The 144179-nt window shown below is 43.6% G+C and overlaps 1 protein-coding gene across 2 annotated transcripts; it reads left to right on the forward strand.

Annotated features, from left to right (window-relative positions):
- The first annotated feature begins 7535 nt into the window (after positions 1–7535).
- LOC141108167 (ubiquitin carboxyl-terminal hydrolase 12-like) lies at positions 7536–118477 on the forward strand. Of its 2 annotated transcripts, XM_073599485.1 has the most exons (10): positions 7536–7729; positions 68926–69006; positions 82153–82366; positions 93077–93303; positions 94115–94168; positions 103376–103452; positions 110541–110624; positions 112535–112732; positions 117187–117265; positions 117662–118477. In XM_073599485.1, exons 1-10 carry the CDS (start codon positions 7682–7684, stop codon positions 117761–117763), a joined length of 1164 nt encoding a protein of 387 aa, XP_073455586.1. In that variant the 5' UTR covers positions 7536–7681; the 3' UTR covers positions 117764–118477. The 2 variants fall into 2 exon arrangements, with proteins under 2 accessions (XP_073455586.1, XP_073455587.1); XM_073599486.1 differs by lacking the exon at positions 94115–94168 and having other exon boundaries at positions 7542–7729.
- The last annotated feature ends 25702 nt before the right edge of the window (positions 118478–144179 follow it).

The following is a 144179-nucleotide window of genomic DNA, read 5'->3' on the forward strand; positions in this document are numbered from 1 at the left end:
CTGAGGCACCTAATTTTACCACAAAAAAACGGGAAAACGTATTGACTCGAGTATAAGCCTAGGGTGAGAATGCAGCAGCTACTGTAAGTGGAAAAGAGGGTCAACAATGCCCATCTGCAATATAAACACAGTGCTCACAAACAAAAACCCATAATAGGTGATAACAAAACCATAAAGTCCATACAAGACTGTGAAGGTGCTTCACAAATAATGTGTAAAAATGCAGGGAATGCTTCACATCTGGTGTGCGGAAAGTGCAGAGAAAATGTTGCAGAAAAATTTTCAGGTGTACCAAGACACCCCCACATGTATCCCCACTCACCAAATCACAATGACACCCAGCTTTTCAGTCTGGGAGTCAACAAAGGCTTGTAGCGATATCCAAAGAATGTTGCAGGATGGCAGGTTCACTGATGAGATGATAAACGATCCTTCAACGTTAATACTCAGCCATACAGAAATAGGTACCCAAAAAGGAAGAAAAAGGGGGGACCAATAGTGAAGTATGCTAAGATTGAAAATGTATTGCGCATGAAAGTTTATACTTACAAAAGTAGCTGGCTATGTTTGGTACCTGTTAGCATACTTCACTATTGGTCCCCCCCTTTTTCTTCCTTTTTGAGTATCACAAAAAGTGAAAAATCTCCTCCTTCCTGAACTCTCAGCACTGGAAAAATTGTGCAGTTTATCATGTAACCGTGGTATACAGATCATCCAAAAAGGTATATAGTGACAGTATTTTAATGTAAAAAGAAGATTTATAAGCTGTGGGCACTGTGGGGGGGCGGATTAACTATTTTCATATTACTGGTTTAGTAACACTTTAATGCTCTCCTTGCCCGGCCTGTCAGTTTAGGTGGATGGCAATATATTGGTAGTTTTTCAGTTGTTCCATACTCTTTCCCTTTTTGGATGATGGATTGAACAGTGCTCCGTGAGATGTTTAAAGCTTGGGATATTTTTTTATAACCTAACCCTGCTTTAACCACTTGAGGTCCGGGCCATAGCCGAATGATGGCCACAGCACGGACCTCAATTTCTGGGAGGCCGTCGTGGGACGTCCTCCCCTGTGCACGCGCACCGCGCGCACCCTGCAGGGCGCGGTGCGCACGCTGTGATCACCAAGTCATGGAGACTCGGATGATCACAGATCCGAGTAAGGGGCCAATCCCGGCCCCTTACCATGTGATCAGCTGTCAGCCAATGACAGCTGATCACACGATGTAAACAAAAGCTCGGTAATCATTTTTTTTTTTCTCCTCACGCTGTCAGCGTGAGGAGAAAAAAAAGCCGATCGCCAGCTTATGTTAAAGGGACATCGGTCCCGAAGAGGAAGGAGGCACATATGCCTCATCTGTGCCAGCCAGTTCCACCTGCCATTGCCACCTGCCAGTGCCCAGCAGTGCCACCTATCAATGCCCACAAGTGCCACATATCAATGCCCAATAGTGCCACCTATCAATGCCCACCAGTGGTGCCAATCAGTGCCACCTAGCAGTGTTGCCAGTGTAATCAATCAGTGCCCATCACTGCCACCAATAAGTGCCCATCACTGCCACCAATCTGTGCCCATCAGTGCCGCCTCATCAGTGTACATCAATGAAGGGGAAAAATAACCTGTTTGCAAAATTTTATAACAAAATATTTTTAAAAAATTTTATTTTATTTTTTTTTTTTAAATTCGGTCTTTTTCAATTTTTTTTTAACAAAAACTAAAAACCGCAGAGGTGATAAAATACCACCAAAAGAAAGCTCTATTTGTGGAAAAAAAATTATAAAAATTTCATTTGAGTACAGTGTTGTATGACCGTGCAATTGTCATTCAAAGTGCGACAGCGCTAAAAGCTGAAACTTGGTCTGGACAGGAGGGGGGTTTAAGTGCCCAGTAAGCAAGTGGTTAAACTTCTCCACGACTATTCCTTGGCCTTCATAATGCTGTTTGTTCACTAAGGTTCTTTAGCAAACCTCTGAGGGCTTCAGAACAGCTGTATTTATACTGAGACTAAAATTACACACAGGTACACTTTATTTACTAATTAGATGACTTCCGAAGGCAATTGGTTCCACTAGATTGTAGTTAGGGGTATCAAGAGTAAAGAGGGCTGAATACAAATGCACGCCACACTTTTCAGATATTTATGTGTAAAAAAATTTGGAAAACCGTTTATAATTTTCCTTCCACTTCACAATTATGTGCCACTCTGTGTTGGTCTAGAACAGTTTTTCTCAACTTCAGTCCTCAAGGCACCCCAACCGGTCATGTTTTCAGGATTTCCCTCAGATGAAACAGCTGTGGTAATTACTAAGGCAGTGAAACTGATCAAATCACCTGTGCAAAATAATGGGAGGCCTGAAAACATGACCTGTTGGGGTGCCTTGAGGACTGGAGTTGAGAAACACTGGTCTATAACATAAAACCCCAATAAAATACATTTACGTTTTTTGTTGTAATATGAAAAAAATGTAGACATTTTCAAGGGGTATGAATACTTTTTCAAGGCACGGTATATAGTACCGACAATTTACACAGCACTTTACATATGTAAAAAACTGACATTATGTAGTTCGCTGCACAATGTGTGGGAGCAGATACCTGGTATCTGCTCCCCCCTCCCTCCCCCACTGAAAGGTGCCAAATGTGGCACCGGAGGGGGGGGGGGTCCGATGAGCGAAAGTTCCATTTATGGGTGGAACTCCGCTTTAACTGTAATGATGTATGACTCATATCGTGGAGGCATTTGGGTACTAGACAAATCTTCTATGCAGTGATGCCCGTCTTCTTCTAGCATTGCAATGATTAACAGCTTTGGGTCTTTATGCAGAACAGCAATACAGATGATTTGACAGGGACACACCTCCTCCTTCCTCAATTGAGAAATATTCTTTAATTGATTACACGGTCTGTGACATGATCTGTTAATGGGGGATAGAGTCTTGTGACTGATCAGACTCTCCCACATTAACAGATTGTGTTACAAGCAGTATAATCAATGAAATAACTTTTCTCAATGGAGGAAGAGGAAAGAGAGGGCATGTCCTTGTCAGACCATTTGTATCACTGTTCTGCCTGAAGACCTAAAGCTGTTAACCATTGCAGTGTTGGAAATTCTGAGACAGGCAGAGGACAGATTTTTTTTTTTTAGAAAAACTTTTAACGGTTTTAAGTCGTTTTTTTTCAGTGCCCCATCAGGGAAATTTTGTATTCAGTTCCTGTCCCAAAGACACGACAGGACATTAGAGGAGATCTCTCCAAAGGATATCCTCTATTTAAACAGTTGTCAGCAGAACAGTTTTCCCACTAGAAGATTTCCCCTCACCTCTTGTTCTTGTTACATTTCTAAATGTTAGATTTCCTATCCATTTCTGTATCAGAGAAAATTTTCACCAGGGTCAATAGTAAATATGTAGGTAACACTCTCTCTAGGCAGCTATAAAAAAAAAAATCAACATTTTTATTTATTTATTTTTTTAATTTTCATGTAAAAGCATCAGGGAACTGTCTATATATGTCTTCTAGCCATTGAAATTTACAACCCATGTAAGGGCCTCAATGCAGAGTAGATTATATTCGACAAAATATCAGGAAGATGGATAATGTGTTATAACATTTAGGGTCATAGCCTACTTAAAGCAGTTGTTCAGTCATCTTTTGAAAAATTAAAAGTCAGCAGCTACAAAAACTGTAGCTGCTGACTTTTAATAATAAAACACTCACCTGTCCCAGGATTCTGTGCTGTCCTCACTCAGCCGGTTTCTTCACCGGGCCTCGGTTCCTGGCATACTAAACTGTGAGTAGCTGGCTGAGACTGCTTGCAACTTCACAGCTGTCTGCTCACTGCGCTTTTCTATCTGAATGGTCCCGCAGCTTTCTGGGACCTGTGACATGTCCCAGAAGGCTGCGGGGAAGGAGGGGGCCATTTGCATCGCCGTGGTGATCTGCTTTAATAGGTATCCAAACTTGTAGTAGATATACTGTATTTGGTTCATATTATACAAGTAGAAGACCTGGTTGACTGTGTATAAGACTGGTTCAAGTATAAAACATGGGTCAAGAAAAACATGAGAGAAGAGAAAAAGTTAAACAAAAGGGGGAGGGGGTGGAAGTGGCTGCCTGTGAAGACCTCTAGGAGAACTGTAGTGGGTCAGCAAAAGATCCAAATTGGAGTATCTACTATTAGGCCTTATGCATTAGGGCGGGGTACTCTGTGGAATAAGTAAACAAGTAAACATGGCCATTCCACATTTTTATGCAAATCTAAAAAAAAAAACAAATGTTGGTGTTAAAATGTGCAGCTTTCATTAAAATAATAACTGGTGATCCTGCCATGAAGCATCTTGTTTCACTTCCTGTTACAACTCTCTGTCCTTGTCCCGCCAATTTTACTCCTGTGTTGTAACCCTGGCACGGGCTTCAGAAGGAGACAAGTTGAAAACCCATTCCAAAGGCAGAAATCATTGTTGTCACCATTAGGAATCTCTCTTAAGAAATGCCAGGCAGCTATCACTGGAATGTGTGTTAATGGGCATTATTTGAAAAGAAGCTGAAGATTAGCAGCACTGAGGTACTACAAAGGATGGAAGGTGCCTGGTCTGAACTGAGTGTGAGCCGACTGTCAGCATACACTGCACAGATATTCCACAGTCCTTGTATCCACAAAATGCTCCTGAATTACTGTGCCACAAGGGACAGTCTCACAGCCACACATAAACCTAATGCATAATTTAACAAAAAAAATAAACAGAAGATAGAAAACGTAAACTTTGCCTGAGCCTACCTTGAAGAAAAACATCATTAAAACAGTCTAAAACTACTGAGCAACCAGCAACTGTTAAGACAATAAACACTTTAATCAGGAGTATGTCATGGTAAGTGATCAGGAGTATATCATTTACATCACAGTTTACAGAGTACAGTGATCAACACTGTACACATGTAATATACAATATTGTGTATAGAATGTATTGGTTGGGAATATATCATGTACAGCACAGCTTACAGAGTATAGTGATCACCACTATGTAATATATAATCCTGTATAAAGTGTAGTGGCCAGGAGTTTATCATGTACAGCACAGTTGTCGCTGGTTAGTGAGAAGAAAAAATGTCCGACATTGGTGGTCAGTGGGAGGAAGAGATGCCCGATGTCAGTTGTCTGGGAAAGGGAAAAAATGTCATGGCATCAGTGATTGGTAAAAAGACCCAGGTAAAGTGGTAAGCAATAAAAAAAAATGCCTGGTGGTCAGCAAAAGGAAGAAGTGCCCCAGTGTTGGTGTCAGTAAAGAATGCCCACGGTCACTTGTCAGTGAGAAGAAAAAATGGCTCAGTATCAGTGGACAGTGGGAGGGAAAATGGGCAGCATTGTTGGTCAGTGAGAGGAAGAAATTCCTGGCATTAGTGGCCAGTAGGAATGAGCTCTGATGTGTTGGGAAACAAGCCTGAGCTATCCCATTGGGACGTTGTCAAAGCCAACAGCCAATCATAGGCGGCTGAGGCATGTATGCAAGGGGTGTGTATATGCGCAGCTGCGTGGTGGGGAATGACTCCACCGCCTATGATTGGCTGTTGGCTTTGGCAACATCCTGGCGGGATTGCTCAGGCAGGTTAAGCGTTACATACCTCCCAACTTTCTGAGATGGGACAGATGATCACCCTTTAGCACAATAAGTGTAGGTAAAGGACACACCCTGACACACCCCCAATTATGTGCTCTGTGTATACTTTATTCTGGATTCTCAAGACAGGAATGTGATAATAAAAAAGGCGTTTGTGAAGGGTGGTATTAGTATTAGTGAAGTATTAGCTTTATTATGGCGGTCTATACTTCTGTCCATAAAGAGGGACAACTGAGAAGGTGAGAGTAAGAAGGTGGGAGGGACAACTGAGAAGGTGAGAGAGACAGAGGGATTGGGTTCCAAACATGGGACCGTCCCTCCAAATATGGGACAGTTGAGGAGTATGGACTCATCTAGCACTGGAGGTTGGTGACAGAAAAAGACATGCCTGGTGTCCAGGAGGGAGAGAAATGGCTGCACTGGCAGTCAGCGACAAGATGAAATACAGGGTGCTAATGGTCACTAACTGAGAAGGTGAGAGGGACAACCGGGAAGGTGAAAGGGACAACCGAGAAGGTGAAAGGGACAACCGAGAAGGTGAAAGGGACAACCGAGAAGGTGAAAGGGACAACCGAGAAGTTGAGAGAGACAACCGAGAAGGTGAAAGGGACAACCGAGAAGCTGAAAGGGACAACCGAGAAGCTGAAAGGGACAACCGAGAAGCTGAGAGAGACAACCGAGAAGCTGAGAGAGACAACCGAGAAGCTGAGAGAGACAACCGAGAAGCTGAGAGAGACAACCGAGAAGCTGAGAGGGACAACCGAGAAGCTGAGAGGGACAACCGAGAAGCTGAAAGGGACAACCGAGAAGCTGAAAGGGACAACCGAGAAGCTGAGAGGGACAACCGAGAAGCTGAGAGGGACAACCGAGAAGCTGAGAGAGACAACCGAGAAGGTGAAAGGGACAACCGAGAAGCTGAAAGGGACAACCGAGAAGCTGAAAGGGACAACCGAGAAGCTGAGAGAGACAACCGAGAAGCTGAGAGAGACAACCGAGAAGGTGAGAGGGACAACCGAGAAGCTGAGAGAGACAACCGAGAAGCTGAGAGGGACAACCGAGAAGGTGAAAGGGACAACCGAGAAGCTGAGAGAGACAACCGAGAAGCTGAGAGAGACAACCGAGAAGGTGAGAGGGACAACCGAGAAGGTGAGAGGGACAACCGAGAAGGTGAGAGGGACAACCGAGAAGCTGAGAGGGACAACCGAGAAGCTGAGAGGGACAACCGAGAAGCTGAGAGGGACAACCGAGAAGCTGAGAGGGACAACCGAGAAGCTGAGAGAGACAACCGAGAAGGTGAAAGGGACAACCGAGAAGCTGAGAGGGACAACCGAGAAGCTGAGAGGGACAACCGAGAAGGTGAAAGGGACAACCGAGAAGGTGAGAGGGACAACCGAGAAGGTGAGAGGGACAACCGAGAAGGTGAGAGGGACAACCGAGAAGGTGAGAGGGACAACCGAGAAGGTGAGAGGGACAACCGAGAAGGTGAGAGGGACAACCGAGAAGGTGAGAGGGACAACCGAGAAGGTGAGAGACAGAGGGATTGGGTTCCACATACGGGACACTTGGAAAGCATGGATTCATCTAGCACTGGTGGTTGGTGACAGAAAAATAAATGCCTGGTGTCCAGAAGGAGGGAGATAAATGGCTGCACTGGCAGTCAGCGACAATATAAAATACAGTGCGCTAATGGTCACTGAAGAGAAAATCGCCCAGTATTAGTGGTCAGTGGGAGAAAAGAATGGGTGGCACTGGTGGTCAGGCGCTACGGAAACAATTACCATAGTCTGCCATTACAGAAATTCTCTTAGAATTAGAGTAGGAAAGCAGACTCTTCCTTCCTCACCTAGTTCCATGCTAGCATAGACCTGACTTGCTGCACTACTTCCCTCTCCTGCCTCATTCCTGGGTCGGAACGTCTGCTCCAGGCACTCTCGTGCAGCCGGCCATGTTTCCGGACGGAATGTTTTGAAAGTCGCACAGCAGCAGGCGGAGCGCTATCCCGGGGACTCCGCTGCGGCTGTCAAGGTGCCGAGCTCCGGTTGATCATGGCGACGGCGGAGGAGGGCGGATGGACGTACTAATGACCGTCCGCAAGATCGCCTCGATCTGTACCATGGTGAGTGCGGCCTGGGGGTGGGGGGACAGGGAGCTGGGTGTGTGTGAGGGGATCCGGACAGAGATGGGGGGGCTCCATACCTGTACACAGCCCCTCCTCCTCTACCTGCACCCCGCTCTTCCTGTAGGTGGGGGCAGTTCCCAGGTCACCAGCTGTGCCCGGTGTGAAGTATTGGACCCCCCTGGGCTCTTCTCCTGGATTATGGAGACTCTCTCCCTTCCAGGTGACACTCTCACTGCTCTCCTGGGCTTGGATTGCTTTGCAGCCATTGTTTTCCTTCTCCTTAGTAGGTGAAGGCATTCTAAACTCCACCTGCACCTTGTATGAGATGTGCACTGATCATGGAGTGTTATGTGTATGTATTGTACAGCCCGTCTTCCCATTCCTGTGTCCGAAGTTTCAGCTTGTGTATGGCACTGTACAGGTTAAAGTGTTACTAAACCCAGGACCCTGCATTCACTATATCTGGTCTCCCACAGTACATGTGTAGCGCTTACCCCCGAAGGAGCGGCTGAATATTTGTTATATCCGTAATTCACGTTTACTGCTCAACCCTCGCAGCCCATAGATTTAAAAGTCACAGTCCTTAATGCTTTTTCTTAATGCTTTATTCATCAACATAAACTGGGATGGGAGAAGGACTTCCTTTGAGATGCTCTTATGTTACATTGTCACTTTTCCATGAGTCAGACAAGAGAAACTGAGTATAATTGCGGACAATCAAGAAATCATTTCTTCAATCAGGGACGATGGAAGTAGATTTAATAGAGAATGAGTTGATAAAGAGTCACTGAATAACTTCTTCATCAGGATAACTTTAAAAGAACGATCCATATCTTTACATGTGTACTTGCAGCTTCACCGCTACCTTTTTACCACTACTTCCCACTGACATGGTACTTCCAAATTAGGCTAAAGGAGAGCAAATCTGAGTAACTCCTCCCGCTTGACTGATTGGAATCCCGGGGCAATGCTGAACTCAAAGTCATAGGCCATCACTGCCCATCTCACTGACTTGTGCACCAACAACCCTCAGTCTCTGGCAGTACCTTTCCCTTGGGCTTTCACTCACGTGATCGATAGTCCATGTGCCACTCATAAACGATCAATCGCCCAGTTTCCTTCCGCTTTGTTGCTACTTCATCCGCAATGTTTCTCAGTTCCTTTTATCTCTTTGTGGCCCGTTCCCCTCCCTGCAGGGGTGGCTTACGACATCCAGGACTACACGCGGCAAGATGTCATCTGTTCCTCCATGAGGACCGGATCTCCAACCTTCTCGCTAGGGTGAAGCTCCGTTGGCTCCCCGGAGGGGAACCCTCCAACTTCCCCTCCGGGAACCAGGCTGACTCTCTCGCTCCTCAGAGCTGGACTGGACTCGAACTCCCGGGCACCACGTGACCCCCCTATTTATATGAGAGTCCTGGGGACTACCAAGCGAATTAATCATTGGCTGAGACCAACACATAAACACCTGTCATTCAAATAGAGAAATCAAACAATACAGGCCTGCTGCAAATAGCATCAGTCTGTCTAAATTTACCTAATATAGAAAGCTAACAAGAAAGGGCACCTACCTAAAAGTAGGTGCCCGCTACACATGCAATTATTTTAGTAAACATAAACTGCTAAATACCTTTTCTCATCAGCAATGTGTGGCAGTCTTGTGACTTTTATCAATGTCTGGCTACGTACTGGTTAAAGCTTGTGGGAGGAGTTTTCATTCTCCTCTGACTGACCTATGAGGCTGCATGACCCCTGACCCTCCGTCTGGACAGCGCTGATTGGCCCTGTGCCAATCCCATGCACCCTCCCAAGAAAAAAAAAATAAAACTACGCAGCAATACACACCCAACTGAGCATGTGCAGAATGACTCCAAGGCTCTGTTCTATCAGGAGATGGATTGGGGACAGTGGAAGAAGGGGAGGATCAGAGAAGACCAGATTAAAAAGCCTTTTTACACAATGCAGGGGATTAACTCCTTAGCTTCCACAGTGAGTTTAACAAGCATGCTTTACTGCATATACAGACTGATTTTACTGTTGTTGGTTTAATAACACTTTAACCACTATACGACCGGCTGCCGCAGTTATACTGCAGCAGGTTTACGCGCCTGGGCCAATTGCCGTAGGTATACGCCGGGCACTTTAAGACCACTAGGGGGAGCGTGCGACGACTGAGCCGATGCATGTGCCCGGCTGCCGCGATCGCACCTGAGAGACACGGAACGAAGGTCTGTCAATGTAAACAGACAGGATCTCTTTTCTGCCAGGGGTGAGGAGACGCATCTGTTGTTCATAGTAAGTATGAGCAGTGATCGGTCTCCTCCTTCAGACAGTCCCAGCCCCCCACAGTTAGAATCACTCCCTAGGACACACATTTAACCCCTTGATCGCCCCCTAGTGTTAACCTCTTCCCTGCCATTGACATTTATACAGTAATCAGTGGCTATTTTTAGCCCTGATCACTGTATAAATGTCAACGGTCCCAAAAAAGTGTCGTCTGCAATGTCGCAGTCCCAATAAAAATAGCAGCTCATCGCCATCACTAGTAAAAAAAAAAAAATAATAATAAATATGCCATGAATCTATCTCCTATTTTGTAGGCACTATAACTTTTGCGCAAACCAATCAATATACGCTTATTGTGATTTGTTTTGCCAAAAATATGTAGAAGAGTATATATTGGCCTAAACTGAGGAAGAATTTTGTTTTTTTATATTTTTTTGGGGGGGGGGGATAATTTGTCATAGCAAAAAGTAAAAAAAATTGCTTTTTTTTTCAAAATCGTCGCTCTTTCTTTGTTTATAGCGCAAAAAATTAAAATCACAGAGGTGATCAAATACCATCAAAAGAAAGCTTTATTTGTGGGAAAAAAATATATTAATTTTGTTTGGGTACAGTGTCACACAACCACGCAATTGTCAGTTGAAGCGACACAGTGCCGTATCGCAAAAAATGGTCTGGTGAGGAAGGGGACAAATCTTTCTGGGGCTGAAGTGGTTAAGCCCTGGTTCACATTGATGCTACTTTAAAATTGTGCTACTTCACTTGAAGTAGCATGATTTCAAAGTAGCAGGTCAGCGCGATTTCAGGTGATACTTAAAAGACATCTTTACAGCTTTATGCACAGATGTCTATTAAAGTCGCACCCGACATCGGCAAATGTAGTGCAGGAGCTACTTTTGCAAATCGGTGCAGCTCCGCAGTCAGCGTTGCACCGATTGGAACAATGCCATTGCCGGCAATAGGCTGTGACTTGACAAATTGCTCCAATGTGAACAAGGGCTAAGGCATGACTTTTATTTGTAGTCTGAGAACTGACACTTCCTGTGAAGAAACTACATATCCCAAAATCGCCAGGTCTCCAGGCTGGTGCTCTGCAGGTAACAGCTACGCATTAATTAGATCTGACACAGACACAAACAGGCAGAGCATTCACAGCCACACAGGGCTCATTCTTACAGGCAGCAAGGGGGTGGTAATAGCAGGCAGTGTAGCCGGAGTTTTTCCTCCCCCTGACCGCTCCCCTTAAGAAAGTCATGCAGCCGCTCAAGGCTGTGTACATAAGCAAATTGTATAGAGGTTGTATACAATTTGCTGATATACATGCATAAATTGCAACACTGACAACAAAGAAGAATTTCTCCCATGGATACATATTTGCACAAGATACTTGTGGAACATTTTACTCAGGATCTTTCTGTCATCAAGATCCTTAGTATAAACATTAGTAAATGACTACGTCCATGAGCAACTTGCCTTGGGGTTAAAACAGGAGGTACTCTTTGTCAAACAGGGATGTCGTGGCGGAAGCAATATATGGACACAGGGGAATCGATCAGCCATGACACTGCAACCACAAAAGTGAGCCCATCATTACAAGGTAAAGCAAACAACACAGGGAATGGAACCACACTAATACCTAGTTAAAACAACACAAACATGTAAAGTGTACAAGGACTTTAAAGCCCCACACCAGGAGTTAGAGAAGTCTACTCTTGCGGTGGTGCAGTTCTTGTACATGGAAGCCATGGTGTTCGGAATACAGCCTGAGCTGACCTATCTGTTAGTAATAGAAATGCTGGGGGGGGGGGATTCCATAGTGCACTTCTCCCAAAAGGCCTCCTCCCTGCCAATTTTTAACATTTGGCACATTTTGTGGGCGGGGATTAGCAGATACCTAGTTTTGACTCCTCCCCTCCCGCCCCACAGTCTTTCAGGACACGTCACAGGTCCCAGAAAACTGAAAGCGGGGGTCCACCTATCTATCGTTTTTTTTTTTTTTTTTTTTTGAGTTCATTCACAAATGTTTCTTCTCAGCATTACATACTCACATATTGTGTGTAATATGTCCGCCTGTGTCAGATTTAGTCAGAAAGAATAACCTATATTATTCACTGCAGGCAGTTTCCATCTTCATTGTGGGCATTTGAAGCCCACAAGCATTTATTTCCTGGATGTGGTGAATGCTGTGTTCCCAGCATTCACCGCTCGTTCCTGCACATGCTCATTGGCATCCTGGGAAGACTGACACTAGCTCCCAGGAGTCTGGGAGAGGCTAGAAACACGCCTACTCCCACGGGAGGAGAACCAGGAAGTGCAAAGAAGAATAGAAAAATAAAAGGTAATTACTGCGATTTAAATTTTTTTAAATGGCATGTCAGCATCTAGGCAAGGAAGAGAATACATATGGATATTGTTCAAAATTTGGGTGGAACCCCCGCTTGAAGGACCATTCACAATTCGTGGTTTGCTCAGTGGGCAGCTAGCTGTGAAATGTGGAGCTACCCTTTAACATGCAGTTCAAACTTTGCCTCTGTCAGGTATGTTAAATAAATGCACAGCCAGGAAGAGACACTGGAAACGTTTTCTAGCCAGTTGTGGAAGGGAGACCACATGTATTAATCCATATTCATACTTTTGATTACCTCTCCATAGCAGTGCTTGCTTGTAGTAGCAGACTTTGCTTTTTGTCATGAACAGGTGACATGTAGAAAGATGAGAGATCCTCTTCCTTCCCTGCCATTTTGAAATTGGAAAGCAGCCACAAAAGCTGTGTTGGACCCCAACATTCATGGACAATATATGGTACCCAGGGCTGTCTTTACTACAGTATTGTGTGCATGTGTGATGAATTTTATTCATTCATGGTGAGTTGGCTGTAAAGCCACGCTGTCTTCTCCATCCAATCAAAAGCATCACTCTGCAATAGAATGCTTTCCTCTCTGGTGGGCGGTCAGGCCAAACCGTTTCCAGCAAAGTGCTCCGCTTTCAGCACTTCTGCAAGTGTTGGTTATCTCTTTCAACTGCTGCGCTTGGAGCCCATTCTTGCAAAACCATCTTATAGGCCTCATGCACACAGGGTGTTTGCCCAGCTCTTCTGAATGCCTTTCTCCTGGCAGGAGAAAAGCAGCGTTAAAAACGCACCTAGAGCTGCATTTTTAAAGTGGAATTTCACTCTCTCAAACAACACTGACCATTTCTAATACTTACGCTGCTAGACCAAAAGACTTCCTTAAAGGGGTTGTAAACCCTTGTGTTTTTTTGTTTTTTCACCTTTTATGCATAAAGGTGAAAAAACACCTGACGGTGACCAGCCCCCCCATTTTACTTACATGAGCCCCGTATTTCCCTCAGCGGAGACACGCTCTCCCTCTCTCCATGGTGTCCCGGCTCTTGATTGGATAGATAGCAGCGCAGCCATTGGCTCCCGCTGCTGTCAATCAAATCCAATGATGTGTGTGTGTGTGTGGGGGGGGGGGGGGGGCGGGGCAGAGTCTGGCATTCGTGTCCATGGACACAAATGCTGGACTCTGGAGCGCGCCCGCGAGGTAACTCCCTGGGAATGTGCTTCTCCTATGGGGTTATCTGATGTGGGAAGGAGCCACAAGAGCCACCGGGGGACCCTAGAAGACGATAAATGAGGGTTTACAATCACTTTAAAGTCAAGCTCTCTTTTAGCTTACTCATTATCAGCACCTTACTGCTCTGTCACAGACTAAATCTGCCTCCTGCAGACATGCATGCTCTGGCTGCCCCCATGCAGCCTCTGACTCCTCTCAGAGGAATGGGAGTCCACTTTACTCCCATGCACAGACCTCCTGTCTGTTGGGTGGGGCCCTGAGCCATAGTCAGGTCACAACTAAATAGCCCAGCACACACCTGTGCAATCAGCGTGCCCGTCTCTTCAAAATCTGGCGTAAACCAGCAATCTTCCAAGTGCCACAGGGTCCTACTGCCACAATATATATCATATTTTAAAAAAAAATTTTTATTAAGAGTTTGTAATAAAAGGTACTTGAAGCCTATTGGGCATACCTGGGCCTATACAGTCACACGTTTGTTTTGAATAATAAAAATGAATTAAATAGCGTTTGTGGTGCTCAAATACAGTGTAGTTCCGCTTTAATCACGTTTAGGTAAGTTTAAATGCATTCGGGTGCCTCACGCGTTTTGGCATTCATTCGTTTCACTGGCTAGAATAGTAATTTTGTCTGAACCTTGAAATTAATGAATGCTCAAGTGCGTTAATGTGCGTCAGGTAGTTTTTCTGCCCGAATGCTGCTCTCCTGAATGTGCAAATGATGTGTTTTTGTTTTTCTTGCTGTCTCTAAACACCTGTAAATGCCTATGTGCATGGACACACAGGTTAACATGGAGGCAGAAACAGAGACAGAAAAAAATCTGCCCCGTGTACATGAGGCCTTAAAGCCAAACTCCAGCTTTTTGTGCCTAAAATAGTTTGTTTGCACCAAGCTGGTCCAAATGAACTCCTACCTACAGCAGACATCCCAACCTGCAAAAGCTCATTTCAGGGAGGTGGCAAACTCATTTCAGGGAGGTGATGCTTTGCGCCGGCGCCGACCCCCCCCCCCCACCCCAATTAAATACAGTGCCAATTAAATGCAGCTATACCAGTGCAGACATCTCAAGTCTCCTGCGACTCGTGGGAGTCTCCCACATTTGACAAGGGCATACAGACACCCGCGAGTGCGGCACAATCTCCGGACTGAGCCTGCCTGCACTGTCACCCACTGCCACAGGAGAAATTTGAACAGCGGCTACGAACGAAGCTCCCAAGCTCGGCTCTCATTGGTCCATGGGCGGTGCCTGCGTCAGTGAAAGGACGGAGGCAGGCCCATGCGGTAAAATCATTCCCATGCATGCGCCACGATTGGTTGCTAGACTCGGCTAGTGTGCCTAGCAACTGAGCGTATTGAGGCAGGGTCACGTGATGTTTCTGCGCATGCGCCGCAGAACAGCCGAGTTTACGATCAGCTGTTGTCTCGTGTTGCCGAGGGACGGATAGTTACATGAAGGGGGCGGATTTTTAAATGATGGGCAGTGGTGGGGGCGAAGTTTTTATCGATAGCCAAACAAAGCTGCAAAAGAAATCTTTATCTAATATAGGAAAAGCTGCCCTTCAATTGACTAAACACGCCCTGCAAGTGTTCAGAAAGAATAGCAGATAAAGATTTCTTTTGCAGATTTGTTTGGCCATCACACTGGATCCTTCATGTAAAGTCCAAACAACACATCTATCAGATTTACTGAATGAGGCCCAAGTGAAGTGGTATCCTTCATCATCAATAACAATCATCGGGCATTGTTCTCTATATACACACAACCCTCCCCATATCCTCTTACCCGGCTTCACATACAGCTCAAGCATGGCTCCAGTCCCCTCCCTTTCCATGTACTCTCACTCACTGCTGCTTCATGGCTGCTTTTTTTTTTTTTCCCCCCCCTTCAAAGCTTTATTTGTAAGAGAAAAACACTGTGCTACTAGTGTGGGCGGTGCATGCGCAGAAACATAATGTGACCCGCCTCAATACGCTCAGTTGCTAGGCAAATTAGCCGAGCCTAGCAACCAATCGCGGCGCATGCACAGGAATGATTTCACCGCAGCTGTTGTTCAAATGCCTCCTGTGGCAGTGGGCGACAGTGCAGGCAGGCTCGGCCGGGAGATTGTGCCGCACTCGCGGGTGTCCGTGAGCCCAGTGTCAAATGCGGGAGACTCCCGCGAGTCACAGGAGACTTTAGATGTCTGCTACAGTATATTAACAGATGTGCTAGCTGTCAGCGCTGTATAAGCTGTATGTAGCATCAGAATTCTATCTTCCTGTCCTGCACCCAGGACATTAAGTCAGGCTGAGTGCTGCTCAGCTATTCACTGGAAGCTTTGAATTTTCTGAATGAATACAAGGATTCTTCTGATTGGCTGAGAAGTAGATTGTAATGTCACCCATCCACCACAGCCCATAAGAGCAAGCCTTGTTTTCATTCAGCCCTTAGTCCAACTTAATTTTCTAAATGGCAGAGCGGGAGCAGGCACACGGGCTGCACTTTACCCCTACAATGCTTACTGGAATGCTGAGCTGTGGAGGGGGTAGCTCAGGCTCTTAGTGGCTCATTGAGAGGCTGAGCCAGCTGCTGGCTCTTTTCAGAGCCTGGATCGGGTCTGTGACATAAGCAGACAGCAGGCTTTAACCCACTTAACCACTCCTTTAGGCCCCTTTCACACATGCCTTCAGTTTGTTTCATCAGTTCAGTCACGTTTATTCAAAGAAAGTGTTTACGGAAAAACACTTGACTAGAGGCTGTAATGATGGAGGTGGTACTGTTTGATTACATCGGAGTTCATACTAGTTGTGCACTGGCGAGGTAAGTATTTTTAGGAGGAGTAACAGAATCGCTTTAAAGGAAACCTATGTATCTTGAGAGATTTACTGTATCTTAGAGATGCATTGAGATTTCGGCGGCCAAAAATTGTGTTTTCGGTATTTTCCCAATAGAGAAAAAGGTGCCAATAATTCAAAAGCTAGTTTACCACAATTTTGCTAAGCTTATGGTGTGTTTTTTTTTTTTTTTTTTTTTTTATAAGTCATGACTCAAAAACCACATCAAAAATGTAACATGGGTGCATTGCTGATGCATTCTTACTGTGTTTTCAATGCATTTCAATGGGGGTGAGGTGTGTTTTTTATTTATTTATTTTTTTGGTGTGTTTGTTTTTTTTGTTTTTTTAACTCACCAAAAATGCAGCCAGCAAGATTTTTAACACCATAACAGAAGTGTAACGGACCATTGTGAAGACATACATAGAATTTAAAGGGATGCATTTTTTTTTTTTTTTTTTTTTTTTTTTTTTTAGCTTTTCTTGCGCTAAAGGTGCCGTTAATGGCTGACAAATTAATATTCATTTCAATTCACGATATTAATTAAAAAGTCGAATATAATACAATTATATAAACAAAAACAAAATGACTCACCTGTGAAACTGATTTCTCCAGCGGTGCCCTGTAATCGCTGACAGGGAATCCACCTTCACCCGATCTTACAGATTCGTGAGCTCCAGCCGTTTGAATGGCAGAGGGAGTCACGACAACAGCAAAGCTCTCTCAATGGACGGCAAACCAGCTGCTTAATTCATGTAAATATCACCTAAATGGTGGACGTTTAGGAGATATTTACTGCTTTATCATACAAAACAATTCCCTAAGTTTTATTATACAAACAACAAAGGGACTTTACTACCACGTTAATTTAGTGTATACAAATTATGATTATATAATGTTCAATAATTTATTTACTATTTAAATTTAGGGAGTTACCGTCTGTAACATAAAAGTATCAAAATGGTTGTAAAGGCTGAATGTTTGTTTTTTTTTTTTTGTTTTTTTTTTTACATGCAGCCCCCCCAATACTTACCCTCCCCCCATCTCGATTCAGCGATGTGCACAAGAGCAGCGGTTCTCCTGAGTCTCGCCATCCCCAGCCATTGTCTCCCACTGTTTATCACAGGCAGGGGGGGGGGGGGGGGGGCGGGGATGAGCCACACTCTGTATGTCTTATAGACACGCAGAGCGGGGCTCAGGAACAAGCACGCACTGGGCAAGGGGAAGGATCCAGGAGCACATGCGGGGGACCTGAGATGAGGAGGATTGGGGCTGCTCTGTGGAAAACCAACTGCACAGAGCAGGTAAAATATAACTTTTTTTTTTTTTTTTTTTTTTTTTTTTTTTTTTAAAGCGAGCCTTAGAGCTGGTTGATTTTCTCCAAAAAAAAAAAAAACTCAAATCACAATTCGAATTGAGTGTTTTTTTTTTTTGATGGACACCGCACTGGTCCTGAAGAGCTGTGGGAAGGAGTCTTTAGGCGAGGCCGCGGCGTCCGGCCTCGCGGACTAGGCCGAAGCCGCGGCCTCTCCTACAAACTCCTGCCCGCAGCTCCTCAGGACCGGCGCGGTGTCAGCGCCGGTCCTGGTAAAAGAAAGAAAATCGATTTGCTGAAAATTTGAATCGATTTGACCTCTCAACTCAAATCGATTTTTTTCCCCAGCCCTAGCGAGCCTTTAATATCCCTTTAAAGCAAACTTTTCAGAGAATTTTGTAGGCTGTATTTGCTGACTTTCCATCAGGAATGCAAATGTCCTGGCTATCTCTGGGTTTAATATCTTTATGGTAACTGGCACAGAACACACAGTGTACACCAAAGAAAGTTGGGAATGTAAGAAACTGGACTGTATGATTGCTGCTGGTCAGTTACTTTAGAAGTATTTTAAAGTCATGAAATAATTATGGCTTCCAGGCAACTACCATATTCATTTACGTGCATTTGGTCACACAATGACATGCATTGCTTTAAGGCAGCAATTAATTTTGAATGGGCAACCAACACACCAGAAAGGAACAAAAAGAACATACATGAACATGGCACTCCACAAAGTTTAGAGGACACATACACAAGATAAAGTGGTTGTAAACCCTCACATGAACCCAGTGAAGTGACTGGCCTCAGGTGATACACAGAGATAAAACAATAGGTAACATAGGTTGTACCTGTTTATCTGCGGTATTCTCTTGTCTACAACCCTTCAAAAGTGCAGATTTGTGATAAAATCCCTATGCATCTGTGAAGAGTACAGAGGAGGGGGTGGAGAGCTGCAGTTACAGCTCTTATACACTGTGTGAGAGCTTATTGTAGGATAGGGACACCCCCCCCCCCCCCCCAACATAGGCAGAGGAACGAATAAACATGCGGAGCTGTATTCTGAATAGATAAGCTGTTGTGCTTATCTCCCTCCTTGTCACAAATTTTATCTCCTGTGTGCGGAAAACTTCTCAGAAGTGACTCATGTTGATAACAGGAGGAACTAAGCACCAGAGAGAAACAACACTTATAGCTTTGGATAGAGATAAGTAAATACTACGGGTATATGTGCTTTGTTCAGATTTCATGACTGGGGTTTACAACCACTTTAAAGTAGAAGTTTAGGCAAAAAACTAACTCTAATCCTACTCTATGCCACATTCTAAAGCCTAGTACACTCTAGTCATTTTTTTTTTTTTTTTCTGGTCAGAGCACTGATTGGGAGCCGATCGGCAGACTTTTTTCAGTCATGCCCTTTGTTGGACCAACTCCAGTACACACGGGCCGAATGTCCTATTGGACCGGCCGGTGCCCCTCGACGTTTGGCCTATGTGCACTAGTCTTAAGACTAATCTATCTAGCCCTGTAAAGCAGAGATCACTATACTTACCTTTTCTGCAGCTGATCCGGTCTCCAGTGGCGGGAGCTGTGTGCAGGAGAAAACCAACAACGGCTGGGAAGTGATGTCACCCATAGAGTTACTATGGGGCTTTTGTTTTTGGCTGCCTATTCTGCACCCACCTCCACAGAGAAGTTGCCACTGACAGCTCAACGTGGGAGAGGACCGGAGTGTCTGCAGAACAGGTAAGTATAGTGATTTTTGCTTTAGGCCTCTTTCACACGAGGAATCCGTATGTCCGTTTTTCATCCTTCCGTTTTCGGATGAAAAACGGACATACATGTATCCCTATGGAGCGTCGAATGTCAGCGGTGACATGTCCGCTGACATCCAACCTGCTCCGATCCGAAAAGTGTAACCGAAAAGGAAAACCCTACTTTTCCATCCGTTATCGGATCGGGTGACGACGGACACTATGGTCCGTCATCATCCGATCCCCCATAGGGGAGAGCGGCGCTCTGACAGGTCCATCGCTGCACAGTGTGCAGCGATGGACCTGTCATCTTTCTGCTCAGTGGGGATCGGCGGAGCGATCCCCGCTGAGCAAGCGGGTGTTCACGGAGCGGATCATCACTGATCCGCCCTGTGTGAAAGAGCCCTATCAGGGCTAGATAGATTAGTCAGAATGTGGCAGAGAATAGGTTAGTTTTTGCCTAAACTTCCACTTTAAGATGAACTGTTGATCTCTATTGTAACAAAAGTATCCATGCAGCATTTCTTATACTGGAATAAAGAAGTCTTTTCAGTGAAACCATTTGCGTTGCATTTGGTGTTTTCATACTAAAACCCACGTACATGAGGATTTGCATTTTTGGCCTTGTTTTTGGTCACTCTTTTCTACCCTATATCAGTGGGTCTGAACCAGATACAATTTGACTCCAAGGAAGCAACGAGAGTTATCTCTGTGATCTCAATGTAAAATAAGGATGCTGCTTTAGTTTTCAGCCTAATGCAAATAGATTTTCCTTGATAGATGAATTCCTCATTTTGGTTGTTTTTTTTAGGTGGAGTGTTTGGTTCTAATAATTGCGTTTTAGTTGCCAAGCTGACCCTGTAGTCTTCTAGTCAGTAGACTGAATTTGATCATATTGCAGGGTTATATTACACCCCTTCGTTCCCATTTGTTATTGTGTGCAATATTTACCTGACCACTCTTTGCTGGAGTACCCTCATTATGCCCAATGTAAGCCTCTGAAAGCACTGCTTAAAGTGGTTGCATGCTGGGAATAGATTGTCATTTGTAGAAATGGCAATGTGTTTAGGCTGGCATCCTCCTGTGATTGTGCTTGTTCTCTGCTCTAGTATTGCTGATGCTGCTTTGTTTAGCACTAAACAATACCAGAGTCACAAAGTGAAACAGATCAATATAAGGCTGATACGTTAATTTCTTAGATGGTGCCAGACAAAACAGCTTGACAGTCTGTCAGAGGGTTAAATAGTAATGTGTTTATTACAAAGCAGTATGTTAATTGCACTTCAGCAAGCATTACTGTGTTCAAATCGACATTAACCAGCATCCAAAAAGCATTTGCTGAGTTTGCTGCTATGACAACACAAAATATTCACGATGTTCTTATTTTTAATGAGACGACTTCATCAGTCTCTAGACTTGAAGTATCACTTGGCTGTTTTTTAGTCTAGTACAGGGGTCTCCAGACCTTCTAAACAAAGGGCCAGTTTACTGTCTCCCAGACTTTAGAGGGGCCAGACTATGGTTAGTGGGAGTAAACCATGCCCCTTCATTGGTTTTATTAGGAGTAGAAATAGAACCTCATCAATGGTGTCAGTGGGAGGAATGGTGCCTCATCATTAGTGTCAGTTGTGAATGAAATAGTACCCCTAAGGCCAGATTGAGGCAAGCAAAGGGCCACATCCGGCCCCAGGGCTGCAGTTTGAAGACCTCTGGTCTAGAAGAATACAAACATCAGTGCCTCCTATGATCAGAGGTGCCTTTTTGCGCAAGATTTGTTTTTTTCCCCAAAAAACGCAGGCAACGGACTAGCCACTAATATTGGGAGTGACTGTCCCGCAGCTGATCTTTAAAAAATTTCTCACCTTGTTCTGTACTAGGTTCTGGTGGAGGTAGAGCTTTGCTTCCTTATGTCAGATATGCCAGCAAGAAAAGTGGTGTACAGCAACATATCCTGCCCCCTTCTGAATGCTTGTTTACTTTTTTTTTTTTCTGTTTTGCCCAATGGCAGTTTTCAGTTTGACTAATTGTGCCGCAATCACCAGTCGTTTGGCTCATGGTTGCAGCTCACCTCTATTGAGTTGAATGGGCATGCCTTGCTAAGTTTGCCATGCCGCAAAGCATCACAGCTGCCGCATGTCATGAAATATATTAACCACTTGAGCTTCGTAAGGTTTTACCCTCTTTGACCAGAGCATTTTTTTGCTATTCAGCACTTGCGCTACTTAATTGGTGTGACAAGTTGGGGAAATGGTAATGCCAAACATTGAGTGTACTCCCATGCCAAAAGTAAGTTTCGGGGCTTTTTCTGCCCACTTTTTTTTTTTTAAAACCAAGCAAGAAGTTGAATAGTTTCCCACACAGGGGGTTCTCACCTTCAATGCAACAAAACATGAAATTCAGCCTTGTGGCTCTCTTTGCAGCTAAGCTGCTCAGGCTCCAAGACTCAGTCCTTCAGACTGTCAAACACACAGTGCCAGTGCTCATGCACAAAACGCTGTATCTTTGTCAGCCTGTTTCTCTTGCAGCTCCCAGCTGCTACATCCTCACAGGCTTGGGCCTTTGTCTATCCTGACCTGGACAGTGCGATGTACACCTCCCTGCTCCCTTCACACACTGACCCCCTTGGGAGGGTGGGGCCACTGACCTCTAAGGCTGGCCATACATTATACAATTTTCTTGTACAATTTTCCTTTAGATTTACCAAAACCAAATGATATGAGGTCAAGCCTAAACACTTTAAATTTGTATATACAGTGAGGGAAAAAAGTATGTGATCCCCTGCTGATTTTGTATGTTTGCCCACTAACCAAAAAATGATCAGTCTATAATTTTAATGGTAGGTTTGTTTTAACAGTGAGAGACAGAATAACAACAAAAATATCCAGGAAGACTAATTTCAAAAAAGATACATTTATTTGCAATTTAATGAGTGAAATAAGTATTTGATCTCCTATCAATCAGCCAGATTTCTGTCTCCCAGATGTCTTCTGTACAGATAATGAGCTGAGATTAGGAGCACTCTCTTAAAGGGAGTGCTCCTAATCTCAGCTTGTTACCTGTCCACAGAAGCAATCAATCAGATTCCAATCTCTCCACCATGGCCAAGACCAAAGAACTGTTCAAGGATGTCAGGGACAAGATTGTAGACCTACACAAGGCTGGAATGGGCTACAAGACCATTGCCAAGCAGCTTGGTGAGAGGGTGACAGCAGCTGGTGCGATTATTCGCAAATGGAAGGACTATAAAATAACTGTCAATCTTCTTTGACAGTTATTTTACAGGAATCAGCCCAGAACTACATAGGAAAATCTTGTCAATAATCTCAAGGCAGCTGTAACCATAGTCACCAAGAAAGCAATTGGTAACGCCGTCAAGGACTGAAATCCTGCAGCGCCCGCAAGGTCCCCCTGCTCAAGAAAGCACATGTACAGGCCCATCTGAAGTTTGCTAATGAACATCTAAATGATTCAGAGGAGAACTGGGTGAAAGTGTTGTGGTCAGATGAGACCAAAATCAAGCTCTTTGGCATCAACTCAACTCGCTTTGTTTGGAGGAGAAGAAATGCTGCCTATGACCCCAAGAACACCATCCCCACCGCCAATCATGAAGGTGGAAACATTATGCTATGGGGGTGTTTTTCTGCTAAGGGGACAGGACAACCTCACCGCATTAAAGGAAAGATGGACTTGTCCATGTACCGTCAAATCTTGGGTGAGAATCTCCTTCCCTCAGCCAGGGCAATGGGTCGTGGATAGGTTTTCCTGCATGACAATGACCCAAAACACACAGCCAAGGCAACAAAGGAGTGGCTCAAAACTAAGCACATTAAGGTCTTGGAGTGGCCTATCTAGTCTCCAGACCTTCATCCCATAGAAGATATGTGGAGGGAGCTGAAGGTTCGAGTTGCCAAATGTCAGCCTCAAAATCTTAATGACTTGGAGAGAATCTGCAAAGAGGAATGGGACAAAATCCCTCCTGAGATTTGTGCAAACCTGGTGGTCAGCTACAAGAAATGCCTGACCTCTGTGATTTCCATCAAGGGTTTTGCCACCAAGTACTAAGTCATGTTTTGCGAAGGGGTAAAATACTTATTTCACTCATTAAAATGCGAATCAATTTATAACTTTTTTGAAATGCGTTTTTTTAATATTTTTGTTGTTTTTCTGTCTCTCACTGTTAAAATAAACCTACCATTAAAATTATAGACTGATCATTTCTTTGTCAGTGGGCAAACATACAAAATCACCAGGGGATCAAATACTTTTTCCCTCACTGTAATCAGGCCCATGGACTACATAGTTGAAGGTAAAATTTATAAAAAATTGAATAAGAAAATTGTATAATGTATGGTCAGCTTCACTCTGTCTCTAACATAAACCCAGCACACACCTGTATCATTAGTGTGCCTGTTTCCTGCAAAATCTGTCCCGGACTGCCATTGTAAACAGTGGCACAGGCTCGACCTGCCACACTGGTAATTGCACGGTCATGAACGCTGTACCCAAATTAATTTTATTTCATTTTTTTCACACAAATAGAGCTTTCCTTTTTTTTTTAAAAAAAATATATTTTTTTACTTTCTGCTATAAAACATATTCAATAATAATAAAAAAAACTCTTAATTTCTTCATAAATTTAGGCCAAATTTTATTCTCCTTGTCTTTGGTAAAACAAATCCCAATGCGTGTATATTAATTGGTTTGCATGAAAGTTAAACAAATGTTGGTATATGTACTGGAATTTTTTTTTTTTTTTTTTTATAGTAGTAATGGCGGCGCTTGCACTTAACGTGGGACTGTGCTAGTGCGGCGGACAATCTGACACTAACTGACACATTGTGGAAACTGACTATCTGCCACTGACATCTCCAGTGATCAATGCTAGCAATATAAACTGTACTGGAAAGGGCAATCAATGGGTTAATTGTGTGCCTAACAATGTGTAATGTATGTACTGTGTGCTTCTTTTTATTACAGACCAATTTTACATAGTAGGTGAGGTTGAAAAAAGACACAAGTCCATCAAGTCCAACCTATGTGTAATTATATGTCAGTATTACATTGTATATCCCTGTATGTTGCGGTCATTCAGGTGCTTATCTAATAGTTTCTTGAAGCTATCGATGCTCCCCGCTGAGACCACCACCTGTGGAAGGGAATTCCACATCCTTGCCGCTCTTACAGTAAAGAACCCTCTACGTAGTTTAAGGTTAAACCTCTTTTTTTCTAATTTTAATGAGTGGCCACAAGTCTTTTTAAACTCTCTTCTGCGAAAAAGTTTTATTTCTATTATGGGGTCACCAATACGGTATTTGTATATTGAAATCATATCCCCTCCCAAGCGTCTCTTCTCCAGAGAGAATAAGTTCAGTGCTCGCAACCTTTCCTCATAACTAAGATCCTCCAGACCCTTTATTAGCTTTGTTGCCCTTCTTTGTACTCGCTCCATTTCCAGTACATCCTTCCTGAGGACTGGTGCCCAGAACTGGACAGCATACTCCAGGTGCGGCCGGACCAGAGCTTGTAGAGCAGGAGAATTATCGTTTTTATCTCTGGAGTTGATCCCCTTTTTAATGCATGCCAATATTCTGTTTGCTTTGTTAGCAGCAGCTTGGCATTGCATGCCATTGCTGAGCCTATCCATCCTAGATTCCCCCAGAGGTTCTCCCCCCAGTGTATAGATTGCATTCATAATTTTGCCACCCAAATGCATTATTTTACATTTTTCTACATTGAACCTCATTTGCCATGTAGTTGCCCACCCCATTAATTTGTTGAGATCTTTTTGCAAGGTTTCCACATCCTGCGGAGAAGTTATTGCCCTGCTTAGCTTAGTATCTTCTGCAAATACAGAGATTGAACTGTTTATCCCATCATCCAGGTCGTTTATGAACAAATTAAATAGGATTGGTCCCAGCACAGAACCCTGGGGAACCCCACTACCCACCCCTGACCATTCTGAGTACTCCCCATTTATCACCACCCTCTGAACTCGCCCTTGTAGCCAGTTTTCAATCCTCAATGTACTCACCCTATGGTCCATGCCAATGGACCTTATTTTGTACAGTAAACGTTGATGGGGAACTGTGTCAAATGCTTTTGCAAAATCCAGATACACCACGTCTACGGGCCTTCCTTTATCTAGATGGCAACTCACCTCCTCATAGAAGGTTAGTAGATTGGTTTGGCAAGAACAATTCTTCATGAATCCATGCTGATTACTGCTAATGATACCGTTCTCATTACTAAAATCTTGTATATAGTCCCTTATCATCCCCTCCAAGAGTTTACATACTATTGATGTTAGGCTAACTGGTCTGTAATTCCCAGGGATGTATTTTGGGCCCTTTTTAAATATTGGTGCTACATTGGCTTTTCTCCAATCAGCTGGTACCATTCCAGTCAGTAGACTGTCTGTAAAAATTAGGAACAACGGTCTGGCAATCACTTGACTGAGTTTCCCAAGTACCCTCGGATGCAAGCCATCTGGTCCCGGTGATTTATTAATGTTAAGTTTCTCAAGTCTAATTTTAATTCTGTCCTCTGTTAACCATGGAGGTGCTTCCTGTGTTGTGTCATGAGGATAAACACTGCAGTTTTGGTTACTGAAGCCCCCCGATTCACTCGTAAAGACTGAGGAGAAGAATAAATTCAATACCTTCGCCATCTCCCCATCCTTTGTAACCAGATGTCCTTCCTCATTCTTTATGGGGCCAATATGGTCTGTCCTCCCTTTTTTACTGTTTACATACTTAAAGAATGTCTTGGGATTTTTTTTGCTCTCCTCCGCTATGTGTCTTTCATGTTCTATCTTAGCCGTCCTAATTGCACCCTTACATTTCTTGTTGCATTCTTTATAAAGTCTGAATGCTGATGATGATCCCTCAACCTTGTATTTTTTGAAGGCCTTCTCCTTTGCTTTTATATGCATTTTTACATTGGAGTTAAGCCATCCAGGACTTTTGTTCGCTCTTTTAAATTTATTACCCAATGGGATACATTGGCTAATGCCCTTATTTAATATGCTCTTAAAGCAAACCCATCTCTCCTCTGTGTTCTTTGTTCCTAATATTTTATCCCAATTTATGCCTTTTAGCAAGGTTTGTAGTTTAGGGAAGTTGGCTCTTTTGAAATTCAGTTTCTTTGTATTCCCTTTATGTTTCCTATTTGTGTGATTTATACTGAAACTAATTGACCTGTGATCGCTGTTACCTAAATTGCCCCGTATTTCCACATCCGTGATCAGATCTGTATTGTTGGTAATCAGTAGATCCAGTAGTGCTTTATTTCTAGTTGGTGCCTCTACCATCTGACCCATAAAATTGTCCTGCAAGACATTAAGCAACTGGCGAGCCTTAAATGAATGCGCGGTTCCCTCCGCCCAGTCTATGTCTGGATAATTAAAATCCCCCATTATGATAACACTTCCCATCCTTGCTGCTAATCCAATAAGCCCTTTTATTTCTTTTCCCTGCAAACAAAGCGATCGTTCCCTCTGTACAGGCTTGATTGTCAACACAGGGCTCTGGGCTGTGATTCGACACCGCCAATCAGCAGGTCCTGGCCATTAATCATTGTCCAGGACCTGCTGATAAACTTCTGCTGTGTCAGATAACGGGAGCATGCAGGTGTGCGCAGGCGCGGCAGAAACGCAAAAACAGTCAGCGGTCTATAGGTAGATTACTGTGCCTGTAGGAGCTGACCTCTCAGAGTATATGTGCTGTGGCAGGTCAACAAGTGGTTAACCACTTCCCGACCGGCGCACGCCAATGTATGTCGGAAGAATTGCACGGCTGGGCAAATGGGCGTACCTGCAAGTCTCATTTGAATTCCCCGCCGTGCCATTGCGTGCGCTTCCTGGCCGGGAGCTCTGTGAGTCGGGTCGCGGGTCCCGCGGTCTCGATCACCGCGGGGATGCCTGCGATTGCCTCATGGAGAGGACGACCAGGGAGATGCTGATGTAAACAAGCATCTCCCCGTTCTGCCTAGTGACAGCGTCACTGATCTCTGCTCCCTGTCATCGGGAGCAGAGATCAGTGACGTGTCACAGCTAGCCCATCCCACCTACAGTTAGAAAACACTCCCTAGTACTGACTTAAACCCTCCCCGCCCCCTAGTGGTTAACCCCTTCACTGCCAGTGTCAATTTTTATAGCACTGATTGCTGTATAAATGACAATGGTCCCAAAAATGTCTGATTTGTCTGCCATAATGTCGCAGTCACAATAAAAATCGCTGATCGCCGCCATTACTAGTAAAAAAAAAAAAATTATTAATAAAAATGCCATAAAACTATCCCCTATTTTGTAAACGCTATAACTTTTGCGCAAACCAATCAATAATCGGTTATTGGGATTTTTTTTTTAACCAAAAATATGTAGAAAAATACGTATCGGGCTAAACTGAGGAAAAAAGATTTTTTAATTATTGGGGATATTTATTATAGCAAAAAGTAAAAAAAATGCATTTTTTTTCAAAATTGACGCTATTTTTTTTGTTTATAGTACAAAAAATAAAAACCGCAGAGGTGATCAAATACCACCAAAAGAAAGCTCTATTTGTGGGAAAAAAAGGACGTCAATTTTGTTTGGGAGCCACGTCGCACGACCGCGCAATTGTCAGTTAAAGCGACGCAGTGCCGAATCGCAAAAAGTGCTCTGGTCAGGAAGGGGGTAAATTCTTCCGGGGCTGAAGCGGTTAATATAATGCAGTCTTTTCAGCCAGCAAATAGAGGTCTAGTTTTCTTTTTCTCTCCTTTTTTTTAGATGGCTCAGTGGGAGGTTTTCGTCAGACAAACTTTTTGGTCGCTTTAGCTAATCTATAGTGCTTTGGGCATCATTTGTCGTGTATTAAATGTTTTATTTGCAAAAATCATTGATTGTATACATAATGCAAAAAAAACAAACCGAGATGAATCAACCGTTTAAACATTTGAATTGTTGAAAAAAATGCTCATAATTGTTATATGTTCTTTTTAACCCAGTTATGGAAAAGAGTGAAGGTGATAAGTACCATGCCTGTGCTGCTGTCTCGGGTCTGATTTTTATGAGGACAGCCAGATTATTACCTGAGAACAATGGGAAATCTATAGACATTGTACAGTCTCTAACAGTAATTCATGCCTGTGTAACTTGGCCATGGCAAATTTTTTAACTGACAACAAATGGAAAGAAAAACAATTTTTTGTTTTACTTTTTTTTGGTGGGGAATTTCATAATGGCCATTAAAGTATGAAGCAACTGCAGCTGCTACATCAGGGGTACTTAATTTAAATTCACGGGGGTTCGGTCAGTAAAATGTTTTTCCAGTTGAGTTCTGAGTGTCATATTGGTGATGACTCAGATCCTTCACATCACAATTGTTTTCTATTGCCCTTGTAAATACCTGTGTTTTTCTAGTGCAGAAAAACATAGATCTCTGCACAAGTGTAAACAAGTCCTTACATCAGTGTCCTCAGTCCCCCCCTTCACATCATAGACCCCTTTTACACCAGTGCCGCCAGTCATAGCACCCCCCCCCCCCCTTTTTTTACATCAGACACCCATCAGAGACTGACCCATCAGAGACCCCCCACCCCAATCACAGACCCCCTTCATCATAGATCCCCCTCATCACAGACTCCCAAATCACAGACCCCCCCTCCTTCACAGATCCCCCTCATCACAGACTTCCAAATCACAGATCTCCCTCTGTTACAGCCCCCCCCCTTTATGGACTCCCAAATCACAGACCCCCCACTTTACAGACTCACAAATCAGACCCCCCCTCCATCACAGATCACCTCCTCATCACAGACTCCTGAATCAGACTCCCCTCCATCATAGTCCTCCCTCGATATTACAGAGTCCCTTTCATACCATCGCAGCACTCCCCACATTGCCCTACCTTATTCACACAAGCCAGGAAGCACGGCAGGTTTGGACAAAGGGCGGGACTTTTCATGTTAAAGTCAGGTGATTGGTTGGGGGGACCACTCCGCTGCCTAGCAACCAATCGCCTGCTTGGTAACTTGAGAAGTCCTGCCCTTTGTCCTTAACTGCCGTGCTTCCTGGCTTGTGTGAATAAGGTAGGGCAGTGTGGGGGTAGGGGGAGGACCAGGGATTGCTGCGATGATGAAAGGGACAGACCTGCCGCGCCTCCCATGTAATCAAGGGTGATGGCAGCGGGCAGGCGAGCTGGTGGCGGGGAGAGAGTACTCGGGCAACTATTTGGCAAAGCTGTGGTCCCGATAGGCCTGTTGCTGGGTCTGGATTCAGTCTACAGTCTGCCATTTAGTGATGCCTGTGCTACATACCCACTTGGTAGGTGGCTTTTGTAGTGTTGGCCGTTTAGTCAGATTTTGCTTCATATTTGGTCAGTGAGATCAACAAAGTATTTCAGCTACTTTAGTGAGAAGGCTTGTCCAACAAATGCTTTTAGGTAATATACATTCGGGTAGATACCGAACTTCCTTGCCCGTCTCTCCATGTCATCTAATTGGAGAACAATTTTGCTTTCATTGAGAGAGTGCAAATCGATCTCTAAATGGTTCTCGTACCGAGTGTCTGACCTCCTGTGTTCAGGATGCTACTCTCTGGAAGCTTTTGGAGATACTACTGTATTTAGTAGTGGTGTGTATTGGGGCTTGTTCACACCCATGTCAATACCCTGTGTTTATGCAGCATTTATTTGTTCAGCATTTTTAAAGCCTCATAACTACCCTTCATTGGCTGCCATGAATATTACAATGGCAGGACACAGTGCTGCTCACACAGGAGTGGTAGGTGGTAGTGTTGTGTTACAAATTACGCAGCATGTTGCTTTCATGAGGCGCTATCGCTTCTCAGTCGCCTCCATTGATTTCAGTTGTTATGCTCTGTAAGCGAACCTTCGCATCTACAGCATTTGTAGCGTGTTGGTGAAGCATTTATTTATGAAGTGTTAGCTGGGTGCCGGAGGAGAGACAATGAAGGTTCCTGTATCCCAGAATGCACTGGGTAATAATACAGAACTAGGACAGAGCAGCTCCAGTTCCATTCTTCCTGTTTGTACAGAGCAGCGGTGTGATTAACACTATTTCCTTCTGTGTGCGGGCAAAAGCATCAATCAGTCAGCATTACTGGCAGTGCCAGGCAGGAGCAGGGCATTGAGCATTATTGCCAGTGGCAAAGCTTTTTATGTCAGCAAAGTTGAGCTGGACAAAGCTGAGTGTCTTACTTGCTGCACACTGAAAGCGGGGTTGTTCACACAGTACAGTCACCATTTAGCTCATGAGGTCATCCGCCCCTTCTCTCCAACTCGTCCAACTGGAGAGCACCTTGTATGCATTGGGGGGAAAAAAGCATTATCTGGATGGCAACCGTGCACCTGAATTGATTGGCTATTTGTACTGCTTCTTTCTTTCCCTCCAGCTCTGCTGTACAGGGACTTCAAGATTCTGATGCCAAAACAATTTTAGATACTTATACTGTATCTGTATTAAAATGCATTAACTGTATGTTTTATTTACAAATCTGCAATAATTCTGTTTCTTATGTCTGCACAGAGTTTAGCTTTAATTCAAAGGGTTCTGACTGCTGGGGCAATGTCATTTTCTTTTCTGCCATCCGGCTGATTAAGGGCACTTTCACACTGGGGTGGGGGGCGCGTCGGCAGTAAAGAGCCACTATTTTTTGCGGCTCTTTACCGTCGTTTCAGTGGCGCTTTTCGGTCGCTTTTAACCCCCGCTAGCAGCTGAAAAAGGGTTAAAAGCCCCCGCAAAGCACCGCTTCGGTGGCACTGTCCATTGATTTCAATGGGCAAGGGCGCTTTAGGAGCGGTGTATACACTGCTCCTAAAGCGTCTCAAAGATACTGCTTGCAGGACTTTTTTTTAGCTTCCTGCCAGCGCACCACTCCAGTGTGAAAGCCCGAGGGCCCAAGGGCTTTCACACTGGAGTGACAGGAGAGGTGCTTTACAGGCACTATTTTTAACGCTATAGCCCCTGTAAAGCGCCTCAGTGTGAAAGTAGCCTAAAAGAAACAAAACAATGAATGGATTTGGAATGGACCTCGAATGTGTGGATGGGGGAAATCCTCCCCGCAGTGCTAATGTATTCTGACATTGGAACTCCTACGCTGTCAGAATACATACACAGTGCCGTAGCTGATTAGCTGCAGGTGCTCATTGAATGAAAATATACCAACAGTCCTGTTTGAGAGGAGTTGATCAGTAGATCACCTCGTCTTGAATGGAAATCAATATCTCTCTCCCTCTTCCTCCCAATTTGAGGAGATCGAAGAAGGGCACTATGATGGGGGAAGTCCCGCTGATGAAAGTGACAATAGGCAAAATAACACACTGGGTGATGTAGCACAAGGGTGTCCACCTTTAACCTCTTGGCACGGGCGCCTCCTGACCCTTTTAAGAGGTTTAGGATGCTGGGAGGCAGGGTTTATGATCATGTGACCGCTGTGATTGGCTGTCACGGAGTCACATGATTGGAAAGCTCCTGTTAGCAAGTAGCAATCAGGAACTTTCCCTTAGCCACAGGTAAATGTGCCAGGAGTGAGCTCTCAGCACAGATCTATTTACGGTTATTTACGCAAATATGTGACCGCTCGTTACTAAGGCCCACCCGCTGAAAGGCTGCATATTTGCGTGCGGCCGGCACCAAAGTGTTAATTTAAACTTAAATGTTTAAAGCAGTTCTGAAATCTCAAGGCTTGTTACCTTAATGCATTCTATGCATTAACCACCTCAATACAGGGCACTTTCACCCCCTTCCTGCCCAAGCCATTTTTCAGTTTTCAGCGCTGTCGCACTTTGAATGACAATTGCGCGGTCATGTTACACTGCAACCTAATGAAATTTTTATCATTTTTTCCCCACAAATAGAGCTTTCTTTTGGTGATATTTGATCACCTCTGTGGTTTTTATTTATTGCGCTATAAACAAAAGAAGAGTGACAATTTTGAAAAAACACAACATTTTTTACTTTTTGCTATAATAAATATCCAATTTTTTTTTTTTTTTTTAAACAAATTTTTTCCTCAGTTTAGGGCGATATGTATTCTTCTACATATTTTTGGTAAAAAAAAATCGCGATAAACGTATATTGATTGGTTTGCGCAAAAGTAATGGCGGCGATCTGCGATTTTTATTGTGACTGCGATATTGCAGCGGACATATCGGACACTTTTGACACATTTTTGGGACCATTCACATTTATACAGCGATCTGTGCTATAAAAATGCATTGATTACTGTGTAAATGTGACTGGCAGGGAAGGGGTTAACACTAGGGGGCGATCGAGGGGTTAATGTATGACCTAGGGAGGTGATTCTAACTGTGGGGGGAGGGGACTGACTGGGGGAGGTGACCGATCGGTGTCTCTTTGTACAAGGGACACACCATCGGTCTCCTCTCCTCTCTGACAGGACGTGGATCTGTGTTTACATGCACAGATCCACGGTCCTGCTCTGTTACCCGGCAATCGCGGGTGCCCGGCGGACATTGCGGCCGCCGGGCACGCGCACCGTGTCCCGAGCGATGCAGCGCGCACGCGCGCACGCCCCCTAGTGGCTCGGGAGGGCGATCACGTCATATGACGTCCTCCCAGAACAAGAGAAGCCTCGTCCCGCCGTCATATGATGGTGGGCGGTGGCTTAGTGGTTAAGGTAAAAAACCTTCTGTGTTTCAGGAGCGCCCCCTATTCTTACCTGAGCCCGATCTGATCGAATTTGCACGAGAACAGTGGCTCTCGCCGCTGTCACCCACCTCATTGGGCAGATTAATTTCAGCGGCATCCATTGGCTCCCACTGCTGTCAATCAAATGCTGTAATGAAGGGTGGGGGACAGGACTCGTCAGTAGGAGCCGACTGGGTGGCTCGGGAACGAGCGCATATTCGCCGAAGAGGAGGGGCCTAGAGTGCTGGCGGCGGACCCCAGAAAAGGAGGATCGTTGCTGCTCTGTGCAAAACCATTGCAAATGGCAGGTATGTGTAACAAGTTTGTTATTTTAGTTTATGTCACTTTAAATTGATACTAAACCCAGGACCCCGCATTCACTATATCTGGTTTCCCACAGTACACAAAAATGCAATTATTTTAGTAAATATAAACTGCTAAATACCTTTTCTCATCAGCAGTACATAGTAGTCTTATGACTTCTATTATGCTACTTTCACACTGAGGCGCTTTACAGGAGCTACAGCGCTAAAAATAGAGCCTGTTAAGAGCCTCTCCTGTCTCTCCAGTGTGAAAGCCAGAGTGCTTTCACACTGGAGCGGTGCGCTTGCAGGGCGGTAAAAAAAGTCCTGCAAGCAGCATCTTTGCAGCACTGTAGGAGCGGTGTATACACTGCTCCTAAAGCGCCGCTGCCCATTGAAAACAATGGGACAGCGCCGCCAACCCTTTTTCGGCTGCTAGCGGGTGTTAAAACCGCCCCTCTAGCGGCCGAATAGCGCCGCTAAAATTACGGTAAAGCGGTGCTAAAAATAGCACGGCTTTACCGCTGACGCCAGCCGCAGTGTGAAAGTAGCCTAAGTGTCTGGTTAAAGCTTGTAGGAGGAGTTTTTATTCTCTGACTGTCCTATGAGGCTGCAGGACCCCGGCCCTCTGGACGGTGCTGATTGGCCCTGTGCTGATCACATGCACCCTCCCAAGGAAAAAAAAAAAAACTCTATAGCAATACGCACCAAACTGAGCATGTTCAGAGTGACTCCAAAGGCTCTGTCTTATCAGGATATGTATTGTGGACTGTTAAAGAAGGGGAGGATCAGAGTAGACAGGATCTAACTGTTTTTTTTAGACAATGCGGAGGTTTAACACCTAAGGTTCCACAATGAGCATAACGAGCATGCTTTACTGCATATACAGACTGATTTTACTGCTGTGGGTTTAGTAACACTTTAATTGAACAGACCCTTTATATTCGCAGTCATAATAGTGCGCACATACCCTCTGTCCCAATAGGACTTGTGTCTTCAGTAAAGTGCGTATGTAAACCAAATGCCACAGCATGCTGCCAGCACAAATGCTACCACACCTAGAATGCAGTCTGACATGGTCCAGGAATCTGAATTGTTGGGTGCTTCAAAATCAATTGAAGTACATGAAAACATGCTTCAAGGCACATGTAACACACAACAACTAAAGCTGGCGATACGTGGATTGAAATTTGTCCAGTTTAGCAGGTGCTGACCGAGATTTGATCTATTTATGGGCAAGCTGATTGTACCCAAGTCGATATATCGATCGACTTGGGTACAGCCAGCCTGTGTGATATTTTTTTTTTTTTTTAATATGCGATTTATTGCTGGTGGCTATAGCCGCTAGCAGTAACCATTGTTTCTGCTAGACGGAAAGACTCCCTGTTCCACCCCCATCCACAAAATACAATAGCGGTGTGGGAGGGATTGCCCCATCAACATTGACTGTGTTGATGGGTGAATCAAGCTATTTTCTTTAATTTCACCCGTGGGGGAAGGAAAGAAAATCAGATCACTATGGGCTGGTTAATGTCAGGAAGCATGGTAATGTGTGTATAATCATGCCTGTCAGTATGTTTTACAATGCAATAAAAACGTACCACAATTAGAACACATAGGTGTGAACTCCAGGCTGCATTATTATCACCAATTTATATAGGCACAGCTTGAACAGTTTCAAGGTAATTGCTGTCCTCAGGTATAGTAATGTCTGAGTAAAGTTGTGGCTGTTCTTGCTCACAAGCTCTACTGTTACGAAAAATTGAACAAGTATCAGGCTCTTACTACAAGCCTTACAAGAGATAACCAAGCCTGCTTATTACCTCGGGGCTCTCACCCCCATTTTCAATTAATAGATGTATAAATACACCACTGTGGTGGATAAGCTATACTGTACTTGCATAGCTCTGGGCTTCTAATCCGCAAATGGTCATGTTACTCTTCTTCTAGACAGGTTCCCAGGGAATGCTGAGTACCCTTAATCATCAGCAAACAACTGGAACTTCTTGTCACAAATTTTGGGATCCTCCTCATTCCCAGTCTCTCGCAGGAAGGATCTTGACCTCACCTTCCCCTAGGCACTGCAAGTAGAAGTTTGGGGCGCAGTACATAAATAAAGTTTTTTTATTTACGTGAGCACACACTTCATGCAGTGAACTATTTTTTATAGGCCCTTGATGAGTACTAGGGATGAGCTCGATGTTCAGGTCGAACATAAGTTCGACTCGAACATCGGGTGTTCGCCCGTTTGCAGAACAGCAAACATTATGGGAAATTCGAGCGCCGCGGAACGCCCCATAATGCACTGCAAGATCGCAGTGCATTGCTGTAGGATGATTGGCCAAAGCATGCACCTGACCTGTATTCAGTTAGTAGCTGTGTGTGTGTGTGTGTGTGTGTGTGTGTGTGTGTGTATATATATATATATATATATATATATATATATATATATATATATATATATATATATATATTATATTAAATACTCTGCATCCAGTGTAGCCTATATCTACAGTGCATTTGGTGGTGTACTGTTTCTAATATAGTGCAGGCAATGTACACAGTATCTAATACAGTGTTTACAGTTTCTACTACACTTTTGGTGGTGTAAACAATACAGTGCAGCCGTAGTACAGTTGCTAATACAGTGCAGGTGGTGTACACAGTATCTAATACAAGGTACAGTTTCTACTACACTTCTGGTGGTGTACAAAGTATACAATACAGTGCAGCTGTAGTACAGTTTCTGATACAGCGCAGACGGTGTACACGGTATCTAATACAGTGTGTACAGTTTCTAATACACTTCAGGTGGTGTACACAGTATATAATACAGTGTAGTGTGGTATTGCAAAACAAAAAATACATCATGTCCAGAAGGTCACCAAGGAGAGGCAGGCGCTCACAGGCCACTAAAAGAGGGCAAGCAGCCTCTTTGTCTACAGTCAACAGTGGGAGTAATGGACACGGTACATCATTTGCAGGTGGCCATGGGGCACTCTTGTCCTTTCTTTTCTGCTGCTGACCGCGTTATTGAGCCACAACATGCAGAAGAGTTGGTGGAGTGGATAACAAAGCCGTCCTCATCCTCTGTCTCCCAGGCTCAGAGTAGTTGGCCTTCCAACGCAGCTGTCAAAGCGGCCTATTCCACTAACTCCTTGTCCACAGTCACTCCTTCCATAGCCCCACCATCATGCACGGAGGAGTCCCCAGAATTATTCAACCGCAGTGTCAGGTACATGCTGCTGGAGGATGCGCAGGGATTTGAAGGCTCTGATGTTGGTTTCCAGGTTGAGGAAGGGAGTAACGTGAGCCTAGAGAGAGGGGGTGCCACAGAAGGACAAGAAACTGGCAGTCATGTTCTCCCAGCTGCAATACACTGCCAAGCTTGCTCCAGTGACGAGGAGGGAGGGGATGATAAGGTCACTGACTGTACTTGGGTGCCTGAGAGGAGGAGGAAGCACAACTCCAACTAGGCAGGATGTCCTCTGATGTCCTCTAGGGGGAAGCTGAAGGGCAGCCACCCTATTGCATCACACCGTAGAGCTCCGCAGCAGGTACAGGGCACTGCTGACTCACTGCTGACTTTTAAAAGTTCCTTGGTGTGGGCCTTTTTGGCACGTGTGCAGCAGATCGCACCGTTGCTGTTTGCAACCTATGTTTGAAGTGGATCAAGCGTGGCCAGAACAGCAGCCGCTTGGGCACCACATGCTTGACCAGACATGTGACAACCTACCATGCAGTTCGTTGGCTACAGCACTTGAAAGACCCACATCAAAGAAAATGGCAGACTTCTTGCTCCTCATCTGGGATCTCCAACCCTACTATACCTCCAGTCCTCTCAAAAACCTGCACTGAGAGGAATTGAAGGTATAGCAATAGGTGTCCCAAGTACTTGCAGCCAATCTGCTAGCAGTACACCACCAATTGATTTTAGCAGGTAAATTTCCCTACCCCAGTTGCTGAACCCTAAAAAGAAATTCGGCCCTGGCCATCCACATGCTCGGCGTCTAAATGCTAGTTTGGCCAAATTGCTAGCACTGCTTTTTCAGCTAGTAGACTCTGCCCCTTTTCGTGAATTTGTGGAATGGCTGTACCTCACTGGCAGGTTCCAAAACGCCATTTCTTTTAACAGAAGGCCATTCCGACTCTACTGGCATGTGGAAGGCAATGTTTTGGCCTCGGCGGTCAGCAGTAAGGTTCATATTACCGCTTACTCATGGTCCAGCAGGCATGGGCAGGGACGTTACCTTTTCTTTACGGCGCACTGGGTAACTCTACTGGCAGCTGGGAAGGATGCAGGACAGGGTTTGGTGTTGTTGGAGCTTGTTCCGCCACCACGCCTCCAAAATGCTAATGGTGATTCTGCCACAGCTCTCTTCTCCACCCTCTCCTCTTCTTCTTCTTCCTCTATGGCCTCTTCTGCAGATTTGTCCTCTGAACCAGCGGTGCTCCATCAGCGTTCAAGGGGCTACGCAAGCAGTCGGGCTAAAAGGTGCCATGCGGTGCTTGAGTTGGTCTGCCTAGGGGACAGGAGCTACACAGGGGCAGAGATTCTGTCAGCTCTGCAGGGGCAGGCTTAGAGGTGGTTGTCGCCACGCCAGCTTCAGCCAGAAATGGTTTTATGCGACAATTGCACCAACCTTCTTTCCGCCCTCCGACAGGGACACTTGACCCATGTTCCATTTTTGGCACACGTCCTGAATTTGGTGGTGCAGCGGTTCTTGAGCAGGTACACAGGCTTACAGTATCTCCAGATAAGTCTGTGGTCATTTCCGCCAGTCATACAATGCCAGTGCTCGGCTGTCTGAAGTTTTAAAGGGAATGCGACCTGCCCATCAACCGCCTCATTTGTGACATGCCCACCAGGTGGAACTCAACGTTGGCAATGCTGCAGCGGCTGCACACACAGCAGAGGGCCATCAATGAGTACCTGTGCGAGTATGGCACCAGTACAGGAGCAGGGGAGCTTGGCTTCTTTTTACCACGCCAGTGGCTACTGATCAAGGATGCATGCACTGTCCTGTCACCATTTGAGGAGGCCACAAGGATGGTGAGCAGCGACAATGCATGCATCGGTGACACTGTCCCTCTCGACTTCCTGCTGGAGCACATGCTTCATTGAATCATGGACAGGGCACTTGAGGCAGAACAATGGGAGGAAGAGGAGGACTTCCTTTCCTCTCAAGGCCCCCTTTATCCAGATAGCATTCCTGCGGGCCCACCAAACACACAGGAAGAGGAGGAGGAGGAGGATTGTGTCAGCATGGATGTAGAGGATAACACTCAGCAGCTGTCTTCGAGGGATGAATTTCAGTCCCCAGAACCCAAGGAGTTGTACGTGGCTGGGAGGAGGTAGTTACGAATCATGTGATCCTTAGTGACCCAGAGGACTCTGAGTCTAATGCCTCCGCAAACGTACGCTGCATGGCCTCCCTGATTCTGCAAAGCTTGCGAAAGGACCATAGGATTCGTGGTATCAAAGAGCGGGATCATTACTGGCTGGCAACCCTTCTTGATCCACATTACAAGAGTAAGGTTGCAGAACTCCTCATGCCTTCACAGAGGGAGCAGAGGATGAAGCATCGTCAGGAGGCCTTAAAGAAAGGTTTGTGCAACACATTTTTAGACCCTGGGAGGTTACCATTTCCTGGTGCTGGACAACGTTTTGCTGAGGCTTTGTTCAGTCAGAGGAAGAACGGTGGAGAAGGTAGCCGTCTGACAGATGCCTTTTAAACTATTTTTCAGTCCTCAGCGCCAAGGTCTGATTGGTTCAAGCAAACATCGCCAGCGTCTGCATTATATGGTACAGGAATATCTATGGGCAATAGCAGACTTTGAGACCTTTCCAACAGAGCATCCACTGGGTTACTAGGTCTTGAGGATGGACCACTGGCCAGAATTTGCTCAATATGCAATTGAGCTACTGGCCTGTCCTGCATCCTGCATGCTTTCTGAATGCACATTCAGTGCTGCTGGATGGTTTGTAACTGATCACAGAGTGCGCCTGTCCACAGACTCCGTTGATATGCTCACATTCATAAAAATGAATCGGTTTTGGATCAGCAGCTATCAAGCACCTGATGCTGATGTAACTGACTGAATTTGCTATGGATCTGGGATCCCTTGAAGACTGCCTATGCTGACTATCCTATTCCTCCTCAGTCTTGATGATGCTAGCTTCCAACAATATTTTTGGTTTAGGGCACCACCACCACCCAAGGCCCAATTTTTCTGCCCCTGTTTAACAGGGGCATGTAATTAAAATGTTTTTATACAATATTTCAACACAGGGCTCGTTCCTGCACCCAACAAGAGTAACTGTGAGGGCTTATGTTGTTCTGGTACTACCAACGCCTACGGCCCAAGTTTCTGCAGAGTATATAGGACAGGCCGTATAGTATATATACTGCTGTTCAGAGTATATAGTGCCTGGTGTGGGGTTCCCCTTAATATTTATACCAGACCTGAAGGGCCTGCTATGGATTGGGGGGGGGGGTCAGCTACGCCATTTTTTTTTTTTTGGTATTTTTATCTATATTGCCGGGATCCGACAATACATTACAGCCGCAAGCAGTTTTAAATGACATTTTTTCCTTTAGAAATTAAAATTTTCTGTGGTACTGTTATGAACATGGGAAAGATGCGCTACTTTACAGGCATACTAAAGAGGCTCCCCCCCCCCCCGGCATGATATTTAAAAGAATATTTAATTTTTATTGTTTCACTTTAAGCATTATTAAAATCACTGCTCCCGAAAAAAAAGGCGTTTTGAAAACTTTTTTTTTTTTTTGCATTAATACATGTCCCCTGGGGCAGGACCCGGGTCTCCAAAAACCTTTTTATGGCAATAACTTGCATATAAATGGGTGGCACAGTGGTGTAGTGGGTAGCACTTTCGCCTAGCAGTAATGCCCTGTACACATGATAGGATTTTCTGATGGAAAATGTGTGATAGGACCTTGTTGTCGGAAATTCCGACCGTGTGTGGGCTCCATCACACATTTTCCATCGGAATTTCCGACACACAAAGTTTGAGAGCTTGCTTTAAAATTTTCCGACAACAAAATCCGTTTTCGGAGATTCCGATCGTGTGTACACAAATCCGACGCACAAAGTGCCACGCATGCTCAGAATAAATTAAGAAACGAAAGCTATTGGCTACTGCCCCGTTTATAGTCCCGACGTACGTGTTTTACGTCACCGCATTCAGAATGATTGGATTTTCCGACAACTTTGTGTGACCGTGTGTATGCAAGACAAGTTTGAGCCAACATCCGTCGGAAAAAATCCATGGATTTTGTTGTCAGAATGTCCGACCATGTGTACAGGGCATTAGAAGGGTCGCTGGTTTGAATCCCAACCACGATACTACCTGCTTGGAGTTTGCATGTTCTCCCTGTGCCTGCATGGGTTTCCTCCGGGTACTCCTGTTTCCTCCCACACTCCAAAGACATGCTGGTAGGTTAATTGGATCCTGTCTAAATTGTCCCTAGTATGTATGAATGTGAATTAGGGACCTTAGATTGTAAGCTCCAGGGTAGGGACTGATGTGAGTGTACAATGTATACGTAAAGCGCTGCGTAAATTGACGGCGCTATATAAGTAACTGAAATAAATAAAATAAAAATAAGCCTTTACAATGAACACTTTTGTTCTTTCACGTTTGTATCCCATAGACTAATGATGTTCGCACAAATTTTTTTGTTCGCATGTTCTGCTGCGAACCGAACCGGGGGTGTTTGGCTCATCCCTAATGAGTACCCACAGACATTTTTATTCCAGAGCACTGCAAACCAACACAAGTGTTTTACGTTGCATGTGTTGTGCTCTGAGGTTCAGGTGTGTCTGTGTGCACATGGGGGTGCCAATAAAGTTGAATTGGCACTCACCCAGCAACACATATATACTGAGTATTTAAAATGTATGTGAATAATTACTGCAGCGTGTCAAGTGTGTATGTGACCTAAGTGACTTGAGGTGTGGTAGTGCACTATTTTAGACTGGTGGTAGGTCAGGACATTACGGTCTAACATTCCACATCACACTTCCAGTTTTGCCGGCTAGTGCGCTGCAGCTCAGGCCAGAAACATATCAGCAGCCTCTCAGTTTGTCTTTCTTTGGCAAATTTAGTGATACAAACAATTCCATTTGTTTAGAAATTGCCTAAAATGAATCATCTCGCTTAGACATCGTATTATGTTGCTGAAAATGAACAGTTTACTATGACAGAAAATGGAAAGAGCTGTACTTTTGGGAGCAAAGATTCATTTTTATACAAGTATTATTTGCTGCTTCTTTTATTTTCATAGTTACATTTAGACCCTTTTCACACTGAGGCGGTTTTCAGGAGTTTTAGCGCTAGAAATAGCCTCTAAATAACGCCTGAAAACAGCCTCCCATTCTTTTTAGTTTAATTTTTCACACTGGGGTGCTGCGCTTGCAGGGCGTTAGGAAAAATCCCTCAAGCAGCATCTTTGGGGTGGTTTGGGAGCGCTGTATACAGTGCTCCCAAAATGCCCTGCCCATTAAAATCAATGAAAACGCTTCAGAAGCTCCACAACACAGGCGCTTTTAACCCCTTCTTTGTGGTTAAAAGCTCTCCGCTAGCGGCCGAAAAGCACTGCTAAAGCACAGCAAAAACAAGCAGCGCTTTAGCGCTAACGGCCAGGTGCTGCAGTGTGAAAGTATTCTTAGGGCATTCACAACTGTGTGTTGTGATAGTGTGCATTACCATAATGCACAGCCCATGGTGTAATGTGATGCCATTCATTCAGAATGACACCTCTGAGCGTTAACTACAAAAAAGGGTGTCACACCCCATGCTGAGCGCATTAAGAAAAAAAAAAGTCAAGTCTGTGTTTTTGTGCATTAAGATATGATGCAGCATTCTTACTGAATTGGCTTCCATTAGCATAGTGTACCTTTTAAAGTACAATAAAGCTAGCCATACACCATACAATTTTCTTATTCAATTTTCTGTATATTTACCCTCAACTATGTAGTGCAAGGGCCTGCCTGATTGCGTTACAAATTGAAAGCGTTTAGGTTTTGGTAAATTCAAAGAAAAGTTGTACAAAAAACTTGTATAATGTATGGCCAGCCCAACACTTTGCTTTAAAGTGGTTGTAAAGGCTCAAGGTTTTTTACCTTCATGCATATGCAGCCCCCCCCCCCAATACTTACCCGAGCCTCCTCTCGGTCCATCGATGTGCACGAGAGCCTCAGCTGTCCTGGGTCTCCCTCTCTGTATAGGCTGAGATGTCATTCACAGCCAGTAAGGAGAGAGTGGGGGCAGGGCCAAGCCGTGGCTCTGTGTCTTATGGACTTATCGAGCAGGGCTCGGGAGCGAGCATGCACCAGTGCGCCCATAGCATGTGGTTTGCTATTGGGGGCACTGGTCAAAGAGAAGTAGTAATCCAGGGCCTCCAAAAATGGGTTGGGTAGTCAGGCAATTCAATTTATGCAGATAATGTCATTTTTTTGCTCCTTGAAAGCCCAGAGGTGCTCCATGGATTTTGGGACCCTCTATGCATCTGGGCTGTGAAAAAGTCTCACATATGTGATATTCCCATACTCTGGAAGCATAGGAGAATGTGTTTTGGGGCGTAATTTTAACCACTTAAGGACAGTGCCTCGTTTTGAGATTTGGTGTTTACAAGTTAAAATCCAGCTTTTTTGCTTTTTTTGGGGAAAACAATATACTTTTTTGAATTAAAAAATAAGACAACAGTAAAGTTAGCCCATTTTTTTTTTATATTCTGAAAGATAATGTTACGCCGAGTAAACATGTCGCGCTTCAAAATTGCGCCCACTCGTGGAATGGCGACAAACTTTTACCCTTAAAAATCTCCATAGGTGATGTTTAAAAAATTCTAAAGGTTGCATGTTTTGAGTTACAGAGGAGGTCTAGGGCTAGAATTATTGCTCTCGCTCTAACGATTGCGGTGATGCCTCACATGTGTGGTTTGAACACAGTTTTCATATGCGGGCGCTGCTCACGTATATGTTCGCTTCTGCAGGCGATTTTGTCAGGCTGGGGCGCATTAAAAATGTTTTCTTATTTATTTTACTTTTTATTTTTACACTGTTCTTTAAAAAAAAAAAAATGAATGTAAACATCCCTTGTAATAGAACAAAGCATGACAAGGACCTCTTAAATATGAGATCTGGGGTCAAAAAGACCTCAGATCTCATATTTACACTAAAATGCAATTAAAAAAAAATGTTGTTTTGAATTTTTTTAAATTAAATTTCCCTTTAAGAGCTATGGGCGGAAGTGACGTATTGACCTCATCTGGAATATGCAGTTCAGTTTTGGGCACCAGTTCTCAAAAAGGATATCGGGGAACTGGTGAAAGTGCAGAGAAATGCAACCAAACTGATAAGAGGCATGGAACAGAATGTATTCTCTCTTGAGAAGAGGTGATTAAGGGGGAGGTTATGATCAACATGTACAGATATAGAAGGGGTTCATATAGTGAACTTGGTGCTGAGTTATTCACTTAACCTCCCTGGCGGTATGATTATTTCAGATTTTTGATGCTCAAAGCAGTACAATTCTTTTGCATAGAAATTTGGCGTTTTATATTGTAAGCCTGTAATTCTTAGGAATAACTCTGTTCAAACCAGAGTCTAGTAGACATCCCTGATATGATAAAGTTTGAAACACGAAATCATAAATTATAAAATCATAAATAACTATAACAAATGATAATATAATAATAATAAAAAATATTCAATAATGTAATCAAATAAAAAACACTGAAATTTTCTCAGTTGCAGAATTGTCATTGTCATTACTTTCAGTGTTTGATGAATTTCCCCACAAATCACTATCACTCAATTCTGCAAGTGTTCTGATTTATTATGGCTATTTTCCATCTGGTCTAAAACCCCATTTGATGTAAAGGGACGCTTTTTGGTTGCTATGGACAATCTCCAGTTTCCAGGCAGAGAGAACAGTATATATAATATAAAACGGCATGCAGGGCACTGGAGAAACCACTAGGGACAAAAGGGATGTGAAATGATTTCATACAGTAATGTAATCTGTAAGAATTCAATGTACTGTATGTATAGTGTGTGTTTCACTTTTTGAATTTGGCGCCGTGCTCCGTCCCTTGTGTCAAAACGCTCGCAGGGAACGGAGCTCGGCTCTGTGATCAATCGAGCAGAGACACAGCCGCCACACACAGCGTGGAGACATCGCAGGATCCTGGGGACAAGGTAAGTAAGCTGTACCTGGATCCTGCGATGCGATCCCAAGTGTGGCTCGGGGTTACCGCATTTGGTACTGAAAATCCACCCCGAGCCACACTCTGGAATACGGTCAGAGAGGTTAAAGGTCATCACAGAGGACAAGGGGGCATTCTTTATGTCTGGAGGAAAAGAGATTTCATCTCCAAATATGGAAGGATTTCTTCACAGTACGAGCTGTGAAAATGTGGAATAGACTCCCTCCAGAGGTGGTTCTGGCAAGCTCAGTAACCACCTGGTTTTAGAACCACTTTAAACCCCTTAACAGGTTACCAGCTTAGGCTCCATGCACACTGAAGCTCAAAAAAGCTTTTTCTGGACGCCAGATTGCTGGCAGAAAAGACTGGTTGAAAAACTTGCTTTTAACAGCGTTTTTGTACTAGCGTTTATGATCGTTTTTTAGCGTTAGCGTTTATGGGCATTTTTAATAAAAATACACAGAGGACACTCCAAAAATTCCACATGGCATTCCAAACTCCCACAATGCATTGAAAAAATAGAACGCCGAAAGCTAATTAACTCGCGTTTTATGAGCGATTATTGGCGTTTGGTTTTTTTTTAGCGGTGAAAAGCGGCACTTTGAACGCAAATTTCTGGCGTTCAGAAAAAAGCCCATAAACTCCACTGCTCACTAAAGATAAAAAACGTCCCTGTTTGCATGGACACATAGGCTAACATAGAGTGGAGTTTATGGGCTTTTAAAAAAAACGCCCAAATGCCAATAAACTGCAGTTTATCAGCTCCAGTGTGCATGGAGCCTTAGAGTATTGCGCTCTGTCTCTGGTGTACAGGGCTATACCTCACGTGTGGTGCAATCACCATTTACAGTGCATCTGGAAAGTATTCACAGTGCTTCACTTTTTCCACATGTTGTTATGTTATAGCCTTATTTCACAATGGATTCAATTCATTATTTTGTTCAAAATTCTACAAACCATCCCCCTTAATGACAATGTTAAAGAAGTTTGTTTCAAATCTTTGCAAATTTATTTAAAAATTAAAAGCAAAAAAAATCACATGTACATACGTTTTCACAGCCTTTGCCATGACACTCAAAATTAAGCTCAGGTGCATCCTGTTTCCACTGATCATCCTTGAACTGTTACTACAGCTTGATTGGAGTCCACCTGTGGTAAATTCAGTTGATTGGACATGATTTGGAAAGGCACACACCTGTCTAAATAAGGTCCCACAGTGCATGTCAGAGCACAAATTAAGCCATGAAGTCCAAGGAATTGTCTGTAGACCTCTGAGACTGGATTGTATCAAGGCACAGATCTGGGGAAGGGTACAGAAACATTTCTGCAACATTGAAGGTCCCAATGAGCACAGAGGCCTCCATCATCCGTAAATGGAAGAAGTTTAGAACCACCAGGACTCTTCCAAGAGCCAGCTGTCTGGCTAAACTGAGCAATCGGGTATAAGGGCCTTAGTCAGGGATGTGACCAAGAACCCGAAGGTGACTCTGACAGAGCTCCAGCGTTTCTCTGCGGGCAGAGGAGAACCTTCCAGAAGAACAACCATCTCTGCAGCACCCACCAATCAGGCCTGTATGGTAGAGTGGCCAGACGGAAGACACTCCTCACTTAAAGGCACATGACAGCACACCTGGAGTTTGTCAAAGGGGACCTGAAGGACTCTCATACCACCAGAAAACAAAATTCTCTGGTGAAACAAAAATGTAACTCTTTGGCCTGAATGGCAAGCGTCATATCTGTAGGAAACCAGACACCGCTCATCACCTGGCCAATACAATCCCTACAGCGCAGCATGGTGGGGATGTTTTTCAGCGGCAGGAACTGGCAGTCTTGTCAGGATTGAGGGAAAGGTGAATGCAGCAATGTAGAGAGACATAATTGATGAAAACCTGCTCCAGAGAGCTCTGGATCTCAAACTGGGGCAAAGGTTCATCTTTCAACAGGACAACGACCCTAACCACACAGCTTAGATCAGGGATATGCAATGAGTGGACCTCCAGCTGTTGCAAAACTACAAGTCCCACCATGCCTCTGCCTCTGGGTGTCATGCTTGTGGCTGTCAGTCTTGCTATGCCTCATGGGAATTGTAGTTCTGAAACAGCCGGAGGTTCGCTAATTGCATATCCCTGGCCTAGATAATAATGAAGTGGCTACGGGACAACTCTGAGTGTCATTGAGTGGCCCAGACTTGAACCTGATTAAACATCTCTGGAGAGATCTGAAAATGGCTGCACCAACGCTCCCCATCCATCCTGATGGAGCTTGAGAGGTCCTGCAAAGAAGAATGGGAGGAACTGCCCAAGAATAGGTGTGCCAAGCTTGTAGCGTCATACTCAAAAAGACTTGAGGCTTTAATTGGTGCCAAAGGTGCTTCAAGAAAGTATTGGGCAAAGGCTGTTAATGTACCTAATGTACTTTTTTTTTTTTTTTTTTTTCTTTTCCATAAATCTGCAGATTTTAAACAAACTTCTTTTACATTGTCATTATGTGGTATTATTTGTAGAATTTTGAGGAAAATAATTTAATCCATTTTGAAATAAGGCTATAACGTAACAAAATGTGGAAAAGGTTAAGCGCTGTGATTCCTTCCCAGATGCACTCTACATATACATGTGGGATCTATGTTCGCTTTTGCAGTTGCATGGGGGTACGTGAACCACTTGAGCTCCGGAAGGTTTTACTCCCTTCATGACCAGGCCGTTTCTTACTATTCGGCACTGTGCTGCTTTAGAGTCGGTTCACACTGAGGCAGCACGACTTGCAGCGCGACTGCCTCAGGCGACTTGAACACGACAGCAGCGGCGACTTGCAAAACAACTTCTATATAGTAGTCAATGCAAGTCACCTCAAGTCGCCCCCAAAGTAGTACAGGAACCTTTTTCTAAGTCAGAGCGGCTTGCATCGCTCCGATTAGAACGGTTCCATTGTACAGAACGGGACGCGCTAAGTCGCCTGACAAGTCGTCCCAGTGTGAACCGGCTCTTAACTAGGAATTATGCAGTCATGCAACACTATGACCAAATTAAGTTTTTATATAATTTTTTTTTACACAAATAGATTTCTTTTGGTGGTATTTGATCACCACTGGGTTTTTTATTTTTTATTAAGACCGACCATTTTAAAAGAAAAAAAAAAAACTTTGTTATAAAATATATCCATTATTTCCTCATAAATTTAGGCCCAAATGTATTCTGCTACGTTTTTGGTAAAAAAAAAATTCCCAGTAAGTGTTGTATTTATTGTTTTTTTGTGAAAGTTTACTATGGTGTAATTATATTTTAAAATTGATCAATCCTGATGTATTGATGGCCTTTATAATTTCTTGAGGCTCTCTAAGCCCCGGTTTACACAGGGGCGACTTGTCAGGTGACTTAGCCGCCTGACAAGTCGCGTCCCATTCTGTACTACGGAACCGTTCTAATAGGAGCGACGCAAGTCGCTCCGACTTAGAAAAAGGTTCCTGTAGTATTTTTGGGGCGACTTCAGGCGACTTGCATTGACTTCTATACAGAAGTCCTTTTGCAAGTTGCCACTGAAGTCGTGTGCAGGTCGACTCACCGAGGCGTGTTGCCCCTGTGTGAACCAGCAGTAAGGACAACCTTACCACCCAAATGACCCCTTTTTGGAAAGTAGACAGTCTGAGGTATTTAGCAAGAGGCATAGCTAGTTTTTTAAAATTTTAATTTTTTGTCACAATTTTTAGGAAAATGTAGAAATTAAATTTTTTCACACTAATCAGATTTTGATGCACTTTTTTTGTTTAAAAAGCAGAAAAAAAATGCATGAAAAATGTTTCCCTTTAAGGCTCTGTTCACATAAATGCGATGTGGGAATAGCAGCGAATCCTATGCATTTCCTGCATCCCATTGAAATCACATGGTGTTCATGCGAACTGTAGTGGGTGTAAATTTTTAAGTTAACACCCCAAAACTGTTTGCAAAATGCAGTGTGACTGACAGAATCTGACCGCATAAGGGTCCTGCGGCTTTTTTGTGCGATTTCAGCCATACAAATGAATGTGGTGTGAATTCCTGTGTGAATCGCATGTGATGTGTCGCACCGCATATATGTGAACCAAAACGAAATCCTATGGAACCCTTCACACCAGTGGGCTGCGGGTGTGGTACTTTTTTAAAAGGCCAGCATGCTCCATTTTTGATGCATGTATATGAAGCGAACCAAAAATGCACCTCCCCCTTGCAATGAACAGAACACGCATTGTGGTTGTGTTTTTTTTTTGTGTGCGATTTTTGAGTCATGTCCATGTTTTACAGGTGCATGATTTGAAGTCGGGCAACCAGAAAACCCAGCGAAAACGCATCAAATGCGCATATGCGGTTTTACTGTATTTTTTTTCAACCGGCAAGCATGAAAAGGCCCTGTTAGGCCTCATGCACACGAGACGCTGGTGCAAACTCTGCTGAACACGTTTTTAAAAGCTGAAACCGGCGTTTAGAAACTCCCGTTTTGCTGCGTTTGCATGCCGCGTTTTACCGCGTTTGGATCTAGAAGCATCTGCAGAGCAGAGAATGACATTTTGCGACCCGACTTTGGGGTCCCATATCTCAGGGCCACTTATTGCTAGGAACCCCCATATCTCGGGGCCTCTTGGTGCTACTAACCCCAAATTTGGGCAACACAGTGGACCTAGCACTACAACATATCCAAATTTGGGGTTCCTAGCACCAAGTGGTCCCGAGATACGGGGCCCCAAAGTCAGGTCGCAAAATGTCAAGCACTTTTCTGCAGCAGAGAATGACATTTTGTGACCCAACTTTTTCGGGGCCACTTGGTGCTAGGATGCAAATTTGGATATGTTGTAGTACTAGGTCCACTGTGTTTGCACACCAAATTTGGGGTTAGTAGCACCAAGAGGCCCAAAATTCGGGTTGTAAAATGTTTCTTTAAAAACACTTATAAACGCAAACGCGGCTAAACATGGTACCGGCGTTTAGCGTCTGAAATGTGGAAAACTTTTGCGTCTGAACCCATTTTTTTGCTTCTGGAAAAACGAGGTTAAACGCAACTGCCTAAAAACGAGACTGTGTACATGGACACATAGGATAACATTGAATGGGTTCAGGGGCAGTTGGAAAAAGTGCCGAACTGCCTCTGAACGCGAGTTTAACAGCGTCTCGTGTGCATGAGACCTTAGTTATAAACAGCACAGCTCACAGCAATTTGCAGATGAAGGAGAGCCTGACGGTTTTATCTTTTTGTTTTTTTCAGCTCGTATGGCAAATTTATTTTTAAAAATGTACATATGCACACAATGCAAGCATCTAAATTGCTCAAGTCTGCCGTAAATACTCAAGTGAAAATCTTTCCATTTACTCCATGAGCTGTTCAAGATCATGCCATTAATGTGGAAAATCACCTCCGTTGGACAGCTTTAGCATGTGTGATGTCTGTAGAGCTATCTGTTGTGTATCTGCTTGATGTCAATGGAGGTGTGAGGAATCAGTTGTGCCTATATTGCTGCATCTTTTGTAGGCCATAAAAATTCCACCCAGCTTTAACCTCCTCAGTACCGGACACTTTCATCCCCTTTCCAGGCCATTTTAAATTTTTTAGTACTGTCACATTTTGAATGACAATTAAGCCGTCATGCAACACCTTACCCAAATTAATTTTCTATAATTCTTTTGAGACAAATGGAACTTTCTTTTGGTGTTTAATCATCACTTTTTTTTTTTATGCTATAATAAATGGGGAAAAAAAAAACTTTTTTTTTTTTCTGTTTTATAAAATTTTGTTAAAAAATCTTCATAAATTTAGGCCAAATCAATGTATATTATTTAGTGTTGTGTGAAAGTTAGAGTCTACAGTCTATGGTATATATTTAAAAATTGATGCGCCACAGCACACAAGCGGGAGGATGACATCTGCTGTCCACCCAGGGTAAGAGTGCACTTGCCTATCCATATTATTGCAATAGGCTGGGTGGGAAGTTGTCAATAATTAGTAGCTAGTAAAATTAGGCATTTTTTGTTTTTGACTTTCTTAAAATATTATGATTTAATAATATTTGAGTTAATTAGGGCTGATTAGGAGTAAACTAGGGGCTAATAAGAAGTTAAACAGAGGAACATTTTATTAACAAAAAAAAAATCACCAAATTTTTACTTGTCAGGTTGCTATAACTGACATAATCTGCAGATGAATGAACAAAATGATACAAAAGTACCATTGTGTTACTTTGTATCTTTCTATATTCCCGTCTTCTGTTGAGACTTTGGTTTTTTTTTTGTTTTCTTCCATTAAAGTGTTATTAAACCCAGAACCTGTATTCACTACATCTGGTCTATGACAGTACACGGAACATGGAAATGCAATTATTTTAATAAATATAAACTGATAAATACCTTTTTCTCATCTGCATTATATAGCAGTCTTGTGACTTCTATCAGTTCCTAGTAAAGCTTGCAGGAGGAGTTTTCATTCTCCCCTTATCCTCTGTCTGGACAGTGCTGATTGGCCCTGTGCTGATGACATGCACTCTCCCAAGAAAAGAAAAAACTCTCCTAGCAATACACACAAACTAAGCATGTACAGCCCATCCCCTGGCTCTGTAAATATCAGGTTATTTTTTGGAGACAGTGGAAGAAGAGGTGGATCAGAAAGACAGGATCAAACAGCTTTTATACACAATTCAAAGAATTAACCCCTTGGGTTCCATAGTGAGTATAACAAGCATGCTTTACTGCATGTACAGACTGATTTTACTTTTGTGGGTCTACCGTGTTTCCCCGATAGTAAGACATCCCCGATTGTAAGACGTATCGGGAGTTTCAGAGGGGTCAGCTAATATAAGCCGTACCCCGAAAGTAAGACATATGTCTTACTTTCGGGGAAACACGGGGGGATTTGCCTCCAGTGACGTGCGGTACAAAGAGTGGGGCTGGGGGTGCGGGCCGCTGGGGGTGCGGGTCTCTGTCCCCCTCCGTTCTCCCCCTCCGTTCCGCTTTCCTCCTCTGTGCCTCCCCGCTGTCCCCTCCGTTTCCCCCTCCTTCTCTGTCCCCCTCCGTTCTCCCCCTCCGTTCTCCCCCTCCGTTCTCCCCCTCCGTTCTCCCCCTCCGTTCTCCCCCTCCGTTCCGCTTTCCTCCTCTGTGCCTCCCCGCTGTCCCCTCCGTTCCCCCCTCCTTCTCTGTCCCCCTCCGTTCTCCCCCTCCGTTCCGCTTTCCTCCTCTGTGCCTCCCCGCTGTCCCCTCCGTTCCCCCCTCCTTCTCTGTCCCCCTCCGTTCTCCCCCTCCGTTCCTCCGTCCTCCCCCTCCTTCCTTTGTGAATAGACAGAGTCAGCTGACTCTGTCCATTCACATAACTGAAACATTGTAATCTCCTGTGATTACAATGTGTCAGTTTATGAATGGAGAGAAGCCGCTGTCTTCTCTCCTTTCATTCTCAGTGCAGCTGACGCTGCAGAGAAAGGGACTGGGGAATCTCTATCCTCTGTCTCTTTCTCTGTCTCAAGGGGGAGATATCAGAGGTCTGTTAAGACCCCTGATATCTCACCAAAGCCCCCCAACATATTTTCCCAATATAAGACATACCCCGAAAGTAAGACATAGTGGGGCTTTTAGGGATAAAAAGAAAGTAAGACACTGTCTTACTTTCGGGGAAACACGGTAGTAACCTTTTAAGATTCTTCATTATGCTGCTGGGGCTCAGCTGATTCTCTGGGCTGCTATAGGGGCATAACCAGACCCTGCTAGACAAGGAGTTGCAAGGTTAGCCTTTAATAATAACCTTTGGGCATTTGGCTCTGCTTGTGGCACTCTCCAGAAACATTAGTATTCTATCTTGTTATTCACAGAACACTTTACAGGAGCAGTGACACCATCTTTGGTGTGATCCTGATTCCTAAAGACTCCATAGAAAATATGTCCATGGTAGGTGCGAAGATTGCCTGGAGTTTGACATGTTCACTGGGTTCACCCCGGGGCCTGACCACCAACATTCCTCAGGGCCCTCCCCACCGGTCGTTCCCACCAAATCCACCTTCTGGCCATCCCACCGAGTCATCATCTACATCCCTCTCCACTATGTAACTCTCATCCTCCGCCCCGCCCAAAATCATCCACATCCCTCTCCAGGAGAGGGATGTATGATTCTGGGTGGGCATGTGGATGATTGAGTTACATTGTGGAGAGGGATGAGTATGATTCTAGGTGGGGGATGGGTATACATTGTGGAGAAGGATGAGTATGATTCTGGGTGGGGATGGGGATACATTGGGGAGATGGATGGATGATTCTAGGCGAGGATAGGGATACATTGTGGAGAGGGTTGAGGATGATTCTGGGTCGGGATGAGGATGATTGAGAGGGATAGATGATTCTAGGTGGCGATGGGGTTGATGGAGTTGCATTGTGGAGAGGGATGAGGATAATTCTGCCTGGGGATGAGAGTTACATTATGAAGAAGTTCTCCACAATGTAACACTCATCTCCACCCAAAAACATCCTCATCCCTCTCCACAATGTAACTTCAGCATGTCAGCTTATCAGAGTCAGGTGTATGATGTCCCATCTGGGGCGATTAAATGCAGTCCAATCTACAGCACCACACCGTTGCGCACACAAACTGACTTGCCATATCTGCATTCTGCGTGCACCTGAGAGGGCTGGGTCCCACCACTGAAGAGGCTGGCGACACCCCCTCCTCGAATCCCACCCAATCACATTACTAACCCAGCAGCAGGCTCTGCCTCAGCAGGGAAGCGGAGTATGGATCACCTACGGGGCGGGGGGGGAAGGGGACACTGTGAGGAGGAATCATGTCCCGGCTTCGGCTGCAGCATGCAGGTAGTGCTTCTCTGTGACCTTTGGCGCGCTGGCCAGCGACTGGCTGCTAAAAGTTTAATGCCATTATGTTGTAGGGGGTGTGAGCCGGCCCTGGACCCCTCCGGCCAGGCCCCTTGGGCTGCTCGGGCCCCTTACAAGTGCATTGGCTGTGTCTCTCCCCCCCCCCCCCCCCCTCCTGATGGCGGCACTGTCTGTATGTGACAGTTTAGTACTTTCACTGTTCTAGGGAACTGCAGAATGCTTTTATCAGGAACCATGAATCAGCCCGAGACAGAAGTATAGTTAAATCACACTTGTGTATTAATAATAAGGTAAACATAGTCAAAACAAGCCAGAGTTCAGTAACCGGATCGGGTAGTCAGCCAAGTAAATGTCAGAGAGCCAGAGATAAACGTAGTAGTACAGCAAGCAGGATCAGGAGCCAGAAGGAATTTCAGCTGAGCAAGTCTTCAACAGGAACGCAGGAGAAAGTCTCTGTGATGTTGACAAAGGCGAAGGCAGAGATGAAGTGAGCTGGATGGCTTTAAGTAGGCAGGACTGATGAGCAGAATCAACAACAGCTGGGTAACTGTGGAGAGAGATGGGAGCTGGCAATTAGCCGACAGCTGAGCAGACAGCTCAGAGAAGGAAGGGCTAAGCCCAGCCCTGACAGCTTTCGAGACCTGTGATTATGGTGAGTCTTGGGGCACAGCCTCACATGAGCATGGCACATTATCTCAGTTTTTTCCCATTATACTCTGAACATATATTAAAACTTAAAAATTAAGTTTTGCATCACTCACAGCTGTGCTGTGCATGAACTTACAGTGCCTCTTCTGCCTTTCAGTGTGAGATGGTCTCCCACGACTGTTTTCCTTGCAAAGGTTATTGTTTTACCTTGGTTTGTCCATGCTGCCTACTAGTGACTCCATTACCTCTGGCCATATAATTTCTCCTGCATCTGCAGTTGGTTGTAAGTACCCCAGATGCTTCTGGTGTGTATATTTTCTTATGGCAGCATAGAAGTGGTGTATCTGGATCAATGCAACCATGTAAACCTTGGGAACAATACCTGGACTCAATGGATGTTGCTTTGGAAATTGGCTCCAGCGCAGGTGCTATACAGGTCAGAGCCTGTGGTCTATCGGAGTGGAATCCAGTCCCTGAAGACCCTTTCGGAGTTATACCCACCGTGACGAGCGAAGCGCCACAGACAGGTAGGACATGGCCGCACTCTATTTTCAACAGTTACTGTCACTGGAAAGTTATCATAGATTCAAGTCACTCAGGCTGGGGAGTAGTGTTCCTACCCCTAAAAGTACAAGGAACATGGTCATTGAGAGAAGCCAAGCTTCCCATCAACATCTTGGAGCTCAGAGCTATTATTATTATTATTATTATTATTATACAGGATTTATATAGCGCCGACAGTTTACGCAGCGCTTTACAACATTAGGGCAGACAGTACAAGTACAATACAATTCAATACAGGAGGAATCAGAGGGCCCTGCTCGTTAGAGCTTACAATCTAGGAGGGAGGGTCAAGTTATACAAAAGGGTAATAGCTGTGGGGGATGAGCTAATGGAGAAAATAGTGCAGTTGTCAGATGGAGGCAGGATAGGCTTCTCCGAAGAGGAAAGTTTTCAGGGATTGCCTAAAGGTGGATACATTTGGAGACAGTCTGACGGATTGGGGTAGGGAATTCCAGAGGATGGGCGAGGCTCGGCAGAAGTCCTGGAGGCAGATATGGGAGGAGGTGATGAGGGAGCTAGAGAGCAGGAGGTCTTGGGAGGAATGGAGATGGCGATTAGGTTGGTATTTTGAGACTAGGTTAGTGATGTAGCTGGGGGCAGAGTTGTGGATGGCTTTGTAACTTATTGTTAGTATTTTGAATTTAATTCGTTGGGTGAGTGGTAGCCAATGGAGGGATTGGCAGAGAGGGGTAGCAGACACTGAGCGGTTTGTAAAGTGGATGAGTCTGGCAGCCGCATTCATGATGGACTGAAGGGGGGATAGTCTATTTAAAGGTAAGCCAATGAGGAGGGAGTTGCAGTAGTCGAGGCGAGAGATAACCAGGGAGTGAATCAGGAGCTTTGTGGTTTCATTGGTTAGAAAGGGATGTAGTTTAGAGATGTTGCGGAGGTTGAGGCGGCAAGCTTTGGAAAGTGATTGGATGTGGGGCCGAAAGGAGAGTTCAGAGTCCAGGATAACACCTAGCACCCTGACATGTGGATGGTTTTGCCATTGCTCTTGACAGAGAAGTCAGGGGAAGAGGCACGTGGGGGAGGAAACATTATAAGCTTGGTTTTGGACAAGTTGAGTTTGAGGAAGTGGTGTGACATCCATACATATATGTCGGTTAGTAAGTTAGCGATGCATGAGGAGACTGATGGAGTGAGTTGAGGGGTGGAGAGATAGATTTGTGTGTCGTCAGCATAGAAATGGTATTGAAAGCCGTGAGAGGCTGACCCAGGGAAGAGGTGTAGATTGAAAATAAAAGAGGTCCAAGAACAGAACCTTGGGGGACCCCAACAGAGAAGAGAAGAGGAGTGGAGGAAGTAGAATTGTAAGTGACACTGAAGGTGCATTGGGATAGGTAGGATGAGAGCCACTGAAGAGCGCAGTCACGGAGACCGAGGGAGTAAAGTTTTTTTTTGAGGAGGAGGGGGTGGTCAACCGTGTCAAAGGCAGCTGAAAGATCCAGAAGTAGGAGTACAGAATAGTGTCCGTTGGTTTTTGCAGTTAGTAGATCATTTGTGAGTTTTAAAAGAGCAGTTTCTGTGGAGTGTTGAGGGCGAAATCCAGATTGAAGGGGATCAAGAAGGTTGTTTTTAATGAGGTGGTCACTCGGTTGTAAGCCAGGCGCTCTATTAGTTTAGACGAAAAGGGGAGCAAGGAGATGGGGCGTAGGTTGTTAAGATTGGTAGGGTCCAAGGACAGCTTTTTAAGTATGGGAGTGACCAGTGCATGTTTTAGAGCATTGGAGAAGATGCCAGAGGTGAGGGAGAGATTGAAGATGTGGGTTAGAGAGTGTAGGATGGGGTAAGAGGGCGACCGTAGCATTTTAGAGGGAATAGGGTCCAGGGGACAGGTGGTTAGGTGGGTGATAGAAAGGAGTTTAGCAACTTCATCTGTAGTAGCAGATTTGAATAGTGGGAGTGTCAGTTGTACCTGTTGACATGGGGTCTTAGCTAGGGGAGATACCTGTAGAGTGGAGATTTCATCACGGATTGTATCTTGTTTTTGAAATGATTAGCGATCTCCTGGGCAGTGAGTAAGTCAGTGGGTGGAGGCGATGGAGGACAAAGTAGAAAGTTGAAGGTAGAGAAGAGTTTACGGGGACTGGATGAGAAGGTGTTAATAAGAGTTGTAAAATAGGTTTGCTTGGCAGTGTGGAGGAAAGAATAGTATTTTTGGAGGGCGGATTTGTATTGGTTGAAGTCTTTGAGAGACTTAGTCTTGTGCCACAGACGCTCAAGAGCGCGACTACTTTTTTTGAGAATTTTTGTGTCCTCTGTTTGCCAGGGTTGTAGGGGGTCGAGGCCTGATTCTGCGTGTAGTGAGGGGAGCAAGCTTGTCCAGGGTGGAGGACAGGGATTTATTGTAGATGGACATGGCTTGGTTGGGGCAGGACAGGGGTTGACTCTATCAGGTTGACCCTACAGCACTCAAGCCCCCTTCTGACAAGGTACGCAGGGTGCAGTCAGACAGTGCAATAGGCTACCCGGAGCATGGCTGCTTTAAGGAAGTAAATCGGATCATCTCTTGGACAGAAACGAACTGTCCAGTGATTTTTGCAGTCCACATACAAGGAGTGGAAGGGGGGAATGGGCCCTTCATCCAGATACCTTTCAGGATCTGATGTGGACATCCTTGCCTCCAGATTAAAAACAAACTGCCTTGGTTTGTTGCCAGAACCAGGGATGCTCTAGCCGCAGATGTCTTAATATTCCCTTGGTCCTAGTTTAGGTTAATTTACATCCAGTGTGAATCTCACCTTGTCTGCTCCAGAAAATACAGCAAGAGAATTCTAAATGCACCAAATTGGCCCAGAAGGATCCGATACACAGACTTTGGACTTTTAGCAGACAGACCCTAGCTTCTTTCCAGCAAACCAGATCTGATATCTCAATGCCCTTTATTCCATCCTGCTTCTCAGTCTCTGGCTTTAATGGCGTGGATGTTGAAACCCAGGTGTTTAAAGGGTTTCTGAGTCTATGATTCTAACGTTGCTAAAAGCAAAAAAAAAAAAGTATTTTCCAGGAAGTTAGTATAACACCTAGAAATCTTTCTTTAGCCTGGTGTGAATGCAGGCACTTCAGTCCCAGAAAATTCTCCGTACCTTGTGTTCTGGCCTTTTGAAAATCAGGTCTTGACCAGAAAATGACTTTAAAGTGGAACTTCACTCTCTCAATCAACACCGACTATTTTTAATCCTTATGCTGCTAGCATTAGTAAATATATTGGAAAGTATATCATGCTGAGTTGTTTTAAACTGTTTCTTTTTTTTTGTTTTTTTTTGTTTTTATTTCTTCAGTTACGTTTGCCTAGGCAACGAATGTCATACATCCCAGGAGTCTTAAGGAGGGGTTTTCTTAGCTAAGCACACCCTCCTACCTGCCAGAACTTAAGGGCATACAAATTCCAGGAAGTACATACTGCATTAGTCATCTGTCCTTACTCAAGATGGCCACGGCCAGAATGCTAGGAGGTGTTTTTCAGAGTGATTTCTCAGCAAAAGTAAAGCATGGACTCATGGATGGATGGGGGAGTCTGCTTTGAATATCAAAAAATAAAATAAATGTTTTTTTTTTTTTTTTTTTTTTTTGGGTGCTCAGATGCATGGTAGTTCTGCTTTAAGTACATTTAAAGTTCAGAGCTTACCCTTTTTCAAAGTTTTATTCTGCCTTTCAAAACCTTCCTTTAAGGCTATATCATATAATTGGTCCTCTGTGTAGCACCCTCTGCTTCCTTGGGATCTCAACTTGACTGTGACTGCAATAACATACCTCCCAACTTTAGACTTTCATAAAGATGGACAGCCGGGTTAAAGGAAAATGCTGTATGCATGGCTACATAGGGCTGAATATTTGGAATAATTTTAAAGGAGCACTGTTAATAGTCTGAATCTGTGCACTGCTTGTTAGTCTTACTAGTCTGTGCTAGTACCAAGCTATTTCGTAACCAGCAGCTGTTGAAACAACATACACATTGCTAAGGAGTATATAACCTACAGTAGAGTATACAAATTGCAGTGCGTAAGATTATGTAACAGTGCCCCTACACTGGTCAACAGAAGTGAAAAAAATGCCCTGATGTAGGTGGTTGGTGGAAGTAAAATGCCTGGTATTATTGGTCAGCAGAAGAAATAAAAAAAAAAAAAAAAAAAAAAAAACGCTCTGATGCTAGAGGGAGAAAAAAGCACTCTGGCCTTGGAGTATAACACAGAGTGCAGGGGTTGGGAGTTTGTGATGAAGAGCGCACTGGTCCTCTCAGAGGCACCTCTTGCATCAACCCCAAGCCCTTGTAAGTGATATCCCATACAAGCGACTGGGATGGACTTGAGCTATGGATCCATGAAGACCAGCATGCCATGAGCTATGCCTCACTGATGCTTCCGTGCACTGCTCTGCATATGGGAGGAAATCCTGACCTGGTGTGTCACAATACAACACGACATATGCTTGTACAAAGGTCAGGAGTTGCGTAAAGAATACCTATCTTGCATCTGTTGCAGTGCAGACTGTCTTATGGATATATCTATGTTTATATGTCTTTGTAAACCTTAAATATGACCACAGAGTAGAAGTTCCAGACCAGCCATTACTTATATATTTCCTTGAAGAGCTTTTTGGGTTTAAAACCACCCTCTTTTTCAATAGTAATGTGTGATGTGCACATTTAATTTATTGGAGTAGAATGCAGAAAATTTTTTTCAAGAGTTGCACAGATAGGAAATTTTGGTACTGAAAATGCAGGATGCAGTTGGCCGAAAACAAAAAATTACAGCTTTTAAAAAAAGTTTCCTTTTTTATATACAACTGTAATATATTTGATTTTTTAATTAATATCATGATTTTAAATTAATATGAATTTGTCCGCCATTATTTATTGGCACTTTTAGCGCAAGGAAAGCTCAAGAAAAATGCATACCTTTAAATTCTATGTATGTCTTTGTGCTTCCATTATGGTATTAAAAATCCTGCTTGCTGCATTTTTGGTCAGTTTAAAAAAACTGAACCAAAAACGTACTTCCCCATTGAAATGCATTGAAAACGCAGAAAGAACGCATTAATAGTGCACTTGTGCTACATTTTTTATGTGTTTTTTGATTCGCATGATCTATGAAAACCACACTATACAGTAAATTCGCCGCAAAATTGCATGTTTTTTGGCACCTTTTTCCCTTATATGCAAAATGCCAATAACACCATTTTGCTCGAAATTTCAGTGCATCTCTAATTTTTTTCCTCTCACTCTTTAGTACTGCATACATTTTGAATAGATTTTTCTAAACATTTTGATTATTTAAATATTTTTATACCAATATTCATAATTCTGACAATTGTAATTTTATTTTCTTTAATAATGTTTGGATGTTTCTCTACACAACCGTTGACATTGTGCGGGAGGTTCTCATATCGAGAGTTGAAGGTTGCAAAATGTTATTCAGTGCATGCTTGTCATTCACTCTGGCAAACAAAATGTACTCTTACAGTGGTCCCCCTCCACACTGTGCAAGGGTTAACTGCTTGTTTTGCCTTTTGATAGCCTTTGCCATTTGAGACAAGAACACACTATAGAGGGATATACTTTGCTCATATTTCACATCTCAGGTTTACAACTGTATTAAGCTGGCCATACACTCAAATCTATCAATTCCCTCATTAATGCTAAACAAATCTCGTCTGCCGACTATTGTATTCTGACTGCTAGCAACCACGGCTGTCAGTGATGGAGATGGTAACATACAGTTGTGCTCAAAAGTTTGCATATACTTGGAGAGTTGGTAATGTACAGTACTGTTGTTAAAGAATACCTGAGTAAGCAGACAAAACACATTTTATTTCTTGTACATGAGGTTTTTTTTGGACATATAAATCAACATAATGATACATATAGACAATGAAGGACACATCATGTGTACATGTTTGCGTAGATTATAAAATTTCAAAGAATAATAGTCTGAAATAGTAGGATTTCTCCAGTCATCTTCCAGGACGGCATAACCTGAGAGATGACTGGTCCACCTGACAGGAAACACAATCAACATACAAGGTTAAAAGGCCCCTCCCTTCCCCCTGCACCTCAGTTCTTGATTGTGTTTCCCGGCAGCGAAACGTTTGTTGTTTTTTCTCAGACCTGAAGCTAGGAGCGGATGGTCCCCCCCCCTGAGGGCTGGACGCCAAAGCCGGGGAGGGTGGCGGGTCCAGCCATGGCCCTGTCCTTCTCAGGGGGTCCCCCCAATGGCCGGGGGAGAGAGTCTTCCCCGGCAAGGAGTCTCCCGGGTACAGAGGGGTAGCCCGGAACTCCTGTGAGCACATACCTCATGCTTTTTCCTTCCACCCAGTCAGGTACGGAGGTGATGAAGGAACTGGAGCTCAGGCTGGTGTCTAGGCCACAGAGGGGGTAGAGGACGCCAGCCAGGTCGGTACCTTGGTGCCTTGTAGGGCTGGTGGAGGTCCTGGACTTCATAGGGAATGCTGAAGCTCCTGTGTTTGGAGCAGGCTTCCCAGGGTGGAGTAAGATGGCGGCATTTCCGGTTCCGGGCGCTGTAACTTCCGACTTCCGGTCTATGCCAAAATGGTGGATTCAGACACTAGAGGCCAAAATCCTCCCTCAGACAGTGGCTCTCCAACAAAATGGCGCCGATCATCGGTGTATAGGAGAAGACACTCAGCGCTCCAAGGAAAAGCAGGAGGCCTCACGATACTCCTCTCTTGAGGTCGGAAAACCTCACAAAGCAGCAGATATGGATGGAGAGGAGGTAACAGCTGCAACCTTAGCCCAGGAAGAGGCCAGTGGTGGTGAGTCCTCTTCCGTTTTTTTGTGGTGAAGTAAGAGGGGTCTTACCTACACCATAGGGGGGGAGTGAGAGAGAGAGAGACACAGAAAGTCTTAGTAAACTGGTTAAAGTTTGGACTTTGTCTTTTTTGTCTCCCTAGATCCTGGCAGCTCTGCTCAAGGGGCTCACAAGATGAAGGGCAAAAATCCCCCCCCTCCCAGGTCAAAAAGATGTGGGAATTGTAATGATAAACTCCCACAGGACCATGGGAAACCTTTTTGCTATAGGTGCATACAAAAACTGTCTAGTAAGGAAACCTCACAGGTTATGAGGGACTTCCTTGCGGTACAGTCGGAGATGCTTTCTACCCTCCAGTCTATTAAGACTGCTATAGCACCTAAAGCGGAGGATAGAGAAATCCTGTCCTCTAGAGAAGGCACTTCCTCTCAGGGAGGTTTTTCAGACAGGGGTCAGAAAACCTTGCAAGGACCCCCTTCCTCTGTCACTTCAGGAGTTGAGGAGTTTGAGGACCCAGAGGAGTCAGAGGAGGACTCATTAGAGGAAGGTGTAGACACAGACGCTGACAGCCAGGATAGTGACAGTCCTAGAGCTAGTAGCCACCTCTTTCCTGTGGAAGACATGGGGCAGTTACTTAGGGCGATCTATGCCTCTGAGGATATCCCAGAACCTCTGGTTCAGGCGTCGGCCCGGGACAAGATGTACAGGGGTTTGGGAAAGCCTCAGTCCAGGGTGTTCCCAGTTCATCAGGCTCTAAAGGAGGTGATTTTGAGAGAGTGGAAAGACCCGGAAAGAAAGGTTCTTAGACTCAAAACTTGGAAGAGAAGGTTTCCTTTTGGGGAGGAAGAAGAGCAGAAATTCTTTAAAACCCCTAAGTTGGACGCAGCCCTGTCGCAGGTTTCTAAAAAATCTGACTTGTCTTTTGAGGATTCGGGGAACCTAAAAGACCAAATGGACAGAAGGGCGGAGGCGCTTTTGCGCAGAGCATGGGATTCCAATGCGGCTGCCATGGCTCCTGCTTTGGCATCAGCATGCGTGGCAAGAAACGTGGACGCATGGTTAGGCAGACTTTCTAACCATGTTTCTAAAGGCAGTGATTCCAAAGAAATCACAGACTCCTTAGAAATAATAGGTAAGGCTGTGGCATATTTGGCAGATGCGGCTGTGGAGTCTGTCAGGAACACAGCCAAATCTGCGGCCCTCCTTAACTCCGCAAGAAGGGCAGTCTGGGTCAAATCATGGGAAGGGGACCATATGTCTAGATCAAGGCTATGTGGTTTGCCCTTTGAAGGTTCACAACTCTTTGGACCTGGCCTGGATCAGGTGCTGTCAAGGTCAGCAGAAAAGGGAAAAAAGTTCCCGGTCAAAGCTAAAGGAGCAAGGGGCAGGAAGTTTTTTCGTCCCTCCGTTAACCAGGGTCAATTCAAAGGAAAAAAGGATGCGAATAGGAGGTGGGGAAAGGGAAAGAGCGCACAAAAAGGTAGTCTGCTCTTTTCTGGACCTAAAGACGCCACCAAGCAGTCTAAGTGACGCCAGCATCAGGGTAGGGGGGAGATTGTCCCACTTTGTCCCTCAGTGGAAGAGAATCTCCGAAAGCCCCTATATCTTGCAGATTGTAACAGAGGGATATCGTTTGGAGTTTCTGTCCCCTCCCCCTCAAAACTTTTTTCTGACCCGTCTCCCCAAGGAAACTTCAAAAGCTGCAGGGCTGTTGGACAGCTTGCAGGGATTGGTGTTCCAGGAGGTGATCATCCCCGTTCCACCGGAAGAGCTTTACCAAGGGTTTTATTCCCATGTATTTGTCGTTCAAAAACCGTCAGGGAAATTTCGCCTGATATTAAATCTCAGGAAGTTGAACAGGTTTTTGCGACAAAAGAGCTTCCGGATGGAGAGTATATACACGGTGCGCAGGCACCTATTAAGATGTGCGTTCTTAGCCACGATAGATCTAAGGGATGCTTACCTTCATATCCCGATCACCAGGGAACACCAGTCCCTGCTGAGATTCGCAGTCCTTACGAGCGAAGGGATTCAGCATTGGCAATTCCGAGCTCTTCCCTTTGGATTAGCTGCAAGCCCAAGGATCTTCACAAAGGTCCTGGCAGAGGTTGTAGCTTACCTACACCTACAGGGGGTGTCCCTTATACCCTACCTAGACGACCTTTTGGTATACGGGCAATCCCTAGAGCAGGTGGAGATAGACGTAGGCAGAGTAATTTTCACTCTGGAGTCCTTGGGCTGGATAGTAAACCGAGAGAAATCTTCTCTGGCACCGTCCCAAATAAAAGTGTTCCTGGGATATCTGGTGGATACAGAGGTTCAGAAACTGTTTCTTCCAGAGGAAAAACGATTAAAGGTGGTTACAGCAGTATCCTCTTTAAAAGAAACCAGGGAGTGCTCTCGCAGGCATATCATGAGGGTCCTAGGTCTAATGACCTCTTGTATTCCAGCGGTTCCTTGGGCTCAGCTCCACTCCAGGGAGCTGCAGTTCTTCCTTTTGTCCTCCTGGGACAAAAGGAGAAAGTCATTGGATGCAAGGGTGTCTATTCCAACAAGAGTAAGGACCTCCCTAGATTGGTGGCTGGATCAGGACAAGCTCAGGGTGGGCTTACCCTGGGACCAGTGGAATCCCACAAGAATCACTACCGATGCAAGCGCTTGGGGTTGGGGCGCTCACCTGGGGGACATCCAGGCACAGGGGGCCTGGACGCCTTCTCAGGCAGGGGCATCCTCCAACCACAGAGAACTCTTGGCGGTGGGCCAGGCGTTGGTATCCTTTGGAGACAGGATTCAGGGCTTGGAGATCCAAGTCCTGTCAGACAATGTGACAACGGTCTCTTACCTGAATCGTCAGGGGGGCACCAGATCCAGGAAACTACTGAGTCTAGCCCTGAACATCCTAAACTGGGCCGAAGAGAATCTTCAGTCCATATCGGCGGTTCACATAAGAGGAACCGCCAATGTGGTAGCAGACTTCTTAAGCCGGCAACCCATCCTTCAAGGGGAATGGGAGTTAAATCAGGAGGTCTTTCTCCAGATAAGTCAGATGTTCGGGACTCCGGATATAGATCTTTTTGCCCACAGAGGGAACAAAAAAGTGGATCGTTTTTTCTCTCTCAACAGAGAAGGGGGATCCCAGGGAGTGGACGCTCTGTCTCAGGACTGGGACTTCCATCTAGCATACGCTTTTCCCCCACTAGTCTTAATACCACGGGTCTTACAAAAATTGGCCCGCTCAGATTGCGGACTGATCCTTATAGCCCCATGGTGGCCAAAAAGGACCTGGTTTGCCACTCTGAAAAAGTGGTCAATTTCTCCTCCGCTCCGTCTTCCAATCAGACGAGATCTTCTCCTACAGGGGCCAGTCCTCCACCCCGACCCGGGATTCCTCAAACTGACGGCATGGTTCTTGAGGAGGAGATCCTTAGGGGTAAGGGGTGCTCTGATAGGGTAATTGAGACCCTCTTGGGCAGCAGGAAGCTGGTCACCAGGAGGATCTACTCCAAGGTGTGGAATTGCTTCTCACAGTGGTGCCGTGATAAGGAGGTGTCTTACCCTTCAGTACCAGTGGTACTGGAATTTTTGCAAGCAGGGGTGGATCAGGGGATTTCCCCGAACACCTTGAGAATACAGATAGCAGCGTTATCTTTATTTTTGGATCAGAGGCTCGCACTAGAACCTCTGATTAAGAGATTTCTTCTGGCAAGGGAGAGGGTAACCCCTGTCAGAATGAATGTATTTCCTCCATGGAATTTATCTCTGGTTTTGGAGGCACTGACGAAAGCGCCCTTCGAACCAGCGCAAGAGATTTCAGTTAAGTTTTTGACTCTTAAGTTAGCGTTTCTGTTGGCCATAACCACGGCCAGAAGGGTGAGCGACCTACAGGCCCTGTCAGTTAAGGAGCCTTTTCTGTTGATTCTGGAGGATAGAGTGGTTCTTAGACAGGACCCACTATATCTTCCCAAGGTCGCATCTAAGTTTAATAGATCTCAGGAGATCACTTTACCCTCCTTCTGTGATAATCCTAAAAATGAGAAGGAGAGGAAATTTAATTTATTAGATGTCAGGAAATGTTTATTGACATATCTAGATAGAGTAAAGGACTACAGAAAGTCGAATCATCTTTTAGTTTTATTTAGCGGCCCTAGAAAGGGAGGGCAGGCGTCTAAATCTACTGTGGCTAGATGGATTAGGCAGACAATAACATTGGCCTATGAGCAGACCGGTTCCCCAGTACCAGGAAACCTTAAGGCCCATTCAACAAGATCCTTGGCGGCCTCTTGGGCAGAGAGAGCTGGGGCCTCGATAGAACAGGTCTGTCGCACAGCCACTTGGGCGAAGCAGGATACCTTTTTGAAACACTATAGAGTGGAACTGCTGTCGCCCCAGGATCTGACATTTGGAAGGAAGGTGCTACAAGCGGTGGTCCCGCCCTGAGGTAGGCCTTGAACTCCTTGTCCATCCTCTCAGGTTATGCCGTCCTGGAAGATGACTGGAGAAAATTGACAGTTACTTACCGATAACTGTTTTTCTAGGATATCTTCCAGGACGGCAGGCCTACTTCCCACCCATGTTTTAATATAAGTACTACGGGAAGAGTTTCTCTCTGTCACCCGGATAACCTATTACTTTGGGAGAACTGAGGTGCAGGGGGAAGGGAGGGGCCTTTTAACCTTGTATGTTGATTGTGTTTCCTGTCAGGTGGACCAGTCATCTCTCAGGTTATGCCGTCCTGGAAGATATCCTAGAAAAACAGTTATCGGTAAGTAACTGTCAATTTTTCACTAGATCCCAAAATTACGCTAGGAATCTAAGATCAATATATACTAGTAGTATAGCGAAATACTAAGTTCCACTATTTTGCAGAAATAATTACAGAACTTTATATAACAGTTGTGGTAAGAAAAGAAACAAAAAGATAAATGTAAAACATAACTCATCAATATGGAATTAAAGAAGGGCAAGATACGTTTGTAAGTTGTTTCTCATCATGTGTCCGAGCCCAGCAGGACCTAGCCTGTGGGCTAGAGAGACATAGAAAAGAGAAGGTAAAAGGAAGGAATAAGAGGAGAGAGGACCAGAAGAAGGGTGAAATAGGTGTGTAGGATAAAGAACAGAGGGAGTAATCAGGGAAAGGAAAAGGAGGAGAGAGGGGAGTCCACGGGGTGGGAGGGGGGTGGAGACATACTAGAGAGAGAGAGTAGTGCTGGATCAAAACGGGAAGGGTGGGAATACACCACCCATGGTTGCCAGGTCCGAAGAAATTTATCATGCGTATCAGATAACACGGCCGTCAGCTTCTCATTGACCATGATCTCGTTTACGCGGTTTTTAACTGCCTCGAAGCTGACAACCAGAGTTTTCCAAGCCTTTGCTATGGTTAGTTTAGTTGCAGTAAAAATATGAGATGCCAATTGGCGCTCTGGTCGTAGTAATTCTGTGATCGGTTTCCCCAGAATGGCTTCAAAGGGGTCCCTCTTTATATTGGTGTTGAAGAGGTTACGAAGCAATGCATAGACTCTAACCCATAGTCTGCATACCCTGGGGCACTGCCACCAAAAGTGTGCCATCGTACTCTCCCGAGCACACCCAGGAAAACATAAGGGGGAATATGTTGGGATAAAACTAGCTAATCTAGCCGGGGTGTAATACCATCTATAAAGCACTTTATAGGCATTTTCCAAGAAAAGAACATTCTTGGAGCATTTGGAAACACATTTTATTTCTTATGGGATCAAATTCAACAGTAGGTCATAACAGAATGGCACAATCCATAAAACAAAACCTGGCAACAAGTAAACAAATGAAATGAGAACCTGTTCAAAAGTCTGCATACCCTTAGCTTTTAATACTGTGTATTGCCCCCTTTAGCAACAATGACCGCATGCGATATTTTGAATTGTGGTCTATGAGGCCCTGAATTCTTGCAGTTGGTATAGCTGCCCCTTCACCTTGGAAAAAATGCCTTTAGTTCATGCAAATCTTTTGGTTGTCTTGCATGAACCGCACAATTGAGATCTCCCAAGAGTGGCTCAATGATATTAAGGTCAGGAGACTGAGGTCTACTATAGAACCTTCACCTTTTTCTGCAGTATCCACTGGAGGGTCAAATTGGCCTTGTGCTTGGGGTCATTGTCATGCTGGAAAATCCAAGTGTGTCCCATGCACAACTTTCGTGCAGAAGAATGTGGCTGTATAGCTCACCCCCCCCCCCCTCCACCACCACCACCACATCAGTGAGCCACCACCATGCTTCACAGTGGGGATGGTATTCTTGTCGCTATAAACCTTGTTGACCCCTCTCCAAACATAGCGTTTATGGTTGTGAGTGTCGAGGTGTTGCCAGGCATATTGTAACCGTGCTTTTTTGTGGCATTGGGGCAGTAAAGGCTTCTTTCTGGCAACTCGACCATGCAATTTTTTTTTTTTTTTTTTTTTTGTTCGTTTATGTATCATTGTATTGTGCTCCTTGAAACAACCACACCAATTTTTTATTTTTTCCAGAGCAGCCTGTATTTCTCCTGAGGTTATCTGTGGGGTTTTCTTTGTATCCCAAACATTTCTTCTGGCAGTTGTGGCTGCAATCTTTCTTGGTCTACCTGACCTTTGCTTTGTATCAAGAGATCCCCGAATTTCCTACTTCTTAATAAATGATTGAACAGTACTGACTGGCATATCCAAGGCCTTGGATTTATTTTTATATCCTTTCCTGCCTTTATAAAGTGCCATTACCTTGTTACTCATGTCTTTTGACAGTTCTTCTTTGCTCCCCATGGCTCAGTATCTAGCCTGCTCAGTGCAGCCACACAAGAGCTAACAATTTTGTTGCCTATTTATATACAGATGCTAATTGCAATTTAAAAAGCCATAGCTGTGGGAAATTACCCTTTTAATTGCTATTTTAACCTGCGTGTATCACCTTGTGTGTCTGTACCAAGGCCAAACGTTCCAGGGGATGGAAACTTCTCATCAGGGCCATTTGGGTGCTTTTTGTTGTTATGATTTTTAAAAAGGAGCCAAACAACTATGTGATAATAATGACTTCATATGATCATTATCCTTAATGAAAGACAGTTTTTGGCATGATCAGTCCTATTTTCAATATCAATGCCAACATATCACCATTTTTGCCAGGGTATGCAAACTTTTGAGCACAGCTGTAATTGAGAGATGCCCCCTGCTTGTAGATAAACACTTGTTCCTTTTTGCCGTGTGATGGAGGAAAATCCTGAAAGCTTGCTGACTTATGATTTCTTTAAATTGCTCATAAAAAATATATTTGTCACTTGGCGTCAATACAAGTAAAAGTAAAAAAAAAATTTAAATCAAAGTTTAGACATGCTTTGTTAACTTGGTAAAACCTAGAGAACAAATGTACTGGTGTTATGCTGTATTTCCTATGTAAATGTCATATTTTACCTACTCAAAAATAACCCTTTTCATTGTATTTCTTTCACAGGGCACTAATGCCTCAACATTGGAAAAAGAGATTGGCCCGGAGCAATTTCCTGTAAATGAACATTACTTTGGTTTGGTCAATGTAAGTGTTACTCCTATTCCTTTATTTGTGTGAAGATCGTATTGCACATGTCACAGATATTGGCCTTTTCAGTGGCAGTGTTTCATGTATCCCAAGGGTATATAATTGCACTTGCATATACACAGGTGCATCTCATAAAATTAGATCATCACCAAAAAGTTAATTATTTCAGTAATGCAACTCAAAAAGTGAAACTCGTATATTTTATATAGATACATTACACACAGTGATATATTTTAGGCATTTCTTTCTTTTTAATCTAGTTGATTATGGCTTACAGCTAGTGAAGACCCAAAATTCAGTATCTCAGAAAATTAGAACATTACATAAGACCAATTAAAAAAGGATTTTAATACAGAAGTGTTGGCTTACTGAAAAGTATGTCCATGTACAGTACAGTATGCACTCAATACTTGGTCAGGGTTCCTTTTTGCATGAATTACTGCATCAATGTGGCGTGGTATGGAGGCGATCAGCCTGTGGCACTTCTGAGGTGCTATGGAAGCCCAGGTTGCTTTGATAGCGGCATTCAACTAGTCTGCATGGTTGGGTCTGGTGTCTCTCATCTTCTTCTTGACAATACCCAACAGATTCTCTATGGGGTTTAGGTCAGGCAAATTTGCTGGCCAATCAAGCACAGTGATACCATGATCATGAAACTAGGTATTTGTACTTTTGGCAGTGTGGGCAGGTGCCAAGTCCTGCTGGAAAATGAAATCGGCATCTCCATATTGCTGGTCAGCAGAGGGAAGCATGAAGTGCTCTAGAATTTCCTGGTAGAGGGCTGTGCTGGCTTTGGACTTGCTAAAACACAGTGGACCAACACCAGTAGATGACATGGCTCCCCAAATCATCAGACTGTGGAAACTTCACACTGGGCCTCATGCAACTTGTATTCTATGCCTCTCCACTCTTCCTTCAGACTCGGGGCCTTGATTTCCAAATGAAATGCAAAATTTTCCACAGTCGATGATTTGGGGAGCCATTTTGGCCGATTCAGAGGGGTGAGCCAAAATTCCCACAGTGGGTGGCCCTGCTGCCTCAATGAAAGTCTATTAGTCCATCATTTATTGAAGGAGCACAGCCAGTAATTTCTGGCTGCCCAGCATCTGCAGCTAATTGGTGCTCACAGCTGTCAGAATATAATAGCCCAGCAGAAGGGATTCAGCCATATTGGGCCGTTGTTATACAGCATGTGTCAGGTAAAGTACTGTACGTTTACTCATATGACAACACCTCAAAATAAGAAAAATATCATTTCTTTCTCATACATCACGGGACACAGAGCCTCAGTAATTACTGATGGGTTATAGGGTATCACTAGGTGATTGGACACTGGTCACACCCTAGACAGGAAGTTCAACCCCCTATATAACTCCTCCCCTTACTGGGGATACCTCAGTTTTTTCGCCAGTGTCTTAGGTGTTGGTCACGAATAAGATGTGCTGTGCTGAGCTCCAAAAGAATATCCTATACTGGGGCAAGCCATGCAACCGGATTCCTTCAAAGTGCTTTTTCAGGCCAAATTGGATGGTACCCGGGCCTTGTGCCCGAAGAAACGAGGTTTTACCTGAAACGCTTCCCTTTTTAGAGAGCTGGACCCTGGGATCCAGTATTTGTTTTTTTCAGCCATATCCCTGGCGGGGTGCTTTATGGGGCCAGAACTGCGGATCCTCCTATTCAAGGGGGCCCCAGTCTCTGAAGGTTTTTCAAAGGGAGCCCACCGCGAGAGGTGAAGATTGGGTCTGTATAACAGAACCCTGCGGCTGGATAAGGTAAGGGAGACTCCTCCAGGAATTTTTTAATTCTAGTAGGTTTTCTCCTTTAAGTAAATGTATGCTATGGCTATTGTCGCCACCGGGGGCTGTCAAGAGCACATACCTTTTTCATGCTTGTTCTGTCTGTCTCAGTGTCCACGCTGTACGCTCCTCCAGCCAGGCTCCAGGTAGGATGGGTTGGGGGGTTCTCTCCTTAGGGCTTCTCCACCCCATGGTTAGGGGGGCCAGGGTGGCCTGAGCAAACAGTGGTAGTATACCGCACCACCCGCCACCATTGCCGCCATTTTCGGCAGGTTCCCATCCACCGGCCCTTCTCTCTCCTCCACCCCAGCCTCCCCTCCATGCTTGTCCCGAGGATCGTGGCCTCAGCTCGCGCGGGAAAGCACACGTTTTTGAAAAAACCGCGGGAGGGGTGGTCGGAGGAGGGGGGGCGGAGCATTAACGCGACGTCCGGCGTGATTAGACGCCCACATCGCTGGCTACACAGGCTATAAAGTGCACTCTCTTTCAGGTGCACACAGCCTATGGAGGGACACAGAGCTGATGGGCGCATGTGAGGTGGGACACATGCATTCTCCCAGGCAGCATTTACTTAAAACACCAGACTGAGCATTGGTAGCAGCGGCAGTTGCTGAACTACATCGCTCAGCAGTCAGTGTTTTTTTGTGGTACCTCCACCTTTTGTTGCTTTGCACTATGGGTAGAAGAGGTACAAATACCCCGAAAACCAGAGGCTCTAGGGGATCTCCCTCAGGCTCTGAGGACCCCCCTTCTGCAGCACCTTCCCCCCCTGAGGGACCTAGGATGGCTGGCCAGGGTGAGCCGTCGGGGTCAGGGGCTGCATCTGCTTCTGGCACTTCAGCCCCTGTATACAAATTACGCAGGAGGTTTTTTCCTCAACCATTAATGGACTAGAGGAAAGACTAATGGCCTTAATCGCATCTTCACTCAGTGGAAGAAAACTCACTAGGTCTCCCTCTGTTACCCAGGACCCTCAAGCAGAGAAACTCTGGGGGAAAAAAGGAGAGGAATCCCTCTCAGAGGATCGGGATGAGACTAATGATTCCTCTTCTGAGGAATCAAGTGGAGAAGGGCCCTCTTCAGCTTCTCAGGATGAGAAGGTGTTAGTGCAAATTCTTGCTGGATTGGTCCGCTCCACATTCAAGTTGCCCGTATCTGAGGCAGTTAAAGAACCCTCCTCTTCTTTAGGTTCACTGAAGCCTCCTCAAACAACACATGCTTTTCCTGTTCATAGTTTACTAGAAAAACTAATTTATTCTGAGTGGGATCACCCAGATAAACATTTTTTTTTCCACCTAAAAAGTTTTCAACACTTTATCCTATGGAGGAAAAATTTAGAAAAATGTGGGGTATACCGGCAGTTGACGCCGCCATTTCCTCAGTAAATAAAAGTCTGACTTGTCCAGTCGACAATGCTCAGATGCTTAGGGATCCAACTGATAAAAAAATGGAATTCCTGTTATTATTTTTTCCTTAGCTGGTTCAGTAGCTCAACCTGCAGTGGAAGCAATCGGAGTCTGTCAATACTTGAGAGACCATGTTAAACAGGTCCTCAAAGTTTTACCTGAACAGCAAGCCCAAGGGTTGGCCAACCTTCCAGCGGCTTTATGTTTTGCTGTTGACGCAATCAGAGATTCTATTATTCAAACCTCTTGCCTTTCGCTTGGGTTGGTGCATATGTGTAGAATCTTAGAGTTGAAAAATTGGTCAGCCGAATCGCCATGTAAGAAGCTTCTGGCTGGATTTCCATTTCGTGATGCAAGGCTGTTTGGAGAGGATTTGGACAATTATATCCAAAAGATCTCTAGTGGGAAAAGCACACTCTTACCAGTTAAGAAAAGGAGTAAGCGTCCCTCTTTTAAACGGGCTCTTTCCCCAGTGCCAGGAGCATCAGCCTCCAGGCAGTTGCGACGGCCTCCTCCGTCAGGCTCAAGAAATACATTTCAGAGTCAACCCCAGGGACAAAAGAGGTGCTGGGGAAGAAACCTACTAGACAAGACTCTAAAGCCTCATTATGAAGGAGCGGCCCCGCTCACTCAGATGGGGGGAAAGACTGCTACAGTTCTCAAAGCTCTGGCAGGAAGATTTCCAGGACAGATGGGTGATCTCCCCGGTAAATCTAGGTTACAAACTGGAGTTCCGAGCATTCCCTTCTCCTCGTTTCCTCAGATCAAATGTCCCCAGAGATCCAGAGAAAAAGCAGTCTCTCCTTCTAGCGTTGGAGCGACTATTGTTGCAAAAGGTCATCATGGTGGTTCCCACCGAAGAGCAGGGATTGGGGTTTTATTCAAACCTTTTCACGGTTACAAAACCAAATGGAGATGTCAGACCCATTCTGAATCTAAAGGATCTAAACCGATTCCTAAAGATTTGTTCCTTTCGCATGGAATCAGTTCGATCAGTAGTCTCCATCCTACAAGGAGGAGAACTTCTGGCATCAATAGACATCAAGGATGCATACCTGCATGTACCCATTTTCCCTGCTCATCAAAAGTACTGGCGTTTCAAAGTAGAAAAACGCCACTTTCAGTTTATAGCCCTGCCTTTCGGGCTAGCCACTGCACCTCGGGTGTTTACTAAGATCTTGGCTCCTCCTCTGGCCAGATTAAGGGCCCAAGGTATAACTGTCATAGCATACCTAGACGACCTGCTCTTCATAGACTGGTCGGTAGCCTGCCTGGACCAGAACTTGGTCACCACAGTCAACTACTTGGAATACCTAGGTTGGATCCTCAACTTAGAAAAGTCTTTCTTAAAACCAGTAAGAAGACTAGAGTATTTGGGCCTGGTCATAGATACAAGCCAAGAGAAGGTATTTTTACCTCGGGCAAAGATCAATGCCTTAAAAGAACTGATTCAGGTAGTCAGGACAAAAAAGGGTCCTTCTGTTCGCCTTTGTAGGAGGCTGCTGGGAAAGATGGTGGCTTCATTCGAAGCAGTTCCCTATGCTCAGTTTCATTCGAGACTGCTGCAACACAGTATCCTGTCTGCCTGGAACAAGAAAGTGCAGGCATTAGATTTTCCGATGCGTCTGTCTCCTACAGTGCATCAGAGCCTCAGTTGGTGGTTAATACCCGAAAACCTGCAAAAAGGAAGTCCTTTTTATCGGTTACCTGGACAGTGGTAACAATGGATGCCAGTCTTTAGGGTTGGGAAGCAGTTCTGGAACAGTCTGCGGTCCAAGGAGAATGGTCCAAAATCGAGAGGACCTTACCCATCAACATTCTGGAGATCCGTGCGGCGTATCTAGCCCTAAAGGCCTGGACTCTCAGGCTACAGGGTTGCCCTGTCAGGATCCAGTCCGACAATGCCACAGCAGTGGCTTATATCAATTATCAAGGAGGCACCAGGAGTCGTGCAGCTCAGTGAGAAGTGAACCAGATTTTAGTCTGCGCAGAAAAGCATGTGCTATGCATATCAGCAGTTTTCATTCCGGGGATAGAGAACTGGCAGGCGGACTATTTGAGTCACCAGCAGTTAGTCCTAGGGGAATGGTCTCTTCACCCCGACATCTTCTGGGCCATATGCCAAAGATGGGGGATTCTAGATGTAGATCTCTTTGCATCCAGATTCAACAAGAAGATCGACATGTTTGTGGCAAGAACAAAGGATCCTATTGCATGCGGGACAGGTGCATTGGTGATTCCATAGCATCGGTTCTCACTGATTTATGCATTCCCTCCTATTCTGCTACTGCCACGACTCCTTCGCAGGATCGGGCAGGAAAAGAAGTCGGTACTTCTGGTGGCCCCAGCTTGGCCCAGGAGAGCTTGGTATGCAGAAATAGTAAGGATGACAGTAGGTTCCCTGTGGACCCTACTGTCACGTCCAGACCTGTTATCTCAAGGTCCAGTGTTCCATCCTGCCTTACAAACACTGAAATTGATGGTTTGGCTATTGAAACCCATGTTCTGAAGAATCGTGGGCTTTCAGGTCCTGTGATCTCTACCTTGATCAATGCAAGGAAGCCAGCTTCCAGAGTAATTTATCATAGAGTCTGGAAGACTTAAGTATCCTGGTGTGAACCCAGGAGTTGGCATCCCAGGAAATATGTCATAGGTAGAATTCTTGACTTTCTACAAATGGGATTAGAAATGAAGCTGGCCTTGAGTACCATCAAGGGCCAGGTCTCGGCCTTATCAGTATTTCAAAGGCCACTTGCTTCACATTCTTTGGTCCGAAACTTTATGCAGGGGGTGACGCATCTTAATCCTCCGGTTAAGGCGCCCCTAAACCCCTGGGACTTGAATTTGGTTCTGTCAGTTTTACAGAAACAGCCTTTTGAACCAATACGTCAAATTCCCTTGCTCTTTTTGACAAGAAAGTTAATTTTTCTGGTAGCCATTTCTTCTGCTAGAAGAGTATCAGAATTAGCAGCCCTTTCCTGTAAAGAGCCTTATTTAATCATGCATAAGGATAGAGTGGTATTGTGCCCTCATCCTAGCTTTCTACCAAAAGTAGTTTCAGATTTCCATCTAAACCAAGATGTTGTTCTGCCTTCCTTTTTCCCAGATCCCTGTTCTACGGAAGAAAGGTCACTGCATTCTTTGGATGTAGTAAGAGCAGTCAAGGCCTATCTGGAAGCAACTGCTCAAATTCTCAAAACGGATGTTTTGTTCGTACTGCCAGAAGGTCCCAATAGAGGACAGGCAGCGTCAAAGTCTACCATTTCAAAATGGATTCGACAAATGATTATTTAAGCTTACGGTTTGAAACAGAAAATTCCACCTTTTCAAATCAAGGCACACTCCACAAGGGCTATTAGTGCTTCTTGGACAGTGCATCACCGGGCCTCTATGGCTCAAATCTGCAAGGCTGCAACCTGGTCTTCAGTCCATACATTCACCAGATTTTATCAGGTGGATGTGGGAAAGCATGAGGATATCGCCTTCGGGCGTAGTGTGCTGCAGGCAGCGGTACGAGGTCCTCAGGTCTGATTACACCCTACTTTGTGTGGTCCCCTCCCCTCAAATAGCATTGCTCTCGGACATCCCATCAGTAATTACTGAGGCTCTGTGTCCCGTGATGTACGAGAAAGAAAATAGGATTTTTATAACAGCTTGCCTGTAAAATCCTTTTCTTTTGAGGTACATCACGGGACACAGAGGTCCCGCCCCTCTTCTAATACACTTATATTGCTTTGCTACAAAACTGAGGTATCCCCAGTAAGGGGAGGAGTTATATAGGGGGTTGAACTTCCTGTCTAGGGTGTGACCAGTGTCCAATCACCTAGTGATACCCTATAACCCATCAGTAATTACTGAGGCTCTGTGTCCCGTGATGTACCTCAAAAGAAAAGGACTTTACAAGTAAGCTGTTATAAAAATCCTATTATCAGCTGTGTTCCCTTAAAAAGACCATTTATGATACAAAACAAACAGGTATACCTACCCCCAATAAAAGCCGCCTACTTCATACCCCAAATTCCCCAAATATATACCTGAATTATATGGCATTGTTTGGCATAGATGGTATTACTGTCTGTGTCCCCCTCTCAGTGCCACCTATACTTTCTGTTCAAAAGAGATTACAAATTTGGATGAATATATAAACATTAGAGCATTGATCAACCACCTCGGCTCTGGAAGGTTTTACCCACTTCATGACTAGAGCTATTTAGCACTGCACTACTTTAACTGGTAATTGCGCAGTCATGAAATGCTGTACCCAAACAAAATTTATATACATTTTTCACACAAATAGAATTTTCTTTTGATGATATTTGATCACGACTGGGTGTTTGTATTTTTTATTATATAAATGAAAAAAGACCGAACATTTTGATTAAAAAAAAATATATATATATATATGTTTTACTTTCTGCTATAGAACATATTCAATAAAAAAAATAAAATCTAATTTCTTAAGATTTTGCATAAACATACAAAAAAAAACAAAAAAAAAAAACAAGAAATAATTATTACAAGAGTAACAGAAGATTATATATAACATCCATAGATGCTCTACCCGAAGGTAACAAAAAAAAAAAGTATAGGTCATAGAGACTAAATACAGCCCTATAAAAAATATGAGATTGTACAGGGTATCCATAGATGGTTACAACCAGAACACACACCCATACACATACCTAATTTCTTCCACATGTAGATAATGCCTAATGCCTATAACGACACATGTGAACATCTAAAATGATTGCAAAAATGCACATCTAAAGCTTAAAGGACAAGTTCACCTTTTTTTTTTTTTTTTTTTGTTAATTCCAGCCCCCCTATGTACTTGCATTCATGTACTTTTTTTGCAAAAAATATAAAAACTTTCCATAAAATCTACAGACACTTACCTTACTGTCCTCCATCCAGGTTTCCAAATGTATCTATTGCTTCCGTCTTACTTCCTTACAGACTGTAAGTCAAAACACAGGAAGGAGTTGATCAGCTGACCTCATTAGCACACACCCTGCATCATCTACCCTCCCACTCCCAGCTGCACGTTTTTTTTAAATGGGATGCAATCGTTGATCACTCTTCTCACTAAATACACAGTATACAATCAGATTGTATAGTGTATGGCCATCTTTTACAAGTACATTGGAGGGAGGGGACAGAAACACTCAGCTGTCAAGCCCCGTTCACATCTCTGCATAGTGGGAACTCGTAATTCCCACATGGGTGGTTTGTTGTTTTTTTTTTTGTTTTTTTTTTTGCGAGGTGGGAAGGAGGTGTTTTGGAGCATTTTCACTCATCACACATAGGGCAGCCAATCCACCTGAATGGGCTGCCCTACACACAGTAATTTCCCCAAAGAAGCTTCAGAACCTTTTTTTAGAGCGGAGCTTGGTTTGTTTTTCACTGTGATTTTTGGTACAGTGCATTTCTGAAATGCAAGGAAACGCACAGATGTGAATGGAGCCTCATTGTTCTTGTGTTACCGCACCAATTTCACTTTCAGGCCCCATTCACATCTAGCATAGTGGGAGTGAACTTTTTGTGGCTTGTTTTTCCTGTGACACGCATAGGGCAGCCTGTTGATTTCAATGGCTGCACTACATGTGGTCAATGTGACATTTTGGCATTTTGTGGGTTGCGTGTTTTTACTGTGCATTTTGCAGCATTTCCCACTCGTTTTTTTCCACATGGCAAAATGTGTTTGCTTCTGTGTTTGGTGTGTTGTTAACAATTAATGGCACTGAAAGCGCAACTAGTAATTTTAGGTGTATAAAGGTGGCCATACACTATACAATCTGTACAATCTCCTTTCAGATTTACCAAATTTATATAATAGGAGGAAACACCTATCTAGCCAATCACTCTGTATCCAATCAGGCAGGCTCTTGCACTACATAATTGATGGCAGATCTAAAGGAGATTGTATAGTGTATGGCCACCTTTTATACACCTAAAGTTACTATTTGCGCTTTCAGTGCCATTAATTGTTAACACTACAAACACAGAAGCAAACACACATTTTGCCATGTGGAAAAAACGAGTGGCAAATGCTGCAAAACGTACAGTAAAAAACATGCAACCCACAAAACGCCAACGTGTCCTATAAGCCAAATATAGCACAGCCCATTTAAATCAATGGGCTGCTCTATGCATGTCACAGGAAAAACAAGCCACAAAACGTTCGCTCCCACTATGCTAGATGTGAATGGGGCCTGAAAGTGAAATATTGGTGTGATAAAACAAGAACAATGCGACTTCCATCACATCTGTGCGTTTCCTTGCATTTCAGAAATCTGCTGCACCAAAAATCACAATGATAAACGCACCAAGCTCCGCTCTAAAAAAAAAAAAAAGTTCTGAAGCTTCTTTGGGGCGATTGCTGTGTGTAGGGCAGCCCATTCAGGTGGATGGGCTGCCCTATGTGTGATGGGTGAAAATGCTACAAAAGACGCATGTGGGAATGTGAGTTCCGGCTATGCAGAGATGTGAACGGGGCTTGACAGCTGAGTGTTTCTGTCCACTCCTTTCTATTTACTTGTATAAAGATGGCCATACACTATGCAATCTGATTGTATATTGTGTATTTAGTGAGAAGGGTGATCGCTGATTGATTGCATTTCATTTAAAAAAGGTGCAGCTGGAAGTGGGAGGGTGGATGATGCAGGGTGTGTGCTAAATGAGATCAGCTGGTCAACTCCTTCCTGTGTCATAACTTATAGTCTGTAAGGAAGCAAGACAGATGCAATAGATATGTTTGGAAACATGGATGGAGGACAGTAAGGTACGTGTCTGTAAATTTTATGGAAAGCTTTGATATATTTGCAAAAAAACTACATGAATGCTATATTGGTACATAAGGGAGCTGGAATTTAGAAAAAAAAAAAGGTGAACTTATCCTTTAAAGGGAATCTTCAGCTGTAAAGTGTAAGTGCCTCCTCCCAACCCCTCCTCCTCTTTGCTACAAGTATAGCGGGTTTTAAACACACCCCTATACATGTCATTTGCCTAGGCAAATGATGTGTACTCTGTGTCCAGGGATATGTATGTCGCATTCCTTGAGGCTTTACTGTGTAATTCAGAGGAGGGGGGCAGGCCTAATGGCTTGTCATCGGGAGGCCCACCCCCTGAACCCTGAAGAGCTGGCAGGCCTCTCGATGGCATCAGAGGTGACATGGCAGCGTGGGACTGACGAGTGGCAGGGCATGACAGGATCTCAGCGGGACAATGCCGGATACCCTGAATGGGTAAGTATCTGAAATGTACAGCACCAACCTCAGAGTAAATGGGAGTAAAAGAAAAAAAACTGGGCAGTGGGTGGGTATAGATCGACTTTAAAGTATTCTTTCAGTATCAAACATGAGTGTCATCTCACAAAAGGGTATACTCTTACTCCATTGTTCAGTAGTAATCCATCCAGGTGTCATAACCCATAGCAATATGATAAGTATCAATATCTTCCAGTATTAATCCTCCTATAACAAGTGGCTACAAATGGGCAAACAATATTTAGATGAAATTATCAGAATATAAACTTCACTGCGTGTGACCCACTCCTTAAAGTGGTTGTAGTCTTACAAAACCATTCACTGCCAGCCCCTCTTTTATGCAGCCATAACACACTGTGTAAGTGTTTTTCCAAAACCTCTAAATACCTTTTTCAGATATCTTCAGGCCGGTCACGTGACTCCCGGTCGCTCTATTCCTCCGATCTACTGGCTAAGAGCTCCCTCTGACGCCAGCCTGGGAGGTCACATGACCACCGTGCTGGCTGCTCAGCCCCTCTCGCTGTAATCCTTAGATGGGGGAGAGCGGCCGGGGGTCACGTGAACAGTCTAAAGATATTTGAACAAAGATATGTAGAGGCTTCGTTTTTAACAAACACTTACATAGTGTGTTACGGCTGCATAAAATAGAGAGGCTGACAGTGAATGCTTTTGTAAGGTTACAACCACTTTAAGGAGTGGGTCACACTCAGTGAAGTTTATATTCTGATCATTTAATCTGAATATTGTTTGCCCATTTGTAGCCAATTGTACAGCAGGATTAATACTGAAAGATATCGATAAGAGGTTTTGGCAGTGAATTTTTTTATTTTATAGTTTACTACTAATGGCGGCGGGGGGGCCCACTGACCCCCCCCACACACCCCCAACCCCCACCACCACCACCACACACACACCCCCAAAGAGGAGATCAGCGGATGACGGGGGCACGCACACTGACCGCGGTATTTAGGGATCAGCAGCCATGATTACTGTGGTCAGTACACAGAGGGGGATACAGTGAACAGGATCTCCTTTTTTTTGGGGGGGGGGTTTACAACCACTTTAAAAGAAGATATCCAAAGTTCCTCTGAAGAGATGTCTTCTCAGTGATTGTATTATAGGCACATTTACCTCCAGTTCTGCTGGTAAATTCTAGGGATTATCCGTTCAGAAGATAACTTACAACTTCCTTGTCCACAGGATGCTTCGTATCAAGCTTTTATGTGTTAGGCCTCCTGCTTTCAGGCTTAAATAAATAATGCTGATTTTTCAAGCCGTTTGTTTTTTTTTTTCAGCCAGGAAAAGCACCTCTATGCAAGCCTATGTGTCAATGCATACATAGGTGTTTACATGCTGAAAAAAAACCTCCACCAAAGGCGTGTTCAGGAGAGGAGCTGAAGAGCACAAAAAACTGCTGAACATGCCTAAATCCTAGTTTTAGTTAATTATGTCCATGGATCATAACTGGGTATTACAATCCATATGATCTCTCATCCTATTGCCATTAGTGTCCATTATGGGTAATAGCATAAATGCAGGCAACCTCAAAAGCCACCCACTCATGCTGATACTTCTCTTCAGGAGAGATGGATCATGGTGATTATGTGAGGCACCTGTACATTCCTTTAGTTTTCAGTAAAAAAAAATGAATGTGGGCGATTTAAGCGCTAAACAGCTTTTGTGTTTTTGTTTTTGTTTTTTTGGGTTTTTTTGTGCTGATCACCAGGGTTTCAAACAGGGTGTCTTCTTCCATGTTTCACTGAATCACTGAGGATCTGGTTTTCCAGCTTATTTCTAAATGTGGACAACCTATTGAAACATTTCAAATAAGCTGTGAGCATAGCATCAAAGGAATACTGCAGGTCATACTTGTATGTTATGTTACATCTGGACTTTAATGTCACTTTAGGCTCACAGTTATTTAAATCATTTTCTAAACTAACTCTTAATTATGGTTTCCGACTTTCTGTAGCTACACTTTTTTTTTTTTTTATTTTAAGTGGACTTTCTTTTATTGCTGTGCTCGGCTGAAATTCTGGCATAGTGAGCTAAAAATAGTGCTGCTAAAAACATAAGCCATATTTCCGCTAAATACAGTTATTTCTGGGGCACTTAGAGTCAAGGCATTCCTCCGTAATGATTTTTATCAGTGTAGAGTATGGAATTTATTCCAAGAAATTTTCATGTTTGTGCTTCTGTAAGGAGGGCAGGTGAGATGTTGGTGGTCTCAAAGTCCCCTGATGACCTTAAGGCCACTTTCACACTGAGTTGCTTTACAGGCAGTATAGCGCTAAAAGTAGTGCCTCTCCTGTCACTCCAGTGTGAAAGCCCGGGCTTTCAAACTGAAGAGGTGCGCTTGTGGGACATTAAAAAAAGTCCTGCAAGCAGCATCTTTGCAGCTCCTTAGGAGTGGTGTATACACCGCTCCTAAAGCACCCCTGCCCATTGAAATAGCGGCGCTTTACCGCTGATGCCCCCATCACCCCAGTGTGAAAGTGCCCTTAATTTTCTGTGATGGGGGGAACACAGGAAAAGTGATCCTGGATTTGTAGTTTGCATAGGTCAGTGCGTGTGATTTTAGCTCATTTGGCATGCACAGAGCACAGACGTGTGAACCTAGCCTTAGTGTCACTTTAAATATAAAATGATTGTTACTTTGTTTTTGTTTCTCCACAGTTTGGCAACACCTGCTACTGCAACTCTGTTCTACAAGCACTTTATTTTTGTCGCCCGTTTCGGGAGAAAGTTCTGGCATACAAGGTCCAGCCACGGAAGAAGGAAAGCTTGCTTACATGTTTGGCAGACCTTTTTAACAGCATTGCTACACAAAAGAAGAAAGTGGGGGTTATACCCCCAAAGAAATTCATCTCTAGACTGAGGAAAGAGAATGGTATGCAGATAATGATACATGAGTGCTGTCTTATGTCTTAACAAATACAAGCACTGGGCTGACTTTTCATTGGGGTTCAACCTACATGCTAAATATTGTTTGCATCTAAATGTAATGTGTCTGCTGTAGTAGGGATGAGGCTTATGGGAAGTCTGTAGTAGTAAACTCTACCACTTATACGTACAGGTAAGCCTTTAATAACGCTTACCTGTAGATACTGTAAATATCTCCTTTGAAGGTCCGGCTTACAATGCTGGACCTTCAGAGCCCATGCAGAAAACGGCGGCTCCCGTGCCCATGCGTGGGAATTACATCATTGCGGCTTGATCCATTCACATAGCCGGAGCTTGCGAACCCAGAAGACCGATGAGGGGACATGTCAGCCCTCTCAGCGGTGACTTTACAGCGCTGGAGGGCTTTGTTCCAAGGTGAGTATTTCATATTTTGCTAGCATGTGATGCATTAGCACATTATGCTATTGACTTGCAGGTTTTGTTTTTTTGTTTTTTTTAATCGTCGGTTTACAACCGCTTTCAACCAGGGTTGAGGGGGGAGGTGATTTAGAAAATAATGGGGCAGATAAGTCAGAGGGGTTCAGAAATAATCAAGTTTGAAATGGAGGGAGGGCTATGGCGGAAGATGGGATGATTTCACGTTACAAACAACTATTTGCAATCGCGCTATTGTTATACACAATGTACACAATTCACGTGAAAAATACAGCAATGGATTAAAGTGTTTGTTCACCAATGCCAGAAGTTTGCCAAGCGAAAAAGAAGATTTGCAAGCTTTGGTCAATGCAGAGAACTATGATTTAATTGGGATTGCTGAAATCTTGATTCAAGCTTCATTCTTCACACAATTGGTTTAATAATATTCCTGGTGATGGTCTCTTTCTGAAAAGAGGGGGTAAAACAAGATGGTGGTGCTATCTCTATGTGATCTCAAAGTTTATGTGAAAAAGAACCTTGTTGATGCAAAGTGAGATGGTGCTGAAGCATTATAGATGGAGCTACATAGAGGTATGCATACTTCAAAGTTAATTATTTGAGTTGGCTGCTGGCCCCCCTTGGTGTAAATGAGCAGGTGGAGCTCCTTGTATAGATAGGAAGGGTTTCAGTGGCTAGGACAGTGGTATCAATGGGAGATTTTACCTACCCTTTTAATTTTTTTGGTAGTTACTAAAGAACATCTGGGGAGTAGTGACCATAACATGATTGGGGCTGCTCTTCAAGATTGGGAGGAGATGTTATCATTAAAGAACACAGAACAGAAATGGGAATGTTTCAAATCAACTGTATGCAAACATACACTACAAATTATACTGCTGTGGGGCTCACAACGTTAAGTAATAAATAAGAAGAGGGTTTTTAAAAACCTATAAAAGAGAGGGATCACTATAATAATTTAAAAATTAAAAGCATATAACAGAATATGTAATAAGGAAATGAAGACCGCACATATTCAAAATGAACAAGGGCTTGCAAAGAGTAGGGAGCAGAGTAGGAAAAAATTCTTCAAATATAATACTAAGAAGATAATTCCTGAGCATCTAGGCCCTTTACAAAATAATTTAGAGACGGTGACTGGGGACAAAGAGAAGGCAAATTTTTGAAATACCGTCTTCAGATCTGTATTCATAAAAAGACAATGGGGAGCACTCAAATCCTTAATGGGGAGGGATAGTAATGACAAAGCCCTAAAATAAACCCCAAAGGTTCAAACTTGATATGGTCCAGAAACACTTATGCCTTGTACACGCGGCCGGACATTGATCGGACATTCCGACAACAAAATCCATGGATTTTTTCCAACGAATGTTGGCTCAAACTTGTCTTGCATACACACGGTCACACAAAGTTGTCGGAAAATCCGATCGTCCTGAACGTGGTGACGTAAAACACGTACGTCGGAACTATAAACGGGGCAGTAGCTAATAGCTTTCGTCTCTTAATTTATTCTGAGCATGCGTGGCACTTTGTGTGTCGGATTTGTGTACACACGATCGGAATTTCCGACAACGGATTTTGTTGTCGGAAAATTTTATAGCAAGCTCTCAAACTTTGTGTGTTGGAAGTTCCTATGGAAAATGTGTGATGGAGCCCACACACGGTCGGAATTTCCGACAACAAGGTCCTATCACACATTTTCCATCGGAAAATCCTATCGTGTGTACAGGGCATAAGACAAAATAAATGTGAATAAAGAACCTGGACAGATGCACATGTTCTCAAAGAGTTGAGCCCTGTTATTCAAAGTCATTGTTTGTAATTTTTAGAAACTGTTTTAATGGGTTCCGGACCGGCCGTCCCAGTTATACTGTGGCAGGTTGGCTCCCCTGGGCGAACCGCCATAACTGTACATCAGCCCTTTAAGACACTGTAGGAGGCGCCCGCAGCGTGTGCCCAGAGCCGATGCGAGTGCTCGGCAGGTGCGATGACCGCCGGGCACCCGCGACTGCTTGTGACAGAGCAAGAACTAGATCTTTGTAAACACCACAAATCCCTGTTCTCTCAGGAGACAGATTGTGTGTTCATACTAAGTATAAACACCAATCTCTCACCTCCCCTAGTCAGTCCCATCCCCCTTCAGTTAGAACACACCTAGGGAACACAGTTAACCCCTTGATCGCCCCCTAGTGTGTGTGTGTGTGTGTATGTATGTATATATGTATGTATGTGTGTGTATATATATATATATATATATATATATATATATATATATATATATATATATATATATATATATATATATAGTGAGTGCAGCCCTAATAAAATAACAGCATGACAAATTTTTTGTACACAGTGAAAAAAATATGTAAAATGAAAACTAAGGCAGAGTCCCAGTGGAAATATCAGTCCTTGAATAAAGAGGAAAAAAAACATCCATCCATGTGAGATAACGGTGACAAATTGTAAAAAATCGTGAAAGATCCTCCAAACAATGTGCATCCAACTCCACACCCAAGTAAGTAAGTAGCCTGCTTACCAGCTATCCGTGACTACTAAAAAGTAGTCTCACCCAGCACAGGGAAATAGGTATCCCCAAGACCCTTTTCACACTGGGGTGGTTTGCAGGCGCTATTGCGCTAAAAATAGCGCCTGCAAACCGACTCAAAACAACCGCTGCTGTGTCTCCAGTGTGAAAGCTCGGGGGCTTTCACAATGGAGCGGTGCGCTAGCAGGATGGGAAAAAAAGTCCTGCTAGCAGCATCTTTAGAGCGGTGAAGGAGCAGTGTATACACCGCTCCTGCCCATCGAAATCAAAGGGGCAGCGCAGCTATACCACCGGCAAAGCGCCTCTGCAGAGGCGCTTTGCGTGGTTCTTAACCCTTTCTCGGCCACTAGCGGTGGTAAAACTGCCCTGCTAGCAGCCGAATACTGCTGCTAAAACGGCGGTAAAGCGGTGATTTACCGCCGTTGCACCTTCCCCCCCAGTGTGAAAGGGGCCTTAAAGATGTCTGGAACCACAGCTAGGACGATGCCACTTTGTGTGTCTGTGCTGCTGTCAGTGCTCCATCCAGGGCTGGCTGGCTGATAGCCTGTTCACATTCTCCCCCACTCAGGAAATAATTTTGGGAATTATTTTGTGAGTTGAGAGCTGTGAGCTGGAATTAGCTACCGGCTGTTGAGGCTGGTGTTTCTTGTGTGCGGGAGAATGTGAACAGGCTAGCAGCCAGCTAGCCCTGGATGGAGCACTGACAGCAGCACAGACACACAAAGTGGCGTCGTCCTAGCTGTGGTTCCAGACATCTTTAAGGATCTTGGGGAGACCAATTTCCCTGTGCTGGGTGAGACTGCTTTTTAGTAGTCACGGATAGCTGTTAAGCAGGCTGCTTTTACTCACTTGGGTGTGAAGTGGGATGCACATTCTTTGGAGGATCTTTCACGATTTTTTACAATTTGTCACCGTTATCTCACATGGTTGGATGTTTGTTTTTCTCTTTATTCATGGACTGATTTTTCCACTGGGACTCTGCCTTAGTTTTCCTTTTTACATGTTTTTTTCACTTGAAAATTTAAAAAAATGGTCATGCTGCTATTTTATTAGCACTGCACATATATATATATATATATATATATATATATATATATATATATATATATATATTAAATAATTTTATACGAAAAGCAAGGACTGCTGCACCTCGCTTTTCGTTTCTATATATCGGTCCGTGGGAAGGACTAGCTTGCTGGCACAGTTGGATTGTTCAGTGCATCTCACCCCTCGCATAGATAGATAGAGATATATATATATATATATATATATATATATATATATATATATATATATATAGAGTTCTTGTATTAGACTTTATAGTGCTGACAGCTATGACTGTTCCACCCACCTTCTCTGTTCATAGAAGCTGCTCTATAGCTTCCATAAATGAAAAGCGCTTTATGAATGGAGGATGGGCAGATGAAAAAAGGTCCACCTCCTCCATTCATAGATCTCTTTTTGTTTGTAGAACCTATAGTACAGCGTCTATAAATGGAGGAGGTGGACATAGTTGGCACTCTTGATGAGTGCCTATCACAGGTCCAGTGATGGTATTAAAGTGGGAGAACGGCTTAAAACTAAAATCTCTAAATCTACTTGCAGCCACAATCTAAGACTAACCTATCTAGCCCTGTAAAGCAAAAATCGCTATACTTACCTTTTCTGAATCAGCTCTTGTCTGGCCTCTAGTGGCGGAAGCTCTGTGCAGGAGACCGCTGACAACGGCTGGGAAGTGACGTCGCCCATAGTTACTATGGGGCTTCCATTGTCGGCTGCCTCTTCTGCACCCACCTCCACACAAAAGCTGCTGCTGCTTTACAGGGCTAGATAGGTTAGTCTTAGATTTAGATATTTTAGTTTTAGGCTTAACTTCCACTTTAATCTTAGCAGTACTGGAAGATTATGACTGCATGGTATGGGAGGGTGGCAGAGGACTTTGGATTTCCACACTTTGGATTAAATGTATGTAACATCTCTTGTGCAATTTTTAAAAAAAAACATTTTTCTTCTCTGGATCCGTTGTGGCTGCCCTCAACATGCCCCCACCCCAAAGCACCTTGTCACCATGTTGATGAGGACAAGGGCCTCTTCCCGACAGCCCTGGCCGTTGGTTGTCGGGATCTGTGGGCGGGGGGGCTTATCGGAATTTGGAAGCCCCCGTTAACAAGGGGGCCCCCAGATTCCGGCCCCCCCACCCTATGTGAATGAGTATGGGGTAAATTGTACCCCTACCCATTCACCTACAAAAAATGGGGCAAAACTGAAACGCAATACACAAGTTTTTACAGTAATTTATTAAGGCAGCTCAGGCGTCTCTTCCGAGTTCTTCTCCCCTCTCCGGCTCTTCTTCCACCTCGGCTGATGTCTGCTGCCTCTGCCGGTTCTTCTCCCCTGTCCGGTTCTTCTCCACTCTCCCCTGATGTCTTCTAGCCCTTTTCAGTTCTCCCTCTGTCCGCTGTCTTCTGCCTCTGCCGGGTCTCCTGTCTGCGCTGTCTTCTCCCTCTGTTTTTCTGTTTTAAAAACTGCTGATCTACTGGGATTTTCACGCACAACCATCGCTAAGGTTTACAGAGAATTGTCTGAAAAAGAAACAATATCCATTGGTGAAAATGTCTCAGTTGTGTGGGAGTAAATGCCTTGTTGAGGTCAGAGGAGAATGGGCAGACTGGTTCGAGATGATAGAAAGGCAGCAGTAACTCCAATAACCACTCGTTACAACCAAGGTATGCAGAATACTAGGGTTGTCCTGATACCACTTTTTTAGGACCGAGTACAAGTACCGATACTTTTTTTCAAGTACTCGCCGATACTTTTTTTTTAATGTCACGTGACAGGTTTTTTTTTGCTATTTTTGGGGGGGGGGGGGGACGTTGTATGTGTGTGTGTTTTTTTGTTTTTTTTTTTACAATTTTTATTTTTTACAATAATATTTTTTTATTCTTTATTGTTTTTTTTTTTTTTTTTAATCAGCCCTTTTGGGGGGCTTTGGTGAGATATCAGGGGTCTTAACATACCTCTGATATCTCCCCCTTGAGACAGAGAAAGACAGAGGATAGAGATTCCCCAGCTTCTCTCCATTCATAAACTGACACATCGTAATCACAGGAGATTACAATGTTTCAGTTATGTGAATGGACAGAGTCAGCTGACTCTATCCATACACAAAGGAAGGAGGGGGAGGACGGAGGAACTGAGGGGAAGAACGGAGGGGACAGATAAGGAGAGAGGAACGGAGGGGGACAGATAAGGAGAGAGGAATGCAGGGGACAGCGGAGAGGCACAGAGGAACGGAGGGGGCACGGAGGAGGATGCAGTGACAGTCAGCTGTGAGCGATCACCGCTGTATGTCACTAAAGCTGGTGAAAGCCGCTGGGGGAGAATCTTGTAACTCCCCCACGCGCCGATCACAGCTGTCCCCTAGGTATCGGGGGAAGCATCGGGAGCATTTGCCCGAGTACAAGTACTCGGGCAAATGCTCGGTATCGGTGCCGATACTAGTATCGGTATCGGGACAACCCTACAGAATACCATCTCTGAATGCACAACACGTCGAACCTTGAAGCAGATTGGGCTACAGCAGCAGAAGATCACACCGAGTGCCACTCATGTCAGCTAAGAGCAGGAATCTAAGGCTACAGATAGCACAGGCTCACCAAAATTGGACAATAGAAGATTGGAAAAACGTTGCCTGGTCTGATGAGTTTTGATTTCAGCTCTGACATTCAGATGGTAGGGTCAGAATTTGGCGTAACCATGAAAGCATGAATCCATCCTGCCTTGTATCAATGGTTCAGGCTGGTGTATTGGTGTGGGGGAAATGTTCTTGGCACACTTTGGGCCCCTTAGTACCAATAGAGCATTGTTTAAATGCTACGGCCTACCTGAGTATTTTTGCTGACCGTGTCCATCCCTTTATGACTACAGTGTACCCATCTTCTGATGGCAACTTCCAGCAGAATAATGCACCATGTCACAAAGCTCAAATCATCTCAAACTGGTTTCTTGGACATGACAATGAGGTACTCCAATGGCCTCCAGTCACCAGATTTCAATCCTTTGGTATGTGGTGGAATGGGAGATGCGCATCATGGATGTGCAGCCGACAAATCTGCAGCAACTGTGTGATGCTATCATGTTAATATGGACCAAAATCTCTGAGGAACGTTTCCAACACCTTGTTGAATCTATGCCACAAAGAATTAAGGCAGTTCTGAGGGCAAAAGGGGGTCCAACCTGGGATTGTGGTGACAACATGCAGGCAGTTGTACCAGCTGTACCATCTATTCAAGGTAAGTACAGCTTGAACATGCTTTCCCCCACAGATTCACCTTAAGCTGATTCTTTTTTTTTTTTTTTAACCACTTGCTTACTGGGCACTTAAACCCCCCCTCCTGCCCAAACCAATCTTCAGCTTTCAGCGCTGACGCACTTTGAATGACAATTGCGCGGTCATACAACACTGTACCCAAATGAAATTTTTATCATTTTTTTCCCACAAATAGAGCTATTTTTTCTTTTGGTGGTATTTAATCACAGCTGGGATTTTTATATTTTGCTAAACAAACAAAAAAAGATGGAGAATTTTGAAAAAAAAAAAAAAATCATGTTTCATAGATTGTTATAAAATTTTGCAAACAGGTAATTTTTCTCCTTCATTGATATGCGCTGATGAGGCGGCACTGATAGGCTGCACTGATGGGCACTGATAGGCACAGTTAAGGTGGCATTGATAGGCACAGTTAAGGCGGGACTGATGGGTGGCACTGAAAGGTGGCACTGATGGGCAGCACTTATGGGCACTGATAGATGGCACTGATGTGCAGCACTGTTCAGGCACTGACTGTGGGCACCTATAAGTGGCACTGTGGGCACCTATAAGTGGCACTGTGGGCACTGGTAGGTGGCACTGTGGGCACTGGTAGGTGGCACTGTGGGCACTGGTAGGTGGCACTGTGGGCACTGGTAGGTGGCACTGTGGGCACTGATGGGTGGCGCTGGTGGGCACTGGTAGGCGGCACTGCTGCCTTTTGCTAGGTGCACTGGCAGGGGGCACAGGTGGGCACTGAGGATCTGCAGCAGCTCGACGAGATCGGGACTGATGTCCCTCTCACGGCCGCCGGTGATAGGCTTTTTCTTCCCTCTTCACGCGGTCAGCACAAGGAGAAAAAATAGCCGATTACTGGCTCTGTTGACATCGCATGATCAGCTGTCATTGGCAGACAGCTGATCACGTGGTAATGGGTCGGGATCGAACCCTTACTCCTATCTGTGATAAGGCGAGTTTCATAGACTCGCTGATCACAGAGCGCCGCACGTGCCCTGCAGGGGGTGCGCAGGCCGCTGGTGCATGGGACGACGTCAGTAGACGTAGTCCCGGCAAAGCAGGTCCGCGCTGTAGCCATCATTGAGCTATAGCGCAGATCTGAAGTGTTTTAAACAAGCTGAAGTTTCTGCACTCTTTATCCACATCAGCGCCTCCTTTTCTTGACCCATTTCTTACATGACTCATTTCCCCTCCCCGTGACTTTAGTTCCAAATATCTGTTTATGCAGTAATCACTGACATTTTATGGAAATGTTTTCCACTTCCAACTGATTACCTCTAAGCACTCTAAATATCTTTTACATATGTCTAGACTGTTGTATGGAATTTTGCTTAAATGTATAAAACACGATAGGTGGTAAGCTATGTTAAAGCATTCATCTGCTGCGACAAAGAATACCTACTGTAAATGAACCTGTTGCGGTAAATAAGCTGAAGAGTTAATGGAATACATTGTGCTATGCTGGTCATTTATAGATCAGACCACTGGAGATCAAAAAAAGAAAAAATATAATTTTACATATATTAATGGCTAAGATTTTTTTTTTTACTAATTTAGCACCATATACCGGTATTTATGAACAGCAGTTATCATCTGAAGGTAGTAGGGATTTGCATTTCTTCATTAGATCTTTTGAATGCCTATGAGTCTCTGTGGGTCTTTTTTACATCAAGCAAAGTTTTTGTCACTTGTACATTTTAAAGCCAACACCACCTTTCTGACCATGTTTCATGCTGCACCCATATTTAGGGTGTAAGATGAAACCTGGTCAACATGCACAGCCCCTCACCCCCTTAATAGCTCCCCCACCTTGCTTGTATAATTGCAGGGTTCTTCTACTGCCAACTCCTGTGAAATTTGAATTCAGCGTGGCTGTGCGTGGCTCTGCCCACACAGTTGGGTCATTCATTCACAGAGGGTTAGGCATGAAAAAAGAAGTTCCATCTGCCACAGCGGCAGAAGGACTATAGTTCTCAGTGGAGCACAAGTGCAATTACCACACTAGAAGTCCATTGGTACTTCCTGCAGTTCCATAGCTAAAGATCTGTACCTTGGTATGGACTGGAGGTGGAGAAATAGCCTGCGGGAGCCAGACCATTGCACCTGTGATCCTCTAATCATAGTTGCAATGCTTCACAGGTTCAAATGCAAATGCAAAAAAAAGTAACAAGTGAACTTTTTTTTGCAAAATGTCATTGTTTTGAAATGTTGCACTAATTTGTGACTACTGTATTGATGCAAAATAAGAAAACAACTTTTTCAATGAAGACATTAAAGTGGTTGTATACCCCTTAAGCACATTACATTACGGTGCATACTAGCTCATTATGCCTTTTGCCTTTATAGGTTTTTTTTTTTTGTTCTAGGTATATAACCGCTTTAAGAGAAAATTCCACCTTTTGTAAAAAATAAATACAATATATTATTATTATTATTATTATAATATTAATTATTGTTAATATTATTACTATTCATTTCTTCTTTTTTTTCTATCACTATTTGAGAGGTCCTTGAAGGTCTTGGGGGGGAGGGGGGGGGGATAGTTCTTTATCAAGTAATTTTAAAGCTTTCTAAATAAATCAATCAACTAAAATCTCAAAAATGTATTTTCTTCCCTAAACTTGTTAGTACAAGTAAATTACATAATGTAGGCTGTTGGTTCATCTATTCAGTAGAATTCATGTACAGCACTGCACTCTAGTGGTGAAATGTGTTTTGTACAAATTGAAATATTGGTGATAGCTCGCCTTTATTAAACTGTAAAACAGGGATCCTCAAACTACGGCCCTCCAGCTGTTGCAAAACTACACTTCCCATGAGGCATTGTAAAACTCTGACATTCCCAGACATTACTAGGCATGATGGGAATTGAAGTTCCTGAACAACTGGAGGGCCATAGTTTGAAGACCCCTGCTGTAAAACATCCATTAAGGCACAGACAAAATCTAGAGCGGGTTTGTACTGTGCTAAAAAAATGTTTTTATTAATGGAACATTGAGTAACCCAGAGTACTGGATAGGAGAGGAATTCAAATAGAAAATAGTCTGATGTCTTTTATTGTTAGCATTACTTAGCAAGTTAAAGGTTGTGTTTAGGCAATACAACCTTGTTATCTGAGGCTTGGAACAGTTTTACTAAACAGATTATTTGCTTTTCTAACCTTATGTAAATAATGCATTTCCAAATAACGAAGAGCATTTGAAAGGGGTGATCAGTTAATGATTCGCATGAGATGGCAAGCTTAGATCCTGACATGGTTGAATTATTTACATTTGTAAAACAGTTATAAATCTGTGCTATTGGTTTGGCAATTCTGCTGATAACCCTAATTAATAAAAGAATGTAACCTGGTTTTGAACAATTGTTTTTTTATTTTTTTTGTACAGAACTGTTTGACAACTACATGCAACAGGATGCTCATGAATTTCTAAACTACCTTCTTAACACTATTGCTGACCTGCTGCAAGAGGAGAAGAAACAGGAGACCCAGAATGGCAAGCTGCAGAATGGGAGCCTGGAGCTCCAGGAACCTGATAAGCCTGACCTCACCTGGGTTCACGAGATCTTCCAGGGAACTCTAACCAATGAAACCAGATGTCTTAACTGTGAAACTGTAAGTTACTGACAGAACTAAACTGTGATGGCCCATGCAGTGGGCTTTAGTGTACAATGTGAAAGATGATCTATTTCTGTGAGCTCTTAGAGATACAGGAGTTGATAGTTGGAAACAACATAATCATTGCAATGAAAGATTGTATAGTTTCATAGGATCAGCCCAACCACCTGTGAGATGTTTCTAACGCTGGATGCAACCTACTCCTCCTGTACAAGGTGTTTCACGTCTTCTGCTAAACCAGAAGGTGGTTCAGTCTTCTCCATAATGTAGAATTTCAGTCTGAAAATCCTGGAAGTCAGATCATCAGAATCTATGGGAAATAGTTGTTGGTAAGTAATTCAGTTAAAGGCTAACTCCACCTGTCTTAGCATGTTTCATGTTATACCCATATTTAGGATGTCACATGAACATTGGTTATGGTCAGCAACCGCTATGCCCTCTTACAGTAGCCAAGGATTCTTCTCCCTCTTATCTACTATCAAATTTAGAATCTGTACAACTGTGCATGGCTCCACCCACACAGCCGTATCACTCATTCACAGGAATCTGTGCATGAAAAAACAACAGGTCTTGTTTACCACCTCACCAGAGTAGCTTGTAGTTGCACAGCTGAGGTGATGTCACTGTACTTGTAGTTCACTGACCCTTCCTCCGGCCTGTAAGAGAATGTGAATACTGAAAGCATTCAAAATACCGACTATTAACTCTGGCTCTAGTAGATTAAAGGATAAGTTTATTTTTTAAACAAAAAAAAAATGCTTTTTTTTATTTTTTATTTTTTTGTGCATTTATTTTTTCTTTCTCGCAGGTGCAAAATCCGGCTCCTGCAGACTCTCAGTACAGCGGTCTTCCCGTACCTCCAGTAAGGGCCAACAGTTACTGACTTCCAGGAAGAATCATTGAATTATGAGAGCGCTCACCAGTCCCCTCGCAGTTAATTGAGAACCGTAAAGCCTGCCACAGTAGACAGGGCTTTTTTTGAGGCTCTCTAGTAGTAACTTTTTTTTTTTTTCAATTAGCTCCCTGGTTCAGAGCCTAATCTGAACTAGTATGTTTCAATAATTTCTTGAGTACTAGCTTCTCGATATGCTCCTGACTATCAGGTTGTTTAAGTTCACGTTTAGTTTTTAACACTGTAATGCCCCGTACACACGGTCGGATTTTCCGACTGAAAATGTGTGATAGGACCTTGTTATCGGAAATTCCGACCGTGTGTAGGCTCCATCACACATTTTCCATCGGATTTTCCGACACCCGACACTCAAAGTTTGAGAGCAGGCTATAAAATTTTCCGACAACAAAATCCGTTGTCAGAATTTCCGATCGTGTGTACGCAAATCCGACACACAAAGTGCCACGCATGCTCAGAATAAATAAAGAGATAAAAGCTATTGGCTACTGCCCCGTTTATAGTCCCGACGTACGTGTTTTACGCCACCGCGTTCAGAATGATCGGATTTTCCGACAACTTTGTGTGACCGCGCGTATGCAAGACAAGTTGAGCCAACATCCGTCGGAAAAAATCCTAGGATTTTGTTGTCGGAATGACCGATTAATGTCCGACCGTGTGTACGGGGCATAAGGCCTCTTGTACATGATACTCTTGTTTGAACATCTACTTTTTCAGATGTAATTTCAGACGTTTTTTTTTGTATATATTTGCGCATTTTCGCTTATATGCTTTTGTGCATTTTCACACAAATTTATTCTCGCGTTCTTGTTCTGCACAATATACAAATGAGCATTTGCGCGTATTAGGCATAAATTACTGACCAAAAATGACGATTTTTTTTTTTTTTAACCAAAGAATGCATGGTGCTTGTTTACGCGCATGTGTGTATAGGCACATTACAGTTAATGGGCTGTATTTTAGCTCAGTAAAAAAAAATTTAAAAAGCTGTACTGAGCTTTTTCAAAATGCATTGTTTTAATGATCGTTATAGCTATGATGTGGACAACATTTTTGATACCCTTCCATGAAAAAGAAAATTCCAATTTTGTGACAAATGTAATTGGCATCCATTATTGTTTATTCCATGTCTAATAAAAATCTGACTTTGCTTAATTTTTGATTCAACAAATTATTTTAACAAATTTATTAAGTAAAAAAAAAATGAAAATAGCATGGACAAAATTGGTGGGTCCCTTAACCAAATATTTTGTTGCACAACCGTGCAGACAATCACTGCTAACAAGTAATTTCTCACTGAGCCTCTGCACCTGCCAACAGATAGTTTGTCCCACTCTTGAGCAAACAGCTCCAGCTGGCTCAGGTTTGAAGAGTGCTTTCTCCAGACTGCATGTCAGGTTTTTTTTGTTTTTCAATCTGTGAACATAAAGCTTATGTGACTTGCCGAAAAGCTTTAGTTTTGTCTCATCTGTCCAAAGGACAGTCTCTCAGAATTATTGTGGCTTGTCATTATGCATTTGAGCAAATTCACTCTGGCCCTTTTACGTTATTCTTGCAACTGCAGAATCCTGCTGAGTCTTCTTCCTTTGAGACCACTGTTGCCCAAAAGTAATGGATGGTGCAATCAGGATAACTTGTCAGAAGTGACTCATGCAGATAGCAGAGGAATGAAGCAGCAGACAGAAATAACAGTGCTCTGGATTGAGACAAGTACACACTATAGAGCAGCTTTTTTCAGGTTTCTTCAGTAGTGCCTTGGCAAATTGCTTAAAAATTGCCCTAAAATTGTATACAAGCCAGTGCGTGGATGAATCCTGCCTTTTAGTTACACAAAGCCACACCATTACAACCTTCTAGCTACTGGTGTCCTATAAACCTATGATGTCACCTGTTGCTAGGGAGGACGTTGGGCACCTGCACAACATCCTTGTTTACCCCTCCCATGCTCGTCTCCATCAGCGCTGGGGTCACATTAGCTGAGTGAGGGAGAGAAACTAAGTGAGAAGAGAAACTTTGACGTACTAGTCAGTACTAGTGTGCAAAGGTTGTATTTGCTTTGGAGGAATAAATCACTATAATAATGTGTATCATATGTGTCTGGATTTTGCTGTATTCTGTAAAACTGTTAGTTGTGCATAATTTTAAGAGAGAAGTAAGATTTTTCTTTTCAGTTTTATACTTGCCTAAGTGGATGCAGCATCGGTCCCCCGGCACCTACTGAGAACCGAGCCATCGAACATCGCCGATGGTGCTGCTGACTGTCAATCAGCAGCTTTTCGCTCTGCCCGCTCCCCCCCCACTCACTGGAGCGCTGAGCTGTGGAGGGGCGGGGAGCGGACATCTCAGGCTCTCAGCGGCACCTGGCAGATCCAGACTTTGTCGTGATGCCGCGGTGCTTGGCCTGATCTTGGTGACGTCAGCAGAGAGAGGACTTCAGCCCGCTCTCTGCTGAAAACGTGTCACAGGAGTGCAAAACGGATTGCACTCCTGTGACCCATAGGAGAAGCCCAGCCAAACTAGCTCAGGCTGGACTTCTCCTTTTAAAGGGTGTCTTGGCTGAAAAAGGTTGAAAAACTTTGCTATCGAAGGATATGGTTCAATGGTCAATGCATCAAAAAATGGACATGACCTTTTTCAGACAATGCAGCATTTAAACAAAATGTGGCCTCTGTAAAACACATACTTGTAAGTTTTACATTATCACGTCTAAAAGTTAAAATGACCCTTTAAAACTGGAACGCTAAAAATTTCAAGATACAGTGACATTTTTTACTGACTCAATAAATGTGTGAAAAGCATGTTTTTCCATACAGGTTTGGGAAGCGGAATAAAAAATGTATATTTAGCCGTATTTGTAACGCTGAAGTAAAATATTTTCAACAGGTAGTTTGATTATACTGTCTGTACCATTTAAAGTGGTTCCAAAGGCAGAAGTTTTTTTTACGTTTTGCAAGCAGCTCCCAGCCCCTTATACTTACCTGAGCCCGATTTCGATCCAGTGATGTGCATGAGAACAGTAGTGCTCTCAGGTCTCTCCCTCTTCATTGGCTCAGATACAGCAGCGGGAGCCATTGGCGGTGCTTTACCTTTGTCTTTGCAGCACTTTTCGGCCGCTAGCGGGGCGCTTTTAACCCCCGCTAGCGGCCGAAAAAGGGTTAAAACCGCCTGAAAAGATGCGCTGCCCTTTGATTCAGTGGGCAGGGATGCGTTAGGAGCCGTGTATTCATCGCTCCTACAGCGCTGCAAAGAAGCTGCTTGCAGGACTGTTTTTGACATCCTGCCAACGCAGTGCTACAGTGTGAAAGCACTTGGGCTTTTTTCAGGCGCTTTACGGGTGCTATTTTTAGCGCTAATGCACCTAAAAAACGTCTCCAGTGTGAAAGGGGTCTTAGTAACAGAGGAAACCCACAAATCGGACTTTATACAGGGTAGAAGCTGACAGGCAGTAATAGTAACCAGCTAGATGTGAATTACTGGTGAATTGTTCAGCATTTATTTTTACAAACAAAGATAATAAGCCTGCAGTATGTTTTTATTGCTGATGAGACTTCTTGAGGCCTTGTTCACACAGGCAGAAGAAAATGCTACATTTCCATAAGTTGTGTGCACCTAAACACTGCACTATAGTAATCACTGAGCCCATACACACAGCCGTGTCCACATGTGAAAATGTGTGCTGCATTTAGCTATGAACAGGAAAGTAGGACACAGCTGCGCCAAAGATTGCGAAGATCTGCAGATGTTGCGTACGTACACGTCATTCATTGGAGTGAAATTGAAATTGTATATGTCTAAACATGAGTACTTTAGGCCCATATTATACACAGGATCTTCTTCTAGCTTTACCAGAAAGAACCTGTGTTCTGTGCAGAAAATACGCATATTCCCATGTGAATAAGCCCTATAAGTAAAGTTCTGGGTTTGGATTTTACTTTAAGTAGTTAATTTAGGCCAAAGTGGCCCCAACAAACTACCATTCGGGAGAAGCCTTATATTTTTATTAAAGTATACAGGGCTTCTTCTGATAGACTGAGTTAGAGAGGAGGGGCAGATGATAGACTGAGTTAGAGAGGAGGGGCAGATGACGTCTACCACGCTCAGAGGAAGCCCTGTATTCATTGATAAAAATACAAGGGCACTTCTGGATGGCAGAAAAGCATTCGGGCTGTCTGGATTTAGTTCCAACAGCAGACAAGACGTCGCCCATACTGAGGTGGATCAGAGCACCAGCTATTGTATGTAGGTAATGCTACTACAGCATAGTACAGCGCATATAGCGGCGGCATTCGTTAGAACAAACTAACTAAAGTCAAAGTAAACCTTGAGTTCTACTTTAAGCAGTCGATTGTGATGGATATGTACATAGATACTAAGTAGAAACAAATTTGGGAGGATCTGCTGCAGTGTGAAATGATTTCATTCATTTTTTAAAGTGAACATACGAGTGTATCTCTGTATTCTGAATTGGTTTAAAACAGTCCAATGTAGATTTAATTACAGTATACACAAGTGTGGGATTTTAAGGTGTGTGTATGTACTGGATTTTGCACATACTGTTGCTGGCCTTTAGAAGGCATCTATTTGTTTGCTTTGTGTACAGAGAGTAACCTGTTTTTTGTTTTGTTTGTTTTGTTTGTTTTATTGGTCATGCTCAGAGCTGGTTCACACTGAGTCGCTCCTGTTAGAATGGTTCCATTGTACAGAACGGGACCCGACTTGTCAGGCGGCTAAGTTGCCTGACAAGTCGTCCCAGTGTGAACCAGCTCTTAGTGTGTGTATGTGTATAATACTGTACATATTGATTCAATTTTATTTAGGCATTCTTGCTATTCACATCTCACTGCCATAATGCATAAACAGCTTATTGTCACTAGGGCTGCAACTGACGATTATTTTCATAATCGATTATTTGGCCGATTATTGTTTCGATTAATCGGGTAATAACCTTTAAAAAAAAAAAAGTGCGGTGTATAATTTAGTTAATTTGTAAAGTTTTAAAAAAAGGCAATTTATTCTTAAATATTTCTATGCAGTGGTAAATATAAATAACCAACTATATGGTTAGGGAGCAAAATATCTAATCCACGCTGAGAATAACAGAGGAGATATACTGTATATACTATTATAAGAGATATACTGTATATACTATGAGAGGAGAGATATACTGTATATACTATTAGAGGCGATGTACTGTATATACTATTAGAGGAGAGAGATACTGTATATACTGATAGAGAAGATATACTGTATATACTATTAAAGGGTGAATCTGGTAAATATCATAAGACTCAGATCACATTTTTTTATTTAAAAAAAAAACAAATGTCTTCCTTAAAAAAAAAAAACTAATTTTAAGAACGTTCGTTCGATTTTCTAATCATTAGTGGGGTAAAATCGACATTCATTTTCAACCATAGTGACGGGAAAATTAGGGAATAATAGAAAACTTCTTGGTCAAGGGAATTTTCAGACAGTGTATGTGATTTTCGTTCAGAAATTTATATTTGTTTTAAAAACAGAACGTTAAAAACAACATTCTTTCATTCAGCGAACGTACAAAGATTTTTTTGTCTGAATATTCTCGTCTGAAAATTGATCCGTGTGGCCAGCATAAGGCTTGGTACACACCTATGCAGTTTGCTTTTGATCTGTTTCTGCAGTGCTTTTTGCTGTGCGTTGTGATTTTTGCACACGTAATTTTGCTGCGATTTGCGTTTTTGCATTTTTTTTTGTCGTTGAGCAGATTAAAAAAAATCAAATTGCTGCAAAAACACATTACATGCTCTTCTGCAGCTTCTCCATTGAAGTATATTAAACCAAAAAAGCACCGTTTTGCGTTTAAAGTCCTTGACCCTTTCCAAATACGCAGTGGCTGAAAAAAGCACAGATGTGAACTTGTCCCATAGGAAACCATGTAAATGAACTGTAGTGCGTTTCTGCAAAAAGCACCAAAAAACACATAGATGTGAACCAGGTCTAAGATGTTTAGTAATATAATGGGGTTAAAAAAAACTAAAATTAGCCCTTTATAGTACAAAAAAAAAAAAAAAAAAAGCAGATTATCGCTAATATAAGGGGGTTCATTTTTTTTTTACTGTAGAACAGTGAAAGTAATATTTACAGTAGCGATTTGCTCTTTTTGCACTATAAAGGACTAATTTTAGCTTTTTTTAACCCCATTATGTTACTGGCCGATTATTCGATTATGAAAATAGTAATCGATTATTTCATAATCGATAAGTTATCGATTAGTTGTTTCAGCCCTAATTGTCACCATTTGTTTCCTTTTCTTGCGTCATGTGTTGCTTGCTCAAGAAACACGAGGGATTTTAGATTGGCAGCACAATGCATTAAAGGCTGGTTGGCTCACATATAACCTACCACTCTAAGACTCAATATACACGGGAAGTTTTACAACCTCTCCTGAACGATTTAACTTGACAGATGGTATCCAGAGTTTAAAAACATCTGTTTTCCCACGTTTACATGCCGCGTTTTGCGTTTTAGAAGCATTTTTTTGTTTGTTTCTTTTTTCAAAATGGTCAAGAATTAAAACTGCCTGTAAATGAAACGTGGCTAAATGAGTTACCACGTTTACAAGCTGTTACAGGTGTTTGTCGTTTCAAATGACTTTGAACATCCGCCCTGAAAGCTTTTTTTTTGCTTTCCAAAAAATGCTTCTAAACTCAACTGCCTATAAATGATTATAAATGACCCTGTGTACATGTACATGATCAGATAACATAGAGGAGAGTTCAGGGGCAGCTGAAAAAAAACACCCAACTGCTTCCAAACGTCCGTTTACCAACAGCAGTGTACATGAAGGCTGATGCCCTGTACACACGATAGGATTTTCCGATGGAAAATGTGTGATAGGACCTTGTTGTTGGAAATTCCGACCGTGTGTAGGCTCCATCACACATTTTCCATAGGAATTTCCGACACACAAAGTTTGAGAGCTTGCTATAAAATTTTCCGACAACAAAATCCGTTGTCGGAAATTCCGATCGTGTGTACACAAATCCGACGCACACAGTGCCACGCATACTCAGAATAAATTAAGAAACGAAAGCTATTGGCTACTGCCCCGTTTATAGTCCCGATGTACGTGTTTTACGTCACCACGTTCAGAACGATCAGATTTTCCGACAACTTCGTGTGACCGTGTGTATGCAAGACAAGTTCGAGCCAACACCCGTCGGAAAAAATCCATGGATTTTGTTGTCGGAATGTCCGATCAATGTCCAACCATGTGTACAGGGCATTAGTCTGATATCTGCAGGTTAGTGATACTAAAGTCTCATTTTTTTTTTTTCATTTAAAAATAACAAACATGTTATACTTACCTGCTCTGTGCAGTGGTTTTGCACAGAGCAGCCCAGATCCTCCTTCTCGGGCCCCTCCCAGGCACTGCTGGCTCCTCCATCCTGCCCCAATAGCAAGCAGCTTGCTATGGGGGCAACCGAGCCGCTGCTCTGTGTCCATTCAGGCACTGAGTCAGGGTTCAGCCCTGCCCCCTCACTCTCCTTATTGCCTCACTAACTTTGACAGCAGCGGGAGCCAATGGCGCCCCGCTGCTGTCTCAGCCAATGAGAAGGAAGAGTCCGGGGCCACGTGAGACACTCGTGCAACATCGCTGGATCGAGATGGGCTAAGGTAAGTATGAGGGGGGGCTGCTGCACATTGAAGGTTTTTTATCTTAATGTAAATGCATTAAGATAAAAAACCTGACTTTAGAACCACTTTAAAGTTTAAGTTCGCCTTTTCAGAAAAAAAATGAAAAGGTCAAATAACATCAGTACACTCTCCCAACCCCTGGTCCCAGCTGTACTCGTCTTCGTAACTGAAGAGGTGTTAGTGCCAAAGCATTAAGGTAAAAAACCTTCTGCAAGCAGCTCGCCCCCCCCCCTTATACTTACCTAAACCCGATCTCGATCCAGCAATGTGTTAGAGCAGAGGCTCTCCAACCTCTCTCCCTCCTCATTGGTTCAGACACAGCAGCAGAAGCCATTGGCTCTTGCTACTGTCAGTCACAGCCAGTGAAGAGGCCAAGCACGGACACACAGAGCCAGCCGCACGAGTGTCCCCATAGCAAGTTAATTTCTATGGGGGCATTCAGCAAGGGGGAGGGGCCCGGTGCCCGGTGGAACACCCAAGAAGAGGAGGATTGGGTCTGCTCTGTGCAGCATAGTGAAAGGTATTGGCAGCATGATGAACATAGTGGACCTCTGCCTCCTTGTACAGTGTTGTCAGTATAACAGTGGAAGACTTTTAGAAGAAGTATGTGATGACTTTTATCTGGGTGGTGCTGCACCTTCATTGTTCAGTCAGGAAACTGCTTACAGGCTCTCAGATTAAATAAATAGCCTTATTTAAGTGTTCAGAGATGAGAGATCCTAATTCTGTCTGAGCAGTCTGATTGATCAGCCTGTCTGGGAAAAAAAAGAACGGCCTCTATAGCAGTGAGCAATCTGTCCAGTTCACAAATTAATTTAAGTATCATTGGATTGTTTGCTCAGGGCAATGGTCAGGTTTCTCTTTGACAGCTAAGAAATGAGTCCTGATGTCACAACTTAAACTGTGTGACTTTTGACTTCAGGGGCGGCACAGGGTTGCTGGTTCGAATCCCAACCATGACACTGCCTGCTTGGAGTTTGCATGTTCTCCCCGTAGCTGCGTGGGTTTCTTCCGGGTACTCCGGTTTCCTCCCACACTCCAAAGACATGCTGTTAGGTTAGATGGATCCTGTTTAAATTGTCCCTAGTATGTGTATATATGAATGTGAGTTAGGGACCTTAGAGTGCAAGTTCCTTGAGGGTAGGGACTGATGTGAATGTACAATGTATATGTAAAGCGCTGCGTAAATTGACGGCGCTATATAAGTACCTGGTTTACTATGGTTTACTGTGACTCATGTACTAAGCAAGCCTTTTGGTTTTAAAATAAAATGTTGTACATACCATGTGCGTACAATATAGGTTACAAAAGCTTGCCCTTCACATCTAGCAATATCCTTAGGCCATTGTTGAAGCAATAAGAGGAAAGCAATCCAGTTCTGAAACATTTATTTTCCTGTCCTTTCTATGTAAATACTGTGATTTGTATGTAACAGTTTTTTATTTGTGTTTCTTTTTTTTTTTTTTTTATGTCCTTCTCAAGGTTAGTAGCAAAGATGAAGATTTCTTAGATCTCTCTGTGGATGTGGAACAAAATACTTCCATTACACACTGCTTAAGGTGAGTCACAAGTCACAAGCCGTGATGCATGTGAACTTTACATTGTCAGCTCTCTGTGGGATGTATTTCCAGTATGAGAATCCCTGTCTCCTGAAGTAGAACACCTTCCTGGGCAGAATGGTATGGGGGGTTTTGACTTTGCTTACATTGTACAAAGACATCAATAAATTACTGGTCTGGCACGGCAGGGATTTTGTAAAAGAATGCTTATCCAAAGCTGTAACTATAAAGTGAAAATCTCCATACCTGTAATTGATTTTTTCAGATCAATAAAAAAAAAAAATTGCATATACTATTTTAAGCCTTTCGCTGCCAGGCTCTGTGCTTCATTTTGTACACTCAGGTGGCCAGACCGTTTTTCAATTAAATTGTTTGCAATTTTTCCTTTGCCTTGTTATTTTTCAGTTATAACTTTCAGAGTTTGTAAAGACCCCCAAACCATATATCTTCTGAAAGCACATGATGTAGAATAAAAAGAAGGTGCTACAGATTTTTTTAGACCCTGTGTTATTTGCGCAAATGTCTGCTGAACAATTCTGATATAAGCTTATGGTCATTGAAGTGACCATAAGCTTATAGGAGAGGGAGAAATTAGGTCCGTATGCTGTATTGACTTGGCCACCTGTGGGCACTTCTGTAGGTCCGTACGGCATACGGACTTGGCATTGAAAGGGTTAAAGGAGCAGGATACATTTTATTTTTTTTAATTTTTTTTTCTGGGTTAACAAATGCTTTAAGGGATTAAAATGCAACTGCAGGAAATCAAAAGTTAAATATATGATGCGGCATGTCTGTAGTATTGAAAAAGCTAAATGCTTTTAAGGACAAAACTGTAAATGGAAGAGATAATTAACTTTTTTTTTTTTATTATTTATTTATCATAAAGCGCAAAAATAATGTTACATTTAGCCAATCAGCAGGTGATTCAAGTTGATTCTGTGGTTTTGAAGAAGTTGTACAGTGTGGCAGTGTTTACTATAATTTTATTTCGCCAAGGGTATTTATATGTTTGATGTGGACACAATTTGGGACACGTTTGATACTATTTACATTTTGACTAAAGTTTATATTATTTTATATATTTACATTGTATACACAGTCTGTTCTTAAGGCCTTTTTTGCTTATCTCTAGTAGCATTTACTGTCTCTTTTCTCAGGTATTACCTTAAAGTGAAAGTAAACCCATCGATTTAACAGTTTAAAAAAAGTTAAATTCCCAGCGTGTTCCGGAATGTAAGGCTGAGCTCACACTGGCATTAAGAGGAGGCGTTAAAAAGGCCCCTCAAACTCCTATGCTCAAGATACAATAAACAGCACATAGTGCTGTTCACACTAAGCGTTAGCATTGCGTTGCTTCAAAATTGAAGCCTCATGTTGAGTCAGGAGGCCTTTTGAAGCCTTTCAATGCCCATTCAAGTCTATGGTAACACCTCACAAATGCTCTGGCAGGCAGTTGAGGAGCGTCAAGATTTGTTCATTTACTGTAATGGAATAGGGATTTATGGAGCAGTTTTAATGTCAAATGCTTCAAAACTGGCCATAGGTCATTTGGGGAGCATTTTTAACTCAGTGATTGTAAAACGCTTGTCTAATACCCATGCTAAAGCTCATTGACACCCATACTAACGCCATACAAACACTATAGGAGCATTTGTTGAGCGTTAGAAATTTAGGCAAGTGTGAACAAGCCCTAACTCTCACATTAGTTGTGCTCTCAATCAAACTGTCAAACCATCCAATGGCTGGTGTCATAACTGATCAAATGTGCAGCATCATGGCCATTGAAGATTAAAAACAGGCCAGGATGGCAGCTTTCATGGCTGAAAATGATAGGAGGGTTTACTTCTACTTTAAGCAGCCCATGTATGAGTCTTTGGGGGTTTTTTTTTGTAATATTACTTGATTTCCCCCATCTACATAGAGTGCCTTTGTATTGTGACAGTGGAGAGACTTCACCCGCTGTTAGAATACATTGAACAGCGCTGCCGGCTATAGCCTGCAGTGCAGATCGAGCAGGGACCACCCAGCAGGGTGGTTATACAGAAGTCGATCGGTAGATAGTGATGGGCTTGTAGTGGATTTAATTATAGAAACCTCTAAATGAATAGCACTAACTTAAAAATTCATAGGCAAACAAATGGTAATCCTGACAATTAGAAATGGGCTGTGGCATCCTCCAAACTCATCTCTAGCTATTAACTATTGTTTTTTTTTTTTTACTCCAATGACCTGTGAACTGAGTCATTCCCCTTTGCCATCCACCTCTTTCTTTATGTGAGCTGAGGCATGGGAATGATTTTGGCCCACAGCTCATTGGGGTAAAAAATGAGCACGAGTTTGGCTTGGAGTTGAGTTTTGGAGGATGCCCAAACTCATCTTGGCTGGCAATATATATATATGGACAACCATAACAATACCTGCAAGAATCATTTTAGTCATGGCAATACATTGACAACAAGTAGGACCCTGTTTAATATTTGAACAACAAACAGGCACTCTTCTACAGTGAGGGAAAAAAGTATTTGATCCCCTGCTGATTTTGTACGTTTGCCCACTGACACAAAAATGATCAGTCTATAATTTTAATGGTAGGTTTATTTTAACAGTGAGAGACAGAATAACAAAAATATCCAGAAAAACGCATTTTAAAAAAGTTACAAACTCCTCCTCCTCGTTCAAATCAATATTTGGTGTAACCGCCCTTTGGATTTAAAAAGGCATCATTTCTTCTAGGTACACTTGCACACAGTTTTTGAAGGAACTCAGCAGGTAGGTTGTTCAAACAGATCTTCTATGGATGTCGGCTACCTCAAATCCTTCTGTCTCATCGTGTAATCTCAGACAGACTTGATGATGTTGATATCAGGGCTTTGTTGGGGCCAAATCATCATTTTCAGGACTCCTTGCTATTCTTTGCACTAAAGATGGTTCTTAATGACATTGGCTATATGTTTGTGGTCATTGTCCTGCTGCAGAATCAATTTGGGGCCAATCGCACGCCTCCCTGATGATATGGCATGATGGATAAGTATCTGCCTGTATTTCTCAGCATTGGGGACACCATTGATCTGACCAAATCTCCAACTCCATTTGCAGAAATGCAGCCTTGTATGTGCAAGGGACCTTCACCATGCTTCACTGTTCCCTCCAGACACTCAATATTATACCTCTCTCCAGCTCTTCAGTGAACAACCTGCCTCCTGCTACAGCCAAATACAGTACAGTAATACCTTGGATTACGAACATAATTCGTTCCAGAAGCATGCTTGTAATCCAAAGCACTCATATATCAAAGCGAGTTTCCCCATAGGAAATAATGGAAACGCCGATAATCGGTTCCACAGCTACTGCTGGTCTATGGAGTATTGTATGTGGCCAGAGGTGCGGGGGCGCCGGTGTATGCAGTACCGCATGTGCCCAGAGTTGCGGGGGCGCCGGAGGGAACTGAGTGTCTCCGAGCGTCACCCGCACCTCTGGCCAAATGCAGTACTGCACACCCCAGTGGCTTAAATCCTGCTCGTCTTGCAAGACAACGCTCACAAAGCGAGTCAGGATTTTAAAAAAATTATAGCTTGTATTGCGAAACGCTCGTAAACCACATTACTAGCAATCCAAGGTTTCACTGTATTACAAATTTTGACTCATCAGTCCAGAGCACCTGCTGCCATTTTTCTGCACCCCAGTTCCTATGTTTTCGTGCATAGTTGAGTCGCTTAGCCTTGTTTCCATGTTGGAGGTATGGCTTTTTAGTTGTAATTCTTCCATGAAGACCACTTCTGGCCAAACTTTTCCAGACAGTAGATGATGTACCTGGTTCCCACTTGTTTCCACCAGTTCTGTGCTGGTGGCACTGCTGGACATCTTCCGTTGTCAAAGGGTGGTAAGCATGATGTCTTTCACCTGCTGCATTGTGTCCTTGGCTGACCACTGTATCTGAAACCCCAGTCTGCTTTGAAGTCTTTGCCTGGGAGAGGCCAATGCAGTATACCTACCTTGTGTCTTGTTGCTGTGCTCAGTCTTGCCATGGTGTATGTCCTGTGACATGAAACTGTCTTTCATAACTTCACCTTAGTAGTAGAGTTTTGTTGTTCCGTACCCTGTTTTAAACCTCCTACACAGCTGTTTCTTTTTCAGTTAATGACTGTGCTTCAACCTACATATGAAATTGATGATCATTAGCAGATGCTTGATATAATTGGTTAATCGTACATCTGGCTCTCAACCTACAAAATCCCTGACTTTTTGCAAGTATACAAAGTGTGCTGGTTTGAAGCCAAAGGGTGGTCACACCAAATGTTGATTTGATTTAGATTTTTCTTCTGTTTGCTCATTTTGCATTTTGTTAATCGATAAAAATAAAATAATTAAAGTAAATATTTTTGAAAACATTCTTACTTTACAGCATTTCTTCACACCTGACTAAAACATTTGCACAGTACTGTATAGTTAAATAAAAATTCCAAAACTATATAATGATAAAATGTTGCATCACTGACACCTTCCTGCACTTTATTTTTGTTCTTCCAAACAGTGGAGCCAGCTATAAGGTCTTAAACCCTCCCAACCCCAATCTAGATATATTTATGAGAGCAAGCAACCTGTCTGATGATACAAAGCTTCTTTTTAGTGCTTATGACAGGTTTGCTTTGGTATTGCAGAACTTTCACACAATGCACCAGAGGCCCCATGGTGGCTTAAAATTGTCAAATCCTATCTATAATAAATGTCAACGTGTCATATGAATGGGATATGGATAAGCAGAATTTTACAGATGCCATTTTTTTTTTTTTTTGCAAGTTAACAATTGTAATATAATTCACAAATTATTTCAGATGATTTTGCAGAAATGTGTGTAGGATCCTCACTCAATATGCATTATATAGTAAATGTTCAGTAAAAGTCTGCTCATCAGTAATATGGTTGCACAGTCCCTGACATATTTTCTTAAAGAAGAACTCCAGGCAAATTTTGTATTTTCCCCTTCAGTGGGGCTGTGCCTGTACTGCATGGGTTAACTGCTTGTTTTGCCAGTGGCACAAGGAAAAGCTATACTTACCCTGATCCTTCTATCCTCCAAAAAAACGCACTCCCCCAGGTCAAGCGGTGGACTGTTCCTGCTGTCCTCACGTCCAGTCTACGGGCATGATGACGTCAAGAACAGTCCATTCACAAGAGCACTAGTATGGGGGGGGGCAGGAGTGGCGGGCACCGGTCTTGCACTCAGAGGATCGGCTGATTAGGTAAGTATATCTCTGCTCTGCAAGCCCATAGACAAAAACGAGCAGTTAACCCGTGCAGTGTGGGCACAGCCCCATTGCATGGGGAAATAAAAATGTTGCCCAGAGTTCTTCTGTAAAGGGAAATTATAAGTCCTCATGCACACGGACGTTTTTACAGCTGCTTTTTTGAGCTTTTTTTGCAGCTTAAAAAGGCCTGTCTATGTTAGTCTATGGCTTCATGCCCACCTAGGCGTTTTTGAGCTGCAAGTGGCATAGGCGTTTTTAAACTGTAAAAAAAACCCAGGACCAGTGGGTTCTGAGAGACGTTTTTCAGCTGTAAAAACGCTAAAAAACGCTCAAAAACGTCATTCACCAACGTTTTTTTAGCGTTTTTGATCCATTGAAAAAAAAAAAAATTTGAAAAAAAAAAAACGCTCAAAAACGCTAACGCGGAAAAACGCTCAAAAACGCTATTGCAAAAACGCTGAAAAACGCTGAAAAAAGTTTAAAAAAATCACTGCAAAGATACTGGCGTTTTCATAACGTTTTTTTAACAGCCTGTGTGCATGAGGGCTAATGGTTTGGACTCTGTTCTCTTTTTTCCCCCTTTAAAATGTTTACATTTGTGTTTTGTTTTTGTTTGTTTTTTGATTTTCAATACAAAAGTTTTTTGTTTGTTTTTTTTCTCCCTGTAAATGTTTAATATATAAGGTTCACCTACAACACAGGTTTAAGAGAGCTTAATGGGCTTTCTAAAGAGTGCAAAGCTGAAGTAGTTTACTGGACTGCCCCTCTGATTGAAACGCCAGGTGACCTGTTCAGAGGGAGAAAGGGGGATGAGTCTCTGTTTTTGTAAATTTGAGTTTTATATATTGAGTTCTGCAAACAATCAATCCTTTCAGTAAAACTGTTAAGAATCGCTCTAGAGACCTGAAAAATAACCTGCAGCTCCACCTTCTGGCTGAAATCACAAACTCCTTCACACCAGCGGAAGCCTTGGTTACCTTTTAGGGGTGCCAGTTGAGTGCATCTCAGAACAAGACAGTGTAGCATTTATTGGGTGGCTGGGTGTTAAGACCTACAAGTCCCCCACTGAATATATGTGCATGTCACCGTAAAGGGGTTACTATTAAATATTTCTATTTACCTAACTTAAAAGGATAGGTAGATAGATTTGTCCTGTCCATAATAAAGTATATTTAACACACCATTTCCTTTGAGGGACATAGTTTGTAACTTCTCTATTAAATTATTGGTAGCAAGGTTTCCTGCTGTATATTTTATTTGTGAAATGTGTCCTTAAACTTATAAAATTTTGGCCCCTTTTATGCCATCCCTGTTGGTATCTTTTTTCCTTTTAAGTTATGTGCATACATTGGCATAGGCACTGATCAAGGTTGCCTCAGCTATGTAACCACAGGCAACCACCATTCCTTAATGATTGATGAGCATGCCTTAGCATTTCTGCTGTTAATCTCTTGCTGCCCACATAAGGCATATGTGCAGTGGCAAGGCAAGTGGGTCTTAACACCCATACGCCGCACATATGTGTTTATGGGAGGTTCCAGTGCTGAGAGCGTGCTTGCTGTCCACTCCCATCGCAGAGACTGAGCTGTCAAAGACCACTCTCGGTCTGTACTAATGATCATGTGACCATTGTGACAGCCAATCACAGTAATCACATGAATATGCAGTCCTGGAGTGTAAGACGTGACATCAGAGTTTTAATTTAAGGGATTGGTTGTAAGGCTTGATAGACAAAAAAGTCCTCATATTTGTTTATTAAAAGTGTGTGTAATCATCTTGGATTCTGTAGCTGCCTTTTTGAGCGTGCATTACAGTTTTTGACCTTACTTTGTGTTTCTGCAGAGGGTTCAGTAACACAGAAACACTATGCAGCGAATACAAGTATTACTGTGAGCAGTGTCGAAGCAAACAGGAAGGACAGAAAAGGTAAGTTTGGGACAATAAATTGTGCTTGCTATTAATTTCAAATATGACTGATGTACACTATAAGTAGGCACAATTTTGTTATGATTCTCAGTGTCCTGTTTAACCACTTCAGCCTGGGAAAATTTTACCCCCTTCCTGACCAGAGCACTTTTTACAATTTGGCACTGCGTCGCCTTAACTGACAATTGGGCGGTCATGCAATGCTGTAACCAAACTAAATTTGCGTCCTTTTTTTTTTTTCCCCCCTACAAATGGAGCTTTCTTTTGGTGGTATTTGATCACCTCTGCGGGTTCAATTTTTTGCACAATAAACAAAAGAAGAGCGACAATTTTGGAAAAAAAACAATATTTTTTACTTTTTTTTTTTTTTTTTTTTTTTTTTTTACTTTTTAATTAATATCCCCAAATTTTTTTTAAAAAACAAATTTCTTCATCAGTTTAGGCCGCTATATATTCTTCTACATATTTTTGGTAAAAAAAAAAATCGCAATAAGCATATATTGATTGGTTTCCGCAAAAGTTATAGCGTCTACAAACTATGGGAAATATTTTTTTACTAGTAATGGCGGTGATCTGCGATTTTTAGCGGTATTGTGACGGACAGATTGGACTCCTTTGACACATTTTTGGGACCATTGACATTTATACAGCGATCAGTGCTATAAAAATGCACTGATTACTGTGTAAATGTCACTGGCAGGGAAAGGGGTTAACACTAGGAGGCGATGAAGGGGTTAAATGTGTGTTCCCTCAGTGTGTTCTAACTGTATGGGGATAGGACTGAGTAGGAGAGGAGACATATATCACTGTTCCTAATTACTAGGAACAAACGACCTGTCTCCTCTCCTCTGACAGCACAGGGATTTGTGTGTTTACACACACAAATCTCCGTGCTGGCGCTCTTGCACGCAATAGCGCATGGCTGGCGGCGATCGCGACTGCCGGTCACACGCATCGGGTCCCCTGCTGTGCAGCGGGCTCGCACCTCTGGCGGTGCAAGAGCAACCTCTGGTGGTCGAAATAGGGAAGGACGTACCTGTTGAGAATTTCGCCCCGGAAGAGAGCCATTCTGCCACAGTATATCTGCATGTGCCGGTCGGGAACCGGTTAAGATACGCTTTATCTGCTCACTAAGTGCTACATGTGTAGTACCCACAAAAGTTCCCAAAGGAATAGGTTCTTTTTGTTGTTTTTTTTTTTTCCAGGCACCAAAAAAAGGAAAAATACAAATATAAAACAGTTCATTTTATTAAAAATAGCATAAAACCATGATCAGAACAAGGCTGATATAAAATATTTTTTGACACTGTTATTTGTTGCACCACCAATCAAACACGTTACTTCAAAACATTTTTACAATCAAATTTTGACCAATTTGTTACATGTGAGTCTGACACATTTCAGTTTCTAAGGAATCTTCATCAGGGAGAGATGGGTGGTCACTATTGTCAACTACATAAATATAGGTTATCAGCACAAAGCAAATGCTGCTGTATCCATAGATTGCCGGAGACCCAGAGAGTAAACTGACAAAGGGAACAGAAAGAACGCCAGGAGTCGTCGAGAGATCTTTAAGATCATCAGAGCTCATCAGTTTCCCCTCTCACATAATGTTCAAAGGCTATGGTGCTGGGGATCTGGGATACTTCTCCGGTAGAAAAGGACAGGGTTGCCCCACAGGGGCGTGTGGAGAGGAAACAAATGGAGGGAATGATATTTGGCTCTGGCATTGTTCCAGACTGAGAGGGTGTTTCTCATCAAACAGGTAACCAGAGCGTGAGAGCAGGGCTCACAGAAAACCATCTTACTAAGAGCAGTATAGAAATCCAAAAGAGCTGTTCCCAAACTGATAGCTGTTTATTAATATTGGTATGAGCTAGTCACTAATAATGATATCCATCTTTTGGCAGGATGAGAGTAAAGAAGCTGCCTATGATATTAGCCCTGCACTTGAAAAGGTTTAAATACATGGACCAACTGCACCGATATACCAAACTTTCCTATCGTGTGGTGTTTCCATTGGAGCTTCGGCTTTTCAACACTTCCGGGGATGCTACCAATCCAGATCGAATGTATGACCTTGTAGCTGTGGTAGTCCACTGTGGCAGGTATGAAGTCATAAGTTTTAAAATGAGCTACCCTATATATAGTGAAAAATAATAGTGACTGTGAAATTAATGTCCTCTGTTAAAGCACCTTCACCTATGACAAAGCAATCAGATCTTATTTTTTTTAATCTGTCGTTCTTTTACATATATTTTGTGTTATTATGCAAATAAAGAAAACCTATACTGAGAACATTATGTTGGCTGCCATTGCTGCCTTTATCGCTTTCTGAAAATGTTAATTGTCTGGCTGTCTTTGGCTCTACAATGCTTTGAGTCACTAACTTGGAAGAACCATGCAAGTAGTGAAACTAAAAAAAATTAAAGAGGGAGTCCCGCGAAAAAAAAATGTAAATGTCAGCAGCTACAAATACTGCAGCTGCTGACTTTTAAAATAAGAACACTTACATGTCTCAGGGTCCAGCGATGTCGGCACCCGAAGCCGAACTGTTGCTCGGCTCTCGGGTTCTGCCGCCGCCATCTTCTATAAGGGAATCAGGAAATGAAGCCTCGCGGCTTCACTTCCCGGTTGCCTACTGACTGCGCATGCACGAGTCGCGCTGTGCAATCAGAACGGTCCCTGATGTCTCTGGGACCCGTGTGTGTCCCAGCAGACAGCGCGGAGGGACGGGAAGTGGCTTAGACTCCTGTGGGAGTCTATGCCCGGAAGTGGGTGCAAATACCTGTATTAAACAGGTGTCTGCACCCCCCTCCCCCCCTGAAAGTGGCCAAATGTGAGACCGGAGGGGGGGAGGGTTCCAAAAAGCGGAGGTTCAATTTTTGTGTGAACCTACGCTTTAAGAACTCCTGACTGCAAACCTAATCAGGGACAGTGGCTTGGAAAGCATTGAAGCCCATTGATCAACATAGCATTTTAGGCAATAGGCAGCTTACTTGTCCCAGTACTGGTTTCTTTTCTTAGCTTTTCAGTATCCACACAGATGCTTTAGTCTTTACCATGAGTTATTTGCAGCTACCCTTATTTGATTGAACACTAGCAAAAAAAAAAAAACTGCTAGGACACCCCCTTTATAACCTCTCTCACTCCCAGCTAACTGCTAGGACACCCCCTCTATAACCTCTCTCACTCTCAGCTAGTCTCAGTTAATGTACATAGCTAGTGTATTCTTCTCACTACCGAGAGAAGCGTTTCTTCTTCCTAATGAAGGTGTATCTTCTAATCTGATGATTCTTCTACCAAGATCCCCTGGCTGCAACATGCGGCTCCTACCGCAGCTTTGAGATCTGTTGACTTCTCAGCTGAGCCTTGGATTAAAGAGGCTCACCCCAAGGTCTCCATTAAGGGCTCCCTGTAATTAACAATGCCATCTGTTATCTCAACAACAACCCCACAGCTTCTGTAGAGCATAATCTTGTGTGCAAGGACCCAGTGGAACAGAGGTTTAAGGCTGTTTTCTCCTTTAACAGGTGCCCCCATGCAACCTGTGGTCAACAGTCAATTAGACATGTTACCAGTGGCCTTACACTACTGCATGGATGGCTTGGCAAATACACTTGCCAGTACTCCGGGATCAGTCTTCTCTCTATCTACATTTGCAGGATCCTTTTGGCTTAAATTTTGTTTAGCGAAACTCCCATATGCCTTGAACAGCTACTGTTTGAAGGTGAAGGCCTGTTTGGTGCCTCCTTGGATAAGTATATCAGGGAGATCATGGGGAGTAAGAGTACTCTCCTCTCCTGGAAAAAGATGTGGCCTTTTTCAAATAGGTCTACTACCCCCAACCCCCTGTTCCTATGGCCAGTTCAGTCTAGACCATTGCAACACAAAATTCTGGCAGCTTAGGACAAACAAACTTAGGCCTTGGATTGCCCTATGCGTCTGACCTACAAGGCCAGACTCTCCCTGATGTGGTGAATTGCTGACCCTGTGCTGGTGTCAGGAAAACCTTTTCTTCCAAAGATGTGGAAAGTTCTCACAACAGGTGGCAGCTTATTGGGTTGTGGAGGAGTTTTAGATGCCCTTTCAGTGCAGGGGACTTGGTCATCAGAGGAAGCCCGTCTTTCCATCAACATCCTTGCGCTCAGGGTGGTTTGGTTGTCCTTCCAATGCTGCAAACCCTCAAATGGCAAGAGCACCCAACGAGAATACAGTTGGACAATGCCATGGCTAATAGCCTACATCAACAATCAAGCAGCAGAAGTCCTGTCGCTCAATAAAATCAGACCTGATCATGTCTAGGAGCAGAACTGCATGTTTCAATCCTGTCCGCCATTCCCATCCCAGGCATGGAAAATTGGCAGAGAGATTTTCTCAGCTGTTGGCATCTGGATCCAGGTGAATGGTCTCTCCATTCAGAGGTATTTTAGGCCCATTGCCACAAATGGGGGGTCACTGGATGTTGATTTTCTAGTGTCCAGATTCAAACAAAAAAATGGACAGTATTATTTTTAGATCCTGGGATCCTTGGGCCTTTGCAATGGATCCTCTAGTGATGCCATGGGATCAGTTCACTCTGATCTACTCCTTCTCTCCCCCCACCCCCAGATTATTCCCTATCATCTGCTCTGCAGGATCGAGATGGAGAGCAATCTGGTGTTTCTCTTTGCACCAGCTTGGCCTAGGAGAACATGAATGAATATACTTACTCTTGGCGCACGCTCTGCGGGAGAGAGGGGGACATGCTTGGATCAGTGCACTTGCTTTGACTTTGATAGCATGGGACAGGGATCTGTCTGATTCACTCATCCTTACCCTCTTGAAGGCTAGGAAGTTGACCTCTTGAAAAGCCTTCCATCGCACCTGGAAGATCTATTTTGTTTGGTGCCGAAAAAAGAAGGTTCATCTCTGCGGGACACATTTAGTAGTTTTAAAAGGCAGATTTCATCTTTAAGCATATTTCAGGGACCATGGGCCTCTCTTTTTATGCAGGGTGTCAGACATATCTCTCCCTTTTTATGCACTCCTGTGTCTTCCTGAGACCTTTACCTGGTTCTTTTGACCCTTGAGAAGCCTCTTCAAGCCTTATTAGAAATATTCCCTTGTCTGACCTTAATTATCCGGTGGCCTTTGTAGTTGCTATCACCTCTGCATGGAGACTCTCAGTTAGCAGCCTTCACCTGAAAAAAAGGATTTCTAGCATTACACAAGGACAAGGTTGTCCTGAAGTTAAAGGCCTCTTTCCTCCGCAAGGTGGTGTCTTCATTCTACCCTAACCGGAAAATTGTCCTTCCTTCACCATGCCCCACTCTGAAACATCTAAGGGAAATTCCTCTAGTCTGTCCTCATGTGTTACGTACCTTTAGAGTATATCGCTTAGCACTACCTCTTTTAGGCAACCAGATTCCCTTTTTGTTCTTCCCGAGGACTCTCGCAGAGAGCTCCCTGTTTCTTGCTCTGTTTTCTGTTAACATGTGTGCCAAGTGCAACCAGGTGGATGGTCAGGCTTCTGCTGGCAGTTTTGTGTATAAAGTGCTACAGACTGCTCCTAGATTTCTGTTGAGCCCTTCTTTTGCCATTATTACGTGGGCCTATTGGTGGTGTTTGCAGTGTTACCCACCCCTAAGTTGGACAGCTTTTGGGCATCCAATGCTAAAGTGATTGTAAGGGTTAGTTTTTTTTTTTTTTTTTTTTTTTTAAATAAACATATCATACTTGCCTTCACTGTGCACCTTGTTTTGCACAGAGTGGCGCCCGAACCTGCTCTTCTGGGCTCCCCTGGCAGCTCTTGCGGCTCCTCCCCACATCAGATAACCCCCTAGGGGAAGCACTTTCCTGCGGGCGTTACCTTTCGGGTTTCGTCCATAGCCGCCGAATGTATGACCCGCCCCCAGCGCCCGCGTCATTGCACTTGATTAACAGCAGCGGGAACCAATGGCTGCACTGCTATCAATCTAATCCAATCAAGAGCCAAAATCCCCGGGCAGAGAGACAGCGCGTCCCCGTTGGGTCAAGTTCCAGGGCTCAGGTAAGTAAACCGGGGAGGGGTTCTGGGGGGCCGGTCACTGCCAGGTGTTTTTTCACCTTAATGCATAGGATGCTTTAAGGTGAAAAAACATGAAGGTTTACAACCCCTTAATGCTTCTGTGACCGGTACTGTACATCTAAGAAAATGTGATTTTTGATTTACCGGTAAAATCTGTTTATTTGAGCATCGTGCAGGACACAGGTCCCTCCTCTCTGTTTTTCGGAAGTCCCTGTTGCTTGCTATAAAATGGAGGTTATCTGGGAATGGTAGAGGTTCTATATAGGATATTCCAGCATCTTTTTAGCCAGTTCCTAATCACCCTAAGGTAGTTACATATAACTACCAGTAATTGTAAAGACTAAATATCTTGTGTTCCATACTGTACTCCAAGAAACAGATTTTATTCATAAGTCAAGCATTCTATTTTTTGCTTTTTGACACTGGTAAGGCATGTAACTTATAATAAATGTTAATATATGTATTGTCCAGGTTCCCAACTGATTTTTGTTTTTCTTTTTAAACTAAAAATAGTGGGCCAAACCGCGGACACTACATCACCATTGTAAAGAGTCATGGGTTCTGGCTGCTGTTTGATGACGACATTGTAGAGGTTGGTTTTGTTTTCCATCTTTAAAAAAAAAAGAAAAGCTTGTGTGTGGTATGCTTAGTTTGTGATCACCTGAACACATTAAAGAGTGAACAACCTTTGAGTTTTACACTGGCATCTATAGGATCTTGAAGACACAGGTGTCAAATAAGCAAATGCCTACTACCAAGGACTGCACATCTAAATGGGGCATTAACTCCATATGCAAGATTTTAACTGCAGTGCCTTTGTTGATGAGGCAGTCCTGTTTTTTTTACACATTGAATCACCCATGTTTATGAGACCTTTATTTTTGGCAGGGCACTTCTTGTTTTAATGTCCCTTTTAATTATAGGGGCACGCTTGTTGTTCTGCATTTGTTTTTGCAAGCATTTTAATTTGTCTCTTTTATCAACACAGAAAATTGATGCCCAAGCCATTGAAGAGTTCTATGGTTTAACATCAGACATTTCCAAAAATTCAGAGTCTGGATATATCCTGTTCTACCAATCTAGAGACTGATCACCATGATGGTAATGGAGAAAAGCATAGTCGTTAAGAACAAGTATAAACCATTGGACTGCGGAAGAGGGATCAAAGTCCAACTAGGACATAAAGAACAGTATAACTGCCACCTCAGAAACCCGCTTTCCAGTAATTAGAAGACCAATTTTCCTTCTAACTCTTTTGAACCTTCGGATAGCCATAAAAGTCAGATCTTCGGTATGTCTTCTAATTAAGTTCAGGCTTTTCCCATCACTCCAAAGCATCAGAACCTTCCAAATGTAGATTGAGAAAGGACTTGGTTGGCACTATCATGTAAAGAAGTTTGTGGAAATGGCAAGCTCAATCGTTGATAATAGCGACTTACTTAGACCCATGCAATGATAGCACTTTTTAAAACCGGACAGCTACAGTTTGGTGCTCAGTACATTCACAACCAGAGGTTATACATTTTAGAAAATGCGATATATTCCAAACAAACCTGTTGTTTCATATCACTTTAAATGCATCTGTTTCCGCTCTATCCTCTGTGATTCCATCCTTCCATATGTTTGCTGTAACACTCCTTGTAGTGAGTGTTGAGAGGCTGCTGTTCTGCACACTAAATAACGGGATCACTAATTATTTTCCTTATTTTTGTTATTTAATTTTTTTTCAATATATATTTGTAATTTAGCACCTTTTGTGACTTAAGTCATCCTCTTAAGAAATTTAATTGAACATAAACGTCAAGGCTGCAAAGATTTCTACCATTTATTTGAACACAAGTGAAATTTATCAGGGGCAGGAAATTGTCTGAACATAATTGACTTCATGATTTTATTAAGTTGTGTCGATATATACTTGTCTTGAAAAATCTCAATTGATGGGTAAGGAGAGATGTTCAAGATGTTTACAGGTTTTGCTGCCTTGGCCTATTAATTATTAGGGAACGGCCCTGACAACAGGGTTACGTCATCAAAACCTATAATTAAAGCAATCAACTTGTCTATCATGATGTAGTGTTTAAATGTGAACATGTCAAATTTATTGTCTTACCCTTCTTATTTACCAAAGATAAAGGGGTGCCTGGGCAATACTTGCACTAGTTACAGTTTGTAGATACCTGACTATCATACCTATATGACATGCAATTCCAAGTATAACGAAAGAAAAAACTTTTTTTTTGTTGTTTTGGATAGAGTCAGAGGGATTTGAACGCTTGTCAGTTTTTAATGCTGTCTGTTCCCTGTCCTGTTTGCCCTTCACTTCCTGTCCCATAGCCAATTTCCACAATGGGACAAAGACGGCGAAAAAAAAACCTGACGGGTTATAACCTCCCCTTGCCTATAGTTCTACTTTAATATTATTTAGTCTTCTACTTCCTTTTTTAGATACAACAGCCTCAATGCTTCTAGGAAGGCTTTCCACCAGATTTTAAAGTGTCTGTGAGAATTTGTGCTCATTCATGCAAACTAATACAGTATTTGGGTCAGGTACTGATGTTGACTGAGAAGACCTGGCTTTTTATAGGTGTTAGAATTTTGCCAAAGGTGTTAAGTAATGTTGAGGTTGGGGCTCTGTGCAGGTCAGTAGGATTTCTTTCACACCAAACTTGTTAAACTGTGTCTTTGTGGCTTGTATTGCGCAAAGGGACACGGTCATGGTGGAGCAGAAAAGTGACCCAAACTGTTACTATGATGTTGGAAGCACACAGTTGTCTAAAATGTCTTTGTATGCTGTAGCATTAACAGTACTCTTCACTGGAAACACCGGAACGCAAAATTTTAAGGGGTGTCCACGTAATTTTGGCCATATAGTGTATTCCTTGCTTTCTAACATGAGAAGAAAGCTAAAAGTGTAGGCAAACAATACATAGTTGACATCTGTGTGTGTAAATTGCCTTGCCTGATCTTAGGTTTTGTCATTCTTTTTAGCCAATTTCCAGACACCTATGCCAAAGTTATGAGGTTCTGACCTTTTACTTTTCTTTAGTACGTGTAATACAGATTGGTTAGTGATGGAAGAGCAGCTAAATTATGGCATCACCTCTGTTTTCTTTATCGTACATAACGGGACACAGAGCCACAGTAATAACTGTATGGGTTATATGGCACCTTTAGGTGGTGGACACTGGCACACCCAAAACAGGAAGTTCAATTCCCCATTTAACCCTCCCCCCTTACCGTTAGTACCTCCGTTTTTTCGCCAGTGTCTTAGGTGTTGGTCACGAGTAAAGATGTGCTGTGCTGAGCTCCGCTGGAATATTCCTTACTGGGGCAAGCCATGCAACTGGATCCATTCAAAGTGTCTTTTCCAGGCCAAATTAAATCGTTCCCCAGCCTCATGTCCGAAGAAACGAGGTTTTGCCTGTAACACTTCTCTTTTTAGTGAGCTGGGCCCCGGGATCCAGTATTTGTTTTTTTTTCAGCCATATTCCTGGCGGGGTGCTTTTTACGGGCCCAGGGCTTTGGATCCCCTGATAAAAAAGGGGGCCCCAGTCCCTGAAGGTTTTCTAAACAGAGCCCACCGTGAGAGGTTTAGATAGGGTCTGTTACCACAGAACCCTGCAGCTGGATAAGGTAAGGGAGATTCCTAAGGAATATTTCTAATTCTTTAAAGTAAATATTGCTATGTCTATAGTCAACACCGGGGGCTGTCAAGAGCACGTACCTGTTCCATGCTTATCAGTCTCTTCTCTGTGTACAAGCTGTATGCTTCCTCCGGCCCAGGCTCCAGGTAAAGTCGTGGGAAAGGGGTTTTTTTCTCCTCCTAGGACTGTCCCCCCACCTGGATAGCTGCCTCCAGCCAGTAGAAGCACGGCATCAGACGACGGTGTGCCGCACCGCTCCCGCCACCATTGTGACTGTTCCCATCGGCAGCTCTCCTCCTCCCCAAGCCCTCCTCCATGCGATCTGGGCAGGATTGGAGCCCGCTTGTGTGGGAAAACACTCTATTTTGAAATAGATGGGGGGTCGCGATGGGTGGTCGGAGGAAGGGGGCGGGGCTTAGAGACGTTGGTGCCAATTGGTGTCCACAACCCATGCTGCATAGCTATAAAATGCACCTTTTTCAGGTGCATACAGGTAGGAGGGACACGGAGCAGACGGGTGGCATGTGAGTAAGTGACACAGGCATTCCCAGGCACATTTAATTTAAGCATCAGGCTCAGCTTAATAACAGTGGCAGTGGACTATTGCTCAGCAGTGGGTGCATTTTTTTGGTGGTACCTCTGCGTTGTGCTCAGCACTATGACCAGAGGAGGTGGTTCAAATGCTGCAAAGACCAAGGACACAAAGGGGTCGCCCTCAGGTCCTAAGGACCCTCCCTCTGCAACACCACCCCATACTAAGGAGGCTGGTCAGAGTGAGTCATCAGGGGCTGCAATTGCTACCGACACAGCCCCTGTCTATATAACTGAGCAGGTTTTCTCCTCAGCTATGAGTGGCTTAGAGGAAAGATTAGTGGCTTTAATCACGTCTTCACAGAGTGGAAGAAAACGCATTAGGTCCCCTTCTTCCACCCAGGATCCCCAAACGGAGGAAGGGGGAAGGATCTTCTTCAGCTTTGCATGCTGAGAAGTTGCTGGTGCATTTTCTTACTGAAATGGTCCGCGCCACATTTAAGCTACCCTTAACGGAGTCGGTTGAAGAGCTCACCTCCTGTTTGGGTTCACTAAAGCCCCTGCAAGCCTTGTGTGCTTTTTCTGTCCATTCATTACTAGAATAGCTTATGTATTCTGAGTGGAATCACCCAGATAAACAATTTTTTCCTCCTAAGAAGTTTTCAACACTATCCTATGGAGGAAAAATTCACTAAGATATGGAGTATACCAGCAATTGACGCTGCTATATCCTCTGTGAATAAAAGTTTGACTTATCCAGTTGACAATGCGCAAATGCTTAGGGATTCAACTGCTAAAAAATTGGAATTCCTGTTAAACATTTTCTCCCTGGCAGGTTGTGGCTCAACCTGCAGTGGCGGCAATTGAGGTATGTCAATCCTTGAGAGACCATTTGAAACAAGTACTCAAGGTGTTCCCTGAACAGCAGGCCCAGGAATTAATTGAGCCGCCAGCAGCTTTGTGCTTTGCAATTGACGCAATCAGAGATTCTATTCTTCAAACCTCTCGCCTTACGCTTGGGTTGGTACATATGTGTAGAATCTTATGGTTAAAGGGTTGATCAGCCGAAGCGCAATGCAAGAAGCTCCTGGCTGGTTTTCCTTTTCGCGGTGAAAAGCTGTTTGGGGAGGAGTTTGACAAATATATCCAAAGAATATCAAGTGGGAAAAGTACCCTTTTGTCAGTTAAGAAGAAGAGTAAACATCCCTCATTTAAACGGGCCCTTTCTCCAGTGCCAGGGGCATCAGCCTCCAGGCAGTCACGACGGCCTCCACCATCAGGTTCAAGAGGTAAACTTCAGGGTCAACCCCAGGGACAAAAGAAGTCCTGGGGGAGGAAGCCTGCAAGACAGAGCGCTAAAGCCTCTTTATGAAGAGGCACCCCCGCTCGTTCGTGTGGGGGGAAAACTTCTGCAGTTCTCAAAGGTCTGGCAGGAAGAATTTCGGAACAGATGGGTGGTCTCCACAATAGCTGTAGGTTACAAACTAGAGTTCCGAGAGTTCCCGTCTCCTCGCTTCCTCAGGTCAAATGTCCCCAAAGATCCAGAGAAAAAGAAGTCTCTCTTTCTAGTGTTAGACTGACTTTTGTCGCAAAAGATCATCATGGTGGTTCCTGTGGTAGAGCAGGGGTCAGGGTTTTATTCAAACCTTTTCACGGTACCAAAACCAAATGGGGATGTCAGACCAATTCTAGATCTCAAAGATCTAAATCGATTCCTGAAGATTCGCTCTTTTCGCATGGAATCAATCCGATCGACATCAAGGATGCATACCTGCATGTACCTATTTTCCCCTCTCACCAGAAGTTTCTGCATTTCGAAGTAGAAGGACTTCATTTTCAGTTTGTAGCCTTGCCTTTCGGTCTAGCTACTGCACCTCGGGTGTTTACAAAATTTCTGGCCCTTCCCCTGGCCAGGTTGAGGACTCGGTGTATAACAATAATAGCATACCTGGACGACCTGCTCTTAATAGACCGGTCGGTAGTCCGCCTGGACCAAAACGTGGTTATCACGGTCAACTACCTGGAATACCTAGGTTGGGTCATCAACCTAGAGAAATCTTCTTTAAAGCCAGTAAGAAGATTAGAGTACTTGGGTCTGGTCATAGATACAGCCCAGAAGAAGGTGTTTTTACCCCAGGCAAAGATCAGCGCCATAAAGGAGCTGGTCCAAGGGGTCAGGGCAAAGAAGGGTCCTTCCATTTGCCATTGTATGAGATTGTTGGGGAAGATGGTCATTCGAAGCAGTTCCCTATGCTCAGTTTCATTCGAGACTGCTGCAAAACAGTATCCTTTTGGCCTGGAACAAGAAGATTCAGGCACTAGATTTTCCAATGCGTTTGTCGCCAAAAGTGCGCCAGAGCCTCAGTTGGTGGAGGATATCCAAGAATCTGCAGAAGAGGAAATCCTTCTTACCGGCTACCTGGAAGGTGGTAACAACAGATGCCAGCCTTTCAGGTTGGGGAGAAGTCCTGGAAGAAGTGTCTGTCCAAGAGAAATGGTCCAGAACCGAAAGGACCTTACCCATCAACATTCTTGAAATTCGGGCAGCGCGTCTAGCCCTAAGGGCCTGGACATTCAGGTTGCAGAATTCTGTCAGGATTCAATCCGACAACGCCACAGTAGTGGCTTATATGAATCGCCAAAGGGGCACCAGAAGTCAGGCAGCCCAGGGAGAGGTAAACCATATCCTAACCTGGGCAGAAAAACATGTGCCGTGCATTTTCAGCAACCTTCATTCCAGGAGTAGAGAGCTGGCAGGCAGACTACTAAAGTCGCCAGCAGCTGTTCCCAGGGGAACGGTCCCTTCACCCCGACATCTTCCTAGCTATATGCCAAAGATGGGGGATCCCGGATGTAGATCTGTTTGCGTCCAGGTTCAACAACAAAGTCGACAACTTTGTGTCAAGAACAAGGAATTCACTCGCATGCGGAACAGATGCCTTGGTGATCCCGTGGGATCAGTTCTCACTGATTTATGCATTCCCTCCTATTCTGCTGCTACCTCTACTTCTTTGCAGGATCAAGCGAGAAAAGAAGTCGGTAGTTCTTGTGGCCCAGAAGATCTTGGTATGCAGAAATAGTAAAGATGGTGAAAGGGGCCCCATGGCCCCTACCACCACGGCCAGACCTGCTATCGCAGGGACCAGTGTTCCATCCTACTTTACAAACGCTAATTTTAACGGTTTGGCTATTGATTCTAAGGAATGGTGGGCTTTCAGGCTCAGTGATACCTACCTTGATTAATGCAAGGAAGCCAGCTTCCAGAATCATTTATTACAGAGTCTGGAAGGCATATGTTTCTTGGGGTTGGCATCCTAGGAAGTATGTCATAGGTAGACTTCTTGCCTTTCTGCAAATGGGGCTAGAAATGAAACTGGCCTTGAGTACTATCAAGGGCCAGGTCTCTGCCTTATCAGTATTGTTTCAGCGTCTGCTTGCTTCGCATTCTTTGATCCACAGCTTTATACAGGGGGTAACGCAGCTTAATCCACCGGTTAGGGCACCCCTGAACTCTTGGGACTTGAATTTAGCTCTGTCGGCATTACAAAAACAGCCTTTTGAGGCGATACAACATATTCCTTTGGTCCTTTTGACAAGGAAGCTAGTTTTTCTGGTAGCCATTTCTTTTGCAAGAAGGGTATCAGAGTTGGCGGCTCTTTCTTGTAAAGAGCCATATTTAATCGTTCACAAGGATAGAGGAGTATTGCGTCCTCATCCTAGCTTTCTGCCAAAGTTGGTTTCAGGTTTTCACCTAAACCAGGATATTGTTTTACCTTCATTTTTTTCCATAACCCTGTTCTAAGGAAGAAAAGTCACTACACTCTTTGGATGTAGTGAGAGCAGTCAAGATCTATTTGAAGGTGACTGCTCAGATTCGAAAAACAGATGTTTTGTTCATGTTGCCTGAAGGTTCTAGGAAAGGACAGGCATCATCGAAATCCAGCGTGAATAATTATCTGCCAAATGGATTTGGCAGATAATTATTCAAGCTTATGGCTTGAAGAAGAAGGTTCCACCTTTTCAGGTCAAAGCGCACTCCACCAGGGCTGTTAGTGCTTCGTGGGCTGTGTATCACCAAGCCTCCGTGGCTCAAATCTGCAAGGCCACAACCTGGTCTTCAGTCCATACATTCACCAGATTCTATCAGGTGGATGTAAGAAGGCATGAGGATATCGCCTTTGGGCGCAGTGTGCTGCAGGCAGCAGTATGGGTCCTCAGGTCTGATTGCACCCTACTTTTGTTTTTGTCCCCTCCCCTCAGGTGGCATTACTCTGGGACATCCCATACAGTTATTACTGCGGCTCTGTGTCCCGTGATGTACGATAAAGAAAATAGGATTTTTATAACAGCTTACCTGTGAAATCCTTTTCTTGGAGTACATCATGGGACACAGAGGTCCCTCCCCTCTTTCTGGTTACACATGTATTGCTTTGCTACAAAACGGAGCTACTCCCGGTAAGGGGAGGGGTTATATGGGGAATTGAACTTCCTGTGTAGGGTGTGCCAGTGTCCACCACCTAAAGGTGCCATATAACCCATACAGTTATTACTGTGGCTCTGTGTCCCGTGATGTAGTCCAAGAAAAGGATTTTACAAGTAAGCTGTTATAAAAATCATATTTTTCTTTTCATTCAGCAAGCTCCATTTTATGATTCACAGCCCTGACCAAGGCAAGAAAAAAAACTGATTTTCTTTACAGTGCTATCCCTTATTTTTTTATAAATACCGGACTAGGTTAAATGAAGGTATTTTACATCTGCCTGTACTTGTACTTAAAGAATAATTCCAGACATGGCTATATTATGCATAGATACACTGGCCCAGCTTGGACCAATGTAACGTTGTATAAACTATACCTGTCCAGTGCCCCAGGAAGCTGAAAATCTCTGAAGTAGATACTGCTACTTCAGTGATCTCCTGTTGCTTCTGAGTCCTGTCTCAATTGGCCAGGTTGGCTATTCAACACCAGCATCATGCAGAGAATGCTTTGCTATTTCTGAATGAATGAAGAGTGTTCTCTGATTGGACAAGGTGAAGAGTGTGATGTAACTGCTCTGTCTTGTCCAATCAGAACACTTAGCTTGCCTTCAGAAAATGCAAAGCTTTCTTTTAATGGTGCCTATGCAGAGTGGGTGACTCCCTGTGTTCAGTAAGCAAAAATGCAGCCTCTCAGCGTGGGACCGAAAGCAAGCTGAGATCACGGACTTAGTGGTGCCACTAAAGTGATTTCCAGCTTCCAGGAGTATCGGCCACATATGATATATACATAGTTACATTTAGTCTAAGCTGGACCAGTATAACTACATATAATATAACCATGCCTGTAATTATTCATTAAAAGGCAAATCTATGTAAAGACATCCTACAGTTGGATGAATGGGGTGTAGTGTACCTATAATTGTGTGAGAAACCACAATAGGTAACTTTACAGACCCTACACACAGTTCCCACATCATTCTTCCACCTTGCACTTCCCAGTAGCAGTTCTTTGTGAACCTGTCCTAAAGTAATTGTATCTGGATTTCAAGAAACCTACTGAAGGGGCATATAGGTGAATGTAGTGTATACATATTTATTCCCAATTGGAGGTGTTAGAGAATTTAATATTATTGTGTTCTTGAAGAGAAGGTGTTTACATCACAAATCAAGGTAAGAATGCTTTTTGATGGGAGTATTAATGCATCACATTCTTTTATGATACATGTCAGTCAACTTTGAAAATTAAAATGAAAATAAGCTTTTTGTTGAAAAAAAAGGTTGACTGGTAGGTTTTATATCGCAGAAGTGACTCTGTATGTCTTTTCTGTCATAAATGCTTCTCCGTGCCCATCAACATTTTTTCCTTTCTGAACATGATTCCTTGCCGGTACAAAGTGACTCCTGTGCACATTTGCAGGAGGTACAGTGCCTTGAAAAATTATTCATAACCCTTGAAATCTTTCACATTTTTTCATGTTACAACCAAAAACGTAAATGTATTTTATTGGGATTTTATGTGATGAACAAACACAAAATGGCGTATAATTGTGAAGTGGAAGGAAAATGATAAATGGTTTTCAAAATTTTGACAAATATCTGAAAAGTGTGGTGGTTTGTATTCAGCCTCCCTGAGTCAATAATTTTTGAAGAACCCCCTTCCACTGCAATTACAGCTGCCAGTCTTTTTGGGGATGTCTCTACCAGCTTTGCACATCTAGAGTGACATTTTTGCCCATTCTTCTTTGCAAAATAGCTCAGGCTCTGTCAGATTGGATAGAGAGCGTATGTGAACAGCAATTTTCACATTTTGCCACAGATTCTCAATTGGATTTAAGTCTGGACTTAGACTGGGCCGTTCTTACACATAAATATGCTTTGATCTAAACCATTCCATTGTAGCTCTGGCTGTATGTTTAGGGTTGTTGTCCTGCTGGAAGGTGAACCTCCACCCCAGTCTCAAGTCTTTTGCAGACTCTAACAGGTTGTCTTCTAAGCTTGCCCTGTATTTGGCTCTATCTATCTTCCCATCAACTCTGACTAGCTTCCCTGTCCCTGCTGAAGAAAAGCATCCCCACAACATGATGCTGCTACCACCATGTTTCACAGTGGGGATGGTGTGTTCAGGGTGATGTGCAGTGTAAGTTTTCCGCCACACATAGCGTTTTGCTTTTAGGCCAAAAAGTTCAATTTTGGTTTCATCGGACCAGAACACCTTCTTCCACATTTTTGCTGTGTCCCCCACATGGCTTCTCGCAAACTTGCAACAGGACTTCTTATGGCTTTCTTTCAACAATGGCTTTCTTCTTGCCACTCTTCCATAAAGGCCAGATATGTGGAGGGAGCGACTAATAGTTGTCCTGTGTACAGATTCTCCCACACGAGCTGCTTCTCTGATTAATGCTCTTCTTGCCCAGCCTATCAGTTTTGCAAACCTTTAGGTTTGCAGTTGTGCTATACTCTTTCCATTTTCGAATGATGGATTGAACAGTGCTCCGTAAGATGTTCAAACCTTGGGATATTTTTTTTTTTTTTATAACCTAACCCTGCTTTAAACTTCTCCACAACCTTATCCCTGTCCTGTCTGGTGTGTTCCTTGGCCTTCATGATGCTGTTTGTTCACTAAGGTTCTCTAACCAACCTCTGAGGGCTTCACAGAACAGCTGTATTTATACTGAGATTCAAATACACACAGGTGGACTTTATCTACTATTTAGGTGACTTCTGCAGGCAATTGGTTCCACTAGATTTTAGTTAGGGGAATCGGAGTAAAGGGTGCTGAATACAAATGCACCACACACTTTTCAGGTATTTATTTGTAAAAAAATGTTGAAAATCATTTATCATTTTCCTTTCACTTCACAATTTTGTGCCACTTTGTGTTGGTCTATAAAATAAAATCCCAATAAAATAGATTTACGTTTTTGTTTGTAACAAAATGTGGAAAATTTCAAGGGTTATGAATACTTTTTCAAGGCAATGTAAGTCATCCCCCCCAAAAAAATACAGACGTAGCACGCATGATATGACATGTTGTATGTCAATTATGTACATTTAACAACAAAACAATATTTGACTTGCATTCAAATGAGTGCCTTTTAGTAAGAAGAATCGTCACCATTCCATGTGCCAGCAAGCCCCAGAGTATATGACACAAGCTGGGCTAGCTGTCAGATGTAAACCTGACACTGGTGACCTGGACCAACTCAGATGGTGTATGTCACACTGTCACCCTATGGAGCCTTGTAGCTAATGAGAGAGTCCTGTGCAGTACAGCAACACATTTCAACGAATGAAGCGTGATCATTAAAGAGGAATTAAACCTCTCCGTAAATGTTTTTAAAAATGAGCCCCCTGAGAGCTTTATGTGATAAGTTACAAGTACGTACAGCAAGTTAACTAAGACTGTGTCATGTTACACCCATATTTAGAATGCAACATGAAATATGGTCAGAGTCCACAGCCCCCGCCCTTAAACCGGGTGCACACAGGCCAAAAATTGGCCCAAAACGGTCAGCAGGAACTAGACAAATTTTGACCCATGCGTACATCTCCTAGACCGGCTTCTGTTGAACGAGCATACTGGAAAACCAGCCTCTGATCCAGTCCCCCTGTCAGAACACAATAGCTCAGTGGGAAGACTGCCGCACTAACATTGGATATGTTAGTACGGCGTTCTGTACGTTTTTTTTGTTAAGCCCACTGAATTTAATGAGACAACTTCCGTGTGTACCAAGCATTACAGAACCTTCTCTCTGCTTGCTCATGTCATTTTTGAATTTGGCACAGCTGAGCATGGCTTCATCTGCACAGCTGCGTCCTTCATAAACAGAGCTCACTAAGTAAAAAAAAAAGGCCCATCTTCCAACACAACAGAGGAACCTGTAGTTCTCAAAGGAGCAGAGATTCAATGATGACACCACATTTGTAGTCCATTAAAACTTCCTCTTTCATGAAGGTCCATACTTCCATATAGACCTGAACTGGAGGAAGAATCTGCAGGAGCCAGAGTATTGCACCTCATGTTTTATTAATTTTGCTCTTTTTTCATAATTCTTTAGTTTTCTAAGCCCTTCTATTCTTTCATAACCACACTGTAACTGCCAGTTATACAATGCCTATCAGTGCAAGTTAAAAACCCCAAGAGAGAAGCACCGTAGGCAGGAAAGTTTGATGATTCATCTCCACTACGTTAAAAAAAAAACAGGTTGGTGTAAGCATCTGTAATTTCAAAGTTTAGAAGGAGAAGTTTTATTGGAAATTATTGTGGACCTTTCCTCCTTGTTTGCTAAGACCCCTCATTCACATGGGTGCTGTGGCCATTTATCATGGGCTGTTTGTTTAACCACTTCCATACCGGGCCTATTCTGGAACTCCTCTCCTACATGTAAAAATCATCATTATTTTGCTAGAAAATTACTTAGAACCCCCAAACATTATATAGGTTTTTTTTTTTTTTTTTTTTTTTTTTTTTTTAGCACAGACTCTAGGGAATAAAATGCAGGTTGTTGCAACTTTTTATGTCACACGCAGCAATTTTTAAACGCAATTTTTTTGGAAAAAAACTTTCATGAATTTAAAAAAAATACAAAAGAGTAAAGTTAGCCCAATTTTTTATATAATGTGAAAGATGATGTTGCACCGAGTAAATAGATACCTAACATGTCACGCTTTAAAATTGTGCATACTTGTGGGATGGCACCAAACTTTGGTACTTAAAAATCTCCATAGGTGACGCTTTAAATTTTTTTATAGTTACAGAGGAGGTCCTGGGCTAGAATTGTTGCTCTTGCTCTAATGCATGTAGCGATACCTTACGTGTGATTTGAACGATGTAAACATCCCTAGGAATAGTGTGTGACAGGTCCTTTTTATGGAGAGATCTGGGGTGAAGAAGAGCCCACATCTCTCCTCCAGGCTGGAAAGATCGAGATAAAAAAAAAAAAAAACTGGGCCTTTCCAGCTGGGTCCCCGGAAATGTTTACTTGCGCCGGCCCGGTCTTGACGTCATAATGTCACGCCCAGGCCTCCGAGGGTCATAGAGATGACTGTGGATCATCTGGTCACCAGAAATCTCTATGCTCAACTCCCGGTGGCAGCCGATTCATTCTCCGGCTCGCCGATCAAACGGGCGAGCCGGTAGAAGCAGGGAAGGGGGGATGTCCCCTTCTGCCGCCTGTAATAGGTTATTTCTCTCACATTGCATGTGTATACCACAAATGACACCCCAAAATACATTCTGCTACTCCTCCCGAGTATTACGATACCACATGTGTGGGACTTTTTCACAGCCTGGCCACACAGAGAGGCCCAACATGCAGGGAGCACCATCACGTGTTCTAGGAGCATAAATTACACATCTAACTTGTTAACTACCTATTACACTTTTGAAGGCCCTGGAGCACCAGGACAATGACACGTGACACTGATGACAGATGGCACTGATACGTGGCACTGATGACACGTGACACTGAAAACAGATGTCACGAGACCCTGACAGGAGGCACTGATGACAGATGGCACTAATATGTGGCACTGATGACAGATGGCACTAATATGTGGTGCTGATGACATGTGGCACTGATGACAGATGGCACTTATACGTGGCACTGGGGACAGATGGCACAGGGGACGGATGGCACTGGGGACAGAGGGCACTGACTGGTACTGTGGACACTTTATTTTCCCTTTTTTTTTTGTCTCTGTGTGAGGAGGGAGAGCTGGCGATGAGAGATGATCTCATATGTTTACGTATGAGATCATCTCTCATTGGACACTCAGATCGAGTGGTAAATGGCTGCTGCGAATGGCCATTTAGCACGATCTGTGATTGGCTGTGTCCAAGAGACACAGCCAACACAGAACTTCCCTGATGCGCGGGAGCGCGCATCGCGGACGTAAACAGGAGGATGTCCAGGGACGCCCTCACGGCAATTGGAGTCCACGCTGTAGCCATCTTTCGGCTATAGCACGGACGCCTATTGGTTAAACAAACATTTTTACTTACAATTACTGTTTTTTCACTTCCTGGTTGAATGATGCACTGGTGATGTAACCAAGGACCCGCAGTAGCATTCTGGAAAGTTCCTGTCACATGTTCCAGGAGCCAGACCAAGGATTCTGGGCAGAGTTCCAGATAGTAAAGGGAGATGGATTTATCTGCCCTTAGTAAAAATGGCCACCATGAAAAGAACGGGGAGACAAAATACGTATGCAAAGAATGGATTATCTATAGGTATCTGTTTGTAGATTGCCATTACTAAAGATTTCTAAGGCTGGCCATAGATGATATGATTTTCTTTCCTTCCACCATGGGTGGAAGGAAAATTGCTCAATATCCCCATCAACACAGTGTTGTATGCCTTCCGCTGCACTATTTGTATTCTGCCAGTAAGGGGGGGGCGCAGAGACCTTTCCCGGCCAGCAGAACACAGTGGTTCCTGCTGGCGGCTATAGCTACAGGCATTAACTGTATGTAGAAAAAATTTTCAGGCTGGTTGTGAACAAGTTGAATGATCAATCAACTTGGGTACAATTAGCATGCCCACATACATGGTTCAAATCTCAGCTGGTCCCTGCTGAACTGACAGAGATTCAAACGGTCTATGGCCAGCTTAAAGGTGCTTTTTTTGCCAGTTTTCTGATAAGGGTGAAGTTCCTCTTTAAAGAGGAGTTCTGCCCCCCACAAAAAAATGAAATATTAATATTAGGACACTTACCTGTCCAGGGTTCCCGAGATGTCGGCATCCAAAGCCATTCAAGGTAAGGGAAACCGGCAGTGAAACCTTTCGGCTTCACAGCCAGTCCCCTACTGCGTTTTCTAACTTGCCCGGGAGCGGAGAAGGGGGGCCAAACTTCTAAGGGATGGCGCCGCTGCGCTATCTCCCAGAAATGGGGAAGGGTACCTGTCAAAAACAGGTGTTCCCCCTCTCCTCTGAAAGGTGCCAAATGTGGCACCGGAGGGGGGAAGGAAGTATATAAGCGGAAGTTTAACTTATTTATGACGCTGGGAGATTTAGTTGTCTTCAACTCTTAAACAGATCATTGATTTTTTTAATTGCTTTTTTTTTTTTTTTTTTTTTTTTAATGAAGTGTGGGTGCTAATGAGTGTCTAGTATCTAGTATGGTTAGCCTTACATGCCTGCAGTATCAGTCAACCTTCCATTACTGACAGAAAGAACTAATGGGGTTAGGTGCAGTGTGGGTGGCTATGCTGTAAGGGATTTCTTAAATTTACATGTCTATTTCCTGATTCTCATATACCCAACTCAAGTGTATTATGCAGCAAGGTTCCCTGCATGCAGAGACAAAAAGGGGTTAACAGTAGCTGTCATAGCAGGAGATTCCCTGGCAGCCCCTCACTGTGCCTGTGTGTAGGCGGGGGGACAGAGGCTATTAATGTGTCATTATATTGGTTTGCATCCTCTGAAATGTCAAGGTGAGAGGTGTGCAGAGCACCCGATAAGGCTACCCATCGTGCTTCTAGATGACTCACAAAGCAAGTCTGATGGCGCATGTGGGGATGAGCTGTGGATCTTGCTGTCACAGTCCTAACGTGAGCCTTGGGCACAGCTGGCAAACAAAACATCTCGCAATGGGTAAGAAGAGAGCCACATCTGACAGCTGAAAAACAACAAACGATATGTCAACTTGACCCTATATAATAATTACTTTATTTTTGTGTTTTACAGTTCTGCTTTTTTCCTGCCTAATGGCAGCTTTACAGATGATCAAGAACCTGCATCTGATTCAGCAGTGTGGGTCACTGATTTGAATAGTATTTTTGCCAATCATATTGCTTATGGTGTGTACATTTTCATATACAGATTCTTCTTTGCTGTCTAATGTAGACAAATAGAGACTGCTGGATGGTTCTCATCTACAGTATCTCTGCAGATTCTATACCTGACATACACAAGCACTGAATTATACTAGGGATGGCCCCGAAGTTCGAATCGAACATCGGGTGTTCATTTGTTCGCAGACTAACCGAACATATGTGTCGTTCGCAGCAAATTCGAGCGCCGCGGAGCACCCCATAATGCACTGTGAGATTACAGTGCATTGACAGCTGCTGATTGGCCAAAGCATGCACCTGACCTGCATGCTTTGGCCAATCACAGTGCGAACTGCTGTGAGAGCCATGATTGGCCAAGGGCAGGGTGCCTTTGGCCAATCATGGCTCAGGGGGCTAAGTCCACTTCCCATATTATATAAGGCTGCTTACACGGCAGCCATTTGTAGTGTAATATGTGGAGGAGATTGAGAGAACATGTGCTAGATTAGGCAGGTTAGCACCCCCCACCCTCCTGAACCATACCCATCCTGGACCATACCAGGCTGCTTGCTCTCAACATGAGGAAGGGTGCTTTGGAGGCCCCCCCCCCAAAGCACCTTGTCCCCATGTTGATGGGGACAAGAGCCTCTTCCCAACAACCCTGGCCATTGGTTGTTGGGGTCTGCAGGTGGGGAGCTTATCAGATCCTGCCCCCCCCCCCATGCGAATGGGTAGGGGTACACTGTACCCCTACCCATTCACCAAAAAAAATGTAAAAACAACAGACAGTTTTTGACAATTCCTTTATTAAAAAGAAAAAAAAAGTGTCCTGCAATGTCCATCCATCTTCAATTACGCCACCCGATGGACCCGAAATATAGAAACAAAAGTTACGCCTCCCAGCGCCTGCTGTCTCTTGGCTGTGACAGCTGTTATATAGGCAAAGGTGGGGCCACCCCCTTCTGATGTCATGTGACGTCAGAGGGGACAGGGTCATCTGGTTACATCAGCGAGTGGCCCCGCCCTTGCCTATATAACGGCTGTCAAAGCCAAAAGACAGCAGTCGCCGGGAAACCTCCCATAGAGGCAGCGTTTTTTCGTATTTTTTTCCTATTTTTCAGGTTCGTCGGGCGGCGTGATTGACAATGGATGTACATTGCCGGACACTTTTTTTTGTTTTTAAATAAAGGAATTGTCAAAAACTGTCTGTTGTGGCTTTTACTTTTTGACACTTTTTTTGGTGAATATCCATACCAGACCCGAAGGGCCTGGTATGGACTGGGGGGAACCCAAGCCGCTTTTTTTTTCCTTGATTTTTCATCTATATTGCCGGGAGCTGGCAATACATTACAGACGCGAACAAGTTTAAATTACAATATCTCCTTTAGAAATGTAATTTTGCTGCAGCACTGTTCTATACATTGCACAGATGCGCCACTTTACAGGCAGACTTAGGGGACACCCCCCCCCCCCGGAACGATATTTAAAGGAATAATATCCTTTTTTATTGTTTCACTTTAAGCATTACTAAAATCACTGCTCCTGAAAAAACGGTTGTTTTAAAAACTTTTTTGGCATTGATACATATCCCCTGGGGCAGTACCCGGGTCCCGATACACTTTTTTGGCAAAAACAGCAATAGTAAATTAGAACACTTGCAGAATTGAGTGATAGTAATTTGTGGGGAAATTTATTTTATTATTATTATTATTATTTTTAAAATTATTTATTATATTATACTTTATGATTTTGTGTTTCAAACTTTATCATACCCGGGATGTCTACTTGACTCTTGTTCGCATGTTCTGGTGCAACCAAACCGGGGGGGGGGGGGGGGGTTCGAACTATCCCTAAATTCTACTCATAGGTGGCCTCCCCAGAGTTCCCTACCCATGGTGCCATAATAAAAATCATAAACTTTACAAACCATAAAACAGGTAACTCAGTTATCTGCATATGATGAGATTTGTTTCTTTCTATAAAATGTTGGCTTGCTTATTGACTATATCTGAATCATTAAGAACATGCAGAGTTATGACTGTTGTGCAGAGAAAAATGTAGTGATGTAAAGATATTACATTGACTATACACATTACAATGTCCTTTAAAACTCCTGACACCTATGTAGTGCAGTGGCCTGATTGACTGGATACAAATGAAATGGATTGTTCAATAAACTCTCACAATTTGTAATATTTGGTAAGTCTAAATAGGTTTGTACAGAGATTGTACAATCAGATTGTAAAATGTGTAGCCTTCTTTTGTGGGGTGGGGTTTTAACAAGTGCGCCCCCCCCCCCCCCCCCAAGAGGATATTGCGCTAAACCTGTAGGTAGATAAGTGAACCAGACAAAAACAACAGTATTGAGAAGTGCAGATCCAGGAGGTGGAAAGAATCAATTGGAGATGGAATCCATGTGAATTTTAAAACAGTTTGTTGCTGATAAAAGATGTAACCAATATGCAGTACAAATGGGAAAAATCGTCAGAATGGCCAAACTCACTGTGATAGTGCCAGCAATGGAGCCAAAAGGTGGTGGAGAAATGGCTGTCCTGCTTCCGTGAGGGCTGTGGACAGAGGGGGCTGCAGAACAAAAATGGGAAGTCTGAAAACACTTTCCAACAGCTGGGAGCAGTGACCATAACCAAAGCCAGGCTACATCAGGGAGGGGAAAGGCTGGGCACAGATCCAGGAAGCATGATCACTGTATGACCAGAGTGGAAGATGGGAGAGCTGCTGCAGTGGCAGATGAGACCAGAGATGGATGCTGGAGGGGCAGTGGGAATGAGGCTGAGCTGCAAGGTGTCCAGACACCACAGGACTCCTCCCCAGCCACATCACACGCTCTGACCACAGGCAGACATTGGCAAAGCCTGATGGATCAAATGGATCAGATCAGGGGATGTGATGAGTATCACAGCAGGTGCCGGAGCCAAACAAGTAAGGGACAATGTTGTTGAGAAGTACAAGTCAGGGTTAGGTTATAAAAAAAAAATCCAAATCTTTGATGATCCCTAGGAGCACCATTAAATCTATCATAGCCAAATGGAAAGAACATGGCACAACAGCAAACCTACCAAGATACGGCCGCACACCAAAACTCACGGACCGGGCAAGAAGGGCATTATTCAGAGAGGCAGCACAGAGACCTAAGGTAACCCTGGAGGAGCTGCAGAGTTCCACAGCAGAGACTGGAGTATCTGTACATAGGAGGACAATAATCCATACGCTCCATAGAGTTGGACTTTATTACACAGTGGCCAGAAGAAAGCCATTACTTTCAGCAAAACATAAAACACAAAATGGCACGTTTTGAGTTTGGGAAAAGGCATGTATGGTGGAATGTGCAAAAGGCAATGTATGGAGGATGGTGCTCTGGTCCGATGAGACTAAAATTGAACTTTTTGGCCATCAAAGAAAACGCTATGTCTGGCGCAAACCCAACACATCACATCACCCAAAGAACACCATCCCCACAATGAAACATGGTAGTGGCAGCATCATGCTGTGGGGATGTTTTTCAGCAGTCGGACCGAGAAACTGGTCAGAGCTGAGGGAAAGATGGATCGTGCTAAACACAGGGATATTCTTGAGCAAAACCTGTTCCACTCTGTGTGTGATTTGAGGCTAGGACGGAGGTTTACCTTCCAGCAGGACAATGACCCCAAACACACTGCTAAAGCAACACTTAAGTGGTTTAAGGGGAAACATATAAATGTGTTGGAATGGCCTAGTCAAAGACCAGACCTTAACCCAAAATCTGTGGTCAGACTTAAAGATTGCTGTTCATAAGCGCAAACCATCCAACTTGAAGGAGCTGGAGCAGTTTTGCAATGAGGAATGGGCAAAAATCCCAGTGGTAAGATGTGGCAAGCTCATAGAGACTTATCCAAATCTACTTGGAGCTGTGATAGACGCAAAAGGTGGCTCTACAAAGTATTGACTTTAGGGGGGTGAATAGTTATGCACATTGACTTTTTCTGTTATTTTGTACTATTTGTTGTTTGCTTCACAAAAAAAAACATCTTCAAAGTTGTGGACATGTTCTGTAAATTAAATGATGCAAATCCTCAAACAATCCATGTTAATTCCCGATTGTGAGGCAACAAAACACGAAAAATGCCAAGGAGGGTGAATACTTTTGCAAGACACTGTATTCACTATTGATGGTAAACCAGGTTCAGTATACAACTGTGACAAGAGGGGGCACTCTTCCCACCCTTGCTCCAGCAGACATTTCATTCTCCAAACTGCACATTGTACTTCTTGCACAGCTCGGACTTCAAGAGGAGGCAAGTACAGAGCTGGGTGACAGAGCAGCAGACCAATCGGCTTTTAGCTGCATTTGAGTAAAACAGCAGCCAGACCTCCTGCTGGGAGGCAGAACTATGCAGATAGCAGTGTTGGTGAGGCTTTAGCGTCGCTGTACTCACTGACACAAGGCAGGGACAGAAGTAAAACAAGGATTTTGCAGCCCCCCTACCCTGGCGCTCTAGGCAGCCGCCTGACCTGCCTATTGCTGGCGCCAGCCCTGGATAAACCAATACAAAGTGGCACATAATTGTGAAGTGGAAGAAAAATGATAAATGGTTTTCAAAATTTTTTACAAATAAATATCTAAAAAGTATGACGTGTGTATTCACCCCACTTTACTCTGATACCCTAACTAAAATCTAGTGGAACCAATTCCCTTCAGAAGTCAACTAATTAGTAGATAGAGTCCACCTGTGTGTACTTTAATCTCAGTATGAATACAGCTGTTCTGTAAAGCCCTCAGAAGTTTGTTAGAGAACCTTAGTGAACAAACAGATTCATTAAGGCCAAAGAACACATCAGACAGGTCAGGGATAACGTTTTTTAAAGCAAAGTTAGGTTATGAAAAAACATCCCAAGCTTTGAACACCTGGCACTACTGCAAACCTGCCAATACACGGTCGTCCACCTAAACTGATAGGCCGGGCAAGGAGAGCATTATTCAGAAAAGCCACTAAGAGGCCCATGGTAACTCTGGAGGAGCTGCAGAGATCCACAGCTCAGGTGGGAGAATCTGTCCACAGCACAACTATTAGTCGTGCACTTCACAAATCTGGCCTTTATGGAACAGTGGCAAGAAGAAAGTCATTGTTGAAAGAAAGCCATAAGTCTTTCTTTCCTGTTGCAAGTTTGCAAGAAGCCATGTGGTGGACACAGCAAACATGTGGAAGAAGGTGCTCTGGTCAGATGAGACCAAAATTGAACTTTTTGCCTAAAAGCAAAATACTATGTGTGGCAGAAAACTAACACTGCACATCACCCCGAACACATCATCCCCATCGTGAAACGTGGTGGCAGCATCATGTTGTGGTGATGCTTTTCTTCAGCAGGGACAGGGAGGCTGGTCAGAGTTGATGGGAAGATGGATGGAGCCAAATACAGGGCAATCTTAGAAGAAAATCTGTTAGAGTCTGCAAACGACTTGAGACTGGGGTGGAGGTTCATCTTCCAGCAGGACAACGACCCTAAACATACAGCCAGAGCTACAATGGAATGGTTTAGATCAAAGTATATTCATGTGTTAGAATGGCCCAGTCAAAGTCCAGACCTAAATACAATTTAGAGTCTGCGGCAAGACTTGAAATTGTTGTTCACAGACGCTCTCCATCCAATCTGACAAAGCTTGAGCTATTTTGCAAAGAGGAATGGGCAAAAATTTCACTCACTGGATGTTTAAAGCTGCTTTACATCTCCAAAAAGACTTGCAGCTTTAATTGCAGCGAAAGGTGGTTCTACAAAGTATTGACTCAGGGGGGCTGAAAACGAATGCACGGCACACTTTTCAGATATTTATTTATTTATTTAATTTGAAAAACATTTATCATTTTCCTTCCACATCACAATTGCGTGCCACTTTGTGTTGATCTATCACATATAATCCCAATAAAATACGTTTGCGTTTCTGGTTGTAACATGACATGTGGAAAATTTCAAGGGGTATAAATGCTTTTTCATATATACAGTACCTCACAAAAGTGAGTATACCCTCACATTTTTGGAAATATTTTATTATATCTTTTCATATATCTTTTCATATGACAACACTTTGCTACAATGTAAAGGTAAAGTAGTACAGCTTGGTTCAGTATGTCACAGTACATGTTAGCATTTAAGGTTCCCTCAATTAACTGTAGCTCCCCAGCGCCGGCAGCACTTATGCAGCCCCAGACCATGACACTCCCACCACCATGCTTGACTGATGGCAAGACATACTTTTACTCCTCACCTGGTTGCCACCACACACGTTTGACACTATCTGAACCAAATAAGTTTATCTTGGTCTCATCAGACCACAGGACATAGTTCCAGCAATCCATGTCCTTAGTCTGCTTGTCTTCAGCAAACTGTTTGCGGGCTTTCTTGTGCATCATCTTTAGAAGAGGCTTCCTTCTGGGACGACAGCCATGCAGACCAATTTGATGCAGTGTGCGGCGTATGGTCTGAGCACTGACAGGCTGACCCCCTACCCATTCAACCTCTGCAGCAATGCTGGCAGCACTCATAAGTCTATTTCCCAAAGAAAACCTCTGGATATGACACTAAGCACATGCACTCAACTTCTTTGATCGACCATGGTGAGGCCTGTTCTGAGTGGAACCTGTTCTGTTAAACAGCTGTATGGTCTTGGCCACCATGCTGCAGCTCAGTTTCAGGTTCTTGGCAATATTCTCATAGCCTAGGCCATCCTTATGTAGAGCAACAATTCTTTTTTTCAGATCCTCAGAGAGTTCTTTGCCATGAGGTGCCATGTTGAACTTCAAGTGACCAGTATAAGAGAGTGAGAGTGATAACACCAAATTTAACACACCTGAGACCTTGCTACATTAACGAGTCACATGACACCGGGGAGGGGAAACGGCTAGTTAGGCCCAATTTGGACATTTTCACTTAGGGGTGTACTCACTTTTGTTCCAAGTGGTTTAGACATTAATGGCAGTGTGTTGAGTTATTTTGAGGGGGTAGCAAATTTACACTGATATACAAGCTTCACACACTACTGTACATTATAGCAAAGTGTAATTTCTTCAGTGTTGTCACATGAAAAGATATAATAAAACATTTACAAAAATGTGAGGGGTGTACTAACTTTTGTGAGATACTGTGTGTGTGTGTGTGTATATATATATATATATATATATATATATATATATATATATATATATATGCTATGGGCAACAGAGACACTTGTCTAATAGCCCCTGCTTCTGGACTACCCACAGTTCTTCCATGGGGGCATGTGGTCTCAGCTCCTCCCTCTTCCCCTCCATTTCCTCCTTCTGGGGTTTCCAAGCCAGCCTCCCAGAAACAGGAAATACTGATACATAATTATACATAACTCTGTGATAGCTAGGTTACTTATAAATACAAACAGTGGAGGGCAGAAGAGGCCTACACATGTAAGCTTATCCTCAATTCACACGTTTGTTTTTAGCCTGATACAGTTTCTGCTGAAATCAAAAGAAACATAACGTGCGTCATGACACACATTGATGTACAGTGTAAAGTGCATTGCAAAGCTTGGTGAAAAGCACAGCAAAACATGTCAATGCATGTTGAAATGCATTTCTATTGATTTCACTATTAAAAAATCATTAGGGAAAAGAACGTGAACAATCCCCCCAAAATTTGTTGTATGTATTAACTTTGGGTAAAACTTTCTTCAGCAATCTTTGTTAAGGGAGATCTAAACTAATAACGGGAGAGAGCACAAGGTTGATCTCATCCTTGTGTTGCTGTTTCCTCACTATCCAATCACAGGCTGGAGTGGAGTTTGAAAAAGCTGTATTGCTTTAACTGCAGTAGAGTAAAGGGAAGTCAGACGGTGACCCTAGCAGAGCTTTCTGACAGGGGTCTGGTTTAGAAAACTGCTTTGAAAGGTGTTTTGATGACAACCAAACTATAGCTAAAGCCTGGCTATCTGACTCACTCTCATTATCCCAGGTTAGCACTCAACCTCATTAGACATTCTCCATGTAAAAAGCAAAACTCTCTAAAATGATGGTAAAAAAAAAATGTTAATCTGTGGGTTCCACATTTCTTACTGGCAAACTTTGACCATCGTCTTCTAGACCTGTGTTGTTGATATATACTTCGTCCCTTGGTCCTGGTATAACTCACCTTGGCTCCAAGGTACTCAATCCCCCTTCCCGTTTCCTTTCCTATTCCATTTTTGCTAACACCTATGCATCCTTAGGTACTTAGGTTTACTATATTTCCAAATTTCTGATTCAGTTATGGGCTAGGCTCTTACAGACGTTTCTTATGTTTCCCTTAACTGTCACCCCAATGTAACTGAATACTATATTCGATTTCTGTATGAGTATCAGTATCAATTGCCTGTATACTCTGATCTTCAATAAAAAAAAAATATTAAACAAAAAGGAAAAAAAAAAGGCTAAACTTACATTTTGTGACAGGTACAACACTTCATACTTGCACATTTCAGCTGTAAATTTAGCTGTTTGCCTTAACCTTTGGGGGTAGAGATTTAGGTTTTTACCAATCCAAATTTCTGTCTTGTTCTCTTTAAAGCGGTGTTCCACTCAAATTTTTAACTTAATCTTACCCCCTTCAGTTAATTGCATAGATGTTGAAATGCCGCACGAAAAAATTTTTTATCGCTGTAATTACCTTTATTTCTTTCTCGAACATCACGGGACACAGAGCCACAGTAATTACTGATGGGTTATATAGGGTATCACTTGTGATTGGACACTGGCACACCCTAACCAGGAAGTTCAACCCCCTATATAATCCCTCCCCTTGCAGGAATACCTCAGTTTTTACGCCAGTGTCTTAGGTGATGGACGTGTAAAGATGTCCTGTGCTGAGCTCCAAAGGGATTATCCTATATCCTATACTGAGGCAGGCCAGGCGAACCGGATCCATTCCAAAGTGTCTTTTCTAGGCCGAATTGGATGGTACCCGGGCCTCGTGTCTGAAGAAACTAGGTTTTACCTGTAACGCTTCTCTTTTTAGAGAGCTGGACCCCACATATTAGAAAATGTTTTTTCTAGCCGGGTGCTTTACAGGGCCAGAACTGTGGATCCCCCTATTCGTAGGGGGCCCCAGTCTCTGACGGTTTTTTCAAACGGAGCCCACCGTGAGAGGCGAAGATTGGGTCTGTACAACAAACCCTGCGGCTGGATAAGGTAAGGGAGATTCCACAGAATTTTTTCATTCTAGTAGGTTTCTCCTTTAAAGCAGAAGTAAACCCATCCATAAAACAGTTTCATTTCTGGCACATGCCGGAAATGTAACACTCCCATTGGTTGTGCTCTCAACCAAACTGTCAAACCATCCAATGGCTGGCGTCATAACTGATCACATGTGCAGCATCATGGCAGTTGTAGATTAAACAGAGGAAAAGATGGCAGCTTCCTTGGCTGAAAATGATAGGGGGGTTTACTTACACTTTAAGGTAAATGCATGCTATGCCTATTGTGACCACCGGGGGCTGCCAAGAGCACAAACCTTCTCATGCTGATGTCTGTCTCAAGTGTTTGACGCTGCACAAGCTCCTCCGGCCGGCTCCAGGTAGGATGGGATGGGGGGCTCTCCTCAGGGATATCTCCCCCCAGACTAGGGGGAGGCCGCAGGTGATCTGTAAGGTGGTTAGACACCGCAATTTTCACCGCCGTCACGGCCGCTGCCGCCGCCATTACACAGGCAGGCCCATCCTCCCCCTCCCCCAGCCTCCTCCATGTTTAGTTAGAAGGGTCGGCTAGCGCGGGAAGCGCTTGTTTTTTCAAAAAACGAAGGGGGGGCGCACGGTTGAGGGGGGGCGGGGCGTCAGCACAGCGTGCTCAGATGCCCACAGGACCGGCTGCAGGCTATTAAAGGCACTGATTACAGGTGCACTAAGCCTTTGCAAGGACACAGAGCTGACGGTTGCATGTAAGGTGGGACACAGGCATTCTCCTAGGCAGCATTTACTAAGTAACACCAGACTGAGCATTGGGTAGCAAGGCTTTTAGCCAGACTACATCGCTCAGCAGTCAGTGTTCATTTTGTGATACCTCCACCTTGTTGCTTTGCACTATGGGTAGAAGAGGTTCAAGCACCCCAAGAACCAGAGACTCTAGGGGATCTCGTTCAGGTTCTGAGGGCCCCCTGTCTGCAGCATCCTCCCCCCCTGAGGGGCCAGGGACGGCTAGCCAGGGAGAGCTGTCGGGGTCAGAGGCTATACCTGCTTCTGGCACTTCAGCCTCTGTATATATTACACAGGAGGTTTTTTCCTCAACCATTAATGGTTTAGAGGAAAGATTAATGGCCGCGATTACGTCTTCACTTGGTGGAAGAAAACGCAATAGGCCTTACTCTGTTCCCCAAGACCCTCAGGAAGAGGAGAGGAATCCCTTTCAGAGGATCGGGATGGGAGGGATGATTCCTCTTCGGAGGAATCAGGTGGAGAGGGACCCTCTGCGACTTCCCAAGAGGAGAAAGTCTTAGTGCAGATCTTTACTGGATTGGTCCGCTCCACATTTAAGTTGCCCATATCTGAATCAGTTAAAGATCTTCTTCTTCTTTAGGGTCACTGAAACCTCCTCAAACAGCACAGGCTTTTCCTGTTCATAATTTACTTGAAAAGCTCCTTTATGCTGAGTGGGATCACCCAGATAAACGTTTTTTCCCGCCGAAAAAGTTTTCTACACTTTATCCTATGGAACAAAAGTTTATTAAAATGTGGGGAATACCGGCCATTGATGCCGCCATTTCCTCTGTAAATAATAGTCTGACTTGTCCTGTAGACAATGCTCAGATGCTCAGGGATCCTGTAGATAAAAAGATGGAATCCCTATTGAAGGATGTTTTCTCCTTAGCAGGCTCAGTGGCTCAACCTGCAGTAGCAGCAATTGGAGTCTATCAGTACTTAAGAGACCATGTTAAACAGGTCTCAAAGTTTTACCTGAACAGGCCCAGGGGTTGGCTAACCTTCCAGCGGCCTTATGCTTTGTTGTTGACGCCATCAGAGATTCTATCGTGCAAACCTCCCATCTTTCACTGGGGTTGGTGCATATACGTAGAATCCTATGGTTGAAAAA

The sequence above is a fragment of the Aquarana catesbeiana genome, linkage group LG09, assembly GCF_042186555.1.
Source record: "Aquarana catesbeiana isolate 2022-GZ linkage group LG09, ASM4218655v1, whole genome shotgun sequence".
In the NCBI taxonomy this organism is placed as follows: Eukaryota; Metazoa; Chordata; class Amphibia; order Anura; family Ranidae; genus Aquarana; species Aquarana catesbeiana.

Excerpts from the sequence above, each read along its gene's own strand:
- LOC141108167 (XM_073599485.1), top strand. The coding sequence starts at position 7,682 with ATGGACGTACTAATGACCGTCCGCAAGATCGCCTCGATCTGTACCATG. Across the intron at positions 93,304-94,114 it reads GATGTCTTAACTGTGAAACT|GTGCAAAATCCGGCTCCTGC; the intron begins GTAAGTTACTGA and ends TCTTTCTCGCAG. Across the intron at positions 110,625-112,534 it reads AAACAGGAAGGACAGAAAAG|GATGAGAGTAAAGAAGCTGC; the intron begins GTAAGTTTGGGA and ends ATCTTTTGGCAG.